Source organism: Mesoplodon mirus (assembly GCF_964341445.2).
Source record: "Mesoplodon mirus genome assembly, chromosome: X".
Classification (NCBI taxonomy): Eukaryota; Metazoa; Chordata; class Mammalia; order Artiodactyla; family Ziphiidae; genus Mesoplodon; species Mesoplodon mirus.
Window position 1 is genome coordinate 28701495 of NC_138981.1, and position 141620 is coordinate 28843114.

Below are 141620 nucleotides of genomic sequence, written 5' to 3' on the forward strand. Positions count from 1 at the left end.
CACACCTCCCCATCCCCACTGGGTGCCTCCACCACATTCTCAGTGTTTTCAAACCTGCTGGTGACTAGACTCTGATTTGGTATGGACTCTACAGGGCCTTGGCTTACAACCCCAAGGCTAGGGAGGCTGTTTTTGAAACAACGTGATATTTGCAGTAGGATTTTAATGAAATGTCTTCTTTGAATCTGGCCACTGAATCCATACACTGAGTGAACTTAATTAAGTCGTCCAAAACCAAAGCCTTCTTCCTAAGTGGTAAAGGAGGAGGGACCAAGGAAATCACTGTGTAAACAAACATCTACTGAGGCTGAATTCCTAAAAACCCATGTTGGAGTCCTTCTTGGAGGTGGAAGATGGTTCTTTGGCAGACATGCTAGCTTTGAATGAAAAGGGAAAACAATTCACCATCCTCCCAGTAATTCTTGTCTGTATCTGTCCCAGGGAAGATGCTCTTTGTTCAATAAGCTTCATGGCACCTGTTCGGGTGTTCAGGTATGTTCAGTCAGGTGGTGGGTGGCTATGATTTTGACCATGCAACCAAAAGTTAGGAGAAAATTCCCAGCCTACTGAGATTACACAGGTGATTGCAATTGGCAATGCAGAAAGGTACTGGTGAACGCCCTCTCTGCTGAGATTTACAGGGTACTTTTGGAAATTAGATGTAATCCTGTATTTGAAAACATGTCTTACATAGTATGCACAAGAAAAAATTGGTGAATTTCAAGGTAAATTTGGCCTTCTCAGAAACTCCTCCAAGAAACTAAGAGGGTTGTTGTCAGAACCAGTTGCAATAGTTGCTCTTTATTGAGCACATACTATGCACCAGTTTATGGGAGACTGCAAACCTCATCCACATCCTGTCTTGCTCTCCTTGGGTTCCTGGGGAGACTGTATTCCCAGTCCACTTGTAATTAGGAAGGGTGACCTCCAGACCAAGGCACGAGGGAGTCAGTATGGCACCTCTGTGCTTTCTCTTCCATTCAGCAGCAAACATAGAGAGCCCGTGTTGAGGTGTGGAGCCGTGTGCCGTACATAGCCTGGATCTCGGAGTCATCTGTTAGCAGTGAGCCTCTGCCAACCTTCATCAGATTTTATGTGCACAAGAAACAAACTTTTGTGGTGTTAAGTCATTCAGATATCAGGTTTTCTCTGTTGCATCAGTTAGCAGTTACTGAATCCGAGTGATACACAGCTACTGTTTCTACTATTAGGCTCATTTAAATATTTTAATGACAGAGCGAATCATAGCATATATATTCTTCTTATAAAAACTTCTTAAACACATAAATCACAATCTCCCCCCTTACAACATTGCTCGAAAATTCAGTCCCCTTTTCAAAAGTAACCACAATTAACTGTATGGTGTGTGTCATTCTAAAGGTGATTTGAGGCTTCTTTGTACATAGATGTGCTACAAAAATATGTTGAATTTTTAACACACAGGGGCAACAGTGTACATATTGTTCTGTGACTTGCTCTTGTAAGTTAATGGAAGTGAATGCGAGATCTTTCTGTGACAGCACTTATAAGACCCTTTTTTTTTTTCTTGGTACGTGGGTCTCTCACTTTTGTGGCCTCTCCCGTTGCGGAGCACAGGCTCCGGACGCACAGGCTCAGTGGCCATGGCTCACGGGCCCAGCCGCTCCGTGGCATGTGGGATCTTCCCGGACCAGGGCACGAACCCGTGTCCCCTGCATCGGCGGGCGGACTCCCAACCACTGCGCCACCAGGGAAGTCCCCCCACCTCACTTTTTAAACCTGTCATCACCATTAGAAAGGGTCCCAGCCAGCCCTCTGGTCCAAAGCTACAGCGTGAAGTAGAGCCCCTCAGCCGACCTGTAGATCTGTGAGAAGAAACAGTTGTTGTGTTAGGATGCTAAGTTTTGTGGCTCTTCATTAGGCAGTGGATGTAAACTAATAAGTACATGAAGGGCTAGCAGTTCATATTTTAATTTTTTATGTTCTGTGTCTTCCACAGGGAGCACCTCCTATTCCTAAAAATATTTTTAAGGTTAAGAAAAATAAACTTCAAAAGGCATGGGAAATTCCAATTACAGACCTTAGGGAAGCCTTTAAAAAGGGAAAAATAAGCAAATAATTTACAAAAGAAGAGTGAAATGACGCATGAGTATTTCTCCTCCAGAATGAAAACAAAAAGATTACCTATAGACTCTTCTCTCTCCAGATGGTGGATTGATAAAGAGAAATTTTATATCAGAGGATAAATTCCTGATAGTTCATGAGTTTCAACATAGTTCTGGAGCGTGTTTATCTCACACCATCTAGGAAGGCAGTATGTAGTACGTCAGAGCGTGAGATTCTGGAAGCAGACACCTGGTCTTTCAATCCCAGCGCTACCATTTACTAGTTGTGTAACCTTGGGTAAATTCTGTAACCTCTTTGTGCCTCTTTGCTTATCTGTAAAATTGTGATGATGATAATACCTAACTATAAGATTATGTTGAGAATTAAGTGTAGGGCATTCAGCACAGTGCCCACGAATTCATAAGCATTATATATTTGTGTTAACTATTATTTTATTATCAAAGCATTTTGCTGAGTTTTCATTGAAGAATTAATTGACATTTAATACAGGAAGAATATGGGCCCTATAGATAAACTTAACACTTAAAAACTACAATGTAGAAATAATAACCTTCTGAGAGGGAATCTGTCACATCTGTAGTCCCTAAAGCACTATAGGATGATTTCCATTAATATTAATTAGGTCAATAAAAAGTATTAATGTTGAAATACAAGCCATGGTTATCAGCAAAATTTATTAGCCTTAATACTTCACTCCCCATTTGTATAGGATAAATGAGGTAATTCAAAAGAGAGAGATTTTCTTTTTTATCATTAGTAAATAGCTAAGCAGTGAAGAACTGAGGAACTCGGCTTTGACCACATCTTGGACTAAGTGAGATTTAAGGGCTGTTTGGTATCCAAGGATACCTCTTAATGTAATTTCTATAAATCTGAGAAGAAAAGAGATTGTGATGATCTCACTTGAGAGTAATATGTGGAAGAAGGACTGGAATACATTGGAAATGCTGCCTAATCAAAGCATTGTTTTCATGTGCATTTTATAGTTTCTAAGTGATTTTTTAGCTTAATGATTTCTAGCTGGAACATTTTATGTCATAATTACCAGTCTCAGCAGAGATTTCATTTTTATTTATAGAAATATTTGGAATCTATGATCAGATGTGTGCATTTAGGCCAGTTGGACTTCCTTTATTTTACAACAATGTACTTTTGGAATTTGGTATTCTCCGTTTTCAAGTATAATGCATATATATCTGGCACGGCTTCCTGCTTGACTCTATTGTTGTGCCTTATGTAAAATGACATTTAGTTTGCTTCTCGTTGATTAGAATCAATAACATAAGTCATAATTATGTCCTGGAATAATATGCATTTCTAGTCTGGCTGCACTGTAGGTGGTGGGATATGGCCTGGGAAGCTAATCATCCTTTATCATTTCTTTCCACTTGGGAAAGGGCACCCAGAACGCTAAACAATCCCCTTCATAACTAAATATATAGGATAAAGTTGTTTATAAATCGGGGTCTCTTGTACTAAGGCGAAATATTGAGACCACTGTTTTTGCAAAACCTAAATGGAGAACGAAGGCAAAGATAATTGAATCAGAATTTGTATCGTCACCTCAAGATTTCAAGCCAAACTACAAGGCTAGTACACTGTAATGTGTATATGTGTTGTGATGTCAATTTCCAATTCAAGTTAAGGCTACATTTTATTGATCTGATGAGCACATTTGTTAGCTAAAGCCAAAAGACAATGCAGGTTCCCTGTCAGACTGTTACGATTGAGAAACCCCCTAAATTGTTTGGACTTATTGGCTTCATTATTCCACATTTGGGAATCCATGGAAGGGTCTCTTTTCTGGAACACTGATGCATATGAGACTGTTGTGACTGTTCTCTCCTTTGCAAAATATTCTACTGCCTTGGCTTCTGTATTAGTCAAGATAAGCTAGGTTAGGTTAGAGTGTCAAATTAATCCTGAAATCTCAGCGTTTTACCACAACAAAGGTTTATTTCTCAACCACACTACATGTTCAATGGGTATGGGGGAGGGAGGGGCATTTGGGGGTTTTCTCTGGGGATTACCTATTCATTGAGGCAGGGGAGAGTGGACAGCGAGTCTCTAAAGGGCTCTTCTCTGATTCAGCCAAACCCATCACTTCCTCTCCCATTTCATTGGCTGAAACCAGTCATAAATCCTCCGTTAGCCTCAAGGGGTCTGAAGAATGGAGCTTTCCATGTGCCTAAGAAGAAGGAATATAGAATTGGATTTGGTGAGCATAGCACTGTCTTCTACAGTGTTTAAGACACTGCCCTGTCCTGGTTCTTCTACGTCTCAATCTGTTTTTTCTCCGTCTCCTCAGTGGACTTCTTTTCCGTCACCCCTTGGGGAACTGGTGCTCCCCAAGTTACCATATCCGGTCCACTATTTTTTTCCTCCCCACAACTATCCCCAGGTAACTTCATCCACTCCTCCAGTTCTAACTGCAAACTATCTGCTGCTAACTTCCAGATCTATTATCCCAAGCCCTGACCTACCCACAAAGCTTTAAACATAAATCCAACTATGACTGATTCAAGGATATCTCAAACTCAGTGTGAAAAAATATAAACACATGATTTTTTTCCAAACCTCATTCGTCCTCTTCCTGTATTCTTTGTCCCAGTTAGTGGCAGCGTCATATTTCCAAGTCTAGATTCCTCCTATCATTCCCACCTCTTAGTTTTGTACGCCATAAGGTGGCATTACGTGTAGATGGACTACATTAGCTAAGAGCTAGGCTGTGCTGCACAGCTGTTTAGTCAATTATCAGTCTAGATGTCCACTGTGAAGGTATTTTTCACATGCGATTAATAGTTAAATCTGTAGGCTTTGAGTAAAGCAGATGACCACCCGTAGTGTGACTGGGCCTCATGCAATCAGTTGAGGGCCCCAAGAACAAGAACTGAGGTTTCCTGAAGGAATTCAGCCTCAAGACTGCAACACAGGGGCTTCCCTGGTGGTCCAGTGGCTAAGACTCCGTGCTCCCAATTCCGGGGGCCCCGGTTCGATCCCTGGTCAGGAAACTAGATCCCATATGCATGCTGCAACTAAGAGTTCCCATGCCACGACTAAAGATCCCGCATGCCACAACGAGGACCCGGCACAGCCAAAATAAATATATAAATATTAAAAAAAAAAAAAAAGACTGCAACACAGAAATCCTGCCTGAGTTTCTAGTATGCCTGCCCTGCTCTACAGACCTTGGACTCAAGACTGTAACATCTGAGTTTCTAACCTACTGGCTTGCTCTATGAATTTCAGCACCCTGACTTCCCCCCGCTAGGGCCTCAGGGAGGTGAGGGCTTGGTTCGGAGGCTGGAGGACCCGGGACCATAGAGGGAGGGGTCCCGGGCTCTGATAGGCGGCACCGGCAGGACGCAGGGACGCTGACCCCTGAACAGTGGGCGTCCCCGCAAAGTCCCGCCCCTGCCGTCAGCCCTCGGAGACCCCACGCAGGGCCGGATGCGGCTCCCCCCGACTTCCGCTTTGGAAGCGAGGAGCCCGACGGTTAGCCACGGCGTTGGTTTGTTCGGCCGAGCGTGGGTTTTGAGGACTCGTCCGGAGCCACGGTGAGGACCTGAATGTAGCCTGAAGGGACCTTCCCTACCCCTCCCCCCATAACAAAGGTGACCCCCCGCCTCCCGCCCCTGCCTGCCATCAGCAGCGTGAGACCCTGATGTGACCTATATGCCAGAGGAGTCCTGTTGGAGTTGCCGTGTGGAGGGCCTCAGGGAGTGGAGGAGGGCCTTTGTCTAGAGGGGGCGGCTTCTTAGGCAAAGGGTGTAGTCTTGTCCCCAGCAGGTGAAAAGTGGGACCTTCCGAGCTAACGAGGGTCCCTCCTTCCGAAAGACGTGACTGCACGGAGCCCCCTCCCGCCTTCCCTCGTGCGATGCTCTAGAGTAATTCAGGCTGAGAGAAGCCCTCATTCCTGCCTGGGGTGGGAAGTGGGGTTGGGGGCTAGGGGACGTTCGGGTAGAGAAAGGCCTTTATGCAAAGGGGGCAGGACTTCCCTGTTGGTCCAGTGGTTAAGACTCCTCGCTTCCACTGCAGGGGGCGCACCTTCGATCCCTGGTGGGGGAACTAAGATCCCACAGGCCACACGGTGCGGCCAAAAAGAAAGGGCGGGGGCATGGACCTAGAGGGTGTTATGTACGCTAAGTGAAATAAGTCAGACCGAGAAAAACAAATACCGTATGATTTCACTTATATGTGGAAGCTGAAAAACAAGACAAATGAACAAACAACAGAAGAGAAACAGTTATAGATAACAGAGAACAAACGTGGTTGGGGGGAGGAGAGAAATTAGGTGAGGACAATTAAGGGGTACAAACGACCAGTTACAAAGTCAATGCGTAATGGGTGTGAAATGTAAAAAAACAGGTAGTTGGGTGGATGGATGGATGGATGGATAGATAGATAGATAAGGCCACCCCATTAAGCTTAGGGAGGAGACTTGGCCCTAAAAGAAGCAGAGGTAGGACCATCCGTGCCAGTAAGCAGACCTCTCGTGAAAACAGGGAACTGCACAAATCAGCAGCCCTGCTCTCAGATCTGGGAGTCCCCAGATAAGGTAGCCGGGACGTGGAGCCCCCGACTTGTCTTCTAGCTACTCAAGGAGGTGAGAGCTTCGGTCTGAGGCATGCAGATTCGTGTCAGTGGAGGGAGGAATCCCAAACCCTACCCGGACTGGACGCCAGAGTCCTGAATGAGGACTGAGGGAGCCACCAACTCCAGAACAGTGGGGTCGGAGAGTCCCACCCTTGCTGTTAGCAGGCATAGCCGAGCCCCAGATCAGCTTTGGCGGAATGAGGCTCAGTCTGAGTGTAAGCTCGGGTCCCAGGAAGATGAGGACCTTTTCTGACAGTCACGGGCTCACGTCAGCAGAGGGCAAAGTCTCAGGCAGGGTGCAGAGTCAAGGTGAAGCTCCTGAGTGAGGAAATGGAGACTGCTCCTTACACAGTGGAGAGAGCTGCCTCTAATGCCGCCCCTGCCGTTAGCCCCGGGAGGCCAGGGCAGAGCTGGCAGGCTCAGGTGCCCCCTAACCTCTGCCTGTGGGGTCTGAGGGAGATGAGGGCCTTGGTTTAAGGGCTGGCTGCCCGGTTCAGCAGAAGAAGAGGAGTCCCAGGCCATGATCGATGTCAAGGCACAAATTCTATGTGAGGAATGAGACAACCGACTCCCCCAGAACGGAGGAGACCACACACAGTGCCACCTCTGCCTTCGCCCTGGGAAGCCAGGTTTCGAGCTCTCAGGCTGAATTGCCCTCTCAGTTCCTCCAAGGGTGGTCTCAGGGACGTCAGGGTTTGGGTCTAATGAGAGAGGCCTCATTCAACCTAGGGAAGGAGCCTGGTTCCTAACAAGAGTCAGGGTGGTAACACCGAGTGAAGATGAGGGAACCCCACCCAGAAAGAAGTGAACCACATAGAATCTCATCCCTACTCTCAGACGTGGGAGGGAGACTCAGGCCTGGTGACCTGATGAATATCACTCCCTTTTTCCCGGACCATGGCAGGGAGGTGAGGAAGCTCGTGGATGGGAGTATGGGCTGAGCTCAGCAGCCGGAGGATTTCCCGGTAATGCCAGGAACCAAGGAGAGGACCCTGAGAATTGAGGGGACCACCTACGCCACAATAGTGAGGGCCACAGAATCTCTGCCTGCCTGTCAGCATTGCAAGTCCACACACCGTTGTAGCTAGAGAGACAAGAAAATTTTCTTTCTAGTGGGTCTCGGGGAGTTGGGGGCCTTAGTACGAGGGGATAGACTTCAAGTCAAGACACAGAGGATGTCCAAGTCCTGCTGTGCGTCAGGGTGAGGACACTGAGGGATGATGTAGATGAACACCCACCCAAAGCAGTGGGGGCCCACAAACTCCCACCCCCCTCGGCCCTGGGAAACCCCAGGTAGAGGTAGCCTGATGTGTCACCCCTCACTTCCAGCCCCAGGGAGCCAGGCAGATGTGGGCCTTGATCTGAGGCCCGAAGACTGAGGTGAGCTGAGGGAGGAGAGTAGATGCCGTCAGAGTGAGGGCGAAAGAGGCCAACGACGCCGGAACAGTGGGGTCCCGCGGGGTCCAGCCCCTGCTACCAACCCAGGGAGGGCATGGACGGGGGTGAATGGAAGGGGCCCACCCTTTCTTTCATCTTGGGGATCTCAGGAAGGTGAGAATCTTCAGGTAATGCAGGCGAACTCAGATCAGCGGAGGGAGGATTTCCGGGGTTTGCCAGGACTCACGGAGAAGATGCTGAGGACTGTGGGGAACTCCACCGCATGCCAGCGGGGACCCCACAGAGTCCCTCTGCATTGTCGTTCCGAGGCGCCCCCGGGCACAGATGTCAGGCAGAAGTGCCCATCCGTTCCCCAGTCGGAACTCACAGGGAAGTAAGCATCTTGGTGTGACGGGTCAGCAGAGGGAGGAACCGTAGACCCTCCCCTGAGTGAGAAATGGGGACCGTGAGGGAGGAGCCCGCGTTATAGGGCCTCGGCGTGCCTGCTGCAGCTTCAGCCTCTGGACACTAGGGACGCTGTGGCCGGGTAAGGCCATCCTCACTTCCACTGTTCGGTCTCAGGGAGCTGTGGGCCTTACTGTGAGGAAATGTCCTCAGGTCCCCCAGATCCTCCCAGGAGACCCAGTGGGGACCGTGCATGACGACTGAAGGTAGCACACCCCCCTTCCACCGAATCAAAGGAATAATAGAGAGTCCTGCCCAGGCCTCTGCTCAGCCCTTGAAGGCCCAGAGCATGGTTGTCAGGCGGAGGCTCCTCATTTCTTTGTATCATTTCTAAGGGAGATGAGGTCCTTCGTCTGAAGGTGCCACTCCAGGGGCAGAAGGGGCACAGGGGCACAGGGGGGCTGTGGGGGGTCCCAGACCCTTGGTATCGACAAGATGAGGACGCTGAATGGTTGAGGACCAACGAGTTCAGGACAGAGCAGGCCCCACAGCACTGTCAGCGCTGTGCACCCCGACAGTGTCCATGACTCAGTTCCTTCTCGTGGGCCCCAGGGAGCTTTGAGGTGTCACCTTCAGAGCAGCACAGGGAAGAGGCCCCGGCCCTACCAAGAGTCCATGTGACAGTCCTGTTTGTGAACGAAAGGGACCGTTGGAACCCAGAGAGGGCCTACCCTACCAGGATCTGTGGTCACCGCCGTCAGCCACAGGCAGGGCTGGCAGGCTGTAGCCTGAGGCTCACTCACTGTCGCTTCTCACGCTGGGTTCTCAGGGGACAGGCTGAGCAAGAACGAGGGCCCAGTGGTTCCTAGAGCAGTGCCCTCAAGGGAACGTGCGGAGCGGCCTTCTTCAAGTCAGGGTGGTACCTCCCTGCTGAAGGTGCTCACACCCTCTCACCTTCCCTCCTCCAGGTTCCAGCATCACCTGCTCTCCTGGCCACTCCCCCGCTTGCTGTCCCTGCCCATAGTCATGCCTCGGGGGCAGAAGAGTAAGCTGCGTGCCCGTGAGAAGCGCCGCCAGGCCCGGAGGGAGACCCAGAATCTCGGGGGTGCTCAGGCCACTGCAGCAGAGATAGACGAGTCGCCCTCGTCCCCCGCTTCTGTTTCTCAGGGTACTCCCCCGAGCTCCCCTGCTGCTGGCACTCGCCAGGAGCCACAGGGAGCCCCAGCCACTAGCTCTCGTGCTGCAGGGGTTTCAGGCCCAGGATCTGATGTACGTGCCAAGGGCCGGGTTGAGGCAAGGAAAAATTCCTCCCGGGCCTCAACCTCCGGTGAGAGCTCTCAGAGAGATCCTCTAACCAAGCAGGTGGGAATGTTGATAGATTTCCTGCTGGAGAAGTATACAGTGAAAGAGCCCATTATAAAGGCAGACATGCTGAAGCTTGTGAACAAAAGGTACAAGGGGAAGTTCCCTGAGATCCTCAGGAGAGCTGCTGAGCGCGTTCAGCGGCTCTTTGGTCTTGACTTGAAGGAAGTCAAGCCGAGTGGTGACTCCTATACCCTTGTCAGCCAGCTAGATGTCAGCGATGATGGCAGTCGGAGCAGTGGCAGGCGGTTTCCGAAGAGTGCGCTCCTGTTGCCTCTCCTGGGTGTGATCCTCTTGAGTGACAACCGCGCCTCTGAGGAGGACATCTGGGAATTCCTGAGTATTTTCGGTGTTTATGATGGAAGGTGGCACTTAATCTTTGGGGACCCCAGGAAGCTTATCACAGAAGATCTGGTGCAGGAAAAGTACCTGGTGTATCGTCAGGTGCGCCACAGCGATCCCCCGCGCTATGAGTTCCTGTGGGGCCGGAGAGCCCGCGCTGCAACCATCAAGATGAAAGTCCTGGAGTTTGTGGCCAAGGTCACTGGTGTGGTCCCCAGTGCCTTTCCAGTCCGTTATGAAGAGGCTTTGAGAGCTGAGGAAGAGAGAGCCGAGGCCAGAGCTGTAGCCAGGGCTCGTACTCGTGTCAAGGCCAGTTCGCGTTCCAAGGTCATGTCTAGCAGCTCCTCCCATCCTTAGTGAGGTCCGAGGCAGCTTCTTCACTTTGTGTTTGACCAACGCTGCCAACCTTTTAAGTAGTGAGAGGCTAAGCTGGGGCTGGGAAGATCATAATATATATCTTCTTTGTGTTCCTGTTTTACACTAGTATCTTTCAAATGTTGTTTCTTTTAATAGAATGTCTCTTTAGATTCAGAACCCAAGTTTATAAATGACATGGATCACATATTTGTTGTTGTTTATCAGGTGTAAGCGTAAGAGTTTTGGTACTGTGTAGTACGATTTGAAAACCCCTTGCATCTTTCTGGGGGTCTGGAATGAGAGAATATGGCTTTGGAATAGGAATTTTCTTGGAAATGTGAAAGAATGCTGTGGTTTTAAAATGGATGAAAACAAAGTAAAGTTTAGTCAAATTTTGGTTTGTCTTATTCACCTTTGTCTTTCTCTTTGTAAAATTCAAAGATAATACACCTAGATGTCCTTAGCTTATTCAAGAATGCCGAGAAAATTAAATAGTAATAAATTACATTCCTCACTCAGTGCCTCATTGATTCCCATCTGTAATGGAGCATCTGCTCTTTGGAAGGTTCTGTGCTGGTAGTGATGATGCTAAGGTAAAAACGACCCTGCACCTGCCTGTAGATGTGTAGCGTATAAGAGCAGCTATTATATAAGGAAGGTGGTGTGATGAAAAACGCAGCGAGGCTGGTGGGGAGAGAGTCCAGATGAGAGCAGTGAAGTATAAATTCCCTCAGCCAGAACAGTTTGAGGTTTGGTATTTTGCAAATCCCTCCTTGTGAGGTAATTTTAAGTTGGCTGCATGGTGGGCTAGATGAGGCTGTGATAATGGTGAGCAGGGGCCAGACCCTCAGGTGGTGGGCCACAGAGTTGAGAGGCTAAGCCTGAAATGAGAAAGTGCCCTGAACAGTTACTTTGGGATTGTGAGTAAAGCAGAGAGAATCTCGGGCTTCCCCGGTGGCGCAGTGGTTGAGAGTCCACCTGCCGATGCAGGGGACATGGGTTCGTGCCCCGGTCCGGGAGGATCCCACATGCCGCGGAGCGGCTGGGCCCGTGAGCCATGGCCGCTGAGCCTGCGCGTCCGGAGCCTGTGCTCCGCAACGGGAGAGGCCACAGCAGTGAGGCCTGCGTACTGCAAAAAAATAAAAAAAGAGAGAGAATCTCCACCTGGAGAAAGCATAGAATGGGTCCAGTGCTTTTGACCCGGTGCAGGTGAACACAGTGCACAAACAAACCAGGTGTTTTATGCATATTGTCTCCACTGTGGTGGGATGCTGAGAAGCCCCTGTGCTGGTACTCTGTGCCCTGGGCTGCAGGAGCCCCAGCCCGCTCCATTAATTAGTTATCGGGTTTTTCTAATTGGAGTTTAATTGCTTTACAGTGTTGTGTTAGTTTCTGCTGTGCAACGAAGTGAATCAGCTACACGTATACATATATCACCTCCGTGCTGGACTTCCCCCCACCCATCTAGGTGGTCTCAGAGCACCAAGCTGAGCTCCCTGTGCTGTACAGCAGGTTCCCGCTGGCTATCTGTTTGACACAGGGTAGTGTATATAGGTCAATCCAAATCTCCCAATTCATCCCACTCCCCCTTCCCCCGTGTCCATATGTCCGTTCTGTATGTCTGCGTCTCTGTTCCTGCCCTGCAGAGAGGTTCAACTGTACCATTTATCTAGATTCCATATATATGCGTTAATATACGATATTTGTTTGTCTTGAGTGTAATCTGGCAGAACTCCTAAATGGGCCCAGATTTTGGTGGTGATGAAATACGTGAAAATCGGGGGGGGTGGGGGTGGGGGTTGGGGAGGCAGGGGAATTACTGGCCCTTGACACAAATTCTATAAGGTTTGATTTGCATCCTGGTGAAACCCCTGCCTCCACAAAAGAAACAACATGTTCTCTGGTAGGGAAGATGTACTCAGGGTTACTTGCTAAGGAGCACTTTGGTTAATTCAGCTTTCTTTGTCCTAGAGGACCGCATAGTCTCTGACATCTCCTGGGTAAAATGAAAAATTCCTAGAGATGAGGGTATCTCTAGGATAGAGAAGACCAGTTTCTTCTGGTATGAAAATAAGCATCATAAAAACTGCCATGCATGAAAGACCCAAACATTGCCAGCCACTGTGCCAGGTGCTTTACATATATCACATATGTTCCGACAGTTCTATAAGATGAGGCTTATCAAACCCACTTGGCAGACCAAGAACTTGCAGTCCTCTCCAGACTGGTAAAGTGACAGAACCGGGAGTACAGCCTGGTCTGAATTCCTCCAGAGCCCATACTGTTCCGCTCCTCCCAGCCTGAGGCAGCCCTTCTGTCTCTTAATTCATTTCTCTTCTCACTGCTCCATGGTGTCTCTCGGGCAATAAGAAAGAGGAACTTGTAGCCAAAATATTAAAAGCAGGCCTAAAGAAGGAAGGTGAAAATGAGAATCAGACACAATTTGGGGATTGTCTGTGGGCTTCGTTTACCTAGGATCCTCCTGCCCCTCGCCCCAGGGTTCCCTGAGAGCTGATTGCCCCGGTCCCGGCACGTGTGTCCAGTCCCAGCACTTTGCGGCATTACAGCGCCCTTCCCCTGGGTCTTCCCCAGTGTGCCCTCGTGTCCAGACTGGAACCTGACCTGCTGGCCAGCTCTTCTCGGCATCTTCCTCTGGAGGCTGCACTCAGCTCCCGGAGGGACAGACAACCCATATCCCCTGCCCTGCCCCGACTCGGAGCATCCCGACTCCCTGCTGATCCCGTTCCTCACCGTGGACCCCTGGGACAGCAGCTGCCCTTTCCATGTAACTGTTCACTTCAGACAGTGACGTTTACACACCTCCCCATCCCCACTGGGTGCCTCCACCACATTCTCAGTGTTTTCAAACCTGCTGGTGACTAGACTCTGATTTGGTATGGACTCTACAGGGCCTTGGCTTACAACCCCAAGGCTAGGGAGGCTGTTTTTGAAACAACGTGATATTTGCAGTAGGATTTTAATGAAATGTCTTCTTTGAATCTGGCCACTGAATCCATACACTGAGTGGACTTAATTAAGTCGTCCAAAACCAAAGCCTTCTTCCTAAGTGGTAAAGGAGGAGGGACCAAGGAAATCACTGTGTAAACAAACATCTACTGAGGCTGAATTCCTAAAAACCCATGTTGGAGTCCTTCTTGGAGGTGGAAGATGGTTCTTTGGCAGACATGCTAGCTTTGAATGAAAAGGGAAAACAATTCACCATCCTCCCAGTAATTCTTGTCTGTATCTGTCCCAGGGAAGATGCTCTTTGTTCAATAAGCTTCATGGCACCTGTTCGGGTGTTCAGGTATGTTCAGTCAGGTGGTGGGTGGCTATGATTTTGACCATGCAACCAAAAGTTAGGAGAAAATTCCCAGCCTACTGAGATTACACAGGTGATTGCAATTGGCAATGCAGAAAGGTACTGGTGAACGCCCTCTCTGCTGAGATTTACAGGGTACTTTTGGAAATTAGATGTAATCCTGTATTTGAAAACATGTCTTACATAGTATGCACAAGAAAAAATTGGTGAATTTCAAGGTAAATTTGGCCTTCTCAGAAACTCCTCCAAGAAACTAAGAGGGTTGTTGTCAGAACCAGTTGCAATAGTTGCTCTTTATTGAGCACGTACTATGCACCAGTTTATGGGAGACTGCAAACCTCATCCACATCCTGTCTTGCTCTCCTTGGGTTCCTGGGGAGACTGTATTCCCAGTCCACTTGTAATTAGGAAGGGTGACCTCCAGACCAAGGCACGAGGGAGTCAGTATGGCACCTCTGTGCTTTCTCTTCCATTCAGCAGCAAACATAGAGAGCCCGTGTTGAGGTGTGGAGCCGTGTGCCGTACATAGCCTGGATCTCGGAGTCATCTGTTAGCAGTGAGCCTCTGCCAACCTTCATCAGATTTTATGTGCACAAGAAACAAACTTTTGTGGTGTTAAGTCATTCAGATATCAGGTTTTCTCTGTTGCATCAGTTAGCAGTTACTGAATCCGAGTGATACACAGCTACTGTTTCTACTATTAGGCTCATTTAAATATTTTAATGACAGAGCGAATCATAGCATATATATTCTTCTTATAAAAACTTCTTAAACACATAAATCACAATCTCCCCCCTTACAACATTGCTCGAAAATTCAGTCCCCTTTTCAAAAGTAACCACAATTAACTGTATGGTGTGTGTCATTCTAAAGGTGATTTGAGGCTTCTTTGTACATAGATGTGCTACAAAAATATGTTGAATTTTTAACACACAGGGGCAACAGTGTACATATTGTTCTGTGACTTGCTCTTGTAAGTTAATGGAAGTGAATGCGAGATCTTTCTGTGACAGCACTTATAAGACCCTTTTTTTTTTTCTTGGTACGTGGGTCTCTCACTTTTGTGGCCTCTCCCGTTGCGGAGCACAGGCTCCGGACGCACAGGCTCAGTGGCCATGGCTCACGGGCCCAGCCGCTCCGTGGCATGTGGGATCTTCCCGGACCAGGGCACGAACCCGTGTCCCCTGCATCGGCGGGCGGACTCCCAACCACTGCGCCACCAGGGAAGTCCCCCCACCTCACTTTTTAAACCTGTCATCACCATTAGAAAGGGTCCCAGCCAGCCCTCTGGTCCAAAGCTACAGCGTGAAGTAGAGCCCCTCAGCCGACCTGTAGATCTGTGAGAAGAAACAGTTGTTGTGTTAGGATGCTAAGTTTTGTGGCTCTTCATTAGGCAGTGGATGTAAACTAATAAGTACATGAAGGGCTAGCAGTTCATATTTTAATTTTTTATGTTCTGTGTCTTCCACAGGGAGCACCTCCTATTCCTAAAAATATTTTTAAGGTTAAGAAAAATAAACTTCAAAAGGCATGGGAAATTCCAATTACAGACCTTAGGGAAGCCTTTAAAAAGGGAAAAATAAGCAAATAATTTACAAAAGAAGAGTGAAATGACGCATGAGTATTTCTCCTCCAGAATGAAAACAAAAAGATTACCTATAGACTCTTCTCTCTCCAGATGGTGGATTGATAAAGAGAAATTTTATATCAGAGGATAAATTCCTGATAGTTCATGAGTTTCAACATAGTTGTGGAGCGTGTTTATCTCACACCATCTAGGAAGGCAGTATGTAGTACGTCAGAGCGTGAGATTCTGGAAGCAGACACCTGGTCTTTCAATCCCAGCGCTACCATTTACTAGTTGTGTAACCTTGGGTAAATTCTGTAACCTCTTTGTGCCTCTTTGCTTATCTGTAAAATTGTGATGATGATAATACCTAACTATAAGATTATGTTGAGAATTAAGTGTAGGGCATTCAGCACAGTGCCCACGAATTCATAAGCATTATATATTTGTGTTAACTATTATTTTATTATCAAAGCATTTTGCTGAGTTTTCATTGAAGAATTAATTGACATTTAATACAGGAAGAATATGGGCCCTATAGATAAACTTAACACTTAAAAACTACAATGTAGAAATAATAACCTTCTGAGAGGGAATCTGTCACATCTGTAGTCCCTAAAGCACTATAGGATGATTTCCATTAATATTAATTAGGTCAATAAAAAGTATTAATGTTGAAATACAAGCCATGGTTATCAGCAAAATTTATTAGCCTTAATACTTCACTCCCCATTTGTATAGGATAAATGAGGTAATTCAAAAGAGAGAGATTTTCTTTTTTATCATTAGTAAATAGCTAAGCAGTGAAGAACTGAGGAACTCGGCTTTGACCACATCTTGGACTAAGTGAGATTTAAGGGCTGTTTGGTATCCAAGGATACCTCTTAATGTAATTTCTATAAATCTGAGAAGAAAAGAGATTGTGATGATCTCACTTGAGAGTAATATGTGGAAGAAGGACTGGAATACATTGGAAATGCTGCCTAATCAAAGCATTGTTTTCATGTGCATTTTATAGTTTCTAAGTGATTTTTTAGCTTAATGATTTCTAGCTGGAACATTTTATGTCATAATTACCAGTCTCAGCAGAGATTTCATTTTTATTTATAGAAATATTTGGAATCTATGATCAGATGTGTGCATTTAGGCCAGTTGGACTTCCTTTATTTTACAACAATGTACTTTTGGAATTTGGTATTCTCCGTTTTCAAGTATAATGCATATATATCTGGCACGGCTTCCTGCTTGACTCTATTGTTGTGCCTTATGTAAAATGACATTTAGTTTGCTTCTCGTTGATTAGAATCAATAACATAAGTCATAATTATGTCCTGGAATAATATGCATTTCTAGTCTGGCTGCACTGTAGGTGGTGGGATATGGCCTGGGAAGCTAATCATCCTTTATCATTTCTTTCCACTTGGGAAAGGGCACCCAGAACGCTAAACAATCCCCTTCATAACTAAATATATAGGATAAAGTTGTTTATAAATCGGGGTCTCTTGTACTAAGGCGAAATATTGAGACCACTGTTTTTGCAAAACCTAAATGGAGAACGAAGGCAAAGATAATTGAATCAGAATTTGTATCGTCACCTCAAGATTTCAAGCCAAACTACAAGGCTAGTACACTGTAATGTGTATATGTGTTGTGATGTCAATTTCCAATTCAAGTTAAGGCTACATTTTATTGATCTGATGAGCACATTTGTTAGCTAAAGCCAAAAGACAATGCAGGTTCCCTGTCAGACTGTTACGATTGAGAAACCCCCTAAATTGTTTGGACTTATTGGCTTCATTATTCCACATTTGGGAATCCATGGAAGGGTCTCTTTTCTGGAACACTGATGCATATGAGACTGTTGTGACTGTTCTCTCCTTTGCAAAAATATTCTACTGCCTTGGCTTCTGTATTAGTCAAGATAAGCTAGGTTAGGTTAGAGTGTCAAATTAATCCTGAAATCTCAGCGTTTTACCACAACAAAGGTTTATTTCTCAACCACACTACATGTTCAATGGGTATGGGGGAGGGAGGGGCATTTGGGGGTTTTCTCTGGGGATTACCTATTCATTGAGGCAGGGGAGAGTGGACAGCGAGTCTCTAAAGGGCTCTTCTCTGATTCAGCCAAACCCATCACTTCCTCTCCCATTTCATTGGCTGAAACCAGTCATAAATCCTCCGTTAGCCTCAAGGGGTCTGAAGAATGGAGCTTTCCATGTGCCTAAGAAGAAGGAATATAGAATTGGATTTGGTGAGCATAGCACTGTCTTCTACAGTGTTTAAGACACTGCCCTGTCCTGGTTCTTCTACGTCTCAATCTGTTTTTTCTCCGTCTCCTCAGTGGACTTCTTTTCCGTCACCCCTTGGGGAACTGGTGCTCCCCAAGTTACCATATCCGGTCCACTATTTTTTTCCTCCCCACAACTATCCCCAGGTAACTTCATCCACTCCTCCAGTTCTAACTGCAAACTATCTGCTGCTAACTTCCAGATCTATTATCCCAAGCCCTGACCTACCCACAAAGCTTTAAACATAAATCCAACTATGACTGATTCAAGGATATCTCAAACTCAGTGTGAAAAAATATAAACACATGATTTTTTTCCAAACCTCATTCGTCCTCTTCCTGTATTCTTTGTCCCAGTTAGTGGCAGCGTCATATTTCCAAGTCTAGATTCCTCCTATCATTCCCACCTCTTAGTTTTGTACGCCATAAGGTGGCATTACGTGTAGATGGACTACATTAGCTAAGAGCTAGGCTGTGCTGCACAGCTGTTTAGTCAATTATCAGTCTAGATGTCCACTGTGAAGGTATTTTTCACATGCGATTAATAGTTAAATCTGTAGGCTTTGAGTAAAGCAGATGACCACCCGTAGTGTGACTGGGCCTCATGCAATCAGTTGAGGGCCCCAAGAACAAGAACTGAGGTTTCCTGAAGGAATTCAGCCTCAAGACTGCAACACAGGGGCTTCCCTGGTGGTCCAGTGGCTAAGACTCCGTGCTCCCAATTCCGGGGGCCCCGGTTCGATCCCTGGTCAGGAAACTAGATCCCATATGCATGCTGCAACTAAGAGTTCCCATGCCACGACTAAAGATCCCGCATGCCACAACGAGGACCCGGCACAGCCAAAATAAATATATAAATATTAAAAAAAAAAAAAAAGACTGCAACACAGAAATCCTGCCTGAGTTTCTAGTATGCCTGCCCTGCTCTACAGACCTTGGACTCAAGACTGTAACATCTGAGTTTCTAACCTACTGGCTTGCTCTATGAATTTCAGCACCCTGACTTCCCCCCGCTAGGGCCTCAGGGAGGTGAGGGCTTGGTTCGGAGGCTGGAGGACCCGGGACCATAGAGGGAGGGGTCCCGGGCTCTGATAGGCGGCACCGGCAGGACGCAGGGACGCTGACCCCTGAACAGTGGGCGTCCCCGCAAAGTCCCGCCCCTGCCGTCAGCCCTCGGAGACCCCACGCAGGGCCGGATGCGGCTCCCCCCGACTTCCGCTTTGGAAGCGAGGAGCCCGACGGTTAGCCACGGCGTTGGTTTGTTCGGCCGAGCGTGGGTTTTGAGGACTCGTCCGGAGCCACGGTGAGGACCTGAATGTAGCCTGAAGGGACCTTCCCTACCCCTCCCCCCATAACAAAGGTGACCCCCCGCCTCCCGCCCCTGCCTGCCATCAGCAGCGTGAGACCCTGATGTGACCTATATGCCAGAGGAGTCCTGTTGGAGTTGCCGTGTGGAGGGCCTCAGGGAGTGGAGGAGGGCCTTTGTCTAGAGGGGGCGGCTTCTTAGGCAAAGGGTGTAGTCTTGTCCCCAGCAGGTGAAAAGTGGGACCTTCCGAGCTAACGAGGGTCCCTCCTTCCGAAAGACGTGACTGCACGGAGCCCCCTCCCGCCTTCCCTCGTGCGATGCTCTAGAGTAATTCAGGCTGAGAGAAGCCCTCATTCCTGCCTGGGGTGGGAAGTGGGGTTGGGGGCTAGGGGACGTTCGGGTAGAGAAAGGCCTTTATGCAAAGGGGGCAGGACTTCCCTGTTGGTCCAGTGGTTAAGACTCCTCGCTTCCACTGCAGGGGGCGCACCTTCGATCCCTGGTGGGGGAACTAAGATCCCACAGGCCACACGGTGCGGCCAAAAAGAAAGGGCGGGGGCATGGACCTAGAGGGTGTTATGTACGCTAAGTGAAATAAGTCAGACCGAGAAAAACAAATACCGTATGATTTCACTTATATGTGGAAGCTGAAAAACAAGACAAATGAACAAACAACAGAAGAGAAACAGTTATAGATAACAGAGAACAAACGTGGTTGGGGGGAGGAGAGAAATTAGGTGAGGACAATTAAGGGGTACAAACGACCAGTTACAAAGTCAATGCGTAATGGGTGTGAAATGTAAAAAAACAGGTAGTTGGGTGGATGGATGGATGGATGGATAGATAGATAGATAAGGCCACCCCATTAAGCTTAGGGAGGAGACTTGGCCCTAAAAGAAGCAGAGGTAGGACCATCCGTGCCAGTAAGCAGACCTCTCGTGAAAACAGGGAACTGCACAAATCAGCAGCCCTGCTCTCAGATCTGGGAGTCCCCAGATAAGGTAGCCGGGACGTGGAGCCCCCGACTTGTCTTCTAGCTACTCAAGGAGGTGAGAGCTTCGGTCTGAGGCATGCAGATTCGTGTCAGTGGAGGGAGGAATCCCAAACCCTACCCGGACTGGACGCCAGAGTCCTGAATGAGGACTGAGGGAGCCACCAACTCCAGAACAGTGGGGTCGGAGAGTCCCACCCTTGCTGTTAGCAGGCATAGCCGAGCCCCAGATCAGCTTTGGCGGAATGAGGCTCAGTCTGAGTGTAAGCTCGGGTCCCAGGAAGATGAGGACCTTTTCTGACAGTCACGGGCTCACGTCAGCAGAGGGCAAAGTCTCAGGCAGGGTGCAGAGTCAAGGTGAAGCTCCTGAGTGAGGAAATGGAGACTGCTCCTTACACAGTGGAGAGAGCTGCCTCTAATGCCGCCCCTGCCGTTAGCCCCGGGAGGCCAGGGCAGAGCTGGCAGGCTCAGGTGCCCCCTAACCTCTGCCTGTGGGGTCTGAGGGAGATGAGGGCCTTGGTTTAAGGGCTGGCTGCCCGGTTCAGCAGAAGAAGAGGAGTCCCAGGCCATGATCGATGTCAAGGCACAAATTCTATGTGAGGAATGAGACAACCGACTCCCCCAGAACGGAGGAGACCACACACAGTGCCACCTCTGCCTTCGCCCTGGGAAGCCAGGTTTCGAGCTCTCAGGCTGAATTGCCCTCTCAGTTCCTCCAAGGGTGGTCTCAGGGACGTCAGGGTTTGGGTCTAATGAGAGAGGCCTCATTCAACCTAGGGAAGGAGCCTGGTTCCTAACAAGAGTCAGGGTGGTAACACCGAGTGAAGATGAGGGAACCCCACCCAGAAAGAAGTGAACCACATAGAATCTCATCCCTACTCTCAGACGTGGGAGGGAGACTCAGGCCTGGTGACCTGATGAATATCACTCCCTTTTTCCCGGACCATGGCAGGGAGGTGAGGAAGCTCGTGGATGGGAGTATGGGCTGAGCTCAGCAGCCGGAGGATTTCCCGGTAATGCCAGGAACCAAGGAGAGGACCCTGAGAATTGAGGGGACCACCTACGCCACAATAGTGAGGGCCACAGAATCTCTGCCTGCCTGTCAGCATTGCAAGTCCACACACCGTTGTAGCTAGAGAGACAAGAAAATTTTCTTTCTAGTGGGTCTCGGGGAGTTGGGGGCCTTAGTACGAGGGGATAGACTTCAAGTCAAGACACAGAGGATGTCCAAGTCCTGCTGTGCGTCAGGGTGAGGACACTGAGGGATGATGTAGATGAACACCCACCCAAAGCAGTGGGGGCCCACAAACTCCCACCCCCCTCGGCCCTGGGAAACCCCAGGTAGAGGTAGCCTGATGTGTCACCCCTCACTTCCAGCCCCAGGGAGCCAGGCAGATGTGGGCCTTGATCTGAGGCCCGAAGACTGAGGTGAGCTGAGGGAGGAGAGTAGATGCCGTCAGAGTGAGGGCGAAAGAGGCCAACGACGCCGGAACAGTGGGGTCCCGCGGGGTCCAGCCCCTGCTACCAACCCAGGGAGGGCATGGACGGGGGTGAATGGAAGGGGCCCACCCTTTCTTTCATCTTGGGGATCTCAGGAAGGTGAGAATCTTCAGGTAATGCAGGCGAACTCAGATCAGCGGAGGGAGGATTTCCGGGGTTTGCCAGGACTCACGGAGAAGATGCTGAGGACTGTGGGGAACTCCACCGCATGCCAGCGGGGACCCCACAGAGTCCCTCTGCATTGTCGTTCCGAGGCGCCCCCGGGCACAGATGTCAGGCAGAAGTGCCCATCCGTTCCCCAGTCGGAACTCACAGGGAAGTAAGCATCTTGGTGTGACGGGTCAGCAGAGGGAGGAACCGTAGACCCTCCCCTGAGTGAGAAATGGGGACCGTGAGGGAGGAGCCCGCGTTATAGGGCCTCGGCGTGCCTGCTGCAGCTTCAGCCTCTGGACACTAGGGACGCTGTGGCCGGGTAAGGCCATCCTCACTTCCACTGTTCGGTCTCAGGGAGCTGTGGGCCTTACTGTGAGGAAATGTCCTCAGGTCCCCCAGATCCTCCCAGGAGACCCAGTGGGGACCGTGCATGACGACTGAAGGTAGCACACCCCCCTTCCACCGAATCAAAGGAATAATAGAGAGTCCTGCCCAGGCCTCTGCTCAGCCCTTGAAGGCCCAGAGCATGGTTGTCAGGCGGAGGCTCCTCATTTCTTTGTATCATTTCTAAGGGAGATGAGGTCCTTCGTCTGAAGGTGCCACTCCAGGGGCAGAAGGGGCACAGGGGCACAGGGGGGCTGTGGGGGGTCCCAGACCCTTGGTATCGACAAGATGAGGACGCTGAATGGTTGAGGACCAACGAGTTCAGGACAGAGCAGGCCCCACAGCACTGTCAGCGCTGTGCACCCCGACAGTGTCCATGACTCAGTTCCTTCTCGTGGGCCCCAGGGAGCTTTGAGGTGTCACCTTCAGAGCAGCACAGGGAAGAGGCCCCGGCCCTACCAAGAGTCCATGTGACAGTCCTGTTTGTGAACGAAAGGGACCGTTGGAACCCAGAGAGGGCCTACCCTACCAGGATCTGTGGTCACCGCCGTCAGCCACAGGCAGGGCTGGCAGGCTGTAGCCTGAGGCTCACTCACTGTCGCTTCTCACGCTGGGTTCTCAGGGGACAGGCTGAGCAAGAAGGAGGGCCCAGTGGTTCCTAGAGCAGTGCCCTCAAGGGAACGTGCGGAGCGGCCTTCTTCAAGTCAGGGTGGTACCTCCCTGCTGAAGGTGCTCACACCCTCTCACCTTCCCTCCTCCAGGTTCCAGCATCACCTGCTCTCCTGGCCACTCCCCCGCTTGCTGTCCCTGCCCATAGTCATGCCTCGGGGGCAGAAGAGTAAGCTGCGTGCCCGTGAGAAGCGCCGCCAGGCCCGGAGGGAGACCCAGAATCTCGGGGGTGCTCAGGCCACTGCAGCAGAGATAGACGAGTCGCCCTCGTCCCCCGCTTCTGTTTCTCAGGGTACTCCCCCGAGCTCCCCTGCTGCTGGCACTCGCCAGGAGCCACAGGGAGCCCCAGCCACTAGCTCTCGTGCTGCAGGGGTTTCAGGCCCAGGATCTGATGTACGTGCCAAGGGCCGGGTTGAGGCAAGGAAAAATTCCTCCCGGGCCTCAACCTCCGGTGAGAGCTCTCAGAGAGATCCTCTAACCAAGCAGGTGGGAATGTTGATAGATTTCCTGCTGGAGAAGTATACAGTGAAAGAGCCCATTATAAAGGCAGACATGCTGAAGCTTGTGAACAAAAGGTACAAGGGGAAGTTCCCTGAGATCCTCAGGAGAGCTGCTGAGCGCGTTCAGCGGCTCTTTGGTCTTGACTTGAAGGAAGTCAAGCCGAGTGGTGACTCCTATACCCTTGTCAGCCAGCTAGATGTCAGCGATGATGGCAGTCGGAGCAGTGGCAGGCGGTTTCCGAAGAGTGCGCTCCTGTTGCCTCTCCTGGGTGTGATCCTCTTGAAAGGCAACCGCGCCTCTGAGGAGGACATCTGGGCATTCCTGAGTAAATTGGGTGTTTATGATGGAAGGTGGCACTTAATCTTTGGGGACCCCAGGAAGCTTATCACAGAAGATCTGGTGCAGGAAAAGTACCTGGTGTATCGTCAGGTGCGCCACAGCGATCCCCCGCGCTATGAGTTCCTGTGGGGCCGGAGAGCCCGCGCTGAAACCAGCAAGATGAAAGTCCTGGAGTTTGTGGCCAAGCTCACTGATATGGCCCCCAGTGCCTTTCCAGTCCATTATGAAGAGGCTTTGAGAGATGAGGAAGGGAGAGCCCGAGCCAGAGCTGTAGCCAGGGCTGCCACTACTGCCACTGCCGTGTGCGTCCCAGGGCCACGTCCAGCCTCTCCTCACACCCCTAGTGAGGTCTGAAGCCCAGCCATTCTTCACTGTGTGGTTGGAAAAGCCTGTTAACCAGTGTTCCTGATACGCTTAAATAACTTGTTGACTTTTTCCTGCATTTTTAATTGGTGTTGCTTTCAACAGAAAGTTTATTTCGATTCAGAATATAAGTATGTGAATGACGTGGATCACACACTTATTGCTGTTTGTCAGATTTAGGAGTTAGAATTTTGTTTTTTGAAATGCGAATTGGAAATCCTTAAATCACTTTTGTGGTCCAGAACAAGAATAACATCACTTTAGGATAAGAATATCCTTGGAAACATGAAAGAACACCACCCTAAAATAGGATCAGAAGATAGCTAGGTAGCTAGATGGAGAGATAAGATAGATAAGACAGATAGAGAGCTAAAGTAAAAGTTGATCAATTCTTGGTTTGCCTTACTCCATTTAGTCTTTCTTTTGTAAATTTAATAAAAGATATAGACTGGATTTGCTTATGGTTTTCAAGAATGTTTGAGAATATAAATTCTAGCAAATGATTTGTTCATGCCTCTTATTTCACACAAACATTAACTGAGCATCTGCTCTTAAGAAGTCTCTGTGCTTGTACTGGGGATGTTTAGTCAGAAAAGTCCTAGCCTCTGCCCATGCAATTACAGTTTCGCAGAGAAGCTATTATTATATGGAAAAGGGTGAGATACTCTCTACTTCAAGAAGAGCAAGTAAAAAAGCAGGGTAAAGAGGGGGTGGAGAGAACATATTCCTTCGTTTTCATTGTTAAAAGCAGAATTTTGGCTGATTGGGAGGATTTTTTCCGGCTAGAATGCTGCATATTCTCTGACATCCCTTAGATGTAAAAAAAAAAAAAAAAAAAAAAATCCCAGCTGGATTGATGGTAACATCTGAGGTCAAGATAATCATAGTAATACCTGCCATTCCCTAATGTCTCAATACAAGACAGGCACAGTGACAGATGCTTTCCATACATCACATATATTCCACCAGTCCTACAAGACTGGTCTTATCAAACTCACTTCACAGGGAAGAGCCTGAGGCTCATAGAGTTAGAGTTTGGTAATGTGCCAAAATTCATAAGGCTGGTAAATGACAGGGGTGGGACTAGACTCCTGGTCTAAATTACTGTAGAGCTCGTACTGTTCTACTCCTCCTACCCTGAGACACACCCTGTGTCTTTTATTTCAGTTGTTTTCCCAGTCCTTCAAACTTTGTCTTAGGTGATAAAAAGAATGGCCTTGTGCTCAAACTACTGGACTGGAATACGTAGCCAGAGCAGTAAGAATACCAAGATATTTGAGAGGTATAAATAAATGAATGAAAGAGACAGTATTCGGTGACAGTATAAGCACCTACATTTGCGATGTTAGATAACCTCAAAAGACTAGGGGCTCTCAAAATCATCCTCACAGTCTCTTCCCTGTAGAAAGTAAATCTATCAGAACAGAAGTGACGTGGGAATCTTCATCTGGCTGATGAGATAGAATCGATCAGTGTACTTTTTTTCCCTGACAGGCTACCACCACCTGTTCTGGGACTCCTGCCTTGTCCTATAGCTTCCCCATCTCACATTACTCCTGGGCCAGGGACCCATTCTCTGTAAGGTTTGCAGAGCGAAAACTGCTCAAGAGTTTGCAGAGATGTGGAATTTCCTCAGCAGGCTTTAATCCAAGAGATAGAAACCAAGACGAGGGCCCCATGTAGGAGGACTGAGGAGACCAACACCCCAGAATATTGGGGACACCATTCCTGTCTGCTCTCAGACACAGAGGGTCTCAGGCAGACCTGTTAGGCTAACCGTACCCTCACTTATTCTTCAGGCTTCTTGGGGCCATAAGAAATTTGTCTAAGGGCAGAGTTCTCAGGTTGGTAGAGGAGAGCGTGTGAGTCTCTCACAGAAATGACAGTGATAAACCTGAATAAAGACCCAGCCAGAGCAGTAGGGTCCCATAAAGTCCCATCCCCTGTAGCAGCCCCTTGAGGTCCAGAACAGTCCTGGCTGCTTGTGACTAACACTTTGAACTCAGGTCGCGGGAAGGTGGGGACTTTGGGGATCAGCAGAGCCCTCAGCCTTAGATCAGCAGAGAATGGAGTTCCAGGAAGTGTGCAGAGTCATAGTGAAGACCCTGTCTGTGGACATGGGGACCACTCAGTCCACCACTGACAGGGCTACACTTAGCCCCTCCTCTGCTGTTAGGCCTGGGAGGCATAGGCAAGAGCTGGCAGGGTCAAGTGCCCCCTGACTTCTGCCTGCAGGGTGTCAGGGAGGTGAGGACCTTGGTTTCTAGGCTGGCTGTTGAGCAGAGAGTGGAATCCCAGGCGTGACAGTGTCAAAGTAAAAGTCCTGTATGAGGAGTGCGGCAACCAACTACCCCGTCACACATATATCCTTAGAAAGTCCCGCGTCTGTAATTGGCCTTGGGAGGCAATAGACAGGGCTTTCAGGCTAAGTTTATCCCTTATTGCCTGAAGGAGGATGGTTTCAGGGACTTAAAGTCCTTGGACTGATGGGGGAGGCCTCATTCAGCAGAGGAAGGGTACCCAGTTCCTAACAAGAGTCAACATGATGACACTGACTGACAATGAAAGGATCTCTCCCAGAAAGAAGGGGACCACAGAGAGCACTGTCCCTGTTGTCAGACCTGAGGCTATGTCACTTAGGCATGGTGACATGATGCGTCATACTCACTTCCTCCCAGAGCTCTCATGGAGGTAAGGAACCTCATTAAAATCCATGTGCTCAGTGGCTCTCCTTAGGGTCTCAGGGAATTGTTCCCTGTACATTTTGTTGACAACCTTCAGCATGTCTACCTTCATAATGGGCTCTTTTATATTTCTGCAGTAGGAATTGCCTGCCGATGCAGGGGACGCGGATTCGTACCCCAGTCCAGGAAGATCCCACATGCCGCGGAGCAGCTGGGCCCATGAGCCATGGCCGCTGAGCCTGCGCATCCGGAGCCTGTGCTCCGCAACGGGAGAGGCCATGGCAGTGAGAGGCCCGCGTACTGCAAAAAAAAAAAAAAAAAAAAAAAAGCCTGAGCATAGTATACGGTAGGTACCTTATATTTAATCAATAAAGACCGAAAGAAAGACTATAAATAAGGAAAAGATCGTCAATTTGTGGTTTGCCTAAATCCTTCTCATGTTTCTTCCTGTAAAAGTAGAAGTTATACACCTGGATTTGCTTAGATTATTCAGGAATATAAGATAAGTTAAATTTTAATGGATTAGGCCACATGCTTACTCTTTTTTAATTTCCCAATCATTAATTGAGAATGAGCTCTTTGGAAGGCTTCATACTAGTACTGTGGATGCTTCCCCCTGCCACCCACCCCAAAAAGCCCCCAAACAACAACCACCACAAAAACAAGATCTAGCCCCTGCCCATTGAATTTTAGAGTCTAGGAGCTGCTATTATAAAAAAAAAGATGGTGAGATACACTCTACAACCTAAAGAACAAGTAAAATGTAGGGGTAAAGAGGGCAGGCAGTTGGAGCTGAAAGCAATCAAGTGTAAATGGCCTGAGGCAAGGCAGTTTGGAGCCTTAGGAAAATGCAAAGCCTTCAGTGAGAAGTAATTTTAAGTGAGGTTGCCTGGTGGGCTAGATGAGACTGTGGGAGTGGTGAGCCCGGCCAGACCCTCAGATGGAGGGCCTCACAGAATCCAGAATCCACTGGGCTGGCAATCTTTACCCTGGGTTGGGGGAGCCAGAGACCTCGCCATTAAAAGGGTACTCAATTGTTCTTTGTTGTGTGTAATTTGGCAAATTGTAGGCAAGTTCTAGATTTTTGTTGGTAGTTAAATAAATGGAAATCATGGTTATTTAGAAGAAAGGGTAGCGGGTAGGGAAGATACTAGTCAATGACAAAAATTCTAAGGACTTTGAGTTGTTTCCAACTGGGAAAGATTCTCCCATAAGCGCATTATGTATTATATCCTCTGGTGTGGATATTACATGATTGTCCTTGCTAGGCAGCATTTTAGTTAATTGTGATTTCTTTGTCTTGCTGTTTGGTTAATGTGCTCAGGTTCATGGGGCTAGTGAAACAGCAGGTAAAACAATTGATTAGCTTAAACTGGTTTTGCCTCCTTAAATAGGGTGTTGATTAATCAAACCTTGAGTTATTTTACAGAGACAGAACTGCACACCTCCAAGGAGCAACCCATGACCCCAGGATGACCTTCCGTCTGCAGAACTCAGAGAATAGAAATGTTGCCTGGAGAGCCCGTGAAAGTCCTTCAATTAAGGAAAAGCTGGCCTCCAGCAGCATGTGTAGCTTATATGGACTAATTCAAGACTAGCCAATTAGCTTCCAAGTTTGAAATTACCCTAACCCCTTAAATTTCACCCAGACCGCTGGATTGAGGTGAGATTTGAGAGCCTTGTCTCCTGTGTTAGTCGGCCTTGCAGTAAAGCTCTTTTCTCAAAAACTGTTGCCACAGTGTTGGCTTCTGCGCACACAGGGCAGTGAGCCCTTGTTCAGTAAGTTTTGGCAACCCAGGTGAGATTTAGGTCTTGTGACCGCCTGCCTGAGGCACTGTAGCCCCTGGCAGAGTGTGGGCCCTCGGCACCAACCTTGAGTAGCCACCTAGACTGAATTTGTCTAGAAGGTCGGCTTTTGGGTTCCTGCTTCCCCGCCATGGCGCTCCAGGCTCCTCGGGCTACTTTCACTTTTGAGAAAAGAAACAGCTCCTGGATCAGACGTCTTTTGGGTGAGTAACCTTGTTAAAATGTGCCTGTACCTAAATTGTCTAATAATCTCGTCGGAATTGTGGGTTAGAGTCCTGCCTGGGGGGGGGGAGGGTTTTTTTGGTCAGGATAGAGTCCAGGTTAGAGTCCTAAGGCTAGGATCGTGGGCTAGAGTGCCACCCTCAGAGAGACAGTACAAAAGGTTACAGATGCTGAGGTACTCAAAGGATTGGGTTGAAGTCCCAGGCCTTTGGATTTGTTTGCCTATGTTTGTTTAGGTCTGACTGTTATATTTGTTAGGATTGGCTAATGGGAGTTGGCTACTGGATGACTGTGGCAAAACGTTATTAAACCTGATTGATATTAATGAGAGTCCTCTGACTCAGGAGATAAAAGACCTTGCTCCTGGACTGGAAACCTTGCTTTACAGGGTGATGGGGTTTTTCACCCATGCCTGAGATGATTGCCCAGAGGTGGTGTTACACGTGTATATTCCTTTTTTATTATTATTTGTTTGTTTTATTGGAGAATAGTTGATTTACAATGTTGTGTTAGTTTCAGGCGTACAGCAAAGTGAGTCAGTTATACATATACATATATTCTTTCTTTTTCAGATTCTTTTCTCATATAGGTTATCACAGAATATTGAGTAGAATTCCCTGTGCTATACAGTAGGTCCTGGTTGGTTATCTGTCTTATATATAGTAGTGTGTATGTTAATTCCAAGTTCCTGATTTATCCATTGCCCCCACCACGTTTCCCCTTTGGTAACCATAAGTTTGTTTTCGATATCTGTAAGTCTGTTTCTGTTTTGTAAGTAAGTTCATTTGTGTCATTTTAAAAAACTAGATTCCACATATGAGTGATATATGATATTTGTCTTTCTGTGTGACTTATTTCACTTAGTGTGATAATCTCTAGGTCCGTCCATGTTGCTGCAGATGGCATTCTTTCTTTCTTTTTTTATGACTGAGTAATATTCCGTTGTATATATGTACCACGTAGTTTTTATCCATTCCTTTGTCGATGGACATTTAGGTTGCTTCCATGTCTTGGCTATTGTAGATAGTGCTGCAGTGAACATTGGGGTACGTGTACCTTTTCAAATTATGGTTTTCTTTGGATATGTGCACAGGAGTGGGACTGCTGGATCACATGGTATTTTTTTTTTAATTTTATTGGAGTTTAGTTGATTTACAATGTGTTAGTTTCAGGTGTACAGCAAAGTGATTCAGTCACACATATACATATATTCGTTCATTTTCAGATTCTTTTCTCATACAGGTTATCACAGAATAGGTCCTTGTTGGTTATCTGTCTTACATATAGTAGTGTGTATGTTAATCCCAAGCTCCTGATTTATCCACCCCTCATGCCCCACGTTTCCCCTTTGGTAACCATAAGTTTGTTTTCGATATCTGTAAGTCTGTTTCTGTTTTGTAAATAAGTTCATTTGTGTCATTTTCTTTTTCAACACATTTTTTTAACATCTTTATTGGAGTATAATTGCTTTACAATGGTGTGTTAGTTTCTGCTTTATAACAAAGCGAATCAGCTATACATACACATATATCCCCATATCTCTTCCCTCTTGCATGTCCCCTGCATTGGCAGGCAGATTCTTAACCACTGCACCACCAGGGCAGTCCCGGAATAAAGTTTTTATCTCAAAAGCCAGTGCCATAGTATTGGCTTCTATGCATGTCAGGCAGTGAGCCCTTGCTGGGTAACACTAATAAATGACAGGCCTGGGACTAGACTCCTGGTCTGAATTCCTCTAGATCTCACACTGTTATACTCCTCGTGGCCTAAAGCAGAGCTTGTATTCCTTGACACTCAAATGTATCTGGGGATAAAGATAAGGACTGTGTGGCTAAAGAACGGGATTGGAATCTATCCAAAGCATTGAAGAATACCTCAGTAAATGCCAGTTAGGAATAAGGAGGAGGAACAGGAATAAGGAGAAGAAACAGATGCTGCTCAGTGACAGTAGGATCATCTCTATATGCAGTGTCAGATAACCTCAGTCAGGGGAAGCACAAAACCATCCTGGGCAGCTCCTTTCCTTTAGAAGTATGCACATATCTCAGATGCTGTGAGTTGGGTTCTAGGTCACCGCAATAATGCGAATATTGCAATAAAGTAAATCACACGAGATTTTGGGTTTCCCAGTGCTTATAAAAGTTGTTAATCCTATTGTACACTTACTAGACAGTGTCTAAAAAAATGCACACATCTTAATTTAAAAATACAAAACAGTTACAATAATAACAAAGATAACTGAGCAGAGAACCCTAAGAAAATAATGGAAGAGTTTAAAATATTTCAAGAATTAACAAAATGTGGCCCAGGGACCCCACGTGAACACATGGTGTTGGGAAAACGGGCCCATTCACATGTTCAATGCACAGTCACCACAAACTTACAATTCCTAATAAAACAGAATATCTGTGAAGCATGATTAAGTGAAATACGATTAAAAGAGGTATGCCTATAAATCAGTTAAAACAAGTCACAGGTGAGGCTAATTCTGGCTGTTGAGAAGGACAGATTAGCATTATTTTTCTCTGGGAGCCCACCCCTGTCCTGGGCCCCCTGCCTTATGTTGCATTTTCCCCATCTCACGTCAAGTCTGGGACATGAAACTACAAGGTTTGCATTAGGTACACTGCTCAAGAGTTTGCAGGGATGTGGCATTCCCCAGGAACCTTTTAATCCAAGAGATAGACAAAAGGAACACACCCCCACCCCCCGAAATGAGTGTGGACTGGAGAGACAACCACGGCAAAATATAGGTCATTCAGAGACCTGCCCAAACGTTCTCTCAGACCTAGAATGCCCAGGCAGGGCATCCTCTCTTATAAGTCTCATAGTTCTCAGCGAGGTCAAAGTCTTGGTCTAAGAAGAACAGCCTCAGTTCAGTAGAGGGAGAAGCTCAGGTTGGAGGGTCAGGGAGGATCAGGTCCCAGGACTGGCCAGGAGTACGGTGGGGTCCCTGAGTGAGGAAAGAGGTATCACTAGACCCACAAATGAGGGGGCTTTACAGACCCCTGCCCCTATTCTTAACCACGAGAGGCCCCAGGCAGCAGAGCTCTAGGGATGAGAAGCCTCCTCGTTTCTATCTGTCTGGTCTCGGCGAGGGAAGGGCTTTGTCTATCAGGATCAGCTCCCACTTCTGCAAGGGAAGGGGTCTTGGCCATAACCAGACAAACCAGGGTCAGGGTGAGGACCTCAGTGCTAATGAGAGGGTCTCTCTCCCAAGGAGGGAGGCTCACAGGGTGGCGCCGCTCTTGTCAGGCAGAGATGGTCAGAACAACGCCCTGCCTTCCCCACTAGGGACTCGGGGAGGTGAGGGCTTTGTTTGGAGGCTGGAGGACTCGGGACCACAGAGGGAGGGGTCACGGGCTCTAATAGACGGCACGGAGAGAACCGCGAGGGAGGATCAAGGGGCAGCTGACCTCTGAACCCCGGGGTCCCGTAGAGCCCCGCCCCTCGCGTCAGCCATTGGAACCCCACGCAAGGCAGCCATTAACCGAAGTGGCTCGCACACTTCTGCTCCGGGGGCGAGGAGCCGGAAGGTTGTTCACGGCGTTTGTTCGGCCAAGGGCGGATTCCCAGGACTGATCTGCAGTCAAGGTGAGGACCTGAATGCGGACCCAAGGGACCCTTCCCCCCTCCCGTAACAAAGGTGACCCCCACAAATCCCGCCTCTGTGATCAAACGTGGAAGGTTCCCGAAAAGCTGTTAGGGGGAAAGCCTTAATCTAAGAGAGAATTTCCCGATTCTGTACATGAAGGAAACCTAGGCCCTAAGTGAAGTCAAGGCGGGGTGGGGGTGGGGGCGGGGCCTGAGTGCTAATGAGGGAGTGGAGATGGCAACAGAGCCGCACCCATGCACTCAGTTCCCGGAGGCTCCAGGCCCGGGGCGGTCATAGGTAGCAGGCCCGGACTTCCCCCCGCCACCGCCAGGAGCTCAAGGAGGTGAAGCTTGTGGGCACAGTTCGGTAAAGGGAGGAGTCCCAGGCTCTGACAGATTCCAAGATGGGGGCTCTGTATGTAGGACCTAGGGACCGCCGGCTCCAGAACACTGGAGTGCCACAGACCCCCGCCCCTGCTGTCAGCTGTCGGAGACCCTGAGTAGTCGTGGCGGGATGTGAGTCATCCTGACTTCGGCCTCAGAGGTTCCAGGAAGTGAGAACTTTGATCTGAGGGCCATGCCTCCGGCCGGGCAAGAGAAAATTCCCAGTGCTGGCCTGGAGTCAAGGTGAAGACTTTGAGTGGGGAGTGAGGGGCACCACTCGGCCCGTAACAAACTGCACTAAGTCTCGCTGCTGCTGTAGGCCCTGGGAAGCCCCAACAGAGCCCTCAAACTGAGTTCTGCCTGAGATGTCTCGGGGATGGGAGGGCCTCGATCTAGGGAGTAGCTCCGTCTTGCAGAGGGAGGATACCTAGGTCCTAACTGAGGTGAAAGGTGAGGACCCTAAATACTAATGAGGGGGCCTCTCCCCATTTAGGGGTGGCATCACAAAGCAGCGCCCCTACACTTGTGGGAGGCTCCAGCCAAGGGTAGTCATATATGGAGGACCCTGACTTTCCCCTCTAGGGACTCGGGGAGTTGAGGGCTTTGCTCTGAGGCTGGACTGCCCAGGTTACTGGTGGGAGGAGTCCTAAATCCTACGCAGAGTTCAGGTCAGAGACCTGAGTGAGGACTGAGGTGAACACCGACTCTAAAATGTAGGGTCTCATAAATTCTGCCTGTGTTCTGAGTAGAAACCCAGAGTATCTGTCAAGCTGAAGCCCTCTTCTCACTTGTCTGGAGAGTTCAGAGATGTGAGGGTGTTGGACTAATTGAACAGCCTCGAGTCTGCAGAGGGAAGAGACCCAGGGCTTTCTAGGAGTCAGGGTGAGGACCCTGAAAGAACAGTGATGATACCACTCACCCACAAACAGAGGAGACTAACAGAGAGTGCCCCCCTCCTTGCTTGCAGCGCTGGAAGTCAGGTGTATGTGAGCCCTCCTTTTTTTCTGATGGTATCAGATTGGTGAGAGCCTTTGAGAAGAGGTACATCAGATCAGACGCAGGTATCCCAGGCCCTACCTGGAGCCAAGGCAAGGACCCTGAATGAGGACTGAGGACCCCAAGGAGCCCAGGACAGAGTCCCATAGAGCTGTCAGCTGTGGGTGCCCCCCTGCAGGGGCGCTGGGCTGAGGTGCCCCTTCACTTCTTAAGGTATCCCAGGAAGATGAGGACCTGGGTCTGAGGTATAAATTTAGAGCAGCGCAGAGGAGGGGGCCCAGGCCCTGTGCAAAGTTGATACGATGGTCCTGAATATGAACTGAGGGGACCCCAATGCTCCAGAGTAGAGGGGGCTCCACAAGGACTAGATAATTGCCCACTGCTGCTCTCGGCCCCAGTAAGCACCAGGCAGGGCTGGCAGGCTGCAGCCTGAGGCTCACTTTAATTATTTCCACAGGGTTCTTAGAGTACAGGGTGATGAGAACAGGAGTCCTGTGTGTTCGCAGAGCAGTGCCCACACGGAAACCTGCAGAGTGGCCCTCTTAAAGGCAGGGGGGTACCTCCCTGCTGTAGGCGCTCACACCCTCTCATCCTCTCTCCTCTCTGCCAGATCACCCGCTGTCCTACCTGCATTCCTGCCTGTTGTCCCTGACCACAGTCACCATGCCTCGGGGTCAGAACAGTAAGCTCCGCACCCATAGGAGACGCCGCCAGGCCCAAAGTGGGACCCAGGGTCTGATGGGTGCTCAGGCCACTGCAGCCGAGGAGGAAGCCGCCTCGTCGTCTCCTCCTCCTCCTCTTGGAGTTACTACTCCGAGAAAGCCGGCTGCTAAGTCACGTAGCACTCTCAAGAGTCGTCAGAGGGCCCTAGCCACCACCACTAAGCCTGCAGGTGTTTCTCCCACAAGATCATCCGAAGGAGCCAAAGGCCAAATGGAGCAAAAGCACAGTTCCTCTCAGGCCCCGTCTCCGCCGTGCGGTCTCGAAAAGGCTCTCGAAGGCAGACAGTGAATTTGTTGGTGCAGTTCCTGATGCACATGTGTAAAAAGAAAAGGCCTGTTACAAAAGCACATATGCTGAAGTTTATCAATAAGAAGTGCCAAAAGCAATTCCCTGAGATCCTCAGAAGAGCTTGTTTCAGCATGGAGGCGGTATTTGGTGTTGACTTAAAGGAGGTCGACCGTACCAAGCATTCTTATACCTTTGTCAGCAAAATGGCTCTCCCTGACAATGGGACCATGGGTTGTGGCAGGGGATTACCCAAGACCGGTCTCCTGATGTGTCTCCTGGGTGTGATCCTCATGAAGGGCAACTGTGCCACACAGGAGAATATCTGGGAATTCCTGAATAAGATGAGTGTCTATGCTGGGAAGAGGCACTTCTTATTTGGGGAGCCCAAGAAGCTCATCACCCAAGATTTGGTGAAGCTGAAGTATTTGGAATACCGCCAAGTGGCCAACAGTGATCCAGCACACTACGAGTTCCTGTGGGGCCCGAGAGCCCACGCCGAAACCAGGAAGATGAAAGTGCTGGAGTTCCTGGCCAAGATCAATCACACCATCCCCAGGGCCTTCCAGTCTTGCTTTGAAGAGGCTTTGAGAGATGAGGAAGAGAGAGCGCGAGCCAGTGGATCTTCCAGGGTTCTGTCCGGCTCCTGCCATACAGAATCTGAGGCAGATTCTGCACTTTGCGGCTGAAGAGAGCGTTCAATGTTCCACGTAGTGTAGGGCTGGGTGTGACGGAGGGAACAGTGTATAATACCTTTGTGTCCCTGTTCTGTATGGGGAATTTGGAAATACGTCTGTGTTTTTGTTTTTTGCTGTCTTTCAAAGGTTAACTCCTAAATGAAATCTTAAAACCTTAATGTTTTTAAGGTTTTAAGAATAAGGTTTAAGAATAAGGTTTTAAAAATAAGGTTTAAGAATAAGAGTTTTGCTGTTTTGTAAAACAGATTGGGAAAACTTCCATCTTATTTAGTAATTTGGTGGAAGATAACATGGCATTGCAATATGCAATTCCTTGAAAATGTGAAGAAGTTAAATACAGTATAGTATAGTATACTGTAGTATAGTATAGAAAAAGTAAGATGGTCAGTATTTGGTTTCCTAATTCCTTTTACTCTGTTTTATAAAATTATATAAATAACAGTATGTGCTTGGCTCATTCAAAAATGTAGAATTAAATCATAATAAATTAGACCTCATGCTCACAGGCTCATTTATTCCCCAAACATGAATTGAGCATCTGCTCTTAGAAGGCTCCTTGCTAGGACTGTGAGAGCTGAGAAGAAAGAAGGCCTAGCTACTGACCATAAAATTATAGAGTTGAGAAGCAGCTATCATATAAAGAAAACGGTGATGTATACTCTAAGACCAAAAGGACAAATGAAAAGACAGGATAAGAAAGGAGAGGGGTGGTTTCACATGATAGCAGTCAAATGTAAATTCCCTGATGCAAGGCAGTGGTGGGCCTTGGGAAAATGTAAGTCCTGCAGTGGGAGGTAATTATAAGTCAGGTGTGTGGTGGGCTAGATGAGACTGATAATTTTGAGCAGGGGCCAGATCCTCAGCTGGTGGGCTGTATAGTTGAAGGACAAAGCCTGGAATGGGAAACTGCCCTTAGCAGTTACAGGCACACTTCATTTTGTTGCGCTTTGCTTTATTGTATTTCACAGATACTGCTTTTTCTTTTCCTTTTTAACAAAGTGAAAGTTTGTGTCCACCTTGCTTCCAGCAAGTCTTTCAGCGCCATTCTCCCAACAACGTATTCTCACTTCATGTCTCTGTGTCACATTTTGGTAATTCTCACAATATTTCACACCTTCCACCAGCAAAAAGATGGACTCGCTGAAGGCTCAGGTGATGGTTAGCATTTTTTTTAGCAGAAAGGTATTTTTTAATTAAGGTATGTACATTGTTCTTAGACATAATGCTATTGCACGCTTAATAGACAGCAGTATAGTGTAAACATAAATTTTATAAGAGCACTGGGAAACCAAAATATTCTTGTGACTCACTTTATTGTGCTATTCACTTTATTTTGGGGGTCTGGAACCAAACCTGCAGTATCTTCAAGGTCTCCCTATACTCTGGGGTTGTAGGTAAATCAGAGAGAAATCACCTGAGGCAGGAATAGAATGTGTCCTGTGCTCTTGTCCCAGTGCAGGTGAACACTATGCAAATTAGATGTTTTATTCACGTCATGTCTCCAGGGAGTTTCTGAGAAATAAGGGTGGTACTCGCCTGAGGTGGGATGCCCAGAAGCCACTGGACTGGCACTCTTTGCCCTAGTTGGGGGAGCCAGAGCCCACTCCACTAACAAAAATCATTCAAATTAAGTTATCTTGATTGTAATTTGGCAAACTCTAGGCAAGGAATAGATATTCGTGTGTGGTTAAATGAATGAAAGTGGGAGTGGTTCCCAAAGAAGGGCAACTGAGAGGGAGGTAAGTTTTTGGTCCGTGAAACATTTTAGAGCTTCGTGTTGCATCTACTGAGGAAGTCTACCTCATGTTGACCTTGAATGACATACTCTTAACAGGGAAGTAACTAGTTTTCCTTGCTGAGCAGGATTTTGCCGGATAGGGGTTTCTTTGCCCTAGAGCCCTGCTTATTCTCTGGCATCTCCTGGATTGAAAGTTACATCTCAGTGTAGTGGGTTGAAACTCCAGGGGACAAATTAATCATAGTAAGAACTGGCATCCTTGAAAGTCTCAGTACCGGCCAGGCAATGGGCCAGGCACTTCACAGGCATTCTATAAATTCTATCAGTCCCCAAGACAGAGCTTCTCAAACCCATTTCACAGATGAAAAGACCGAGGCTCACAGAGTTTGGTAATGTGTTCAATTTCACACAGCTGTTAAGTGACAGTGTCCTGGCCTAACTAAGTCTGACGCCCACACTTTTCCATTCCTCCCAGCCCGAGGCCAACTTTGTGTTCCATAATTCACCTTACTTCTCACTCAGTACAAAATATATCTCAGGTGATAAAAAGGAGGACTCTGTGCTCAAAACACTGGGTGGGAATACGTAAGCACAGCAATAAGCGTATCAAAGTAGTTGAAAAGGGTGAAGAAAGCAGAGGAAGATATTTAGTGACAGTATGATCATCTATGTATCCAAAGTCAGATAACCTCAAAAGATCGGGCTCAGAAAATCATGCTGGACAGCCCTTTGCATTTGGAAGTTAAATCTATTCAAAGAGAAGTTACATAAAGGGCTAAGTCTTGCTGGTAAAGAGAAGGGCAAAACCGATGTATTTTTTTTCCTTGACAGCCCATCCATCCTGCCTTGTGTTACAACTTCCCTACTTCACATCACCCCTGGGACGGAGACCCAGTCTCTGAAGGGTTTGCAATAGGGAAACTGGTCAAGAGTTTGCAGGGATGGGCCCTTTAATCAAGAAACAGGAGCCACGATGAAGGGCCCCTTACGGGTGGCCTGGGGAGAGCAACATGCCAGGCAAAGTTGTCAGCCTGAGCATGCTCTCACTTACTCTTCAGGGTTCTCAGGGCCTTGTGAGTCCTACCTAGGAGGATGAGCTCAGGTCAGTAGAGGGAGGAGCCCCAGTCTCTGCCACATGTGATGGTGAGGACACTGAATGAGGAATGAAGGAAGCACACCTGCCAGCCCCGAACAGTGTGTCCCACGGACTCCCGACCCTGCCGTCAGCCCTCGGAGTCCCCAGACAGCCTTGGCAAGATGTGGCTGAACCTGATTTCCACGTAAGAGGTTGAGAAAGTGAAGACTTTGGCCTGAGGTTGGCCAGCTCAGGTCAGTAGAGATAGGATTTCCAAGGTGTGCCAGGAGGAAGGTGAGCACCCTGAAGAGTTCAGGGCCCACCAAACCCATATCAGCGGAGACCTCACAGAATCCTCCCTGTTGCCGTGACAGATCCTGGTGTAAATGTCAGGGAGAGATGGCCTCATATCCTTCTCAGGGATAACAGAAAAGTGCGGAACTTGGTTTGAGGGGGAGGTCCCAGGGCAGCAGAGGGGGGAACCTTAGGCCTTCGCGTGAGTGAGATTTAGGGCACTGAGTTAGAACCCTGAGTGGGATCACCATCATATGGTCTCAGCCTGCCTGACACAGTTGTCACTCATGGCATGGCAGGTGTGGCCAAGTAAGGCCACCCTCACCTCCTCCTAGTGGATCTCAGGGAAATAAGAGCCTTTCTCTGAAGAGATGTGCTCAGGTCGAGAAAGAGGGGAGCCTCAGGCCCTGCCAGGAGTCAGATCAAGGAAACTGAGTGAGGACTGAGAGGCCCACCCACTCTTGGATAGAGGGGAAAACTGGCCCTGCGCCTGCACTCAAGACTTAAATCCCCAGGGAAGGGTGTGAGGCTGAGCAACAACCACCACCCCCATCAGTGTTTTCTTTAGTTCACTTTATTGTTTTTAAAGCAGTTTTAGGTTCACAGCAAACTGGAGCAGAAGGTACAGACTTCCCATGTACCCTCCTCCCTGACACAGCGCACACCGCCCCCCGCTACCAACACCCCCCATCAGAGTGGGCCGCTCGCTGTGATCTGTGAAGCTGCATTGACACATCATTAGCACACAAAGTCCAGAGTTACCTTAGGCTTCATTCTTGGTGTTGTACGCTTTGTGGGTTCCGACGAACGTGTGATGACTTGTACCTACCATTATAGTGTCATACAGAGTAATTTCACTCCCCTGAAAATTCTCTGTGCTGTATTCATCCCTCCCTGCCCCCAACCCCTGGCAACCACTGGTCTTTTTACTTTTTCTATAGTTTTGCCTTTTTCCAGGATGTCATGTAGTTGGAATCACACAGCATGTCGCCTTTTAAGATTAGTTTCTTTCACTTAGTCATACACATCTAAGGTTCCTCCATGTCTTTTCATGGTTTGATAACTCAGTTATTTCTAGCACTGAACAGTATTCCATTATTTATCCATTTACCTGCTGAAGGACACCTTTGTTGCTTTTAAGTTTTGGCAATTATGAGTAAGGCTGCTATAAACATCGGCGTGCAGGTGTTTGTGTGGATGTAAGTTTCCAACTCATTTTGGTAAATACCAAGGAGCATGATTACTAGATTGTATGGTAAGAGTATGTTTATGTATGAGTATGTTGGTGTTTTAAAAAAGCAACTTATCGAGGTAGGATGGACACACGAAAACCGTACATATTTAATGAATACAAATTGATGAGTTCGGAGATAAGTATCCACTTGTGAAACTATCAGTCACCACAGTTTATGCCATAAACATATCTATGACCTCCAAATGTTTCCTCCCACCCTTTTTATTTTGTGTGTGTGGTAAGAACACTGACCGTGAGATTTAACCTGTTAGAAAGTGTACAATATAGTTTTCTTAACTGTAAGCTCTATGCTGTATAGTAGATCCCTAGGACTTACCTTGCATAACTGAAACTTTGTAACTTTTGATTAAAACCTTCTCATTTTCCCCATCTCCATAGCCCCTGGCAACCACCACTCTACTCTCTGCTTCTCTGACTTTGACTGTTTTAGATTCCTCATATAAATGACATCATGTAGTATTTGTCCTTCTGTGTCTGGCTTATTTCACTGGAACATAAAGTTCTCTAGATTTATTCACGCTGTCATAGCTGGAGAAGTTAGCTTCTTTTTAAAGCTGAATGATATTCCATTGTATGTATACTTTACACTTCCTTTATCCGTTCATCCATCGGTGGACATTTAGGTTGCTTCCATAGCTTGGCTATTATGAATCATGCTGCAGTGAACATGGGAATGCAGGTATCTCTTCAAGGTCCTGATTTCAATTCCTTTGGATAGTAGTGGGATTGCCGACAATATCATGTTATTTTTGATTTTTTTGAGGAGCCTCCATACTGTTTCCCATAGTGGCTGGACCAATTTACATTCCCACCAACAGTATAGAATACGTTTAGTTTACTAAGAAGCTTGCAAACTGGCTTCCAAAGTGGCTATACCATTTGCATCACCACCAACAATGCAAGCGTTCTTATTGAATCACATCCTCACCAGCGTTTGGTGCTGTCAGTCCTTTGGATTTTGGCATGTAGTGGTATCTGGTTGTAATTTTAAGTTGCAGTTCCCTAATGGTATATGATGGTGCGCATCTTTTCGTATGCTTGTTTGCCATCTGTACATCTTCCTCAGTGAGGTATCTGTTCATATCTTTTGTCCATTTTTTTAATCGGGTTGTTAGTTTCCTTCTTATTGAATTTTAAGAGTTCTTTGTATATTTTGGATAAAAGCCTTCATCAGATCTGTCTTTTGCAAATATTTCCTCTGAGACTGTAGCTCATCTTCTTGTTCTCTTGATGGTGTATTTTTGCAGATTAGAAGTTTAAGGGAATGAAATCTCGCTTGTCAATTATTTCTTTCATGGATCCACATCCCATTTTATATGAGTTCTGGAAGGAGGTGAGATCCTCGGTCTGAAGGTCCAGCCCCCAGTGAGCAAAAGGAAGAGTCCATGACCCTGTGCGGTATCCAAGTGAGGACTCCAAATGACCACTTAGGATCTGACAAGCTCAGGACAGAGAGGTACCCACGGAGCTTTAACTACTGGGTTCCCCCTGATAAGAGTGGTGGGCTGAGGTGCCCCTGTCACTTCCTTCTTGTGGGTCCCGGAGAGCTTCGGGGTGTCAACTTTAGACTCACAGAGAGGGGAGTTTCCAGGCCTTGCCAAGAGCTGTCATGATAATCCTGAAGCTAAACATAGAGGACTCCCTACACTGAAAAACACAAGTGGCCCCACTATCAACCATGCTGTCACCCTAGTCAGTAAAACACAGGGCAGGCAGGCTGCAGCCTAAGGCTCACCGTTTCTCCACTGGGTTCTCGGGGACAGGTTGACCAGGAGAACAAGAGCCCTGCAGAGTCCTAGGGCAGTGCCCTCAAGGGAACCTGCAGAGATGGACTTGGTTAAAGCTTATGTGGAATCTCCCTGCTGAAGGTCCTCACACCATCTCATTCTCCCTCCTCTTCCCTCCTCCAAGTGCGGGCATCACCCACACTCCTGCCTGCTGTTCCTGATCACACTCATCATTCCCTAGGGTCACAAGAGTAAACTCAGTGCTCGTGAGAAATGCCAGCATGCCCGGGGTGAGACCCAGGATCTCCAGGGTGCTCAAACCACTCAGCAGGAAAGAATCCCCCTTCTCTTCCTCTCCTGTTTTGGGGATGTTTCCTTGGACTCCCCTGTGGCTGGCATTCCTAGGAGCCTCAGAGATCCACATCCACCATCATTACTTCTCAGCTGTTTCATGCACAATGTCTGAAAAAGATGTCAAGAGCCAAGATGAGAAAGTGCACGTCGCTCTAAAGCCTCAACCTCCACTGAGAGCTTCCGGAAAGACCTTCTAACCAGGAAGGCAGGGATGTTGATGCAATTCCTACTGCAGAAATATAAAAGAGCCCATTATGAAGGCAGACATGCTGAAGGTTGTCAACAAAATGTACAGGGAATAATTCCCCGAGATCCTAAGGAGAGCCACTGAGCACACGGAACTGGTCTGTGGCCTTGACTTGAAGGAAGTCAAGCCGAGTGGTCACTCCTATGCCTTTGTCAGCAAGCTAGACCTCACCAACGATGGGAGTCTGAGCAGTGGCTGGGGGTTTCCGAAGGATGGGCTCCTGATGCCTCTCCTGGGTGTGTGATCTTCTTGAATGGTGACCGCGCCTCTGAGGAGGAGATCTGGGGATTCCTGAATATTAGGGACGTCTATAGTGGAAGGAGGCATTCAATCTTTGGGGAGCCCAGGAAGCTTATCACAGAATATTTGGTGCAGGAAAAGTGCCTGGTGTATCATCAGATGCGCGACAGCGATCAAGAGCCCAAGCTGAAACCAGCAAGATGAAAGCCCTGGAGTGTCTGGCCAAGGTCACTGATAGGGTCCCCACTGCCTTCCCATCCTGGTATGAAGAGGCTTTGAGAGGTGAGGGAGAGAGAGCCCGAGCCAGGGCTGCAGCCAGGGCTGGCACTACTGCCACGGCCAGTGCACATTCCAGGGCCACATCCAGTTGCTCCTGTCACCCCTAGTGAGGTAGAGGCCGATTCTTCACTGTGTGGTTGGAAAAGCCTGTTAACCAGTGTTCCTGATAGGCATAAATTCCTGTTGACTTATTTTTTTGGTAATTTTCAAGTGATTTTCTTTTCAAAAGAAAGTTTATTTAGATTCAGAACGTAAGCTTATGAATGACGTGGGTCACACACTTATTGCTCTTTATCAGATTTAGAAGTAAGAATTTTGTTTTTTGAAATACAAATTGAAAAATTTTAAATCATCTATGTGATCCAGAACAAGACTGCATGGAATTGGAATAGGGATATCCTTGGTAATGTGAAAGAAGTCCACAGTAGAATAGGATAAGAAAATAGAGAAAAAAAATTAAAGCTGTTCACTTATGAGTTTGGTGTACTCCATCCAGTCTTTCTTTTCCAAAATTTAAAAGATATACACCTTTTAAGTTTAGGAAAAGATATATACCTTTTGCATTTAGGATGTGCTTAAATTATTCAGAAAATATGAGTTTATGGGACTGTAAATTGATGCAGCCACTATGGAAAACAGTATAGAGGTTCATCAAAAAATTGAAAATAGAACTACCATGTGATCCAGCAATTCCACTCCCGGAAATGTATCCGAAGGAAAAGAAAACAACAACTTTTTTGAAAAGATATCTGCACTCCCCCCATATTCATTTATTTACCATAACCAAGACATGAAAACAACGTAAGTGTTCATTAATGGATGAATGGATAGAGAAAATGTGATACACACTCACACAGTGACACTCTCACCCTCCCTCGTATATTATTCAGCCATTAAAAAAATAAATAAATAAAAGGAAATCCTGCCATTTGCAATAACACAGAGGGACAGACAAAGACAAATACTATATGATCTCACTTATATGTGGAAATTTAAAAAAAAAAAAACACCCAGAGATACAGAGAACAGATTGGCGGTCGCCACAGGTGTGGGGTGGAGGATGGATGAAGTGGGTGTAAATGGCCAAACGGTACAAACCATTTACAAAATAAAGAAGTCCTGGGGATGTAATGTACAGCATGGTGACTATAGTTAATAATCCTGTATTGTATATTTGAAAGTTGTTAAGAGAGTAGATCTTTTTTAATTGAGGTATAGTTGATGTACAATATTTTATAAGTTTCATGTACGAAACAGAGTGATTCACAATTTTTAAAGATTATATTCCATTTACAGTTATTATAAAATATTGGCTATATACCCTTTGTTGTGCAATATATCCTTGTAGCTTATTGATTTTATACATAGTATTTTGTACCTCTTCATCCCCTATCCTTCCCCTGCCCCTCCCCCTTCCCTCTTCCCACTGGTAACCACTAGTTTGTTTTCTATATCTGTGAGTCTGTCATATTTCTCTAGTTTGCTTTATTTTTGCAATTCTCCATATAAGAATTATCATACAGTGTTTTTCTTCCTCTATCTCACTTGTTTCACTTAGCATAATACCCTCCAGCTCCATCCATGTTGTTGCAAAATGGCAAAAGTTCATACTTTTTTTATGGCTGACTAGTATTCCATTGTTTGTGTGTGTGTGTGCGTGTGTGTGTGTATGTGTGTATAAAGAAGATGTGGTATATACATCTTGGCAATTGTCAGTAATGTTGCTATGAACATTGGGGTGCGTGCATCTTTTCGAATGAGTGTTTTTTTCCTTTTTTAACAGTAATTTAGAGTTTATTCTAGCTATAATGCAGGTTATTCTGACTTTAAGGTAGCATACATGGCATACCTCTGAGTCCGTTCCTGGGAAATTCTTTTGTACTTCTCTCTCTCTGTTTTATAGATCCATGCAGTGTATGACACTGGGGGAGTCATCTGGGTTTGGATCATATAGCAGTGAACAAATGGATGAGAGAACTTTCGAAACAATGAAAGGAGGAGGCCACTGTGATCTTAGAATATTGAGACAAATGGTGCCGTTAGTGTTAATGTTTGAATGATAAATTCTTGTTGCAAATGCAACCTTAGGTAGTTTGAAGGGGTAGTCTGTAGGAAAATGAATTGTCAAAAGGAATCCACCACCTTGAGATGGGTTTTCATTAGCTTCCATAATTGTGGCTTGCCAATGAAACATATTATCCCCAGCTGGACCTGCAGAACAGTGTGCTGGAGGGTCAGGGGCCAAATCACTAAGTTCCTTATTAATCCCTTTCAGCACCATAGTCTGTGCTTTTCCTCTGGCCCCTCACGGTCTTGGTTTGTGCTCAATGATCCGGCCAAAACTCTTGATTATCCAGGCGGCTGGGAAGGACTGTCTCTTCATCCTATCCTGGCTCTGCCAGACACAGGCACCTTCTTACTAAACAGAGAGGTGGGACTGGGAGGGTGGGGTCAGAGGCATGTAGACAAAGCTGGGGGGGAGGGTAGATGAGCGGTGGAAACCCTTAGACTCAGAGAACCATGGAGAGCCTGAAGGAGACCATCCAACTTAGTGAGGGGGTGGGGTTGTTGTTTTTTGTTTGCTCGTTTGTTTCTTTTGGATACATACCCAGGAGTGGAATTGCTGGGTCATATGGTAGCTCTATTTTTAGTTGCTTGAGGAACCTCCATACTGTTTTCCACAGTGGCTACACCTATTTACATTCCCACCAACAGTGTACAGATCTCCACGTGCTCGCCAGCGTTTGTTATTTCTGTTCTTTTTCATGATGGCCATTCTGATAGGTGTGAGGTAATACCTCATTGTAGTTTTAGTTTGCATTTATCTGATGATTAATGATGTTGACCATCTTTTCATTTGCCTGTTGGCCATCTGTATGTCTTCTTTGGAAAAATGTCTATGTAGGTCTTCTGCCCATTTTTCTGATTGGGTTATTTGGAGGTTTTTTAACTGTTATATGAGCTGTTTATATATTTGGGATGTTAACCCCTAACTGGTCATATCATTTGCAGACATTTTCTCCCATTCAGCAGGTTGTCTTTTCATTTTGTCAATGGTTTCCTTTGCTGTGCAAAAGCTTTTAACTTTAATTATATTCCATTTGTTTATTTTTACTTTTATTTCCTTTGCTTTAGGAGACAGATCCAAAAGAATATTGCTATGATTTATGTCAAAGAGTGTTCCACCTTACAGTGGAGAAAGGACAGTCTCTTCAATAAGTGGTGCTGGGAAAACTGGATAGGGACATGTAAAAGTATGAGATTAGATCACTCCCTAACACCATACACAAAAATAAGCTCAAAATGAATTAAAGACCTAAATGTAAGGCCAGACACTATCAAACTCTTAGAGGAAAACATAGGCAGGACACTCTATGACATAAATCACAGCAAGATCCTTTTTGACCCACCTCCTAGAGAAATGGAAATAAAGACAAAAATAAACACATGGGACCTAATGAAACTTCAAAGCTTTTGCACAGCAAAGGAAACCATAAACAAGACCAAAAGACAACCCTCAGAATGGGAGAAAATATTTGCAAATGAAGCAACTGACAAAGGATTAATCTCCAAAATTTATAAGCAGCTCATGCAGCTCAATAACAAAAAAACAAACAACCCAATCCAAAAATGGGCAGAAGACCTAAATAGACATTTCTCCAAAGAAGATATACAGACTGCCAACAAACACATGAAAGGATGCTCAACATCTTTACTCATTAGAGAAATGCAAATCAAAACTACAATGAGATATCATCTCACACCAGTCAGAATGGCCATCATCAAAAAATCTAGAAACAATAAATGCTGGAGAGGGTGTGGAAAAAAGGGAACACTCTTGCACTGCTGGTGGGAATGTGAATTGGTACAGCCGCTATGGAGAACGGTATGGAGGTTCCTTAAAAAACTACAAATAGAACTACCATATGACCCAGCAATCCCACTACTAGGCATATACCCTGAGAAAACCATAATTCAAAAAGAGACATGTACCAAAATGTTCATAGCAGCCCTATTTACAATAGCCCAGAGATGGAAACAACCTAAGTGTCCATCATCAGATGAATGGATAAAGAAGATGTGGCACATATATACAATGGAATATTACTCAGCCATAAAAAGAAATGAAATTGAGCTATTTGTAATGAGGTGGATAGACCTAGAGTCTGTCATACAGAGTGAAGTAAGTCAGAAAGAGAAAGACAAATACTGTATGCTAACACATATATATGGAATTTAAGAAAAAAAAATGTCATGAAGAACATAGGGTTAAGACAGGAATAAAGACACAGACCTACTAGAGAATGGACTTGAGGATATGGGGAGGGGGAAGGGTAAGCTGTGACAAAGTGAAAGAGCGGCATGGACATATATACACTACCAAACGTAAGGTAGATAGCTAGTGGGAAGCAGCCGCATAGCTCAGGGAGATCAGCTCGGTGCTTTGTGACCGCCTGGAGGGGTGGGATAGGGAGGATGGGAGGGAGACGCAAAAGGGAGGGGATATGGAAACATATGTATATGTATAACTGATTAAATTTGTTATAAAGCAAAAAATAATAATAAAAAAAATTAAAAAAAAAAAACAAAAAACAAAAAAAAACATTGCAAAAAAAAAAAAAAAAAAAAGAGTGTTCCACCCATGTTATCTTCTAGGAGTATTATGGTTTCCACTCGTATATTTAGGTCTTTAATTGGTTTTGAGTATATTTTTGTATGTAGTGTTAGAGAATGTTCTAATCTCATTCTTTGACGTGTAGCTGGACAGCTACACGTCAAAGAATGAGACTAGAGCATAAACAGAATTTGGCGATACAACAAAAGTAAATATGCATTTACATTTGAGCCAGTAACTCCAATTTTTCAGAAATTAACCCCGAAGACACATCCACAACAATGTGAAAATACTGCGATGTCCGTGAATATATTAATTGAAAAAAAAACATGGTATATTCACAGAGTGGAGTACTATACTATGTAGCTTTCAAAAAGAATGAGCATGATCTTTGTAAACTAATATGGGGTGCTTCCAGGATAGATATGGATAGAGATATATAAAAGAATGTGTGAGTTTTGGGCTAATGTCAATGATACCAAGCCCAGTGCCTTCCCATCCTGGTATGAAGAGGCTTGGAGAGATGAGGAAGAGAGAGACTGAGCCAGAGCTGTAGCCAGGGCTCATACTGCTACGCCGGCCGGTGGGTGTTCCAGGGCATGTCCCAAAGCTCGTCCCGTCCCTAGTGAAGTCTGAGCAGGTACTTCACATTGTATTTAAAGAAAGCAGTCAGTCTTCCAACCAGTGGAGGGCCAAGGTGTGGCTCATGGGAACACAACATATAATATATGTGTGTTCCTGGACAATATGCACAAATCGGAGATTTTTCTTTTTTCTATTTTTAAATGTTGTTCCTTTCAATTAAAGATGTGTTTAGCTTCAGAGTCTAAGTTTATTAATGACATGACTCACACATTTAGTGCAGCTTATCAGGTTGAAGAATAAGAATTTTGGTATTATGTAACACGAACTGGAAATCCTTGAATCATTTCTTGTCATTCAGAACATTGGAATATGGATTTTTTGTGAAAAAGGAAATTATTCCACAGTAAAGTCTGTGTGATCATGAGATACAGAAAAAAAAAATCTGAAGAGGTATTCACTTCTTGGTTTGTTTTATTCCTTTTAGTCTTTCTTTGTAAAATTGAAGTATATATACCTGGATTCGCTTAGCTTATTTAAGAATGTGGGAATACTGTGAAATCACAGTATTTTGCCTTCTTGCACACACGCTCTTTTTTTCTTAATTTATTAACTTATGAATTTTTGGCTGTGTTGGGTCTTCGTTGCTGCAAGGGCTTTCTTTGGTTGCGGCGAGTGGGTCTACTCTTCATTGCGGTGCACGGGCTTCTCACTGCGGTGGCTTCTCTTGTTGCAGAGCACGGGCTCTTGGCACGTGGGCTTCAGTAGTTGTGGCTCACGGGATCTAGAGCGCAGGCTCAGTAGCTGTGGCGCACGGGCTTAGTTGCTCCGCGGTATGTGGGATCTTCCCGGACCAGGGCTCGAACCCGTGTCCCCTGCATTGGCAGGTGGATTCTTAACCACTGTGCCACCAGGGAAGCCCTGATCTTTTTTTTTTTTTTTTTTTGCGGTACGCGGGCCTCTCACCATTGTGGCCTCTCCCGTGGCGGAGAACAGGCTCCGGACGCACAGGCTCAGTGGCCGTGGCTCACGGGCCCAGCTGCTCTGCGGCATGTGGGATCTTCCAGGACTGGGGCACGAACCCGTGTCCCCTGCATCGGCAGGCGGACTCTCAACCACTGCGCCACCAGGGAAGCCCCAGCCCTGATCTTTAATTGTTCAAATATCAACTTAGCGTCTGCTCTTCAGAAGGCTTTTGGATGGTACTGGGGATGCTAAGAAACATAGACCCAACCCCTGCCTGTAGAATTCTAGAGTCTAAGAGCAGCATTCCTATAAAGCAGCTGGTGAACAAAGATCTAAAAATAAGGGGTAAGAAGTGGGGGTTGAGGGGTTCCTCATGAGGAGTCTAGTGTAAATGTCCTGATGCAAGGCACTTTGAGACTTTAGGACAATAAAAGTCCTGCAGTGGGAGATAATTTTAAGTTAGGCCGTATGGTGAGCCAGCCAGCGAGGCTGTGGAAACGCTGGACAGGGGCCAGACCCTCAGATGGTGGGTCTCAGAGTTAAGAGACTTAAGCCTGGAATGGAAAACTGCCCTTAACAGTTACTTTGAAATCACGAGTAAACCAGAGAGAAATCTCCACCCGGGGCAGGGATGGAACGTGCCCTGTGCTCCTGTCCCAGTGCAGGTGAACACAGTGCACAACCTAGGTGTTTTATGCACATCACCTCCAAGGAGTGTCTTTGAGATAAAGGTGACAGGAGTCTGAAACTGGAAACTCAGAAGCCAGTGGGCTGATACTTTTTGCTGGGGGACAAGGAGTCAGAGCCCATTCTATTAAAAGGGGCTTCGCATTCAGGTTTTTTGTTGGTTGTAATTCCGCAAAGTCTACGAGAGGTGTAGATTTTCGGTGACGGTGAAGTTAGTGATGATAGGGGTTGTTTAGTTTAGATGAAAGGGCAGCTTGGAAGGCAGAAAGAGTTAGTCTTGGAAGCAAATTCTAGCATATTTGAATTTCATTCAGTTGGAATGAAAATATAATTTTCATATTTGATTTATTGGGGAAATTGAAGATTCTTTGTATACAGCATTTTGGACTGATTTGGTGTTCCATGTCCTAGAATGCCACATATTCTCTGATATCTCCTGGATTTAAAAATTCCTTCAGGGTGGGTGGCATCGTCTGTGGACCAAATAATCATAATTATGGTAGAAACAGACATTGTGTATGGTCTCAATGTGGTCCAGGCGCTGTGCCAGGTGCTTTACATACATTACCTGCATGCCACTAGCCCTGCAAAATAGGGCTTAACAAAGCCACTTCACTTGAGGCTCCCAGAGCTTGGTGATGGACCTGAGTTCACACAGCTAATAAGTCACATGGCAGGGACCAGACCTCTGGTCTGAATTTGTCCAGAGCTCGCGCCATTCCACTCCTCCCAGCCTGAGGCTGATCATGAGTCAGTTAATTCGCTGTCTTCTACCACTTCAAAATGTATCTTGAGTGATGAAAAGAAGGACTCTGTGACCAAAACACTGGATTGGAATACATACCCACAGCAGGACGAATACCGAAATAAATGGGAGATATGAATAAAGGAGAGAACGAGATAATGCTCAGTAACAATATGGTCATCTGCATGTGCAAAATCAGATGCCCTCTCAGATGATCGGGGGCTTACAAGATTATCTGGCTCTATCCTTCTATGCAGAAAGTAAATATTTTAGAACTACCCTAAGTCTGGCTGGTGAAGAGAAGGAATATATCAGCTTTTTTTCTCTGACAGCATAACATCTGTCCTGAGTTCCTTAATTTGTGCTGCATTTTCCTAATCTTACATCACTTTCGGGACAGAGACCCCTGTTCTCCCAAGATTTGCAGTCGGGTAACTGGTCAAGTGTTTGTAGGAGTATGCGTTTCCCAGGAAGCCTTTAATCAAGAGACAGAAGCAGATATAAGAAGCCCCATGAATGAGGACTGAGGAGACAGTCACCCCTGAATATAGGAGTTATCCAAAGACGAAGGAGAGTGAGCTCAGTTCCGTAGAAGGAGGAGTGCCAGGCTCTGTTAGATGTAGTGAGCATGTTGAGTGAGGAATCATGGAAGGACCCAGCCAGAACAGTGAGGTCCTATAGAGTTGCATCCCTGCTGCCTGTTCTTGGAGGCCCCAATGGACTATGGTCATATGAGGATCACCCTGACTTTCAACTTGGAATTCTTAGGAGAGTAGGACCTTGATGTAAGACAAGCAGCCTCAGGAAAGCAGAGAGTGGAGTTACAGGACTGATCAGCATAAAAGGAGGCCCCGGAAAAATCTCTGATGGTGTCATCCCCAGGAAGCTCTGGCCATAGATGTCAGGTTGATTTCAGCCTGGAAAGTCTCAGCGAGGTGAGGGTCTCTGTCCAATGGGGTTGGCCTCAGTTTTGTAGAGAGAGCAATAGAGACCTGAGCCCTAACAAGAATTCATGTGACGATGCTGAGTGTTATGAGGGGACCCCCAAAAGCAGAGGGGGCCAAATAGAATTCTGTACAGTTCTTAGCCCTGGGAGACCCAGAAGAGCTACCGCTGAGTCATCCCCTCATTCCACCCGTGTGATGTCAGGGAGGAAAGGGCCTCATCTAGCAAGACCGGACTCCAGCTGTGCAGAGGGGGACGTGTTGGCCATAACCAGAGTCAAGGTGAGGACCCTCAGTGCTAATGAGGGGGTCGCTCCCCCAAGCAGGGAGGCTCACAGGGTGGCGCCCGTCTTGTCAGGCAGAGATGGTCCGAGCAGCGCCCTGACTTCCCCCCACTAGGGCCTCGGGGAGGTGAGGACTTGGTTCGGAGGCTGGAGGACCCGGGACCATAGAGGGAGGGGTCCCGGGCTCTGATAGGCGGCACCGGCAGGACGCAGGGACGCTGACCCCTTAACAGTGGGCATCCCCGCAAAGTCCCGCCCCTGCCGTCAGCCCTCGGAGACCCCACGCAGGGCCGGATGCGGCTCCCCCCGACTTCCGCTTTGGAAGCGAGGAGCCCGACGGTTAGCCACGGCGTTGGTTTGTTCGGCCGAGCGTGGGTTTTGAGGACGCGTCCGGAGCCACGGTGAGGACCTGAATGTAGCCTGAAGGGACCTTCCCTCCCCCCTCCCCCCATAACAAAGGTGACCCCCCGCCTCCCGCCCCTGCCTGCCATCAGCAGCGTGAGACCCTGATGTGACCTATGTGCCAGAGGAGTCCTGTTGGAGTTGCCGTGTGGAGGGCCTCAGGGAGTGGAGGGCCTTTGTCTAGAGGGGGCGGCTTCTTAGGCAAAGGGTGTAGTCTTGTCCCCAGCAGGTGAAAAGTGGGACCTTCCGAGCTAACGAGGGTCCCTCCTTCCGAAAGGTGTGACTGCACGGAGCCCCCTCCCGCCTTCCCTCGTGCGATGCTCTAGAGTAATTCAGGCTGAGAGAAGCCCTCATTCCTGCCTGGGGTGGGAAGTGGGGTTGGGGGCTAGGGGACGTTCGGGTAGAGAAAGGCCTTTATGCAAAGGGGGCAGGACTTCCCTGTTGGTCCAGTGGTTAAGACTCCTCGCTTCCACTGCAGGGGGCGCACCTTCGATCCCTGGTGGGGGAACTAAGATCCCACAGGCCACACGGTGCGGCCAAAAAGAAAGGGCGGGGGCATGGACCTAGAGGGTGTTATGTACGCTAAGTGAAATAAGTCAGACCGAGAAAAACAAATACCGTATGATTTCACTTATATGTGGAAGCTGAAAAACAAGACAAATGAACAAACAACAGAAGAGAAACAGTTATAGATAACAGAGAACAAACGTGGTTGGGGGGAGGAGAGAAATTAGGTGAGGACAATTAAGGGGTACAAACGACCAGTTACAAAGTCAATGCGTAATGGGTGTGAAATGTAAAAAAACAGGTAGTTGGGTGGATGGATGGATGGATGGATAGATAGATAGATAAGGCCACCCCATTAAGCTTAGGGAGGAGACTTGGCCCTAAAAGAAGCAGAGGTAGGACCATCCGTGCCAGTAAGCAGACCTCTCGTGAAAACAGGGAACTGCACAAATCAGCAGCCCTGCTCTCAGATCTGGGAGTCCCCAGATAAGGTAGCCGGGACGTGGAGCCCCCGACTTGTCTTCTAGCTACTCAAGGAGGTGAGAGCTTCGGTCTGAGGCATGCAGATTCGTGTCAGTGGAGGGAGGAATCCCAAACCCTACCCGGACTGGACGCCAGAGTCCTGAATGAGGACTGAGGGAGCCACCAACTCCAGAACAGTGGGGTCGGAGAGTCCCACCCTTGCTGTTAGCAGGCATAGCCGAGCCCCAGATCAGCTTTGGCGGAATGAGGCTCAGTCTGAGTGTAAGCTCGGGTCCCAGGAAGATGAGGACCTTTTCTGACAGTCACGGGCTCACGTCAGCAGAGGGCAAAGTCTCAGGCAGGGTGCAGAGTCAAGGTGAAGCTCCTGAGTGAGGAAATGGAGACTGCTCCTTACACAGTGGAGAGAGCTGCCTCTAATGCCGCCCCTGCCGTTAGCCCCGGGAGGCCAGGGCAGAGCTGGCAGGCTCAGGTGCCCCCTAACCTCTGCCTGTGGGGTCTGAGGGAGATGAGGGCCTTGGTTTAAGGGCTGGCTGCCCGGTTCAGCAGAAGAAGAGGAGTCCCAGGCCATGATCGATGTCAAGGCACAAATTCTATGTGAGGAATGAGACAACCGACTCCCCCAGAACGGAGGAGACCACACACAGTGCCACCTCTGCCTTCGCCCTGGGAAGCCAGGTTTCGAGCTCTCAGGCTGAATTGCCCTCTCAGTTCCTCCAAGGGTGGTCTCAGGGACGTCAGGGTTTGGGTCTAATGAGAGAGGCCTCATTCAACCTAGGGAAGGAGCCTGGTTCCTAACAAGAGTCAGGGTGGTAACACCGAGTGAAGATGAGGGAACCCCACCCAGAAAGAAGTGAACCACATAGAATCTCATCCCTACTCTCAGACGTGGGAGGGAGACTCAGGCCTGGTGACCTGATGAATATCACTCCCTTTTTCCCGGACCATGGCAGGGAGGTGAGGAAGCTCGTGGATGGGAGTATGGGCTGAGCTCAGCAGCCGGAGGATTTCCCGGTAATGCCAGGAACCAAGGAGAGGACCCTGAGAATTGAGGGGACCACCTACGCCACAATAGTGAGGGCCACAGAATCTCTGCCTGCCTGTCAGCATTGCAAGTCCACACACCGTTGTAGCTAGAGAGACAAGAAAATTTTCTTTCTAGTGGGTCTCGGGGAGTTGGGGGCCTTAGTACGAGGGGATAGACTTCAAGTCAAGACACAGAGGATGTCCAAGTCCTGCTGTGCGTCAGGGTGAGGACACTGAGGGATGATGTAGATGAACACCCACCCAAAGCAGTGGGGGCCCACAAACTCCCACCCCCCTCGGCCCTGGGAAACCCCAGGTAGAGGTAGCCTGATGTGTCACCCCTCACTTCCAGCCCCAGGGAGCCAGGCAGATGTGGGCCTTGATCTGAGGCCCGAAGACTGAGGTGAGCTGAGGGAGGAGAGTAGATGCCGTCAGAGTGAGGGCGAAAGAGGCCAACGACGCCGGAACAGTGGGGTCCCGCGGGGTCCAGCCCCTGCTACCAACCCAGGGAGGGCATGGACGGGGGTGAATGGAAGGGGCCCACCCTTTCTTTCATCTTGGGGATCTCAGGAAGGTGAGAATCTTCAGGTAATGCAGGCGAACTCAGATCAGCGGAGGGAGGATTTCCGGGGTTTGCCAGGACTCACGGAGAAGATGCTGAGGACTGTGGGGAACTCCACCGCATGCCAGCGGGGACCCCACAGAGTCCCTCTGCATTGTCGTTCCGAGGCGCCCCCGGGCACAGATGTCAGGCAGAAGTGCCCATCCGTTCCCCAGTCGGAACTCACAGGGAAGTAAGCATCTTGGTGTGACGGGTCAGCAGAGGGAGGAACCGTAGACCCTCCCCTGAGTGAGAAATGGGGACCGTGAGGGAGGAGCCCGCGTTATAGGGCCTCGGCGTGCCTGCTGCAGCTTCAGCCTCTGGACACTAGGGACGCTGTGGCCGGGTAAGGCCATCCTCACTTCCACTGTTCGGTCTCAGGGAGCTGTGGGCCTTACTGTGAGGAAATGTCCTCAGGTCCCCCAGATCCTCCCAGGAGACCCAGTGGGGACCGTGCATGACGACTGAAGGTAGCACACCCCCCTTCCACCGAATCAAAGGAATAATAGAGAGTCCTGCCCAGGCCTCTGCTCAGCCCTTGAAGGCCCAGAGCATGGTTGTCAGGCGGAGGCTCCTCATTTCTTTGTATCATTTCTAAGGGAGATGAGGTCCTTCGTCTGAAGGTGCCACTCCAGGGGCAGAAGGGGCACAGGGGCACAGGGGGGCTGTGGGGGGTCCCAGACCCTTGGTATCGACAAGATGAGGACGCTGAATGGTTGAGGACCAACGAGTTCAGGACAGAGCAGGCCCCACAGCACTGTCAGCGCTGTGCACCCCGACAGTGTCCATGACTCAGTTCCTTCTCGTGGGCCCCAGGGAGCTTTGAGGTGTCACCTTCAGAGCAGCACAGGGAAGAGGCCCCGGCCCTACCAAGAGTCCATGTGACAGTCCTGTTTGTGAACGAAAGGGACCGTTGGAACCCAGAGAGGGCCTACCCTACCAGGATCTGTGGTCACCGCCGTCAGCCACAGGCAGGGCTGGCAGGCTGTAGCCTGAGGCTCACTCACTGTCGCTTCTCACGCTGGGTTCTCAGGGGACAGGCTGAGCAAGAAGGAGGGCCCAGTGGTTCCTAGAGCAGTGCCCTCAAGGGAACGTGCGGAGCGGCCTTCTTCAAGTCAGGGTGGTACCTCCCTGCTGAAGGTGCTCACACCCTCTCACCTTCCCTCCTCCAGGTTCCAGCATCACCTGCTCTCCTGGCCACTCCCCCGCTTGCTGTCCCTGCCCATAGTCATGCCTCGGGGGCAGAAGAGTAAGCTGCGTGCCCGTGAGAAGCGCCGCCAGGCCCGGAGGGAGACCCAGAATCTCGGGGGTGCTCAGGCCACTGCAGCAGAGATAGACGAGTCGCCCTCGTCCCCCGCTTCTGTTTCTCAGGGTACTCCCCCGAGCTCCCCTGCTGCTGGCACTCGCCAGGAGCCTCAGGGAGCCCCAGCCACTAGCTCTCGTGCTGCAGGGGTTTCAGGCCCAGGATCTGATGTACGTGCCAAGGGCCGGGTTGAGGCAAGGAAAAATTCCTCCCGGGCCTCAACCTCCGGTGAGAGCTCTCAGAGAGATCCTCTAACCAAGCAGGTGGGAATGTTGATAGATTTCCTGCTGGAGAAGTATACAGTGAAAGAGCCCATTATAAAGGCAGACATGCTGAAGCTTGTGAACAAAAGGTACAAGGGGAAGTTCCCTGAGATCCTCAGGAGAGCTGCTGAGCGCGTTCAGCGGCTCTTTGGTCTTGACTTGAAGGAAGTCAAGCCGAGTGGTGACTCCTATACCCTTGTCAGCCAGCTAGATGTCAGCGATGATGGCAGTCGGAGCAGTGGCAGGCGGTTTCCGAAGAGTGCGCTCCTGTTGCCTCTCCTGGGTGTGATCCTCTTGAGTGACAACCGTGCCTCTGAGGAGGACATCTGGGAATTCCTGAGTATTTTCGGTGTTTATGATGGAAGGTGGCACTTAATCTTTGGGGACCCCAGGAAGCTTATCACAGAAGATCTGGTGCAGGAAAAGTACCTGGTGTATCGTCAGGTGCGCCACAGCGATCCCCCGCGCTATGAGTTCCTGTGGGGCCGGAGAGCCCGCGCTGCAACCATCAAGATGAAAGTCCTGGAGTTTGTGGCCAAGGTCACTGGTGTGGTCCCCAGTGCCTTTCCAGTCCGTTATGAAGAGGCTTTGAGAGCTGAGGAAGAGAGAGCCGAGGCCAGAGCTGTAGCCAGGGCTCGTACTCGTGTCAAGGCCAGTTCGCGTTCCAAGGTCATGTCTAGCAGCTCCTCCCACCCTTAGTGAGGTCCGAGGCAGCTTCTTCACTTTGTGTTTGACCAACGCTGCCAACCTTTTAAGTAGTGAGAGGCTAAGCTGGGGCTGGGAAGATCATAATATATATCTTCTTTGTGTTCCTGTTTTACACTAGTATCTTTCAAATGTTGTTTCTTTTAATAGAATGTCTCTTTAGATTCAGAACCCAAGTTTATAAATGACATGGATCACATATTTGTTGTTGTTTATCAGGTGTAAGCGTAAGAGTTTTGGTACTGTGTAGTACGATTTGAAAACCCCTTGCATCTTTCTGGGGGTCTGGAATGAGAGAATATGGCTTTGGAATAGGAATTTTCTTGGAAATGTGAAAGAATGCTGTGGTTTTAAAATGGATGAAAACAAAGTAAAGTTTAGTCAAATTTTGGTTTGTCTTATTCACCTTTGTCTTTCTCTTTGTAAAATTCAAAGATAATACACCTAGATGTCCTTAGCTTATTCAAGAATGCCGAGAAAATTAAATAGTAATAAATTACATTCCTCACTCAGTGCCTCATTGATTCCCATCTGTAATGGAGCATCTGCTCTTTGGAAGGTTCTGTGCTGGTAGTGATGATGCTAAGGTAAAAACGACCCTGCACCTGCCTGTAGATGTGTAGCGTATAAGAGCAGCTATTATATAAGGAAGGTGGTGTGATGAAAAACGCAGCGAGGCTGGTGGGGAGAGAGTCCAGATGAGAGCAGTGAAGTATAAATTCCCTCAGCCAGAACAGTTTGAGGTTTGGTATTTTGCAAATCCCTCCTTGTGAGGTAATTTTAAGTTGGCTGCATGGTGGGCTAGATGAGGCTGTGATAATGGTGAGCAGGGGCCAGACCCTCAGGTGGTGGGCCACAGAGTTGAGAGGCTAAGCCTGAAATGAGAAAGTGCCCTGAACAGTTACTTTGGGATTGTGAGTAAAGCAGAGAGAATCTCGGGCTTCCCTGGTGGCGCAGTGGTTGAGAGTCCACCTGCCGATGCAGGGGACATGGGTTCGTGCCCCGGTCCGGGAGGATCCCACATGCTGCGGAGCGGCTGGGCCCGTGAGCCATGGCCGCTGAGCCTGCGCGTCCGGAGCCTGTGCTCCGCAACGGGAGAGGCCACAGCAGTGAGGCCTGCGTACTGCAAAAAAATAAAAAAAGAGAGAGAATCTCCACCTGGAGAAAGCATAGAATGGGTCCAGTGCTTTTGACCCGGTGCAGGTGAACACAGTGCACAAACAAACCAGGTGTTTTATGCATATTGTCTCCACTGTGGTGGGATGCTGAGAAGCCCCTGTGCTGGTACTCTGTGCCCTGGGCTGCAGGAGCCCCAGCCCGCTCCATTAATTAGTTATCGGGTTTTTCTAATTGGAGTTTAATTGCTTTACAGTGTTGTGTTAGTTTCCGCTGTGCAACGAAGTGAATCAGCTACACGTATACATATATCACCTCCGTGCTGGACTTCCCCCCACCCATCTAGGTGGTCTCAGAGCACCAAGCTGAGCTCCCTGTGCTGTACAGCAGGTTCCCGCTGGCTATCTGTTTGACACAGGGTAGTGTATATAGGTCAATCCAAATCTCCCAATTCATCCCACTCCCCCTTCCCCCGTGTCCATATGTCCGTTCTGTATGTCTGCGTCTCTGTTCCTGCCCTGCAGAGAGGTTCAACTGTACCATTTATCTAGATTCCATATATATGCGTTAATATACGATATTTGTTTGTCTTGAGTGTAATCTGGCAGAACTCCTAAATGGGCCCAGATTTTGGTGGTGATGAAATACGTGAAAATCGGGGGGGGTGGGGGTGGGGGTTGGGGAGGCAGGGGAATTACTGGCCCTTGACACAAATTCTATAAGGTTTGATTTGCATCCTGGTGAAACCCCTGCCTCCACAAAAGAAACAACATGTTCTCTGGTAGGGAAGATGTACTCAGGGTTACTTGCTAAGGAGCACTTTGGTTAATTCAGCTTTCTTTGTCCTAGAGGACCGCATAGTCTCTGACATCTCCTGGGTAAAATGAAAAATTCCTAGAGATGAGGGTATCTCTAGGATAGAGAAGACCAGTTTCTTCTGGTATGAAAATAAGCATCATAAAAACTGCCATGCATGAAAGACCCAAACATTGCCAGCCACTGTGCCAGGTGCTTTACATATATCACATATGTTCCGACAGTTCTATAAGATGAGGCTTATCAAACCCACTTGGCAGACCAAGAACTTGCAGTCCTCTCCAGACTGGTAAAGTGACAGAACCGGGAGTACAGCCTGGTCTGAATTCCTCCAGAGCCCATACTGTTCCGCTCCTCCCAGCCTGAGGCAGCCCTTCTGTCTCTTAATTCATTTCTCTTCTCACTGCTCCATGGTGTCTCTCGGGCAATAAGAAAGAGGAACTTGTAGCCAAAATATTAAAAGCAGGCCTAAAGAAGGAAGGTGAAAATGAGAATCAGACACAATTTGGGGATTGTCTGTGGGCTTCGTTTACCTAGGATCCTCCTGCCCCTCGCCCCAGGGTTCCCTGAGAGCTGATTGCCCCGGTCCCGGCACGTGTGTCCAGTCCCAGCACTTTGCGGCATTACAGCGCCCTTCCCCTGGGTCTTCCCCAGTGTGCCCTCGTGTCCAGACTGGAACCTGACCTGCTGGCCAGCTCTTCTCGGCATCTTCCTCTGGAGGCTGCACTCAGCTCCCGGAGGGACAGACAACCCATATCCCCTGCCCTGCCCCGACTCGGAGCATCCTGACTCCCTGCTGATCCCGTTCCTCACCGTGGACCCCTGGGACAGCAGCTGCCCTTTCCATGTAACTGTTCACTTCAGACAGTGACGTTTACACACCTCCCCATCCCCACTGGGTGCCTCCACCACATTCTCAGTGTTTTCAAACCTGCTGGTGACTAGACTCTGATTTGGTATGGACTCTACAGGGCCTTGGCTTACAACCCCAAGGCTAGGGAGGCTGTTTTTGAAACAACGTGATATTTGCAGTAGGATTTTAATGAAATGTCTTCTTTGAATCTGGCCACTGAATCCATACACTGAGTGAACTTAATTAAGTCGTCCAAAACCAAAGCCTTCTTCCTAAGTGGTAAAGGAGGAGGGACCAAGGAAATCACTGTGTAAACAAACATCTACTGAGGCTGAATTCCTAAAAACCCATGTTGGAGTCCTTCTTGGAGGTGGAAAATGGTTCTTTGGCAGACATGCTAGCTTTGAATGAAAAGGGAAAACAATTCACCATCCTCCCAGTAATTCTTGTCTGTATCTGTCCCAGGGAAGATGCTCTTTGTTCAATAAGCTTCATGGCACCTGTTCGGGTGTTCAGGTATGTTCAGTCAGGTGGTGGGTGGCTATGATTTTGACCATGCAACCAAAAGTTAGGAGAAAATTCCCAGCCTACTGAGATTACACAGGTGATTGCAATTGGCAATGCAGAAAGGTACTGGTGAACGCCCTCTCTGCTGAGATTTACAGGGTACTTTTGGAAATTAGATGTAATCCTGTATTTGAAAACATGTCTTACATAGTATGCACAAGAAAAAATTGGTGAATTTCAAGGTAAATTTGGCCTTCTCAGAAACTCCTCCAAGAAACTAAGAGGGTTGTTGTCAGAACCAGTTGCAATAGTTGCTCTTTATTGAGCACATACTATGCACCAGTTTATGGGAGACTGCAAACCTCATCCACATCCTGTCTTGCTCTCCTTGGGTTCCTGGGGAGACTGTATTCCCAGTCCACTTGTAATTAGGAAGGGCGACCTCCAGACCAAGGCACGAGGGAGTCAGTATGGCACCTCTGTGCTTTCTCTTCCATTCAGCAGCAAACATAGAGAGCCCGTGTTGAGGTGTGGAGCCGTGTGCCGTACATAGCCTGGATCTCGGAGTCATCTGTTAGCAGTGAGCCTCTGCCAACCTTCATCAGATTTTATGTGCACAAGAAACAAACTTTTGTGGTGTTAAGTCATTCAGATATCAGGTTTTCTCTGTTGCATCAGTTAGCAGTTACTGAATCCGAGTGATACACAGCTACTGTTTCTACTATTAGGCTCATTTAAATATTTTAATGACAGAGCGAATCATAGCATATATATTCTTCTTATAAAAACTTCTTAAACACATAAATCACAATCTCCCCCCTTACAACATTGCTCGAAAATTCAGTCCCCTTTTCAAAAGTAACCACAATTAACTGTATGGTGTGTGTCATTCTAAAGGTGATTTGAGGCTTCTTTGTACATAGATGTGCTACAAAAATATGTTGAATTTTTAACACACAGGGGCAACAGTGTACATATTGTTCTGTGACTTGCTCTTGTAAGTTAATGGAAGTGAATGCGAGATCTTTCTGTGACAGCACTTATAAGACCCTTTTTTTTTTTCTTGGTACGTGGGTCTCTCACTTTTGTGGCCTCTCCCGTTGCGGAGCACAGGCTCCGGACGCACAGGCTCAGTGGCCATGGCTCACGGGCCCAGCCGCTCCGTGGCATGTGGGATCTTCCCGGACCAGGGCACGAACCCGTGTCCCCTGCATCGGCGGGCGGACTCCCAACCACTGCGCCACCAGGGAAGTCCCCCCACCTCACTTTTTAAACCTGTCATCACCATTAGAAAGGGTCCCAGCCAGCCCTCTGGTCCAAAGCTACAGCGTGAAGTAGAGCCCCTCAGCCGACCTGTAGATCTGTGAGAAGAAACAGTTGTTGTGTTAGGATGCTAAGTTTTGTGGCTCTTCATTAGGCAGTGGATGTAAACTAATAAGTACATGAAGGGCTAGCAGTTCATATTTTAATTTTTTATGTTCTGTGTCTTCCACAGGGAGCACCTCCTATTCCTAAAAATATTTTTAAGGTTAAGAAAAATAAACTTCAAAAGGCATGGGAAATTCCAATTACAGACCTTAGGGAAGCCTTTAAAAAGGGAAAAATAAGCAAATAATTTACAAAAGAAGAGTGAAATGACGCATGAGTATTTCTCCTCCAGAATGAAAACAAAAACATTACCTATAGACTCTTCTCTCTCCAGATGGTGGATTGATAAAGAGAAATTTTATATCAGAGGATAAATTCCTGATAGTTCATGAGTTTCAACATAGTTGTGGAGCGTGTTTATCTCACACCATCTAGGAAGGCAGTATGTAGTACGTCAGAGCGTGAGATTCTGGAAGCAGACACCTGGTCTTTCAATCCCAGCGCTACCATTTACTAGTTGTGTAACCTTGGGTAAATTCTGTAACCTCTTTGTGCCTCTTTGCTTATCTGTAAAATTGTGATGATGATAATACCTAACTATAAGATTATGTTGAGAATTAAGTGTAGGGCATTCAGCACAGTGCCCACGAATTCATAAGCATTATATATTTGTGTTAACTATTATTTTATTATCAAAGCATTTTGCTGAGTTTTCATTGAAGAATTAATTGACATTTAATACAGGAAGAATATGGGCCCTATAGATAAACTTAACACTTAAAAACTACAATGTAGAAATAATAACCTTCTGAGAGGGAATCTGTCACATCTGTAGTCCCTAAAGCACTATAGGATGATTTCCATTAATATTAATTAGGTCAATAAAAAGTATTAATGTTGAAATACAAGCCATGGTTATCAGCAAAATTTATTAGCCTTAATACTTCACTCCCCATTTGTATAGGATAAATGAGGTAATTCAAAAGAGAGAGATTTTCTTTTTTATCATTAGTAAATAGCTAAGCAGTGAAGAACTGAGGAACTCGGCTTTGACCACATCTTGGACTAAGTGAGATTTAAGGGCTGTTTGGTATCCAAGGATACCTCTTAATGTAATTTCTATAAATCTGAGAAGAAAAGAGATTGTGATGATCTCACTTGAGAGTAATATGTGGAAGAAGGACTGGAATACATTGGAAATGCTGCCTAATCAAAGCATTGTTTTCATGTGCATTTTATAGTTTCTAAGTGATTTTTTAGCTTAATGATTTCTAGCTGGAACATTTTATGTCATAATTACCAGTCTCAGCAGAGATTTCATTTTTATTTATAGAAATATTTGGAATCTATGATCAGATGTGTGCATTTAGGCCAGTTGGACTTCCTTTATTTTACAACAATGTACTTTTGGAATTTGGTATTCTCCGTTTTCAAGTATAATGCATATATATCTGGCACGGCTTCCTGCTTGACTCTATTGTTGTGCCTTATGTAAAATGACATTTAGTTTGCTTCTCGTTGATTAGAATCAATAACATAAGTCATAATTATGTCCTGGAATAATATGCATTTCTAGTCTGGCTGCACTGTAGGTGGTGGGATATGGCCTGGGAAGCTAATCATCCTTTATCATTTCTTTCCACTTGGGAAAGGGCACCCAGAACGCTAAACAATCCCCTTCATAACTAAATATATAGGATAAAGTTGTTTATAAATCGGGGTCTCTTGTACTAAGGCGAAATATTGAGACCACTGTTTTTGCAAAACCTAAATGGAGAACGAAGGCAAAGATAATTGAATCAGAATTTGTATCGTCACCTCAAGATTTCAAGCCAAACTACAAGGCTAGTACACTGTAATGTGTATATGTGTTGTGATGTCAATTTCCAATTCAAGTTAAGGCTACATTTTATTGATCTGATGAGCACATTTGTTAGCTAAAGCCAAAAGACAATGCAGGTTCCCTGTCAGACTGTTACGATTGAGAAACCCCCTAAATTGTTTGGACTTATTGGCTTCATTATTCCACATTTGGGAATCCATGGAAGGGTCTCTTTTCTGGAACACTGATGCATATGAGACTGTTGTGACTGTTCTCTCCTTTGCAAAAATATTCTACTGCCTTGGCTTCTGTATTAGTCAAGATAAGCTAGGTTAGGTTAGAGTGTCAAATTAATCCTGAAATCTCAGCGTTTTACCACAACAAAGGTTTATTTCTCAACCACACTACATGTTCAATGGGTATGGGGGAGGGAGGGGCATTTGGGGGTTTTCTCTGGGGATTACCTATTCATTGAGGCAGGGGAGAGTGGACAGCGAGTCTCTAAAGGGCTCTTCTCTGATTCAGCCAAACCCATCACTTCCTCTCCCATTTCATTGGCTGAAACCAGTCATAAATCCTCCGTTAGCCTCAAGGGGTCTGAAGAATGGAGCTTTCCATGTGCCTAAGAAGAAGGAATATAGAATTGGATTTGGTGAGCATAGCACTGTCTTCTACAGTGTTTAAGACACTGCCCTGTCCTGGTTCTTCTACGTCTCAATCTGTTTTTTCTCCGTCTCCTCAGTGGACTTCTTTTCCGTCACCCCTTGGGGAACTGGTGCTCCCCAAGTTACCATATCCGGTCCACTATTTTTTTCCTCCCCACAACTATCCCCAGGTAACTTCATCCACTCCTCCAGTTCTAACTGCAAACTATCTGCTGCTAACTTCCAGATCTATTATCCCAAGCCCTGACCTACCCACAAAGCTTTAAACATAAATCCAACTATGACTGATTCAAGGATATCTCAAACTCAGTGTGAAAAAATATAAACACATGATTTTTTTCCAAACCTCATTCGTCCTCTTCCTGTATTCTTTGTCCCAGTTAGTGGCAGCGTCATATTTCCAAGTCTAGATTCCTCCTATCATTCCCACCTCTTAGTTTTGTACGCCATAAGGTGGCATTACGTGTAGATGGACTACATTAGCTAAGAGCTAGGCTGTGCTGCACAGCTGTTTAGTCAATTATCAGTCTAGATGTCCACTGTGAAGGTATTTTTCACATGCGATTAATAGTTAAATCTGTAGGCTTTGAGTAAAGCAGATGACCACCCGTAGTGTGACTGGGCCTCATGCAATCAGTTGAGGGCCCCAAGAACAAGAACTGAGGTTTCCTGAAGGAATTCAGCCTCAAGACTGCAACACAGGGGCTTCCCTGGTGGTCCAGTGGCTAAGACTCCGTGCTCCCAATTCCGGGGGCCCCGGTTCGATCCCTGGTCAGGAAACTAGATCCCATATGCATGCTGCAACTAAGAGTTCCCATGCCACGACTAAAGATCCCGCATGCCACAACGAGGACCCGGCACAGCCAAAATAAATATATAAATATTAAAAAAAAAAAAAAAGACTGCAACACAGAAATCCTGCCTGAGTTTCTAGTATGCCTGCCCTGCTCTACAGACCTTGGACTCAAGACTGTAACATCTGAGTTTCTAACCTACTGGCTTGCTCTATGAATTTCAGCACCCTGACTTCCCCCCGCTAGGGCCTCAGGGAGGTGAGGGCTTGGTTCGGAGGCTGGAGGACCCGGGACCATAGAGGGAGGGGTCCCGGGCTCTGATAGGCGGCACCGGCAGGACGCAGGGACGCTGACCCCTGAACAGTGGGCGTCCCCGCAAAGTCCCGCCCCTGCCGTCAGCCCTCGGAGACCCCACGCAGGGCCGGATGCGGCTCCCCCCGACTTCCGCTTTGGAAGCGAGGAGCCCGACGGTTAGCCACGGCGTTGGTTTGTTCGGCCGAGCGTGGGTTTTGAGGACTCGTCCGGAGCCACGGTGAGGACCTGAATGTAGCCTGAAGGGACCTTCCCTACCCCTCCCCCCATAACAAAGGTGACCCCCCGCCTCCCGCCCCTGCCTGCCATCAGCAGCGTGAGACCCTGATGTGACCTATATGCCAGAGGAGTCCTGTTGGAGTTGCCGTGTGGAGGGCCTCAGGGAGTGGAGGAGGGCCTTTGTCTAGAGGGGGCGGCTTCTTAGGCAAAGGGTGTAGTCTTGTCCCCAGCAGGTGAAAAGTGGGACCTTCCGAGCTAACGAGGGTCCCTCCTTCCGAAAGACGTGACTGCACGGAGCCCCCTCCCGCCTTCCCTCGTGCGATGCTCTAGAGTAATTCAGGCTGAGAGAAGCCCTCATTCCTGCCTGGGGTGGGAAGTGGGGTTGGGGGCTAGGGGACGTTCGGGTAGAGAAAGGCCTTTATGCAAAGGGGGCAGGACTTCCCTGTTGGTCCAGTGGTTAAGACTCCTCGCTTCCACTGCAGGGGGCGCACCTTCGATCCCTGGTGGGGGAACTAAGATCCCACAGGCCACACGGTGCGGCCAAAAAGAAAGGGCGGGGGCATGGACCTAGAGGGTGTTATGTACGCTAAGTGAAATAAGTCAGACCGAGAAAAACAAATACCGTATGATTTCACTTATATGTGGAAGCTGAAAAACAAGACAAATGAACAAACAACAGAAGAGAAACAGTTATAGATAACAGAGAACAAACGTGGTTGGGGGGAGGAGAGAAATTAGGTGAGGACAATTAAGGGGTACAAACGACCAGTTACAAAGTCAATGCGTAATGGGTGTGAAATGTAAAAAAACAGGTAGTTGGGTGGATGGATGGATGGATGGATAGATAGATAGATAAGGCCACCCCATTAAGCTTAGGGAGGAGACTTGGCCCTAAAAGAAGCAGAGGTAGGACCATCCGTGCCAGTAAGCAGACCTCTCGTGAAAACAGGGAACTGCACAAATCAGCAGCCCTGCTCTCAGATCTGGGAGTCCCCAGATAAGGTAGCCGGGACGTGGAGCCCCCGACTTGTCTTCTAGCTACTCAAGGAGGTGAGAGCTTCGGTCTGAGGCATGCAGATTCGTGTCAGTGGAGGGAGGAATCCCAAACCCTACCCGGACTGGACGCCAGAGTCCTGAATGAGGACTGAGGGAGCCACCAACTCCAGAACAGTGGGGTCGGAGAGTCCCACCCTTGCTGTTAGCAGGCATAGCCGAGCCCCAGATCAGCTTTGGCGGAATGAGGCTCAGTCTGAGTGTAAGCTCGGGTCCCAGGAAGATGAGGACCTTTTCTGACAGTCACGGGCTCACGTCAGCAGAGGGCAAAGTCTCAGGCAGGGTGCAGAGTCAAGGTGAAGCTCCTGAGTGAGGAAATGGAGACTGCTCCTTACACAGTGGAGAGAGCTGCCTCTAATGCCGCCCCTGCCGTTAGCCCCGGGAGGCCAGGGCAGAGCTGGCAGGCTCAGGTGCCCCCTAACCTCTGCCTGTGGGGTCTGAGGGAGATGAGGGCCTTGGTTTAAGGGCTGGCTGCCCGGTTCAGCAGAAGAAGAGGAGTCCCAGGCCATGATCGATGTCAAGGCACAAATTCTATGTGAGGAATGAGACAACCGACTCCCCCAGAACGGAGGAGACCACACACAGTGCCACCTCTGCCTTCGCCCTGGGAAGCCAGGTTTCGAGCTCTCAGGCTGAATTGCCCTCTCAGTTCCTCCAAGGGTGGTCTCAGGGACGTCAGGGTTTGGGTCTAATGAGAGAGGCCTCATTCAACCTAGGGAAGGAGCCTGGTTCCTAACAAGAGTCAGGGTGGTAACACCGAGTGAAGATGAGGGAACCCCACCCAGAAAGAAGTGAACCACATAGAATCTCATCCCTACTCTCAGACGTGGGAGGGAGACTCAGGCCTGGTGACCTGATGAATATCACTCCCTTTTTCCCGGACCATGGCAGGGAGGTGAGGAAGCTCGTGGATGGGAGTATGGGCTGAGCTCAGCAGCCGGAGGATTTCCCGGTAATGCCAGGAACCAAGGAGAGGACCCTGAGAATTGAGGGGACCACCTACGCCACAATAGTGAGGGCCACAGAATCTCTGCCTGCCTGTCAGCATTGCAAGTCCACACACCGTTGTAGCTAGAGAGACAAGAAAATTTTCTTTCTAGTGGGTCTCGGGGAGTTGGGGGCCTTAGTACGAGGGGATAGACTTCAAGTCAAGACACAGAGGATGTCCAAGTCCTGCTGTGCGTCAGGGTGAGGACACTGAGGGATGATGTAGATGAACACCCACCCAAAGCAGTGGGGGCCCACAAACTCCCACCCCCCTCGGCCCTGGGAAACCCCAGGTAGAGGTAGCCTGATGTGTCACCCCTCACTTCCAGCCCCAGGGAGCCAGGCAGATGTGGGCCTTGATCTGAGGCCCGAAGACTGAGGTGAGCTGAGGGAGGAGAGTAGATGCCGTCAGAGTGAGGGCGAAAGAGGCCAACGACGCCGGAACAGTGGGGTCCCGCGGGGTCCAGCCCCTGCTACCAACCCAGGGAGGGCATGGACGGGGGTGAATGGAAGGGGCCCACCCTTTCTTTCATCTTGGGGATCTCAGGAAGGTGAGAATCTTCAGGTAATGCAGGCGAACTCAGATCAGCGGAGGGAGGATTTCCGGGGTTTGCCAGGACTCACGGAGAAGATGCTGAGGACTGTGGGGAACTCCACCGCATGCCAGCGGGGACCCCACAGAGTCCCTCTGCATTGTCGTTCCGAGGCGCCCCCGGGCACAGATGTCAGGCAGAAGTGCCCATCCGTTCCCCAGTCGGAACTCACAGGGAAGTAAGCATCTTGGTGTGACGGGTCAGCAGAGGGAGGAACCGTAGACCCTCCCCTGAGTGAGAAATGGGGACCGTGAGGGAGGAGCCCGCGTTATAGGGCCTCGGCGTGCCTGCTGCAGCTTCAGCCTCTGGACACTAGGGACGCTGTGGCCGGGTAAGGCCATCCTCACTTCCACTGTTCGGTCTCAGGGAGCTGTGGGCCTTACTGTGAGGAAATGTCCTCAGGTCCCCCAGATCCTCCCAGGAGACCCAGTGGGGACCGTGCATGACGACTGAAGGTAGCACACCCCCCTTCCACCGAATCAAAGGAATAATAGAGAGTCCTGCCCAGGCCTCTGCTCAGCCCTTGAAGGCCCAGAGCATGGTTGTCAGGCGGAGGCTCCTCATTTCTTTGTATCATTTCTAAGGGAGATGAGGTCCTTCGTCTGAAGGTGCCACTCCAGGGGCAGAAGGGGCACAGGGGCACAGGGGGGCTGTGGGGGGTCCCAGACCCTTGGTATCGACAAGATGAGGACGCTGAATGGTTGAGGACCAACGAGTTCAGGACAGAGCAGGCCCCACAGCACTGTCAGCGCTGTGCACCCCGACAGTGTCCATGACTCAGTTCCTTCTCGTGGGCCCCAGGGAGCTTTGAGGTGTCACCTTCAGAGCAGCACAGGGAAGAGGCCCCGGCCCTACCAAGAGTCCATGTGACAGTCCTGTTTGTGAACGAAAGGGACCGTTGGAACCCAGAGAGGGCCTACCCTACCAGGATCTGTGGTCACCGCCGTCAGCCACAGGCAGGGCTGGCAGGCTGTAGCCTGAGGCTCACTCACTGTCGCTTCTCACGCTGGGTTCTCAGGGGACAGGCTGAGCAAGAAGGAGGGCCCAGTGGTTCCTAGAGCAGTGCCCTCAAGGGAACGTGCGGAGCGGCCTTCTTCAAGTCAGGGTGGTACCTCCCTGCTGAAGGTGCTCACACCCTCTCACCTTCCCTCCTCCAGGTTCCAGCATCACCTGCTCTCCTGGCCACTCCCCCGCTTGCTGTCCCTGCCCATAGTCATGCCTCGGGGGCAGAAGAGTAAGCTGCGTGCCCGTGAGAAGCGCCGCCAGGCCCGGAGGGAGACCCAGAATCTCGGGGGTGCTCAGGCCACTGCAGCAGAGATAGACGAGTCGCCCTCGTCCCCCGCTTCTGTTTCTCAGGGTACTCCCCCGAGCTCCCCTGCTGCTGGCACTCGCCAGGAGCCTCAGGGAGCCCCAGCCACTAGCTCTCGTGCTGCAGGGGTTTCAGGCCCAGGATCTGATGTACGTGCCAAGGGCCGGGTTGAGGCAAGGAAAAATTCCTCCCGGGCCTCAACCTCCGGTGAGAGCTCTCAGAGAGATCCTCTAACCAAGCAGGTGGGAATGTTGATAGATTTCCTGCTGGAGAAGTATACAGTGAAAGAGCCCATTATAAAGGCAGACATGCTGAAGCTTGTGAACAAAAGGTACAAGGGGAAGTTCCCTGAGATCCTCAGGAGAGCTGCTGAGCGCGTTCAGCGGCTCTTTGGTCTTGACTTGAAGGAAGTCAAGCCGAGTGGTGACTCCTATACCCTTGTCAGCCAGCTAGATGTCAGCGATGATGGCAGTCGGAGCAGTGGCAGGCGGTTTCCGAAGAGTGCGCTCCTGTTGCCTCTCCTGGGTGTGATCCTCTTGAAAGGCAACCGCGCCTCTGAGGAGGACATCTGGGCATTCCTGAGTAAATTGGGTGTTTATGATGGAAGGTGGCACTTAATCTTTGGGGACCCCAGGAAGCTTATCACAGAAGATCTGGTGCAGGAAAAGTACCTGGTGTATCGTCAGGTGCGCCACAGCGATCCCCCGCGCTATGAGTTCCTGTGGGGCCGGAGAGCCCGCGCTGAAACCAGCAAGATGAAAGTCCTGGAGTTTGTGGCCAAGCTCACTGATATGGCCCCCAGTGCCTTTCCAGTCCATTATGAAGAGGCTTTGAGAGATGAGGAAGGGAGAGCCCGAGCCAGAGCTGTAGCCAGGGCTGCCACTACTGCCACTGCCGTGTGCGTCCCAGGGCCACGTCCAGCCTCTCCTCACACCCCTAGTGAGGTCTGAAGCCCAGCCATTCTTCACTGTGTGGTTGGAAAAGCCTGTTAACCAGTGTTCCTGATACGCTTAAATAACTTGTTGACTTTTTCCTGCATTTTTAATTGGTGTTGCTTTCAACAGAAAGTTTATTTCGATTCAGAATATAAGTATGTGAATGACGTGGATCACACACTTATTGCTGTTTGTCAGATTTAGGAGTTAGAATTTTGTTTTTTGAAATGCGAATTGGAAATCCTTAAATCACTTTTGTGGTCCAGAACAAGAATAACATCACTTTAGGATAAGAATATCCTTGGAAACATGAAAGAACACCACCCTAAAATAGGATCAGAAGATAGCTAGGTAGCTAGATGGAGAGATAAGATAGATAAGACAGATAGAGAGCTAAAGTAAAAGTTGATCAATTCTTGGTTTGCCTTACTCCATTTAGTCTTTCTTTTGTAAATTTAATAAAAGATATAGACTGGATTTGCTTATGGTTTTCAAGAATGTTTGAGAATATAAATTCTAGCAAATGATTTGTTCATGCCTCTTATTTCACACAAACATTAACTGAGCATCTGCTCTTAAGAAGTCTCTGTGCTTGTACTGGGGATGTTTAGTCAGAAAAGTCCTAGCCTCTGCCCATGCAATTACAGTTTCGCAGAGAAGCTATTATTATATGGAAAAGGGTGAGATACTCTCTACTTCAAGAAGAGCAAGTAAAAAAGCAGGGTAAAGAGGGGGTGGAGAGAACATATTCCTTCGTTTTCATTGTTAAAAGCAGAATTTTGGCTGATTGGGAGGATTTTTTCCGGCTAGAATGCTGCATATTCTCTGACATCCCTTAGATGTAAAAAAAAAAAAAAAAAAAAAAATCCCAGCTGGATTGATGGTAACATCTGAGGTCAAGATAATCATAGTAATACCTGCCATTCCCTAATGTCTCAATACAAGACAGGCACAGTGACAGATGCTTTCCATACATCACATATATTCCACCAGTCCTACAAGACTGGTCTTATCAAACTCACTTCACAGGGAAGAGCCTGAGGCTCATAGAGTTAGAGTTTGGTAATGTGCCAAAATTCATAAGGCTGGTAAATGACAGGGGTGGGACTAGACTCCTGGTCTAAATTACTGTAGAGCTCGTACTGTTCTACTCCTCCTACCCTGAGACACACCCTGTGTCTTTTATTTCAGTTGTTTTCCCAGTCCTTCAAACTTTGTCTTAGGTGATAAAAAGAATGGCCTTGTGCTCAAACTACTGGACTGGAATACGTAGCCAGAGCAGTAAGAATACCAAGATATTTGAGAGGTATAAATAAATGAATGAAAGAGACAGTATTCGGTGACAGTATAAGCACCTACATTTGCGATGTTAGATAACCTCAAAAGACTAGGGGCTCTCAAAATCATCCTCACAGTCTCTTCCCTGTAGAAAGTAAATCTATCAGAACAGAAGTGACGTGGGAATCTTCATCTGGCTGATGAGATAGAATCGATCAGTGTACTTTTTTTCCCTGACAGGCTACCACCACCTGTTCTGGGACTCCTGCCTTGTCCTATAGCTTCCCCATCTCACATTACTCCTGGGCCAGGGACCCATTCTCTGTAAGGTTTGCAGAGCGAAAACTGCTCAAGAGTTTGCAGAGATGTGGAATTTCCTCAGCAGGCTTTAATCCAAGAGATAGAAACCAAGACGAGGGCCCCATGTAGGAGGACTGAGGAGACCAACACCCCAGAATATTGGGGACACCATTCCTGTCTGCTCTCAGACACAGAGGGTCTCAGGCAGACCTGTTAGGCTAACCGTACCCTCACTTATTCTTCAGGCTTCTTGGGGCCATAAGAAATTTGTCTAAGGGCAGAGTTCTCAGGTTGGTAGAGGAGAGCGTGTGAGTCTCTCACAGAAATGACAGTGATAAACCTGAATAAAGACCCAGCCAGAGCAGTAGGGTCCCATAAAGTCCCATCCCCTGTAGCAGCCCCTTGAGGTCCAGAACAGTCCTGGCTGCTTGTGACTAACACTTTGAACTCAGGTCGCGGGAAGGTGGGGACTTTGGGGATCAGCAGAGCCCTCAGCCTTAGATCAGCAGAGAATGGAGTTCCAGGAAGTGTGCAGAGTCATAGTGAAGACCCTGTCTGTGGACATGGGGACCACTCAGTCCACCACTGACAGGGCTACACTTAGCCCCTCCTCTGCTGTTAGGCCTGGGAGGCATAGGCAAGAGCTGGCAGGGTCAAGTGCCCCCTGACTTCTGCCTGCAGGGTGTCAGGGAGGTGAGGACCTTGGTTTCTAGGCTGGCTGTTGAGCAGAGAGTGGAATCCCAGGCGTGACAGTGTCAAAGTAAAAGTCCTGTATGAGGAGTGCGGCAACCAACTACCCCGTCACACATATATCCTTAGAAAGTCCCGCGTCTGTAATTGGCCTTGGGAGGCAATAGACAGGGCTTTCAGGCTAAGTTTATCCCTTATTGCCTGAAGGAGGATGGTTTCAGGGACTTAAAGTCCTTGGACTGATGGGGGAGGCCTCATTCAGCAGAGGAAGGGTACCCAGTTCCTAACAAGAGTCAACATGATGACACTGACTGACAATGAAAGGATCTCTCCCAGAAAGAAGGGGACCACAGAGAGCACTGTCCCTGTTGTCAGACCTGAGGCTATGTCACTTAGGCATGGTGACATGATGCGTCATACTCACTTCCTCCCAGAGCTCTCATGGAGGTAAGGAACCTCATTAAAATCCATGTGCTCAGTGGCTCTCCTTAGGGTCTCAGGGAATTGTTCCCTGTACATTTTGTTGACAACCTTCAGCATGTCTACCTTCATAATGGGCTCTTTTATATTTCTGCAGTAGGAATTGCCTGCCGATGCAGGGGACGCGGATTCGTACCCCAGTCCAGGAAGATCCCACATGCCGCGGAGCAGCTGGGCCCATGAGCCATGGCCGCTGAGCCTGCGCATCCGGAGCCTGTGCTCCGCAACGGGAGAGGCCATGGCAGTGAGAGGCCCGCGTACTGCAAAAAAAAAAAAAAAAAAAAAAAAGCCTGAGCATAGTATACGGTAGGTACCTTATATTTAATCAATAAAGACCGAAAGAAAGACTATAAATAAGGAAAAGATCGTCAATTTGTGGTTTGCCTAAATCCTTCTCATGTTTCTTCCTGTAAAAGTAGAAGTTATACACCTGGATTTGCTTAGATTATTCAGGAATATAAGATAAGTTAAATTTTAATGGATTAGGCCACATGCTTACTCTTTTTTAATTTCCCAATCATTAATTGAGAATGAGCTCTTTGGAAGGCTTCATACTAGTACTGTGGATGCTTCCCCCTGCCACCCACCCCAAAAAGCCCCCAAACAACAACCACCACAAAAACAAGATCTAGCCCCTGCCCATTGAATTTTAGAGTCTAGGAGCTGCTATTATAAAAAAAAAGATGGTGAGATACACTCTACAACCTAAAGAACAAGTAAAATGTAGGGGTAAAGAGGGCAGGCAGTTGGAGCTGAAAGCAATCAAGTGTAAATGGCCTGAGGCAAGGCAGTTTGGAGCCTTAGGAAAATGCAAAGCCTTCAGTGAGAAGTAATTTTAAGTGAGGTTGCCTGGTGGGCTAGATGAGACTGTGGGAGTGGTGAGCCCGGCCAGACCCTCAGATGGAGGGCCTCACAGAATCCAGAATCCACTGGGCTGGCAATCTTTACCCTGGGTTGGGGGAGCCAGAGACCTCGCCATTAAAAGGGTACTCAATTGTTCTTTGTTGTGTGTAATTTGGCAAATTGTAGGCAAGTTCTAGATTTTTGTTGGTAGTTAAATAAATGGAAATCATGGTTATTTAGAAGAAAGGGTAGCGGGTAGGGAAGATACTAGTCAATGACAAAAATTCTAAGGACTTTGAGTTGTTTCCAACTGGGAAAGATTCTCCCATAAGCGCATTATGTATTATATCCTCTGGTGTGGATATTACATGATTGTCCTTGCTAGGCAGCATTTTAGTTAATTGTGATTTCTTTGTCTTGCTGTTTGGTTAATGTGCTCAGGTTCATGGGGCTAGTGAAACAGCAGGTAAAACAATTGATTAGCTTAAACTGGTTTTGCCTCCTTAAATAGGGTGTTGATTAATCAAACCTTGAGTTATTTTACAGAGACAGAACTGCACACCTCCAAGGAGCAACCCATGACCCCAGGATGACCTTCCGTCTGCAGAACTCAGAGAATAGAAATGTTGCCTGGAGAGCCCGTGAAAGTCCTTCAATTAAGGAAAAGCTGGCCTCCAGCAGCATGTGTAGCTTATATGGACTAATTCAAGACTAGCCAATTAGCTTCCAAGTTTGAAATTACCCTAACCCCTTAAATTTCACCCAGACCGCTGGATTGAGGTGAGATTTGAGAGCCTTGTCTCCTGTGTTAGTCGGCCTTGCAGTAAAGCTCTTTTCTCAAAAACTGTTGCCACAGTGTTGGCTTCTGCGCACACAGGGCAGTGAGCCCTTGTTCAGTAAGTTTTGGCAACCCAGGTGAGATTTAGGTCTTGTGACCGCCTGCCTGAGGCACTGTAGCCCCTGGCAGAGTGTGGGCCCTCGGCACCAACCTTGAGTAGCCACCTAGACTGAATTTGTCTAGAAGGTCGGCTTTTGGGTTCCTGCTTCCCCGCCATGGCGCTCCAGGCTCCTCGGGCTACTTTCACTTTTGAGAAAAGAAACAGCTCCTGGATCAGACGTCTTTTGGGTGAGTAACCTTGTTAAAATGTGCCTGTACCTAAATTGTCTAATAATCTCGTCGGAATTGTGGGTTAGAGTCCTGCCTGGGGGGGGGGAGGGTTTTTTTGGTCAGGATAGAGTCCAGGTTAGAGTCCTAAGGCTAGGATCGTGGGCTAGAGTGCCACCCTCAGAGAGACAGTACAAAAGGTTACAGATGCTGAGGTACTCAAAGGATTGGGTTGAAGTCCCAGGCCTTTGGATTTGTTTGCCTATGTTTGTTTAGGTCTGACTGTTATATTTGTTAGGATTGGCTAATGGGAGTTGGCTACTGGATGACTGTGGCAAAACGTTATTAAACCTGATTGATATTAATGAGAGTCCTCTGACTCAGGAGATAAAAGACCTTGCTCCTGGACTGGAAACCTTGCTTTACAGGGTGATGGGGTTTTTCACCCATGCCTGAGATGATTGCCCAGAGGTGGTGTTACACGTGTATATTCCTTTTTTATTATTATTTGTTTGTTTTATTGGAGAATAGTTGATTTACAATGTTGTGTTAGTTTCAGGCGTACAGCAAAGTGAGTCAGTTATACATATACATATATTCTTTCTTTTTCAGATTCTTTTCTCATATAGGTTATCACAGAATATTGAGTAGAATTCCCTGTGCTATACAGTAGGTCCTGGTTGGTTATCTGTCTTATATATAGTAGTGTGTATGTTAATTCCAAGTTCCTGATTTATCCATTGCCCCCACCACGTTTCCCCTTTGGTAACCATAAGTTTGTTTTCGATATCTGTAAGTCTGTTTCTGTTTTGTAAGTAAGTTCATTTGTGTCATTTTAAAAAACTAGATTCCACATATGAGTGATATATGATATTTGTCTTTCTGTGTGACTTATTTCACTTAGTGTGATAATCTCTAGGTCCGTCCATGTTGCTGCAGATGGCATTCTTTCTTTCTTTTTTTATGACTGAGTAATATTCCGTTGTATATATGTACCACGTAGTTTTTATCCATTCCTTTGTCGATGGACATTTAGGTTGCTTCCATGTCTTGGCTATTGTAGATAGTGCTGCAGTGAACATTGGGGTACGTGTACCTTTTCAAATTATGGTTTTCTTTGGATATGTGCACAGGAGTGGGACTGCTGGATCACATGGTATTTTTTTTTTAATTTTATTGGAGTTTAGTTGATTTACAATGTGTTAGTTTCAGGTGTACAGCAAAGTGATTCAGTCACACATATACATATATTCGTTCATTTTCAGATTCTTTTCTCATACAGGTTATCACAGAATAGGTCCTTGTTGGTTATCTGTCTTACATATAGTAGTGTGTATGTTAATCCCAAGCTCCTGATTTATCCACCCCTCATGCCCCACGTTTCCCCTTTGGTAACCATAAGTTTGTTTTCGATATCTGTAAGTCTGTTTCTGTTTTGTAAATAAGTTCATTTGTGTCATTTTCTTTTTCAACACATTTTTTTAACATCTTTATTGGAGTATAATTGCTTTACAATGGTGTGTTAGTTTCTGCTTTATAACAAAGCGAATCAGCTATACATACACATATATCCCCATATCTCTTCCCTCTTGCATGTCCCCTGCATTGGCAGGCAGATTCTTAACCACTGCACCACCAGGGCAGTCCCGGAATAAAGTTTTTATCTCAAAAGCCAGTGCCATAGTATTGGCTTCTATGCATGTCAGGCAGTGAGCCCTTGCTGGGTAACACTAATAAATGACAGGCCTGGGACTAGACTCCTGGTCTGAATTCCTCTAGATCTCACACTGTTATACTCCTCGTGGCCTAAAGCAGAGCTTGTATTCCTTGACACTCAAATGTATCTGGGGATAAAGATAAGGACTGTGTGGCTAAAGAACGGGATTGGAATCTATCCAAAGCATTGAAGAATACCTCAGTAAATGCCAGTTAGGAATAAGGAGGAGGAACAGGAATAAGGAGAAGAAACAGATGCTGCTCAGTGACAGTAGGATCATCTCTATATGCAGTGTCAGATAACCTCAGTCAGGGGAAGCACAAAACCATCCTGGGCAGCTCCTTTCCTTTAGAAGTATGCACATATCTCAGATGCTGTGAGTTGGGTTCTAGGTCACCGCAATAATGCGAATATTGCAATAAAGTAAATCACACGAGATTTTGGGTTTCCCAGTGCTTATAAAAGTTGTTAATCCTATTGTACACTTACTAGACAGTGTCTAAAAAAATGCACACATCTTAATTTAAAAATACAAAACAGTTACAATAATAACAAAGATAACTGAGCAGAGAACCCTAAGAAAATAATGGAAGAGTTTAAAATATTTCAAGAATTAACAAAATGTGGCCCAGGGACCCCACGTGAACACATGGTGTTGGGAAAACGGGCCCATTCACATGTTCAATGCACAGTCACCACAAACTTACAATTCCTAATAAAACAGAATATCTGTGAAGCATGATTAAGTGAAATACGATTAAAAGAGGTATGCCTATAAATCAGTTAAAACAAGTCACAGGTGAGGCTAATTCTGGCTGTTGAGAAGGACAGATTAGCATTATTTTTCTCTGGGAGCCCACCCCTGTCCTGGGCCCCCTGCCTTATGTTGCATTTTCCCCATCTCACGTCAAGTCTGGGACATGAAACTACAAGGTTTGCATTAGGTACACTGCTCAAGAGTTTGCAGGGATGTGGCATTCCCCAGGAACCTTTTAATCCAAGAGATAGACAAAAGGAACACACCCCCACCCCCCGAAATGAGTGTGGACTGGAGAGACAACCACGGCAAAATATAGGTCATTCAGAGACCTGCCCAAACGTTCTCTCAGACCTAGAATGCCCAGGCAGGGCATCCTCTCTTATAAGTCTCATAGTTCTCAGCGAGGTCAAAGTCTTGGTCTAAGAAGAACAGCCTCAGTTCAGTAGAGGGAGAAGCTCAGGTTGGAGGGTCAGGGAGGATCAGGTCCCAGGACTGGCCAGGAGTACGGTGGGGTCCCTGAGTGAGGAAAGAGGTATCACTAGACCCACAAATGAGGGGGCTTTACAGACCCCTGCCCCTATTCTTAACCACGAGAGGCCCCAGGCAGCAGAGCTCTAGGGATGAGAAGCCTCCTCGTTTCTATCTGTCTGGTCTCGGCGAGGGAAGGGCTTTGTCTATCAGGATCAGCTCCCACTTCTGCAAGGGAAGGGGTCTTGGCCATAACCAGACAAACCAGGGTCAGGGTGAGGACCTCAGTGCTAATGAGAGGGTCTCTCTCCCAAGGAGGGAGGCTCACAGGGTGGCGCCGCTCTTGTCAGGCAGAGATGGTCAGAACAACGCCCTGCCTTCCCCACTAGGGACTCGGGGAGGTGAGGGCTTTGTTTGGAGGCTGGAGGACTCGGGACCACAGAGGGAGGGGTCACGGGCTCTAATAGACGGCACGGAGAGAACCGCGAGGGAGGATCAAGGGGCAGCTGACCTCTGAACCCCGGGGTCCCGTAGAGCCCCGCCCCTCGCGTCAGCCATTGGAACCCCACGCAAGGCAACCATTAACCGAAGTGGCTCGCACACTTCTGCTCCGGGGGCGAGGAGCCGGAAGGTTGTTCACGGCGTTTGTTCGGCCAAGGGCGGATTCCCAGGACTGATCTGCAGTCAAGGTGAGGACCTGAATGCGGACCCAAGGGACCCTTCCCCCCTCCCGTAACAAAGGTGACCCCCACAAATCCCGCCTCTGTGATCAAACGTGGAAGGTTCCCGAAAAGCTGTTAGGGGGAAAGCCTTAATCTAAGAGAGAATTTCCCGATTCTGTACATGAAGGAAACCTAGGCCCTAAGTGAAGTCAAGGCGGGGTGGGGGTGGGGGCGGGGCCTGAGTGCTAATGAGGGAGTGGAGATGGCAACAGAGCCGCACCCATGCACTCAGTTCCCGGAGGCTCCAGGCCCGGGGCGGTCATAGGTAGCAGGCCCGGACTTCCCCCCGCCACCGCCAGGAGCTCAAGGAGGTGAAGCTTGTGGGCACAGTTCGGTAAAGGGAGGAGTCCCAGGCTCTGACAGATTCCAAGATGGGGGCTCTGTATGTAGGACCTAGGGACCGCCGGCTCCAGAACACTGGAGTGCCACAGACCCCCGCCCCTGCTGTCAGCTGTCGGAGACCCTGAGTAGTCGTGGCGGGATGTGAGTCATCCTGACTTCGGCCTCAGAGGTTCCAGGAAGTGAGAACTTTGATCTGAGGGCCATGCCTCCGGCCGGGCAAGAGAAAATTCCCAGTGCTGGCCTGGAGTCAAGGTGAAGACTTTGAGTGGGGAGTGAGGGGCACCACTCGGCCCGTAACAAACTGCACTAAGTCTCGCTGCTGCTGTAGGCCCTGGGAAGCCCCAACAGAGCCCTCAAACTGAGTTCTGCCTGAGATGTCTCGGGGATGGGAGGGCCTCGATCTAGGGAGTAGCTCCGTCTTGCAGAGGGAGGATACCTAGGTCCTAACTGAGGTGAAAGGTGAGGACCCTAAATACTAATGAGGGGGCCTCTCCCCATTTAGGGGTGGCATCACAAAGCAGCGCCCCTACACTTGTGGGAGGCTCCAGCCAAGGGTAGTCATATATGGAGGACCCTGACTTTCCCCTCTAGGGACTCGGGGAGTTGAGGGCTTTGCTCTGAGGCTGGACTGCCCAGGTTACTGGTGGGAGGAGTCCTAAATCCTACGCAGAGTTCAGGTCAGAGACCTGAGTGAGGACTGAGGTGAACACCGACTCTAAAATGTAGGGTCTCATAAATTCTGCCTGTGTTCTGAGTAGAAACCCAGAGTATCTGTCAAGCTGAAGCCCTCTTCTCACTTGTCTGGAGAGTTCAGAGATGTGAGGGTGTTGGACTAATTGAACAGCCTCGAGTCTGCAGAGGGAAGAGACCCAGGGCTTTCTAGGAGTCAGGGTGAGGACCCTGAAAGAACAGTGATGATACCACTCACCCACAAACAGAGGAGACTAACAGAGAGTGCCCCCCTCCTTGCTTGCAGCGCTGGAAGTCAGGTGTATGTGAGCCCTCCTTTTTTTCTGATGGTATCAGATTGGTGAGAGCCTTTGAGAAGAGGTACATCAGATCAGACGCAGGTATCCCAGGCCCTACCTGGAGCCAAGGCAAGGACCCTGAATGAGGACTGAGGACCCCAAGGAGCCCAGGACAGAGTCCCATAGAGCTGTCAGCTGTGGGTGCCCCCCTGCAGGGGCGCTGGGCTGAGGTGCCCCTTCACTTCTTAAGGTATCCCAGGAAGATGAGGACCTGGGTCTGAGGTATAAATTTAGAGCAGCGCAGAGGAGGGGGCCCAGGCCCTGTGCAAAGTTGATACGATGGTCCTGAATATGAACTGAGGGGACCCCAATGCTCCAGAGTAGAGGGGGCTCCACAAGGACTAGATAATTGCCCACTGCTGCTCTCGGCCCCAGTAAGCACCAGGCAGGGCTGGCAGGCTGCAGCCTGAGGCTCACTTTAATTATTTCCACAGGGTTCTTAGAGTACAGGGTGATGAGAACAGGAGTCCTGTGTGTTCGCAGAGCAGTGCCCACACGGAAACCTGCAGAGTGGCCCTCTTAAAGGCAGGGGGGTACCTCCCTGCTGTAGGCGCTCACACCCTCTCATCCTCTCTCCTCTCTGCCAGATCACCCGCTGTCCTACCTGCATTCCTGCCTGTTGTCCCTGACCACAGTCACCATGCCTCGGGGTCAGAACAGTAAGCTCCGCACCCATAGGAGACGCCGCCAGGCCCAAAGTGGGACCCAGGGTCTGATGGGTGCTCAGGCCACTGCAGCCGAGGAGGAAGCCGCCTCGTCGTCTCCTCCTCCTCCTCTTGGAGTTACTACTCCGAGAAAGCCGGCTGCTAAGTCACGTAGCACTCTCAAGAGTCGTCAGAGGGCCCTAGCCACCACCACTAAGCCTGCAGGTGTTTCTCCCACAAGATCATCCGAAGGAGCCAAAGGCCAAATGGAGCAAAAGCACAGTTCCTCTCAGGCCCCGTCTCCGCCGTGCGGTCTCGAAAAGGCTCTCGAAGGCAGACAGTGAATTTGTTGGTGCAGTTCCTGATGCACATGTGTAAAAAGAAAAGGCCTGTTACAAAAGCACATATGCTGAAGTTTATCAATAAGAAGTGCCAAAAGCAATTCCCTGAGATCCTCAGAAGAGCTTGTTTCAGCATGGAGGCGGTATTTGGTGTTGACTTAAAGGAGGTCGACCGTACCAAGCATTCTTATACCTTTGTCAGCAAAATGGCTCTCCCTGACAATGGGACCATGGGTTGTGGCAGGGGATTACCCAAGACCGGTCTCCTGATGTGTCTCCTGGGTGTGATCCTCATGAAGGGCAACTGTGCCACACAGGAGAATATCTGGGAATTCCTGAATAAGATGAGTGTCTATGCTGGGAAGAGGCACTTCTTATTTGGGGAGCCCAAGAAGCTCATCACCCAAGATTTGGTGAAGCTGAAGTATTTGGAATACCGCCAAGTGGCCAACAGTGATCCAGCACACTACGAGTTCCTGTGGGGCCCGAGAGCCCACGCCGAAACCAGGAAGATGAAAGTGCTGGAGTTCCTGGCCAAGATCAATCACACCATCCCCAGGGCCTTCCAGTCTTGCTTTGAAGAGGCTTTGAGAGATGAGGAAGAGAGAGCGCGAGCCAGTGGATCTTCCAGGGTTCTGTCCGGCTCCTGCCATACAGAATCTGAGGCAGATTCTGCACTTTGCGGCTGAAGAGAGCGTTCAATGTTCCACGTAGTGTAGGGCTGGGTGTGACGGAGGGAACAGTGTATAATACCTTTGTGTCCCTGTTCTGTATGGGGAATTTGGAAATACGTCTGTGTTTTTGTTTTTTGCTGTCTTTCAAAGGTTAACTCCTAAATGAAATCTTAAAACCTTAATGTTTTTAAGGTTTTAAGAATAAGGTTTAAGAATAAGGTTTTAAAAATAAGGTTTAAGAATAAGAGTTTTGCTGTTTTGTAAAACAGATTGGGAAAACTTCCATCTTATTTAGTAATTTGGTGGAAGATAACATGGCATTGCAATATGCAATTCCTTGAAAATGTGAAGAAGTTAAATACAGTATAGTATAGTATACTGTAGTATAGTATAGAAAAAGTAAGATGGTCAGTATTTGGTTTCCTAATTCCTTTTACTCTGTTTTATAAAATTATATAAATAACAGTATGTGCTTGGCTCATTCAAAAATGTAGAATTAAATCATAATAAATTAGACCTCATGCTCACAGGCTCATTTATTCCCCAAACATGAATTGAGCATCTGCTCTTAGAAGGCTCCTTGCTAGGACTGTGAGAGCTGAGAAGAAAGAAGGCCTAGCTACTGACCATAAAATTATAGAGTTGAGAAGCAGCTATCATATAAAGAAAACGGTGATGTATACTCTAAGACCAAAAGGACAAATGAAAAGACAGGATAAGAAAGGAGAGGGGTGGTTTCACATGATAGCAGTCAAATGTAAATTCCCTGATGCAAGGCAGTGGTGGGCCTTGGGAAAATGTAAGTCCTGCAGTGGGAGGTAATTATAAGTCAGGTGTGTGGTGGGCTAGATGAGACTGATAATTTTGAGCAGGGGCCAGATCCTCAGCTGGTGGGCTGTATAGTTGAAGGACAAAGCCTGGAATGGGAAACTGCCCTTAGCAGTTACAGGCACACTTCATTTTGTTGCGCTTTGCTTTATTGTATTTCACAGATACTGCTTTTTCTTTTCCTTTTTAACAAAGTGAAAGTTTGTGTCCACCTTGCTTCCAGCAAGTCTTTCAGCGCCATTCTCCCAACAACGTATTCTCACTTCATGTCTCTGTGTCACATTTTGGTAATTCTCACAATATTTCACACCTTCCACCAGCAAAAAGATGGACTCGCTGAAGGCTCAGGTGATGGTTAGCATTTTTTTTAGCAGAAAGGTATTTTTTAATTAAGGTATGTACATTGTTCTTAGACATAATGCTATTGCACGCTTAATAGACAGCAGTATAGTGTAAACATAAATTTTATAAGAGCACTGGGAAACCAAAATATTCTTGTGACTCACTTTATTGTGCTATTCACTTTATTTTGGGGGTCTGGAACCAAACCTGCAGTATCTTCAAGGTCTCCCTATACTCTGGGGTTGTAGGTAAATCAGAGAGAAATCACCTGAGGCAGGAATAGAATGTGTCCTGTGCTCTTGTCCCAGTGCAGGTGAACACTATGCAAATTAGATGTTTTATTCACGTCATGTCTCCAGGGAGTTTCTGAGAAATAAGGGTGGTACTCGCCTGAGGTGGGATGCCCAGAAGCCACTGGACTGGCACTCTTTGCCCTAGTTGGGGGAGCCAGAGCCCACTCCACTAACAAAAATCATTCAAATTAAGTTATCTTGATTGTAATTTGGCAAACTCTAGGCAAGGAATAGATATTCGTGTGTGGTTAAATGAATGAAAGTGGGAGTGGTTCCCAAAGAAGGGCAACTGAGAGGGAGGTAAGTTTTTGGTCCGTGAAACATTTTAGAGCTTCGTGTTGCATCTACTGAGGAAGTCTACCTCATGTTGACCTTGAATGACATACTCTTAACAGGGAAGTAACTAGTTTTCCTTGCTGAGCAGGATTTTGCCGGATAGGGGTTTCTTTGCCCTAGAGCCCTGCTTATTCTCTGGCATCTCCTGGATTGAAAGTTACATCTCAGTGTAGTGGGTTGAAACTCCAGGGGACAAATTAATCATAGTAAGAACTGGCATCCTTGAAAGTCTCAGTACCGGCCAGGCAATGGGCCAGGCACTTCACAGGCATTCTATAAATTCTATCAGTCCCCAAGACAGAGCTTCTCAAACCCATTTCACAGATGAAAAGACCGAGGCTCACAGAGTTTGGTAATGTGTTCAATTTCACACAGCTGTTAAGTGACAGTGTCCTGGCCTAACTAAGTCTGACGCCCACACTTTTCCATTCCTCCCAGCCCGAGGCCAACTTTGTGTTCCATAATTCACCTTACTTCTCACTCAGTACAAAATATATCTCAGGTGATAAAAAGGAGGACTCTGTGCTCAAAACACTGGGTGGGAATACGTAAGCACAGCAATAAGCGTATCAAAGTAGTTGAAAAGGGTGAAGAAAGCAGAGGAAGATATTTAGTGACAGTATGATCATCTATGTATCCAAAGTCAGATAACCTCAAAAGATCGGGCTCAGAAAATCATGCTGGACAGCCCTTTGCATTTGGAAGTTAAATCTATTCAAAGAGAAGTTACATAAAGGGCTAAGTCTTGCTGGTAAAGAGAAGGGCAAAACCGATGTATTTTTTTTCCTTGACAGCCCATCCATCCTGCCTTGTGTTACAACTTCCCTACTTCACATCACCCCTGGGACGGAGACCCAGTCTCTGAAGGGTTTGCAATAGGGAAACTGGTCAAGAGTTTGCAGGGATGGGCCCTTTAATCAAGAAACAGGAGCCACGATGAAGGGCCCCTTACGGGTGGCCTGGGGAGAGCAACATGCCAGGCAAAGTTGTCAGCCTGAGCATGCTCTCACTTACTCTTCAGGGTTCTCAGGGCCTTGTGAGTCCTACCTAGGAGGATGAGCTCAGGTCAGTAGAGGGAGGAGCCCCAGTCTCTGCCACATGTGATGGTGAGGACACTGAATGAGGAATGAAGGAAGCACACCTGCCAGCCCCGAACAGTGTGTCCCACGGACTCCCGACCCTGCCGTCAGCCCTCGGAGTCCCCAGACAGCCTTGGCAAGATGTGGCTGAACCTGATTTCCACGTAAGAGGTTGAGAAAGTGAAGACTTTGGCCTGAGGTTGGCCAGCTCAGGTCAGTAGAGATAGGATTTCCAAGGTGTGCCAGGAGGAAGGTGAGCACCCTGAAGAGTTCAGGGCCCACCAAACCCATATCAGCGGAGACCTCACAGAATCCTCCCTGTTGCCGTGACAGATCCTGGTGTAAATGTCAGGGAGAGATGGCCTCATATCCTTCTCAGGGATAACAGAAAAGTGCGGAACTTGGTTTGAGGGGGAGGTCCCAGGGCAGCAGAGGGGGGAACCTTAGGCCTTCGCGTGAGTGAGATTTAGGGCACTGAGTTAGAACCCTGAGTGGGATCACCATCATATGGTCTCAGCCTGCCTGACACAGTTGTCACTCATGGCATGGCAGGTGTGGCCAAGTAAGGCCACCCTCACCTCCTCCTAGTGGATCTCAGGGAAATAAGAGCCTTTCTCTGAAGAGATGTGCTCAGGTCGAGAAAGAGGGGAGCCTCAGGCCCTGCCAGGAGTCAGATCAAGGAAACTGAGTGAGGACTGAGAGGCCCACCCACTCTTGGATAGAGGGGAAAACTGGCCCTGCGCCTGCACTCAAGACTTAAATCCCCAGGGAAGGGTGTGAGGCTGAGCAACAACCACCACCCCCATCAGTGTTTTCTTTAGTTCACTTTATTGTTTTTAAAGCAGTTTTAGGTTCACAGCAAACTGGAGCAGAAGGTACAGACTTCCCATGTACCCTCCTCCCTGACACAGCGCACACCGCCCCCCGCTACCAACACCCCCCATCAGAGTGGGCCGCTCGCTGTGATCTGTGAAGCTGCATTGACACATCATTAGCACACAAAGTCCAGAGTTACCTTAGGCTTCATTCTTGGTGTTGTACGCTTTGTGGGTTCCGACGAACGTGTGATGACTTGTACCTACCATTATAGTGTCATACAGAGTAATTTCACTCCCCTGAAAATTCTCTGTGCTGTATTCATCCCTCCCTGCCCCCAACCCCTGGCAACCACTGGTCTTTTTACTTTTTCTATAGTTTTGCCTTTTTCCAGGATGTCATGTAGTTGGAATCACACAGCATGTCGCCTTTTAAGATTAGTTTCTTTCACTTAGTCATACACATCTAAGGTTCCTCCATGTCTTTTCATGGTTTGATAACTCAGTTATTTCTAGCACTGAACAGTATTCCATTATTTATCCATTTACCTGCTGAAGGACACCTTTGTTGCTTTTAAGTTTTGGCAATTATGAGTAAGGCTGCTATAAACATCGGCGTGCAGGTGTTTGTGTGGATGTAAGTTTCCAACTCATTTTGGTAAATACCAAGGAGCATGATTACTAGATTGTATGGTAAGAGTATGTTTATGTATGAGTATGTTGGTGTTTTAAAAAAGCAACTTATCGAGGTAGGATGGACACACGAAAACCGTACATATTTAATGAATACAAATTGATGAGTTCGGAGATAAGTATCCACTTGTGAAACTATCAGTCACCACAGTTTATGCCATAAACATATCTATGACCTCCAAATGTTTCCTCCCACCCTTTTTATTTTGTGTGTGTGGTAAGAACACTGACCGTGAGATTTAACCTGTTAGAAAGTGTACAATATAGTTTTCTTAACTGTAAGCTCTATGCTGTATAGTAGATCCCTAGGACTTACCTTGCATAACTGAAACTTTGTAACTTTTGATTAAAACCTTCTCATTTTCCCCATCTCCATAGCCCCTGGCAACCACCACTCTACTCTCTGCTTCTCTGACTTTGACTGTTTTAGATTCCTCATATAAATGACATCATGTAGTATTTGTCCTTCTGTGTCTGGCTTATTTCACTGGAACATAAAGTTCTCTAGATTTATTCACGCTGTCATAGCTGGAGAAGTTAGCTTCTTTTTAAAGCTGAATGATATTCCATTGTATGTATACTTTACACTTCCTTTATCCGTTCATCCATCGGTGGACATTTAGGTTGCTTCCATAGCTTGGCTATTATGAATCATGCTGCAGTGAACATGGGAATGCAGATATCTCTTCAAGGTCCTGATTTCAATTCCTTTGGATAGTAGTGGGATTGCCGACAATATCATGTTATTTTTGATTTTTTTGAGGAGCCTCCATACTGTTTCCCATAGTGGCTGGACCAATTTACATTCCCACCAACAGTATAGAATACGTTTAGTTTACTAAGAAGCTTGCAAACTGGCTTCCAAAGTGGCTATACCATTTGCATCACCACCAACAATGCAAGCGTTCTTATTGAATCACATCCTCACCAGCGTTTGGTGCTGTCAGTCCTTTGGATTTTGGCATGTAGTGGTATCTGGTTGTAATTTTAAGTTGCAGTTCCCTAATGGTATATGATGGTGCGCATCTTTTCGTATGCTTGTTTGCCATCTGTACATCTTCCTCAGTGAGGTATCTGTTCATATCTTTTGTCCATTTTTTTAATCGGGTTGTTAGTTTCCTTCTTATTGAATTTTAAGAGTTCTTTGTATATTTTGGATAAAAGCCTTCATCAGATCTGTCTTTTGCAAATATTTCCTCTGAGACTGTAGCTCATCTTCTTGTTCTCTTGATGGTGTATTTTTGCAGATTAGAAGTTTAAGGGAATGAAATCTCGCTTGTCAATTATTTCTTTCATGGATCCACATCCCATTTTATATGAGTTCTGGAAGGAGGTGAGATCCTCGGTCTGAAGGTCCAGCCCCCAGTGAGCAAAAGGAAGAGTCCATGACCCTGTGCGGTATCCAAGTGAGGACTCCAAATGACCACTTAGGATCTGACAAGCTCAGGACAGAGAGGTACCCACGGAGCTTTAACTACTGGGTTCCCCCTGATAAGAGTGGTGGGCTGAGGTGCCCCTGTCACTTCCTTCTTGTGGGTCCCGGAGAGCTTCGGGGTGTCAACTTTAGACTCACAGAGAGGGGAGTTTCCAGGCCTTGCCAAGAGCTGTCATGATAATCCTGAAGCTAAACATAGAGGACTCCCTACACTGAAAAACACAAGTGGCCCCACTATCAACCATGCTGTCACCCTAGTCAGTAAAACACAGGGCAGGCAGGCTGCAGCCTAAGGCTCACCGTTTCTCCACTGGGTTCTCGGGGACAGGTTGACCAGGAGAACAAGAGCCCTGCAGAGTCCTAGGGCAGTGCCCTCAAGGGAACCTGCAGAGATGGACTTGGTTAAAGCTTATGTGGAATCTCCCTGCTGAAGGTCCTCACACCATCTCATTCTCCCTCCTCTTCCCTCCTCCAAGTGCGGGCATCACCCACACTCCTGCCTGCTGTTCCTGATCACACTCATCATTCCCTAGGGTCACAAGAGTAAACTCAGTGCTCGTGAGAAATGCCAGCATGCCCGGGGTGAGACCCAGGATCTCCAGGGTGCTCAAACCACTCAGCAGGAAAGAATCCCCCTTCTCTTCCTCTCCTGTTTTGGGGATGTTTCCTTGGACTCCCCTGTGGCTGGCATTCCTAGGAGCCTCAGAGATCCACATCCACCATCATTACTTCTCAGCTGTTTCATGCACAATGTCTGAAAAAGATGTCAAGAGCCAAGATGAGAAAGTGCACGTCGCTCTAAAGCCTCAACCTCCACTGAGAGCTTCCGGAAAGACCTTCTAACCAGGAAGGCAGGGATGTTGATGCAATTCCTACTGCAGAAATATAAAAGAGCCCATTATGAAGGCAGACATGCTGAAGGTTGTCAACAAAATGTACAGGGAATAATTCCCCGAGATCCTAAGGAGAGCCACTGAGCACACGGAACTGGTCTGTGGCCTTGACTTGAAGGAAGTCAAGCCGAGTGGTCACTCCTATGCCTTTGTCAGCAAGCTAGACCTCACCAACGATGGGAGTCTGAGCAGTGGCTGGGGGTTTCCGAAGGATGGGCTCCTGATGCCTCTCCTGGGTGTGTGATCTTCTTGAATGGTGACCGCGCCTCTGAGGAGGAGATCTGGGGATTCCTGAATATTAGGGACGTCTATAGTGGAAGGAGGCATTCAATCTTTGGGGAGCCCAGGAAGCTTATCACAGAATATTTGGTGCAGGAAAAGTGCCTGGTGTATCATCAGATGCGCGACAGCGATCAAGAGCCCAAGCTGAAACCAGCAAGATGAAAGCCCTGGAGTGTCTGGCCAAGGTCACTGATAGGGTCCCCACTGCCTTCCCATCCTGGTATGAAGAGGCTTTGAGAGGTGAGGGAGAGAGAGCCCGAGCCAGGGCTGCAGCCAGGGCTGGCACTACTGCCACGGCCAGTGCACATTCCAGGGCCACATCCAGTTGCTCCTGTCACCCCTAGTGAGGTAGAGGCCGATTCTTCACTGTGTGGTTGGAAAAGCCTGTTAACCAGTGTTCCTGATAGGCATAAATTCCTGTTGACTTATTTTTTTGGTAATTTTCAAGTGATTTTCTTTTCAAAAGAAAGTTTATTTAGATTCAGAACGTAAGCTTATGAATGACGTGGGTCACACACTTATTGCTCTTTATCAGATTTAGAAGTAAGAATTTTGTTTTTTGAAATACAAATTGAAAAATTTTAAATCATCTATGTGATCCAGAACAAGACTGCATGGAATTGGAATAGGGATATCCTTGGTAATGTGAAAGAAGTCCACAGTAGAATAGGATAAGAAAATAGAGAAAAAAAATTAAAGCTGTTCACTTATGAGTTTGGTGTACTCCATCCAGTCTTTCTTTTCCAAAATTTAAAAGATATACACCTTTTAAGTTTAGGAAAAGATATATACCTTTTGCATTTAGGATGTGCTTAAATTATTCAGAAAATATGAGTTTATGGGACTGTAAATTGATGCAGCCACTATGGAAAACAGTATAGAGGTTCATCAAAAAATTGAAAATAGAACTACCATGTGATCCAGCAATTCCACTCCCGGAAATGTATCCGAAGGAAAAGAAAACAACAACTTTTTTGAAAAGATATCTGCACTCCCCCCATATTCATTTATTTACCATAACCAAGACATGAAAACAACGTAAGTGTTCATTAATGGATGAATGGATAGAGAAAATGTGATACACACTCACACAGTGACACTCTCACCCTCCCTCGTATATTATTCAGCCATTAAAAAAATAAATAAATAAAAGGAAATCCTGCCATTTGCAATAACACAGAGGGACAGACAAAGACAAATACTATATGATCTCACTTATATGTGGAAATTTAAAAAAAAAAAAACACCCAGAGATACAGAGAACAGATTGGCGGTCGCCACAGGTGTGGGGTGGAGGATGGATGAAGTGGGTGTAAATGGCCAAACGGTACAAACCATTTACAAAATAAAGAAGTCCTGGGGATGTAATGTACAGCATGGTGACTATAGTTAATAATCCTGTATTGTATATTTGAAAGTTGTTAAGAGAGTAGATCTTTTTTAATTGAGGTATAGTTGATGTACAATATTTTATAAGTTTCATGTACGAAACAGAGTGATTCACAATTTTTAAAGATTATATTCCATTTACAGTTATTATAAAATATTGGCTATATACCCTTTGTTGTGCAATATATCCTTGTAGCTTATTGATTTTATACATAGTATTTTGTACCTCTTCATCCCCTATCCTTCCCCTGCCCCTCCCCCTTCCCTCTTCCCACTGGTAACCACTAGTTTGTTTTCTATATCTGTGAGTCTGTCATATTTCTCTAGTTTGCTTTATTTTTGCAATTCTCCATATAAGAATTATCATACAGTGTTTTTCTTCCTCTATCTCACTTGTTTCACTTAGCATAATACCCTCCAGCTCCATCCATGTTGTTGCAAAATGGCAAAAGTTCATACTTTTTTTATGGCTGACTAGTATTCCATTGTTTGTGTGTGTGTGTGCGTGTGTGTGTGTATGTGTGTATAAAGAAGATGTGGTATATACATCTTGGCAATTGTCAGTAATGTTGCTATGAACATTGGGGTGCGTGCATCTTTTCGAATGAGTGTTTTTTTCCTTTTTTAACAGTAATTTAGAGTTTATTCTAGCTATAATGCAGGTTATTCTGACTTTAAGGTAGCATACATGGCATACCTCTGAGTCCGTTCCTGGGAAATTCTTTTGTACTTCTCTCTCTCTGTTTTATAGATCCATGCAGTGTATGACACTGGGGGAGTCATCTGGGTTTGGATCATATAGCAGTGAACAAATGGATGAGAGAACTTTCGAAACAATGAAAGGAGGAGGCCACTGTGATCTTAGAATATTGAGACAAATGGTGCCGTTAGTGTTAATGTTTGAATGATAAATTCTTGTTGCAAATGCAACCTTAGGTAGTTTGAAGGGGTAGTCTGTAGGAAAATGAATTGTCAAAAGGAATCCACCACCTTGAGATGGGTTTTCATTAGCTTCCATAATTGTGGCTTGCCAATGAAACATATTATCCCCAGCTGGACCTGCAGAACAGTGTGCTGGAGGGTCAGGGGCCAAATCACTAAGTTCCTTATTAATCCCTTTCAGCACCATAGTCTGTGCTTTTCCTCTGGCCCCTCACGGTCTTGGTTTGTGCTCAATGATCCGGCCAAAACTCTTGATTATCCAGGCGGCTGGGAAGGACTGTCTCTTCATCCTATCCTGGCTCTGCCAGACACAGGCACCTTCTTACTAAACAGAGAGGTGGGACTGGGAGGGTGGGGTCAGAGGCATGTAGACAAAGCTGGGGGGGAGGGTAGATGAGCGGTGGAAACCCTTAGACTCAGAGAACCATGGAGAGCCTGAAGGAGACCATCCAACTTAGTGAGGGGGTGGGGTTGTTGTTTTTTGTTTGCTCGTTTGTTTCTTTTGGATACATACCCAGGAGTGGAATTGCTGGGTCATATGGTAGCTCTATTTTTAGTTGCTTGAGGAACCTCCATACTGTTTTCCACAGTGGCTACACCTATTTACATTCCCACCAACAGTGTACAGATCTCCACGTGCTCGCCAGCGTTTGTTATTTCTGTTCTTTTTCATGATGGCCATTCTGATAGGTGTGAGGTAATACCTCATTGTAGTTTTAGTTTGCATTTATCTGATGATTAATGATGTTGACCATCTTTTCATTTGCCTGTTGGCCATCTGTATGTCTTCTTTGGAAAAATGTCTATGTAGGTCTTCTGCCCATTTTTCTGATTGGGTTATTTGGAGGTTTTTTAACTGTTATATGAGCTGTTTATATATTTGGGATGTTAACCCCTAACTGGTCATATCATTTGCAGACATTTTCTCCCATTCAGCAGGTTGTCTTTTCATTTTGTCAATGGTTTCCTTTGCTGTGCAAAAGCTTTTAACTTTAATTATATTCCATTTGTTTATTTTTACTTTTATTTCCTTTGCTTTAGGAGACAGATCCAAAAGAATATTGCTATGATTTATGTCAAAGAGTGTTCCACCTTACAGTGGAGAAAGGACAGTCTCTTCAATAAGTGGTGCTGGGAAAACTGGATAGGGACATGTAAAAGTATGAGATTAGATCACTCCCTAACACCATACACAAAAATAAGCTCAAAATGAATTAAAGACCTAAATGTAAGGCCAGACACTATCAAACTCTTAGAGGAAAACATAGGCAGGACACTCTATGACATAAATCACAGCAAGATCCTTTTTGACCCACCTCCTAGAGAAATGGAAATAAAGACAAAAATAAACACATGGGACCTAATGAAACTTCAAAGCTTTTGCACAGCAAAGGAAACCATAAACAAGACCAAAAGACAACCCTCAGAATGGGAGAAAATATTTGCAAATGAAGCAACTGACAAAGGATTAATCTCCAAAATTTATAAGCAGCTCATGCAGCTCAATAACAAAAAAACAAACAACCCAATCCAAAAATGGGCAGAAGACCTAAATAGACATTTCTCCAAAGAAGATATACAGACTGCCAACAAACACATGAAAGGATGCTCAACATCTTTACTCATTAGAGAAATGCAAATCAAAACTACAATGAGATATCATCTCACACCAGTCAGAATGGCCATCATCAAAAAATCTAGAAACAATAAATGCTGGAGAGGGTGTGGAAAAAAGGGAACACTCTTGCACTGCTGGTGGGAATGTGAATTGGTACAGCCGCTATGGAGAACGGTATGGAGGTTCCTTAAAAAACTACAAATAGAACTACCATATGACCCAGCAATCCCACTACTAGGCATATACCCTGAGAAAACCATAATTCAAAAAGAGACATGTACCAAAATGTTCATAGCAGCCCTATTTACAATAGCCCAGAGATGGAAACAACCTAAGTGTCCATCATCAGATGAATGGATAAAGAAGATGTGGCACATATATACAATGGAATATTACTCAGCCATAAAAAGAAATGAAATTGAGCTATTTGTAATGAGGTGGATAGACCTAGAGTCTGTCATACAGAGTGAAGTAAGTCAGAAAGAGAAAGACAAATACTGTATGCTAACACATATATATGGAATTTAAGAAAAAAAAATGTCATGAAGAACATAGGGTTAAGACAGGAATAAAGACACAGACCTACTAGAGAATGGACTTGAGGATATGGGGAGGGGGAAGGGTAAGCTGTGACAAAGTGAAAGAGCGGCATGGACATATATACACTACCAAACGTAAGGTAGATAGCTAGTGGGAAGCAGCCGCATAGCTCAGGGAGATCAGCTCGGTGCTTTGTGACCGCCTGGAGGGGTGGGATAGGGAGGATGGGAGGGAGACGCAAAAGGGAGGGGATATGGAAACATATGTATATGTATAACTGATTAAATTTGTTATAAAGCAAAAAATAATAATAAAAAAAATTTAAAAAAAAAAACAAAAAACAAAAAAAAACATTGCAAAAAAAAAAAAAAAAAAAAGAGTGTTCCACCCATGTTATCTTCTAGGAGTATTATGGTTTCCACTCGTATATTTAGGTCTTTAATTGGTTTTGAGTATATTTTTGTATGTAGTGTTAGAGAATGTTCTAATCTCATTCTTTGACGTGTAGCTGGACAGCTACACGTCAAAGAATGAGACTAGAGCATAAACAGAATTTGGCGATACAACAAAAGTAAATATGCATTTACATTTGAGCCAGTAACTCCAATTTTTCAGAAATTAACCCCGAAGACACATCCACAACAATGTGAAAATACTGCGATGTCCGTGAATATATTAATTGAAAAAAAAACATGGTATATTCACAGAGTGGAGTACTATACTATGTAGCTTTCAAAAAGAATGAGCATGATCTTTGTAAACTAATATGGGGTGCTTCCAGGATAGATATGGATAGAGATATATAAAAGAATGTGTGAGTTTTGGGCTAATGTCAATGATACCAAGCCCAGTGCCTTCCCATCCTGGTATGAAGAGGCTTGGAGAGATGAGGAAGAGAGAGACTGAGCCAGAGCTGTAGCCAGGGCTCATACTGCTACGCCGGCCGGTGGGTGTTCCAGGGCATGTCCCAAAGCTCGTCCCGTCCCTAGTGAAGTCTGAGCAGGTACTTCACATTGTATTTAAAGAAAGCAGTCAGTCTTCCAACCAGTGGAGGGCCAAGGTGTGGCTCATGGGAACACAACATATAATATATGTGTGTTCCTGGACAATATGCACAAATCGGAGATTTTTCTTTTTTCTATTTTTAAATGTTGTTCCTTTCAATTAAAGATGTGTTTAGCTTCAGAGTCTAAGTTTATTAATGACATGACTCACACATTTAGTGCAGCTTATCAGGTTGAAGAATAAGAATTTTGGTATTATGTAACACGAACTGGAAATCCTTGAATCATTTCTTGTCATTCAGAACATTGGAATATGGATTTTTTGTGAAAAAGGAAATTATTCCACAGTAAAGTCTGTGTGATCATGAGATACAGAAAAAAAAAATCTGAAGAGGTATTCACTTCTTGGTTTGTTTTATTCCTTTTAGTCTTTCTTTGTAAAATTGAAGTATATATACCTGGATTCGCTTAGCTTATTTAAGAATGTGGGAATACTGTGAAATCACAGTATTTTGCCTTCTTGCACACACGCTCTTTTTTTCTTAATTTATTAACTTATGAATTTTTGGCTGTGTTGGGTCTTCGTTGCTGCAAGGGCTTTCTTTGGTTGCGGCGAGTGGGTCTACTCTTCATTGCGGTGCACGGGCTTCTCACTGCGGTGGCTTCTCTTGTTGCAGAGCACGGGCTCTTGGCACGTGGGCTTCAGTAGTTGTGGCTCACGGGATCTAGAGCGCAGGCTCAGTAGCTGTGGCGCACGGGCTTAGTTGCTCCGCGGTATGTGGGATCTTCCCGGACCAGGGCTCGAACCCGTGTCCCCTGCATTGGCAGGTGGATTCTTAACCACTGTGCCACCAGGGAAGCCCTGATCTTTTTTTTTTTTTTTTTTTTTTTTGCGGTACGCGGGCCTCTCACCATTGTGGCCTCTCCCGTGGCGGAGAACAGGCTCCGGACGCACAGGCTCAGTGGCCGTGGCTCACGGGCCCAGCTGCTCTGCGGCATGTGGGATCTTCCAGGACTGGGGCACGAACCCGTGTCCCCTGCATCGGCAGGCGGACTCTCAACCACTGCGCCACCAGGGAAGCCCCAGCCCTGATCTTTAATTGTTCAAATATCAACTTAGCGTCTGCTCTTCAGAAGGCTTTTGGATGGTACTGGGGATGCTAAGAAACATAGACCCAACCCCTGCCTGTAGAATTCTAGAGTCTAAGAGCAGCATTCCTATAAAGCAGCTGGTGAACAAAGATCTAAAAATAAGGGGTAAGAAGTGGGGGTTGAGGGGTTCCTCATGAGGAGTCTAGTGTAAATGTCCTGATGCAAGGCACTTTGAGACTTTAGGACAATAAAAGTCCTGCAGTGGGAGATAATTTTAAGTTAGGCCGTATGGTGAGCCAGCCAGCGAGGCTGTGGAAACGCTGGACAGGGGCCAGACCCTCAGATGGTGGGTCTCAGAGTTAAGAGACTTAAGCCTGGAATGGAAAACTGCCCTTAACAGTTACTTTGAAATCACGAGTAAACCAGAGAGAAATCTCCACCCGGGGCAGGGATGGAACGTGCCCTGTGCTCCTGTCCCAGTGCAGGTGAACACAGTGCACAACCTAGGTGTTTTATGCACATCACCTCCAAGGAGTGTCTTTGAGATAAAGGTGACAGGAGTCTGAAACTGGAAACTCAGAAGCCAGTGGGCTGATACTTTTTGCTGGGGGACAAGGAGTCAGAGCCCATTCTATTAAAAGGGGCTTCGCATTCAGGTTTTTTGTTGGTTGTAATTCCGCAAAGTCTACGAGAGGTGTAGATTTTCGGTGACGGTGAAGTTAGTGATGATAGGGGTTGTTTAGTTTAGATGAAAGGGCAGCTTGGAAGGCAGAAAGAGTTAGTCTTGGAAGCAAATTCTAGCATATTTGAATTTCATTCAGTTGGAATGAAAATATAATTTTCATATTTGATTTATTGGGGAAATTGAAGATTCTTTGTATACAGCATTTTGGACTGATTTGGTGTTCCATGTCCTAGAATGCCACATATTCTCTGATATCTCCTGGATTTAAAAATTCCTTCAGGGTGGGTGGCATCGTCTGTGGACCAAATAATCATAATTATGGTAGAAACAGACATTGTGTATGGTCTCAATGTGGTCCAGGCGCTGTGCCAGGTGCTTTACATACATTACCTGCATGCCACTAGCCCTGCAAAATAGGGCTTAACAAAGCCACTTCACTTGAGGCTCCCAGAGCTTGGTGATGGACCTGAGTTCACACAGCTAATAAGTCACATGGCAGGGACCAGACCTCTGGTCTGAATTTGTCCAGAGCTCGCGCCATTCCACTCCTCCCAGCCTGAGGCTGATCATGAGTCAGTTAATTCGCTGTCTTCTACCACTTCAAAATGTATCTTGAGTGATGAAAAGAAGGACTCTGTGACCAAAACACTGGATTGGAATACATACCCACAGCAGGACGAATACCGAAATAAATGGGAGATATGAATAAAGGAGAGAACGAGATAATGCTCAGTAACAATATGGTCATCTGCATGTGCAAAATCAGATGCCCTCTCAGATGATCGGGGGCTTACAAGATTATCTGGCTCTATCCTTCTATGCAGAAAGTAAATATTTTAGAACTACCCTAAGTCTGGCTGGTGAAGAGAAGGAATATATCAGCTTTTTTTCTCTGACAGCATAACATCTGTCCTGAGTTCCTTAATTTGTGCTGCATTTTCCTAATCTTACATCACTTTCGGGACAGAGACCCCTGTTCTCCCAAGATTTGCAGTCGGGTAACTGGTCAAGTGTTTGTAGGAGTATGCGTTTCCCAGGAAGCCTTTAATCAAGAGACAGAAGCAGATATAAGAAGCCCCATGAATGAGGACTGAGGAGACAGTCACCCCTGAATATAGGAGTTATCCAAAGACGAAGGAGAGTGAGCTCAGTTCCGTAGAAGGAGGAGTGCCAGGCTCTGTTAGATGTAGTGAGCATGTTGAGTGAGGAATCATGGAAGGACCCAGCCAGAACAGTGAGGTCCTATAGAGTTGCATCCCTGCTGCCTGTTCTTGGAGGCCCCAATGGACTATGGTCATATGAGGATCACCCTGACTTTCAACTTGGAATTCTTAGGAGAGTAGGACCTTGATGTAAGACAAGCAGCCTCAGGAAAGCAGAGAGTGGAGTTACAGGACTGATCAGCATAAAAGGAGGCCCCGGAAAAATCTCTGATGGTGTCATCCCCAGGAAGCTCTGGCCATAGATGTCAGGTTGATTTCAGCCTGGAAAGTCTCAGCGAGGTGAGGGTCTCTGTCCAATGGGGTTGGCCTCAGTTTTGTAGAGAGAGCAATAGAGACCTGAGCCCTAACAAGAATTCATGTGACGATGCTGAGTGTTATGAGGGGACCCCCAAAAGCAGAGGGGGCCAAATAGAATTCTGTACAGTTCTTAGCCCTGGGAGACCCAGAAGAGCTACCGCTGAGTCATCCCCTCATTCCACCCGTGTGATGTCAGGGAGGAAAGGGCCTCATCTAGCAAGACCGGACTCCAGCTGTGCAGAGGGGGACGTGTTGGCCATAACCAGAGTCAAGGTGAGGACCCTCAGTGCTAATGAGGGGGTCGCTCCCCCAAGCAGGGAGGCTCACAGGGTGGCGCCCGTCTTGTCAGGCAGAGATGGTCCGAGCAGCGCCCTGACTTCCCCCCACTAGGGCCTCGGGGAGGTGAGGACTTGGTTCGGAGGCTGGAGGACCCGGGACCATAGAGGGAGGGGTCCCGGGCTCTGATAGGCGGCACCGGCAGGACGCAGGGACGCTGACCCCTTAACAGTGGGCATCCCCGCAAAGTCCCGCCCCTGCCGTCAGCCCTCGGAGACCCCACGCAGGGCCGGATGCGGCTCCCCCCGACTTCCGCTTTGGAAGCGAGGAGCCCGACGGTTAGCCACGGCGTTGGTTTGTTCGGCCGAGCGTGGGTTTTGAGGACGCGTCCGGAGCCACGGTGAGGACCTGAATGTAGCCTGAAGGGACCTTCCCTCCCCCCTCCCCCCATAACAAAGGTGACCCCCCGCCTCCCGCCCCTGCCTGCCATCAGCAGCGTGAGACCCTGATGTGACCTATGTGCCAGAGGAGTCCTGTTGGAGTTGCCGTGTGGAGGGCCTCAGGGAGTGGAGGGCCTTTGTCTAGAGGGGGCGGCTTCTTAGGCAAAGGGTGTAGTCTTGTCCCCAGCAGGTGAAAAGTGGGACCTTCCGAGCTAACGAGGGTCCCTCCTTCCGAAAGGTGTGACTGCACGGAGCCCCCTCCCGCCTTCCCTCGTGCGATGCTCTAGAGTAATTCAGGCTGAGAGAAGCCCTCATTCCTGCCTGGGGTGGGAAGTGGGGTTGGGGGCTAGGGGACGTTCGGGTAGAGAAAGGCCTTTATGCAAAGGGGGCAGGACTTCCCTGTTGGTCCAGTGGTTAAGACTCCTCGCTTCCACTGCAGGGGGCGCACCTTCGATCCCTGGTGGGGGAACTAAGATCCCACAGGCCACACGGTGCGGCCAAAAAGAAAGGGCGGGGGCATGGACCTAGAGGGTGTTATGTACGCTAAGTGAAATAAGTCAGACCGAGAAAAACAAATACCGTATGATTTCACTTATATGTGGAAGCTGAAAAACAAGACAAATGAACAAACAACAGAAGAGAAACAGTTATAGATAACAGAGAACAAACGTGGTTGGGGGGAGGAGAGAAATTAGGTGAGGACAATTAAGGGGTACAAACGACCAGTTACAAAGTCAATGCGTAATGGGTGTGAAATGTAAAAAAACAGGTAGTTGGGTGGATGGATGGATGGATGGATAGATAGATAGATAAGGCCACCCCATTAAGCTTAGGGAGGAGACTTGGCCCTAAAAGAAGCAGAGGTAGGACCATCCGTGCCAGTAAGCAGACCTCTCGTGAAAACAGGGAACTGCACAAATCAGCAGCCCTGCTCTCAGATCTGGGAGTCCCCAGATAAGGTAGCCGGGACGTGGAGCCCCCGACTTGTCTTCTAGCTACTCAAGGAGGTGAGAGCTTCGGTCTGAGGCATGCAGATTCGTGTCAGTGGAGGGAGGAATCCCAAACCCTACCCGGACTGGACGCCAGAGTCCTGAATGAGGACTGAGGGAGCCACCAACTCCAGAACAGTGGGGTCGGAGAGTCCCACCCTTGCTGTTAGCAGGCATAGCCGAGCCCCAGATCAGCTTTGGCGGAATGAGGCTCAGTCTGAGTGTAAGCTCGGGTCCCAGGAAGATGAGGACCTTTTCTGACAGTCACGGGCTCACGTCAGCAGAGGGCAAAGTCTCAGGCAGGGTGCAGAGTCAAGGTGAAGCTCCTGAGTGAGGAAATGGAGACTGCTCCTTACACAGTGGAGAGAGCTGCCTCTAATGCCGCCCCTGCCGTTAGCCCCGGGAGGCCAGGGCAGAGCTGGCAGGCTCAGGTGCCCCCTAACCTCTGCCTGTGGGGTCTGAGGGAGATGAGGGCCTTGGTTTAAGGGCTGGCTGCCCGGTTCAGCAGAAGAAGAGGAGTCCCAGGCCATGATCGATGTCAAGGCACAAATTCTATGTGAGGAATGAGACAACCGACTCCCCCAGAACGGAGGAGACCACACACAGTGCCACCTCTGCCTTCGCCCTGGGAAGCCAGGTTTCGAGCTCTCAGGCTGAATTGCCCTCTCAGTTCCTCCAAGGGTGGTCTCAGGGACGTCAGGGTTTGGGTCTAATGAGAGAGGCCTCATTCAACCTAGGGAAGGAGCCTGGTTCCTAACAAGAGTCAGGGTGGTAACACCGAGTGAAGATGAGGGAACCCCACCCAGAAAGAAGTGAACCACATAGAATCTCATCCCTACTCTCAGACGTGGGAGGGAGACTCAGGCCTGGTGACCTGATGAATATCACTCCCTTTTTCCCGGACCATGGCAGGGAGGTGAGGAAGCTCGTGGATGGGAGTATGGGCTGAGCTCAGCAGCCGGAGGATTTCCCGGTAATGCCAGGAACCAAGGAGAGGACCCTGAGAATTGAGGGGACCACCTACGCCACAATAGTGAGGGCCACAGAATCTCTGCCTGCCTGTCAGCATTGCAAGTCCACACACCGTTGTAGCTAGAGAGACAAGAAAATTTTCTTTCTAGTGGGTCTCGGGGAGTTGGGGGCCTTAGTACGAGGGGATAGACTTCAAGTCAAGACACAGAGGATGTCCAAGTCCTGCTGTGCGTCAGGGTGAGGACACTGAGGGATGATGTAGATGAACACCCACCCAAAGCAGTGGGGGCCCACAAACTCCCACCCCCCTCGGCCCTGGGAAACCCCAGGTAGAGGTAGCCTGATGTGTCACCCCTCACTTCCAGCCCCAGGGAGCCAGGCAGATGTGGGCCTTGATCTGAGGCCCGAAGACTGAGGTGAGCTGAGGGAGGAGAGTAGATGCCGTCAGAGTGAGGGCGAAAGAGGCCAACGACGCCGGAACAGTGGGGTCCCGCGGGGTCCAGCCCCTGCTACCAACCCAGGGAGGGCATGGACGGGGGTGAATGGAAGGGGCCCACCCTTTCTTTCATCTTGGGGATCTCAGGAAGGTGAGAATCTTCAGGTAATGCAGGCGAACTCAGATCAGCGGAGGGAGGATTTCCGGGGTTTGCCAGGACTCACGGAGAAGATGCTGAGGACTGTGGGGAACTCCACCGCATGCCAGCGGGGACCCCACAGAGTCCCTCTGCATTGTCGTTCCGAGGCGCCCCCGGGCACAGATGTCAGGCAGAAGTGCCCATCCGTTCCCCAGTCGGAACTCACAGGGAAGTAAGCATCTTGGTGTGACGGGTCAGCAGAGGGAGGAACCGTAGACCCTCCCCTGAGTGAGAAATGGGGACCGTGAGGGAGGAGCCCGCGTTATAGGGCCTCGGCGTGCCTGCTGCAGCTTCAGCCTCTGGACACTAGGGACGCTGTGGCCGGGTAAGGCCATCCTCACTTCCACTGTTCGGTCTCAGGGAGCTGTGGGCCTTACTGTGAGGAAATGTCCTCAGGTCCCCCAGATCCTCCCAGGAGACCCAGTGGGGACCGTGCATGACGACTGAAGGTAGCACACCCCCCTTCCACCGAATCAAAGGAATAATAGAGAGTCCTGCCCAGGCCTCTGCTCAGCCCTTGAAGGCCCAGAGCATGGTTGTCAGGCGGAGGCTCCTCATTTCTTTGTATCATTTCTAAGGGAGATGAGGTCCTTCGTCTGAAGGTGCCACTCCAGGGGCAGAAGGGGCACAGGGGCACAGGGGGGCTGTGGGGGGTCCCAGACCCTTGGTATCGACAAGATGAGGACGCTGAATGGTTGAGGACCAACGAGTTCAGGACAGAGCAGGCCCCACAGCACTGTCAGCGCTGTGCACCCCGACAGTGTCCATGACTCAGTTCCTTCTCGTGGGCCCCAGGGAGCTTTGAGGTGTCACCTTCAGAGCAGCACAGGGAAGAGGCCCCGGCCCTACCAAGAGTCCATGTGACAGTCCTGTTTGTGAACGAAAGGGACCGTTGGAACCCAGAGAGGGCCTACCCTACCAGGATCTGTGGTCACCGCCGTCAGCCACAGGCAGGGCTGGCAGGCTGTAGCCTGAGGCTCACTCACTGTCGCTTCTCACGCTGGGTTCTCAGGGGACAGGCTGAGCAAGAACGAGGGCCCAGTGGTTCCTAGAGCAGTGCCCTCAAGGGAACGTGCGGAGCGGCCTTCTTCAAGTCAGGGTGGTACCTCCCTGCTGAAGGTGCTCACACCCTCTCACCTTCCCTCCTCCAGGTTCCAGCATCACCTGCTCTCCTGGCCACTCCCCCGCTTGCTGTCCCTGCCCATAGTCATGCCTCGGGGGCAGAAGAGTAAGCTGCGTGCCCGTGAGAAGCGCCGCCAGGCCCGGAGGGAGACCCAGAATCTCGGGGGTGCTCAGGCCACTGCAGCAGAGATAGACGAGTCGCCCTCGTCCCCCGCTTCTGTTTCTCAGGGTACTCCCCCGAGCTCCCCTGCTGCTGGCACTCGCCAGGAGCCTCAGGGAGCCCCAGCCACTAGCTCTCGTGCTGCAGGGGTTTCAGGCCCAGGATCTGATGTACGTGCCAAGGGCCGGGTTGAGGCAAGGAAAAATTCCTCCCGGGCCTCAACCTCCGGTGAGAGCTCTCAGAGAGATCCTCTAACCAAGCAGGTGGGAATGTTGATAGATTTCCTGCTGGAGAAGTATACAGTGAAAGAGCCCATTATAAAGGCAGACATGCTGAAGCTTGTGAACAAAAGGTACAAGGGGAAGTTCCCTGAGATCCTCAGGAGAGCTGCTGAGCGCGTTCAGCGGCTCTTTGGTCTTGACTTGAAGGAAGTCAAGCCGAGTGGTGACTCCTATACCCTTGTCAGCCAGCTAGATGTCAGCAATGATGGCAGTCGGAGCAGTGGCAGGCGGTTTCCGAAGAGTGCGCTCCTGTTGCCTCTCCTGGGTGTGATCCTCTTGAGTGACAACCGTGCCTCTGAGGAGGACATCTGGGAATTCCTGAGTATTTTCGGTGTTTATGATGGAAGGTGGCACTTAATCTTTGGGGACCCCAGGAAGCTTATCACAGAAGATCTGGTGCAGGAAAAGTACCTGGTGTATCGTCAGGTGCGCCACAGCGATCCCCCGCGCTATGAGTTCCTGTGGGGCCGGAGAGCCCGCGCTGCAACCATCAAGATGAAAGTCCTGGAGTTTGTGGCCAAGGTCACTGGTGTGGTCCCCAGTGCCTTTCCAGTCCGTTATGAAGAGGCTTTGAGAGCTGAGGAAGAGAGAGCCGAGGCCAGAGCTGTAGCCAGGGCTCGTGCTCGTGTCAAGGCCAGTTCGCGTTCCAAGGTCATGTCTAGCAGCTCCTCCCACCCTTAGTGAGGTCCGAGGCAGCTTCTTCACTTTGTGTTTGACCAACGCTGCCAACCTTTTAAGTAGTGAGAGGCTAAGCTGGGGCTGGGAAGATCATAATATATATCTTCTTTGTGTTCCTGTTTTACACTAGTATCTTTCAAATGTTGTTTCTTTTAATAGAATGTCTCTTTAGATTCAGAACCCAAGTTTATAAATGACATGGATCACATATTTGTTGTTGTTTATCAGGTGTAAGCGTAAGAGTTTTGGTACTGTGTAGTACGATTTGAAAACCCCTTGCATCTTTCTGGGGGTCTGGAATGAGAGAATATGGCTTTGGAATAGGAATTTTCTTGGAAATGTGAAAGAATGCTGTGGTTTTAAAATGGATGAAAACAAAGTAAAGTTTAGTCAAATTTTGGTTTGTCTTATTCACCTTTGTCTTTCTCTTTGTAAAATTCAAAGATAATACACCTAGATGTCCTTAGCTTATTCAAGAATGCCGAGAAAATTAAATAGTAATAAATTACATTCCTCACTCAGTGCCTCATTGATTCCCATCTGTAATGGAGCATCTGCTCTTTGGAAGGTTCTGTGCTGGTAGTGATGATGCTAAGGTAAAAACGACCCTGCACCTGCCTGTAGATGTGTAGCGTATAAGAGCAGCTATTATATAAGGAAGGTGGTGTGATGAAAAACGCAGCGAGGCTGGTGGGGAGAGAGTCCAGATGAGAGCAGTGAAGTATAAATTCCCTCAGCCAGAACAGTTTGAGGTTTGGTATTTTGCAAATCCCTCCTTGTGAGGTAATTTTAAGTTGGCTGCATGGTGGGCTAGATGAGGCTGTGATAATGGTGAGCAGGGGCCAGACCCTCAGGTGGTGGGCCACAGAGTTGAGAGGCTAAGCCTGAAATGAGAAAGTGCCCTGAACAGTTACTTTGGGATTGTGAGTAAAGCAGAGAGAATCTCGGGCTTCCCTGGTGGCGCAGTGGTTGAGAGTCCACCTGCCGATGCAGGGGACATGGGTTCGTGCCCCGGTCCGGGAGGATCCCACATGCCGCGGAGCGGCTGGGCCCGTGAGCCATGGCCGCTGAGCCTGCGCGTCCGGAGCCTGTGCTCCGCAACGGGAGAGGCCACAGCAGTGAGGCCTGCGTACTGCAAAAAAATAAAAAAAGAGAGAGAATCTCCACCTGGAGAAAGCATAGAATGGGTCCAGTGCTTTTGACCCGGTGCAGGTGAACACAGTGCACAAACAAACCAGGTGTTTTATGCATATTGTCTCCACTGTGGTGGGATGCTGAGAAGCCCCTGTGCTGGTACTCTGTGCCCTGGGCTGCAGGAGCCCCAGCCCGCTCCATTAATTAGTTATCGGGTTTTTCTAATTGGAGTTTAATTGCTTTACAGTGTTGTGTTAGTTTCCGCTGTGCAACGAAGTGAATCAGCTACACGTATACATATATCACCTCCGTGCTGGACTTCCCCCCACCCATCTAGGTGGTCTCAGAGCACCAAGCTGAGCTCCCTGTGCTGTACAGCAGGTTCCCGCTGGCTATCTGTTTGACACAGGGTAGTGTATATAGGTCAATCCAAATCTCCCAATTCATCCCACTCCCCCTTCCCCCGTGTCCATATGTCCGTTCTGTATGTCTGCGTCTCTGTTCCTGCCCTGCAGAGAGGTTCAACTGTACCATTTATCTAGATTCCATATATATGCGTTAATATACGATATTTGTTTGTCTTGAGTGTAATCTGGCAGAACTCCTAAATGGGCCCAGATTTTGGTGGTGATGAAATACGTGAAAATCGGGGGGGGTGGGGGTGGGGGTTGGGGAGGCAGGGGAATTACTGGCCCTTGACACAAATTCTATAAGGTTTGATTTGCATCCTGGTGAAACCCCTGCCTCCACAAAAGAAACAACATGTTCTCTGGTAGGGAAGATGTACTCAGGGTTACTTGCTAAGGAGCACTTTGGTTAATTCAGCTTTCTTTGTCCTAGAGGACCGCATAGTCTCTGACATCTCCTGGGTAAAATGAAAAATTCCTAGAGATGAGGGTATCTCTAGGATAGAGAAGACCAGTTTCTTCTGGTATGAAAATAAGCATCATAAAAACTGCCATGCATGAAAGACCCAAACATTGCCAGCCACTGTGCCAGGTGCTTTACATATATCACATATGTTCCGACAGTTCTATAAGATGAGGCTTATCAAACCCACTTGGCAGACCAAGAACTTGCAGTCCTCTCCAGACTGGTAAAGTGACAGAACCGGGAGTACAGCCTGGTCTGAATTCCTCCAGAGCCCATACTGTTCCGCTCCTCCCAGCCTGAGGCAGCCCTTCTGTCTCTTAATTCATTTCTCTTCTCACTGCTCCATGGTGTCTCTCGGGCAATAAGAAAGAGGAACTTGTAGCCAAAATATTAAAAGCAGGCCTAAAGAAGGAAGGTGAAAATGAGAATCAGACACAATTTGGGGATTGTCTGTGGGCTTCGTTTACCTAGGATCCTCCTGCCCCTCGCCCCAGGGTTCCCTGAGAGCTGATTGCCCCGGTCCCGGCACGTGTGTCCAGTCCCAGCACTTTGCGGCATTACAGCGCCCTTCCCCTGGGTCTTCCCCAGTGTGCCCTCGTGTCCAGACTGGAACCTGACCTGCTGGCCAGCTCTTCTCGGCATCTTCCTCTGGAGGCTGCACTCAGCTCCCGGAGGGACAGACAACCCATATCCCCTGCCCTGCCCCGACTCGGAGCATCCCGACTCCCTGCTGATCCCGTTCCTCACCGTGGACCCCTGGGACAGCAGCTGCCCTTTCCATGTAACTGTTCACTTCAGACAGTGACGTTTACACACCTCCCCATCCCCACTGGGTGCCTCCACCACATTCTCAGTGTTTTCAAACCTGCTGGTGACTAGACTCTGATTTGGTATGGACTCTACAGGGCCTTGGCTTACAACCCCAAGGCTAGGGAGGCTGTTTTTGAAACAACGTGATATTTGCAGTAGGATTTTAATGAAATGTCTTCTTTGAATCTGGCCACTGAATCCATACACTGAGTGGACTTAATTAAGTCGTCCAAAACCAAAGCCTTCTTCCTAAGTGGTAAAGGAGGAGGGACCAAGGAAATCACTGTGTAAACAAACATCTACTGAGGCTGAATTCCTAAAAACCCATGTTGGAGTCCTTCTTGGAGGTGGAAAATGGTTCTTTGGCAGACATGCTAGCTTTGAATGAAAAGGGAAAACAATTCACCATCCTCCCAGTAATTCTTGTCTGTATCTGTCCCAGGGAAGATGCTGTTTGTTCAATAAGCTTCATGGCACCTGTTCGGGTGTTCAGGTATGTTCAGTCAGGTGGTGGGTGGCTATGATTTTGACCATGCAACCAAAAGTTAGGAGAAAATTCCCAGCCTACTGAGATTACACAGGTGATTGCAATTGGCAATGCAGAAAGGTACTGGTGAACGCCCTCTCTGCTGAGATTTACAGGGTACTTTTGGAAATTAGATGTAATCCTGTATTTGAAAACATGTCTTACATAGTATGCACAAGAAAAAATTGGTGAATTTCAAGGTAAATTTGGCCTTCTCAGAAACTCCTCCAAGAAACTAAGAGGGTTGTTGTCAGAACCAGTTGCAATAGTTGCTCTTTATTGAGCACGTACTATGCACCAGTTTATGGGAGACTGCAAACCTCATCCACATCCTGTCTTGCTCTCCTTGGGTTCCTGGGGAGACTGTATTCCCAGTCCACTTGTAATTAGGAAGGGCGACCTCCAGACCAAGGCACGAGGGAGTCAGTATGGCACCTCTGTGCTTTCTCTTCCATTCAGCAGCAAACATAGAGAGCCCGTGTTGAGGTGTGGAGCCGTGTGCCGTACATAGCCTGGATCTCGGAGTCATCTGTTAGCAGTGAGCCTCTGCCAACCTTCATCAGATTTTATGTGCACAAGAAACAAACTTTTGTGGTGTTAAGTCATTCAGATATCAGGTTTTCTCTGTTGCATCAGTTAGCAGTTACTGAATCCGAGTGATACACAGCTACTGTTTCTACTATTAGGCTCATTTAAATATTTTAATGACAGAGCGAATCATAGCATATATATTCTTCTTATAAAAACTTCTTAAACACATAAATCACAATCTCCCCCCTTACAACATTGCTCGAAAATTCAGTCCCCTTTTCAAAAGTAACCACAATTAACTGTATGGTGTGTGTCATTCTAAAGGTGATTTGAGGCTTCTTTGTACATAGATGTGCTACAAAAATATGTTGAATTTTTAACACACAGGGGCAACAGTGTACATATTGTTCTGTGACTTGCTCTTGTAAGTTAATGGAAGTGAATGCGAGATCTTTCTGTGACAGCACTTATAAGACCCTTTTTTTTTTTCTTGGTACGTGGGTCTCTCACTTTTGTGGCCTCTCCCGTTGCGGAGCACAGGCTCCGGACGCACAGGCTCAGTGGCCATGGCTCACGGGCCCAGCCGCTCCGTGGCATGTGGGATCTTCCCGGACCAGGGCACGAACCCGTGTCCCCTGCATCGGCGGGCGGACTCCCAACCACTGCGCCACCAGGGAAGTCCCCCCACCTCACTTTTTAAACCTGTCATCACCATTAGAAAGGGTCCCAGCCAGCCCTCTGGTCCAAAGCTACAGCGTGAAGTAGAGCCCCTCAGCCGACCTGTAGATCTGTGAGAAGAAACAGTTGTTGTGTTAGGATGCTAAGTTTTGTGGCTCTTCATTAGGCAGTGGATGTAAACTAATAAGTACATGAAGGGCTAGCAGTTCATATTTTAATTTTTTATGTTCTGTGTCTTCCACAGGGAGCACCTCCTATTCCTAAAAATATTTTTAAGGTTAAGAAAAATAAACTTCAAAAGGCATGGGAAATTCCAATTACAGACCTTAGGGAAGCCTTTAAAAAGGGAAAAATAAGCAAATAATTTACAAAAGAAGAGTGAAATGACGCATGAGTATTTCTCCTCCAGAATGAAAACAAAAAGATTACCTATAGACTCTTCTCTCTCCAGATGGTGGATTGATAAAGAGAAATTTTATATCAGAGGATAAATTCCTGATAGTTCATGAGTTTCAACATAGTTCTGGAGCGTGTTTATCTCACACCATCTAGGAAGGCAGTATGTAGTACGTCAGAGCGTGAGATTCTGGAAGCAGACACCTGGTCTTTCAATCCCAGCGCTACCATTTACTAGTTGTGTAACCTTGGGTAAATTCTGTAACCTCTTTGTGCCTCTTTGCTTATCTGTAAAATTGTGATGATGATAATACCTAACTATAAGATTATGTTGAGAATTAAGTGTAGGGCATTCAGCACAGTGCCCACGAATTCATAAGCATTATATATTTGTGTTAACTATTATTTTATTATCAAAGCATTTTGCTGAGTTTTCATTGAAGAATTAATTGACATTTAATACAGGAAGAATATGGGCCCTATAGATAAACTTAACACTTAAAAACTACAATGTAGAAATAATAACCTTCTGAGAGGGAATCTGTCACATCTGTAGTCCCTAAAGCACTATAGGATGATTTCCATTAATATTAATTAGGTCAATAAAAAGTATTAATGTTGAAATACAAGCCATGGTTATCAGCAAAATTTATTAGCCTTAATACTTCACTCCCCATTTGTATAGGATAAATGAGGTAATTCAAAAGAGAGAGATTTTCTTTTTTATCATTAGTAAATAGCTAAGCAGTGAAGAACTGAGGAACTCGGCTTTGACCACATCTTGGACTAAGTGAGATTTAAGGGCTGTTTGGTATCCAAGGATACCTCTTAATGTAATTTCTATAAATCTGAGAAGAAAAGAGATTGTGATGATCTCACTTGAGAGTAATATGTGGAAGAAGGACTGGAATACATTGGAAATGCTGCCTAATCAAAGCATTGTTTTCATGTGCATTTTATAGTTTCTAAGTGATTTTTTAGCTTAATGATTTCTAGCTGGAACATTTTATGTCATAATTACCAGTCTCAGCAGAGATTTCATTTTTATTTATAGAAATATTTGGAATCTATGATCAGATGTGTGCATTTAGGCCAGTTGGACTTCCTTTATTTTACAACAATGTACTTTTGGAATTTGGTATTCTCCGTTTTCAAGTATAATGCATATATATCTGGCACGGCTTCCTGCTTGACTCTATTGTTGTGCCTTATGTAAAATGACATTTAGTTTGCTTCTCGTTGATTAGAATCAATAACATAAGTCATAATTATGTCCTGGAATAATATGCATTTCTAGTCTGGCTGCACTGTAGGTGGTGGGATATGGCCTGGGAAGCTAATCATCCTTTATCATTTCTTTCCACTTGGGAAAGGGCACCCAGAACGCTAAACAATCCCCTTCATAACTAAATATATAGGATAAAGTTGTTTATAAATCGGGGTCTCTTGTACTAAGGCGAAATATTGAGACCACTGTTTTTGCAAAACCTAAATGGAGAACGAAGGCAAAGATAATTGAATCAGAATTTGTATCGTCACCTCAAGATTTCAAGCCAAACTACAAGGCTAGTACACTGTAATGTGTATATGTGTTGTGATGTCAATTTCCAATTCAAGTTAAGGCTACATTTTATTGATCTGATGAGCACATTTGTTAGCTAAAGCCAAAAGACAATGCAGGTTCCCTGTCAGACTGTTACGATTGAGAAACCCCCTAAATTGTTTGGACTTATTGGCTTCATTATTCCACATTTGGGAATCCATGGAAGGGTCTCTTTTCTGGAACACTGATGCATATGAGACTGTTGTGACTGTTCTCTCCTTTGCAAAATATTCTACTGCCTTGGCTTCTGTATTAGTCAAGATAAGCTAGGTTAGGTTAGAGTGTCAAATTAATCCTGAAATCTCAGCGTTTTACCACAACAAAGGTTTATTTCTCAACCACACTACATGTTCAATGGGTATGGGGGAGGGAGGGGCATTTGGGGGTTTTCTCTGGGGATTACCTATTCATTGAGGCAGGGGAGAGTGGACAGCGAGTCTCTAAAGGGCTCTTCTCTGATTCAGCCAAACCCATCACTTCCTCTCCCATTTCATTGGCTGAAACCAGTCATAAATCCTCCGTTAGCCTCAAGGGGTCTGAAGAATGGAGCTTTCCATGTGCCTAAGAAGAAGGAATATAGAATTGGATTTGGTGAGCATAGCACTGTCTTCTACAGTGTTTAAGACACTGCCCTGTCCTGGTTCTTCTACGTCTCAATCTGTTTTTTCTCCGTCTCCTCAGTGGACTTCTTTTCCGTCACCCCTTGGGGAACTGGTGCTCCCCAAGTTACCATATCCGGTCCACTATTTTTTTCCTCCCCACAACTATCCCCAGGTAACTTCATCCACTCCTCCAGTTCTAACTGCAAACTATCTGCTGCTAACTTCCAGATCTATTATCCCAAGCCCTGACCTACCCACAAAGCTTTAAACATAAATCCAACTATGACTGATTCAAGGATATCTCAAACTCAGTGTGAAAAAATATAAACACATGATTTTTTTCCAAACCTCATTCGTCCTCTTCCTGTATTCTTTGTCCCAGTTAGTGGCAGCGTCATATTTCCAAGTCTAGATTCCTCCTATCATTCCCACCTCTTAGTTTTGTACGCCATAAGGTGGCATTACGTGTAGATGGACTACATTAGCTAAGAGCTAGGCTGTGCTGCACAGCTGTTTAGTCAATTATCAGTCTAGATGTCCACTGTGAAGGTATTTTTCACATGCGATTAATAGTTAAATCTGTAGGCTTTGAGTAAAGCAGATGACCACCCGTAGTGTGACTGGGCCTCATGCAATCAGTTGAGGGCCCCAAGAACAAGAACTGAGGTTTCCTGAAGGAATTCAGCCTCAAGACTGCAACACAGGGGCTTCCCTGGTGGTCCAGTGGCTAAGACTCCGTGCTCCCAATTCCGGGGGCCCCGGTTCGATCCCTGGTCAGGAAACTAGATCCCATATGCATGCTGCAACTAAGAGTTCCCATGCCACGACTAAAGATCCCGCATGCCACAACGAGGACCCGGCACAGCCAAAATAAATATATAAATATTAAAAAAAAAAAAAAAGACTGCAACACAGAAATCCTGCCTGAGTTTCTAGTATGCCTGCCCTGCTCTACAGACCTTGGACTCAAGACTGTAACATCTGAGTTTCTAACCTACTGGCTTGCTCTATGAATTTCAGCACCCTGACTTCCCCCCGCTAGGGCCTCAGGGAGGTGAGGGCTTGGTTCGGAGGCTGGAGGACCCGGGACCATAGAGGGAGGGGTCCCGGGCTCTGATAGGCGGCACCGGCAGGACGCAGGGACGCTGACCCCTGAACAGTGGGCGTCCCCGCAAAGTCCCGCCCCTGCCGTCAGCCCTCGGAGACCCCACGCAGGGCCGGATGCGGCTCCCCCCGACTTCCGCTTTGGAAGCGAGGAGCCCGACGGTTAGCCACGGCGTTGGTTTGTTCGGCCGAGCGTGGGTTTTGAGGACTCGTCCGGAGCCACGGTGAGGACCTGAATGTAGCCTGAAGGGACCTTCCCTACCCCTCCCCCCATAACAAAGGTGACCCCCCGCCTCCCGCCCCTGCCTGCCATCAGCAGCGTGAGACCCTGATGTGACCTATATGCCAGAGGAGTCCTGTTGGAGTTGCCGTGTGGAGGGCCTCAGGGAGTGGAGGAGGGCCTTTGTCTAGAGGGGGCGGCTTCTTAGGCAAAGGGTGTAGTCTTGTCCCCAGCAGGTGAAAAGTGGGACCTTCCGAGCTAACGAGGGTCCCTCCTTCCGAAAGACGTGACTGCACGGAGCCCCCTCCCGCCTTCCCTCGTGCGATGCTCTAGAGTAATTCAGGCTGAGAGAAGCCCTCATTCCTGCCTGGGGTGGGAAGTGGGGTTGGGGGCTAGGGGACGTTCGGGTAGAGAAAGGCCTTTATGCAAAGGGGGCAGGACTTCCCTGTTGGTCCAGTGGTTAAGACTCCTCGCTTCCACTGCAGGGGGCGCACCTTCGATCCCTGGTGGGGGAACTAAGATCCCACAGGCCACACGGTGCGGCCAAAAAGAAAGGGCGGGGGCATGGACCTAGAGGGTGTTATGTACGCTAAGTGAAATAAGTCAGACCGAGAAAAACAAATACCGTATGATTTCACTTATATGTGGAAGCTGAAAAACAAGACAAATGAACAAACAACAGAAGAGAAACAGTTATAGATAACAGAGAACAAACGTGGTTGGGGGGAGGAGAGAAATTAGGTGAGGACAATTAAGGGGTACAAACGACCAGTTACAAAGTCAATGCGTAATGGGTGTGAAATGTAAAAAAACAGGTAGTTGGGTGGATGGATGGATGGATGGATAGATAGATAGATAAGGCCACCCCATTAAGCTTAGGGAGGAGACTTGGCCCTAAAAGAAGCAGAGGTAGGACCATCCGTGCCAGTAAGCAGACCTCTCGTGAAAACAGGGAACTGCACAAATCAGCAGCCCTGCTCTCAGATCTGGGAGTCCCCAGATAAGGTAGCCGGGACGTGGAGCCCCCGACTTGTCTTCTAGCTACTCAAGGAGGTGAGAGCTTCGGTCTGAGGCATGCAGATTCGTGTCAGTGGAGGGAGGAATCCCAAACCCTACCCGGACTGGACGCCAGAGTCCTGAATGAGGACTGAGGGAGCCACCAACTCCAGAACAGTGGGGTCGGAGAGTCCCACCCTTGCTGTTAGCAGGCATAGCCGAGCCCCAGATCAGCTTTGGCGGAATGAGGCTCAGTCTGAGTGTAAGCTCGGGTCCCAGGAAGATGAGGACCTTTTCTGACAGTCACGGGCTCACGTCAGCAGAGGGCAAAGTCTCAGGCAGGGTGCAGAGTCAAGGTGAAGCTCCTGAGTGAGGAAATGGAGACTGCTCCTTACACAGTGGAGAGAGCTGCCTCTAATGCCGCCCCTGCCGTTAGCCCCGGGAGGCCAGGGCAGAGCTGGCAGGCTCAGGTGCCCCCTAACCTCTGCCTGTGGGGTCTGAGGGAGATGAGGGCCTTGGTTTAAGGGCTGGCTGCCCGGTTCAGCAGAAGAAGAGGAGTCCCAGGCCATGATCGATGTCAAGGCACAAATTCTATGTGAGGAATGAGACAACCGACTCCCCCAGAACGGAGGAGACCACACACAGTGCCACCTCTGCCTTCGCCCTGGGAAGCCAGGTTTCGAGCTCTCAGGCTGAATTGCCCTCTCAGTTCCTCCAAGGGTGGTCTCAGGGACGTCAGGGTTTGGGTCTAATGAGAGAGGCCTCATTCAACCTAGGGAAGGAGCCTGGTTCCTAACAAGAGTCAGGGTGGTAACACCGAGTGAAGATGAGGGAACCCCACCCAGAAAGAAGTGAACCACATAGAATCTCATCCCTACTCTCAGACGTGGGAGGGAGACTCAGGCCTGGTGACCTGATGAATATCACTCCCTTTTTCCCGGACCATGGCAGGGAGGTGAGGAAGCTCGTGGATGGGAGTATGGGCTGAGCTCAGCAGCCGGAGGATTTCCCGGTAATGCCAGGAACCAAGGAGAGGACCCTGAGAATTGAGGGGACCACCTACGCCACAATAGTGAGGGCCACAGAATCTCTGCCTGCCTGTCAGCATTGCAAGTCCACACACCGTTGTAGCTAGAGAGACAAGAAAATTTTCTTTCTAGTGGGTCTCGGGGAGTTGGGGGCCTTAGTACGAGGGGATAGACTTCAAGTCAAGACACAGAGGATGTCCAAGTCCTGCTGTGCGTCAGGGTGAGGACACTGAGGGATGATGTAGATGAACACCCACCCAAAGCAGTGGGGGCCCACAAACTCCCACCCCCCTCGGCCCTGGGAAACCCCAGGTAGAGGTAGCCTGATGTGTCACCCCTCACTTCCAGCCCCAGGGAGCCAGGCAGATGTGGGCCTTGATCTGAGGCCCGAAGACTGAGGTGAGCTGAGGGAGGAGAGTAGATGCCGTCAGAGTGAGGGCGAAAGAGGCCAACGACGCCGGAACAGTGGGGTCCCGCGGGGTCCAGCCCCTGCTACCAACCCAGGGAGGGCATGGACGGGGGTGAATGGAAGGGGCCCACCCTTTCTTTCATCTTGGGGATCTCAGGAAGGTGAGAATCTTCAGGTAATGCAGGCGAACTCAGATCAGCGGAGGGAGGATTTCCGGGGTTTGCCAGGACTCACGGAGAAGATGCTGAGGACTGTGGGGAACTCCACCGCATGCCAGCGGGGACCCCACAGAGTCCCTCTGCATTGTCGTTCCGAGGCGCCCCCGGGCACAGATGTCAGGCAGAAGTGCCCATCCGTTCCCCAGTCGGAACTCACAGGGAAGTAAGCATCTTGGTGTGACGGGTCAGCAGAGGGAGGAACCGTAGACCCTCCCCTGAGTGAGAAATGGGGACCGTGAGGGAGGAGCCCGCGTTATAGGGCCTCGGCGTGCCTGCTGCAGCTTCAGCCTGTGGACACTAGGGACGCTGTGGCCGGGTAAGGCCATCCTCACTTCCACTGTTCGGTCTCAGGGAGCTGTGGGCCTTACTGTGAGGAAATGTCCTCAGGTCCCCCAGATCCTCCCAGGAGACCCAGTGGGGACCGTGCATGACGACTGAAGGTAGCACACCCCCCTTCCACCGAATCAAAGGAATAATAGTCCTGCCCAGGCCTCTGCTCAGCCCTTGAAGGCCCAGAGCATGGTTGTCAGGCGGAGGCTCCTCATTTCTTTGTATCATTTCTAAGGGAGATGAGGTCCTTCGTCTGAAGGTGCCACTCCAGGGGCAGAAGGGGCACAGGGGCACAGGGGGGCTGTGGGGGGTCCCAGACCCTTGGTATCGACAAGATGAGGACGCTGAATGGTTGAGGACCAACGAGTTCAGGACAGAGCAGGCCCCACAGCACTGTCAGCGCTGTGCACCCCGACAGTGTCCATGACTCAGTTCCTTCTCGTGGGCCCCAGGGAGCTTTGAGGTGTCACCTTCAGAGCAGCACAGGGAAGAGGCCCCGGCCCTACCAAGAGTCCATGTGACAGTCCTGTTTGTGAACGAAAGGGACCGTTGGAACCCAGAGAGGGCCTACCCTACCAGGATCTGTGGTCACCGCCGTCAGCCACAGGCAGGGCTGGCAGGCTGTAGCCTGAGGCTCACTCACTGTCGCTTCTCACGCTGGGTTCTCAGGGGACAGGCTGAGCAAGAAGGAGGGCCCAGTGGTTCCTAGAGCAGTGCCCTCAAGGGAACGTGCGGAGCGGCCTTCTTCAAGTCAGGGTGGTACCTCCCTGCTGAAGGTGCTCACACCCTCTCACCTTCCCTCCTCCAGGTTCCAGCATCACCTGCTCTCCTGGCCACTCCCCCGCTTGCTGTCCCTGCCCATAGTCATGCCTCGGGGGCAGAAGAGTAAGCTGCGTGCCCGTGAGAAGCGCCGCCAGGCCCGGAGGGAGACCCAGAATCTCGGGGGTGCTCAGGCCACTGCAGCAGAGATAGACGAGTCGCCCTCGTCCCCCGCTTCTGTTTCTCAGGGTACTCCCCCGAGCTCCCCTGCTGCTGGCACTCGCCAGGAGCCTCAGGGAGCCCCAGCCACTAGCTCTCGTGCTGCAGGGGTTTCAGGCCCAGGATCTGATGTACGTGCCAAGGGCCGGGTTGAGGCAAGGAAAAATTCCTCCCGGGCCTCAACCTCCGGTGAGAGCTCTCAGAGAGATCCTCTAACCAAGCAGGTGGGAATGTTGATAGATTTCCTGCTGGAGAAGTATACAGTGAAAGAGCCCATTATAAAGGCAGACATGCTGAAGCTTGTGAACAAAAGGTACAAGGGGAAGTTCCCTGAGATCCTCAGGAGAGCTGCTGAGCGCGTTCAGCGGCTCTTTGGTCTTGACTTGAAGGAAGTCAAGCCGAGTGGTGACTCCTATACCCTTGTCAGCCAGCTAGATGTCAGCGATGATGGCAGTCGGAGCAGTGGCAGGCGGTTTCCGAAGAGTGCGCTCCTGTTGCCTCTCCTGGGTGTGATCCTCTTGAGTGACAACCGCGCCTCTGAGGAGGACATCTGGGAATTCCTGAGTATTTTCGGTGTTTATGATGGAAGGTGGCACTTAATCTTTGGGGACCCCAGGAAGCTTATCACAGAAGATCTGGTGCAGGAAAAGTACCTGGTGTATCGTCAGGTGCGCCACAGCGATCCCCCGCGCTATGAGTTCCTGTGGGGCCGGAGAGCCCGCGCTGCAACCATCAAGATGAAAGTCCTGGAGTTTGTGGCCAAGGTCACTGGTGTGGTCCCCAGTGCCTTTCCAGTCCGTTATGAAGAGGCTTTGAGAGCTGAGGAAGAGAGAGCCGAGGCCAGAGCTGTAGCCAGGGCTCGTGCTCGTGTCAAGGCCAGTTCGCGTTCCAAGGTCATGTCTAGCAGCTCCTCCCACCCTTAGTGAGGTCCGAGGCAGCTTCTTCACTTTGTGTTTGACCAACGCTGCCAACCTTTTAAGTAGTGAGAGGCTAAGCTGGGGCTGGGAAGATCATAATATATATCTTCTTTGTGTTCCTGTTTTACACTAGTATCTTTCAAATGTTGTTTCTTTTAATAGAATGTCTCTTTAGATTCAGAACCCAAGTTTATAAATGACATGGATCACATATTTGTTGTTGTTTATCAGGTGTAAGCGTAAGAGTTTTGGTACTGTGTAGTACGATTTGAAAACCCCTTGCATCTTTCTGGGGGTCTGGAATGAGAGAATATGGCTTTGGAATAGGAATTTTCTTGGAAATGTGAAAGAATGCTGTGGTTTTAAAATGGATGAAAACAAAGTAAAGTTTAGTCAAATTTTGGTTTGTCTTATTCACCTTTGTCTTTCTCTTTGTAAAATTCAAAGATAATACACCTAGATGTCCTTAGCTTATTCAAGAATGCCGAGAAAATTAAATAGTAATAAATTACATTCCTCACTCAGTGCCTCATTGATTCCCATCTGTAATGGAGCATCTGCTCTTTGGAAGGTTCTGTGCTGGTAGTGATGATGCTAAGGTAAAAACGACCCTGCACCTGCCTGTAGATGTGTAGCGTATAAGAGCAGCTATTATATAAGGAAGGTGGTGTGATGAAAAACGCAGCGAGGCTGGTGGGGAGAGAGTCCAGATGAGAGCAGTGAAGTATAAATTCCCTCAGCCAGAACAGTTTGAGGTTTGGTATTTTGCAAATCCCTCCTTGTGAGGTAATTTTAAGTTGGCTGCATGGTGGGCTAGATGAGGCTGTGATAATGGTGAGCAGGGGCCAGACCCTCAGGTGGTGGGCCACAGAGTTGAGAGGCTAAGCCTGAAATGAGAAAGTGCCCTGAACAGTTACTTTGGGATTGTGAGTAAAGCAGAGAGAATCTCGGGCTTCCCTGGTGGCGCAGTGGTTGAGAGTCCACCTGCCGATGCAGGGGACATGGGTTCGTGCCCCGGTCCGGGAGGATCCCACATGCCGCGGAGCGGCTGGGCCCGTGAGCCATGGCCGCTGAGCCTGCGCGTCCGGAGCCTGTGCTCCGCAACGGGAGAGGCCACAGCAGTGAGGCCTGCGTACTGCAAAAAAATAAAAAAAGAGAGAGAATCTCCACCTGGAGAAAGCATAGAATGGGTCCAGTGCTTTTGACCCGGTGCAGGTGAACACAGTGCACAAACAAACCAGGTGTTTTATGCATATTGTCTCCACTGTGGTGGGATGCTGAGAAGCCCCTGTGCTGGTACTCTGTGCCCTGGGCTGCAGGAGCCCCAGCCCGCTCCATTAATTAGTTATCGGGTTTTTCTAATTGGAGTTTAATTGCTTTACAGTGTTGTGTTAGTTTCCGCTGTGCAACGAAGTGAATCAGCTACACGTATACATATATCACCTCCGTGCTGGACTTCCCCCCACCCATCTAGGTGGTCTCAGAGCACCAAGCTGAGCTCCCTGTGCTGTACAGCAGGTTCCCGCTGGCTATCTGTTTGACACAGGGTAGTGTATATAGGTCAATCCAAATCTCCCAATTCATCCCACTCCCCCTTCCCCCGTGTCCATATGTCCGTTCTGTATGTCTGCGTCTCTGTTCCTGCCCTGCAGAGAGGTTCAACTGTACCATTTATCTAGATTCCATATATATGCGTTAATATACGATATTTGTTTGTCTTGAGTGTAATCTGGCAGAACTCCTAAATGGGCCCAGATTTTGGTGGTGATGAAATACGTGAAAATCGGGGGGGGTGGGGGTGGGGGTTGGGGAGGCAGGGGAATTACTGGCCCTTGACACAAATTCTATAAGGTTTGATTTGCATCCTGGTGAAACCCCTGCCTCCACAAAAGAAACAACATGTTCTCTGGTAGGGAAGATGTACTCAGGGTTACTTGCTAAGGAGCACTTTGGTTAATTCAGCTTTCTTTGTCCTAGAGGACCGCATAGTCTCTGACATCTCCTGGGTAAAATGAAAAATTCCTAGAGATGAGGGTATCTCTAGGATAGAGAAGACCAGTTTCTTCTGGTATGAAAATAAGCATCATAAAAACTGCCATGCATGAAAGACCCAAACATTGCCAGCCACTGTGCCAGGTGCTTTACATATATCACATATGTTCCGACAGTTCTATAAGATGAGGCTTATCAAACCCACTTGGCAGACCAAGAACTTGCAGTCCTCTCCAGACTGGTAAAGTGACAGAACCGGGAGTACAGCCTGGTCTGAATTCCTCCAGAGCCCATACTGTTCCGCTCCTCCCAGCCTGAGGCAGCCCTTCTGTCTCTTAATTCATTTCTCTTCTCACTGCTCCATGGTGTCTCTCGGGCAATAAGAAAGAGGAACTTGTAGCCAAAATATTAAAAGCAGGCCTAAAGAAGGAAGGTGAAAATGAGAATCAGACACAATTTGGGGATTGTCTGTGGGCTTCGTTTACCTAGGATCCTCCTGCCCCTCGCCCCAGGGTTCCCTGAGAGCTGATTGCCCCGGTCCCGGCACGTGTGTCCAGTCCCAGCACTTTGCGGCATTACAGCGCCCTTCCCCTGGGTCTTCCCCAGTGTGCCCTCGTGTCCAGACTGGAACCTGACCTGCTGGCCAGCTCTTCTCGGCATCTTCCTCTGGAGGCTGCACTCAGCTCCCGGAGGGACAGACAACCCATATCCCCTGCCCTGCCCCGACTCGGAGCATCCCGACTCCCTGCTGATCCCGTTCCTCACCGTGGACCCCTGGGACAGCAGCTGCCCTTTCCATGTAACTGTTCACTTCAGACAGTGACGTTTACACACCTCCTCATCCCCACTGGGTGCCTCCACCACATTCTCAGTGTTTTCAAACCTGCTGGTGACTAGACTCTGATTTGGTATGGACTCTACAGGGCCTTGGCTTACAACCCCAAGGCTAGGGAGGCTGTTTTTGAAACAACGTGATATTTGCAGTAGGATTTTAATGAAATGTCTTCTTTGAATCTGGCCACTGAATCCATACACTGAGTGGACTTAATTAAGTCGTCCAAAACCAAAGCCTTCTTCCTAAGTGGTAAAGGAGGAGGGACCAAGGAAATCACTGTGTAAACAAACATCTACTGAGGCTGAATTCCTAAAAACCCATGTTGGAGTCCTTCTTGGAGGTGGAAAATGGTTCTTTGGCAGACATGCTAGCTTTGAATGAAAAGGGAAAACAATTCACCATCCTCCCAGTAATTCTTGTCTGTATCTGTCCCAGGGAAGATGCTCTTTGTTCAATAAGCTTCATGGCACCTGTTCGGGTGTTCAGGTATGTTCAGTCAGGTGGTGGGTGGCTATGATTTTGACCATGCAACCAAAAGTTAGGAGAAAATTCCCAGCCTACTGAGATTACACAGGTGATTGCAATTGGCAATGCAGAAAGGTACTGGTGAACGCCCTCTCTGCTGAGATTTACAGGGTACTTTTGGAAATTAGATGTAATCCTGTATTTGAAAACATGTCTTACATAGTATGCACAAGAAAAAATTGGTGAATTTCAAGGTAAATTTGGCCTTCTCAGAAACTCCTCCAAGAAACTAAGAGGGTTGTTGTCAGAACCAGTTGCAATAGTTGCTCTTTATTGAGCACGTACTATGCACCAGTTTATGGGAGACTGCAAACCTCATCCACATCCTGTCTTGCTCTCCTTGGGTTCCTGGGGAGACTGTATTCCCAGTCCACTTGTAATTAGGAAGGGTGACCTCCAGACCAAGGCACGAGGGAGTCAGTATGGCACCTCTGTGCTTTCTCTTCCATTCAGCAGCAAACATAGAGAGCCCGTGTTGAGGTGTGGAGCCGTGTGCCGTACATAGCCTGGATCTCGGAGTCATCTGTTAGCAGTGAGCCTCTGCCAACCTTCATCAGATTTTATGTGCACAAGAAACAAACTTTTGTGGTGTTAAGTCATTCAGATATCAGGTTTTCTCTGTTGCATCAGTTAGCAGTTACTGAATCCGAGTGATACACAGCTACTGTTTCTACTATTAGGCTCATTTAAATATTTTAATGACAGAGCGAATCATAGCATATATATTCTTCTTATAAAAACTTCTTAAACACATAAATCACAATCTCCCCCCTTACAACATTGCTCGAAAATTCAGTCCCCTTTTCAAAAGTAACCACAATTAACTGTATGGTGTGTGTCATTCTAAAGGTGATTTGAGGCTTCTTTGTACATAGATGTGCTACAAAAATATGTTGAATTTTTAACACACAGGGGCAACAGTGTACATATTGTTCTGTGACTTGCTCTTGTAAGTTAATGGAAGTGAATGCGAGATCTTTCTGTGACAGCACTTATAAGACCCTTTTTTTTTTTCTTGGTACGTGGGTCTCTCACTTTTGTGGCCTCTCCCGTTGCGGAGCACAGGCTCCGGACGCACAGGCTCAGTGGCCATGGCTCACGGGCCCAGCCGCTCCGTGGCATGTGGGATCTTCCCGGACCAGGGCACGAACCTGTGTCCCCTGCATCGGCGGGCGGACTCCCAACCACTGCGCCACCAGGGAAGTCCCCCCACCTCACTTTTTAAACCTGTCATCACCATTAGAAAGGGTCCCAGCCAGCCCTCTGGTCCAAAGCTACAGCGTGAAGTAGAGCCCCTCAGCCGACCTGTAGATCTGTGAGAAGAAACAGTTGTTGTGTTAGGATGCTAAGTTTTGTGGCTCTTCATTAGGCAGTGGATGTAAACTAATAAGTACATGAAGGGCTAGCAGTTCATATTTTAATTTTTTATGTTCTGTGTCTTCCACAGGGAGCACCTCCTATTCCTAAAAATATTTTTAAGGTTAAGAAAAATAAACTTCAAAAGGCATGGGAAATTCCAATTACAGACCTTAGGGAAGCCTTTAAAAAGGGAAAAATAAGCAAATAATTTACAAAAGAAGAGTGAAATGACGCATGAGTATTTCTCCTCCAGAATGAAAACAAAAAGATTACCTATAGACTCTTCTCTCTCCAGATGGTGGATTGATAAAGAGAAATTTTATATCAGAGGATAAATTCCTGATAGTTCATGAGTTTCAACATAGTTCTGGAGCGTGTTTATCTCACACCATCTAGGAAGGCAGTATGTAGTACGTCAGAGCGTGAGATTCTGGAAGCAGACACCTGGTCTTTCAATCCCAGCGCTACCATTTACTAGTTGTGTAACCTTGGGTAAATTCTGTAACCTCTTTGTGCCTCTTTGCTTATCTGTAAAATTGTGATGATGATAATACCTAACTATAAGATTATGTTGAGAATTAAGTGTAGGGCATTCAGCACAGTGCCCACGAATTCATAAGCATTATATATTTGTGTTAACTATTATTTTATTATCAAAGCATTTTGCTGAGTTTTCATTGAAGAATTAATTGACATTTAATACAGGAAGAATATGGGCCCTATAGATAAACTTAACACTTAAAAACTACAATGTAGAAATAATAACCTTCTGAGAGGGAATCTGTCACATCTGTAGTCCCTAAAGCACTATAGGATGATTTCCATTAATATTAATTAGGTCAATAAAAAGTATTAATGTTGAAATACAAGCCATGGTTATCAGCAAAATTTATTAGCCTTAATACTTCACTCCCCATTTGTATAGGATAAATGAGGTAATTCAAAAGAGAGAGATTTTCTTTTTTATCATTAGTAAATAGCTAAGCAGTGAAGAACTGAGGAACTCGGCTTTGACCACATCTTGGACTAAGTGAGATTTAAGGGCTGTTTGGTATCCAAGGATACCTCTTAATGTAATTTCTATAAATCTGAGAAGAAAAGAGATTGTGATGATCTCACTTGAGAGTAATATGTGGAAGAAGGACTGGAATACATTGGAAATGCTGCCTAATCAAAGCATTGTTTTCATGTGCATTTTATAGTTTCTAAGTGATTTTTTAGCTTAATGATTTCTAGCTGGAACATTTTATGTCATAATTACCAGTCTCAGCAGAGATTTCATTTTTATTTATAGAAATATTTGGAATCTATGATCAGATGTGTGCATTTAGGCCAGTTGGACTTCCTTTATTTTACAACAATGTACTTTTGGAATTTGGTATTCTCCGTTTTCAAGTATAATGCATATATATCTGGCACGGCTTCCTGCTTGACTCTATTGTTGTGCCTTATGTAAAATGACATTTAGTTTGCTTCTCGTTGATTAGAATCAATAACATAAGTCATAATTATGTCCTGGAATAATATGCATTTCTAGTCTGGCTGCACTGTAGGTGGTGGGATATGGCCTGGGAAGCTAATCATCCTTTATCATTTCTTTCCACTTGGGAAAGGGCACCCAGAACGCTAAACAATCCCCTTCATAACTAAATATATAGGATAAAGTTGTTTATAAATCGGGGTCTTTTGTACTAAGGCGAAATATTGAGACCACTGTTTTTGCAAAACCTAAATGGAGAACGAAGGCAAAGATAATTGAATCAGAATTTGTATCGTCACCTCAAGATTTCAAGCCAAACTACAAGGCTAGTACACTGTAATGTGTATATGTGTTGTGATGTCAATTTCCAATTCAAGTTAAGGCTACATTTTATTGATCTGATGAGCACATTTGTTAGCTAAAGCCAAAAGACAATGCAGGTTCCCTGTCAGACTGTTACGATTGAGAAACCCCCTAAATTGTTTGGACTTATTGGCTTCATTATTCCACATTTGGGAATCCATGGAAGGGTCTCTTTTCTGGAACACTGATGCATATGAGACTGTTGTGACTGTTCTCTCCTTTGCAAAATATTCTACTGCCTTGGCTTCTGTATTAGTCAAGATAAGCTAGGTTAGGTTAGAGTGTCAAATTAATCCTGAAATCTCAGCGTTTTACCACAACAAAGGTTTATTTCTCAACCACACTACATGTTCAATGGGTATGGGGGAGGGAGGGGCATTTGGGGGTTTTCTCTGGGGATTACCTATTCATTGAGGCAGGGGAGAGTGGACAGCGAGTCTCTAAAGGGCTCTTCTCTGATTCAGCCAAACCCATCACTTCCTCTCCCATTTCATTGGCTGAAACCAGTCATAAATCCTCCGTTAGCCTCAAGGGGTCTGAAGAATGGAGCTTTCCATGTGCCTAAGAAGAAGGAATATAGAATTGGATTTGGTGAGCATAGCACTGTCTTCTACAGTGTTTAAGACACTGCCCTGTCCTGGTTCTTCTACGTCTCAATCTGTTTTTTCTCTGTCTCCTCAGTGGACTTCTTTTCCGTCACCCCTTGGGGAACTGGTGCTCCCCAAGTTACCATATCCGGTCCACTATTTTTTTCCTCCCCACAACTATCCCCAGGTAACTTCATCCACTCCTCCAGTTCTAACTGCAAACTATCTGCTGCTAACTTCCAGATCTATTATCCCAAGCCCTGACCTACCCACAAAGCTTTAAACATAAATCCAACTATGACTGATTCAAGGATATCTCAAACTCAGTGTGAAAAAATATAAACACATGATTTTTTTCCAAACCTCATTCGTCCTCTTCCTGTATTCTTTGTCCCAGTTAGTGGCAGCGTCATATTTCCAAGTCTAGATTCCTCCTATCATTCCCACCTCTTAGTTTTGTACGCCATAAGGTGGCATTACGTGTAGATGGACTACATTAGCTAAGAGCTAGGCTGTGCTGCACAGCTGTTTAGTCAATTATCAGTCTAGATGTCCACTGTGAAGGTATTTTTCACATGCGATTAATAGTTAAATCTGTAGGCTTTGAGTAAAGCAGATGACCACCCGTAGTGTGACTGGGCCTCATGCAATCAGTTGAGGGCCCCAAGAACAAGAACTGAGGTTTCCTGAAGGAATTCAGCCTCAAGACTGCAACACAGGGGCTTCCCTGGTGGTCCAGTGGCTAAGACTCCGTGCTCCCAATTCCGGGGGCCCCGGTTCGATCCCTGGTCAGGAAACTAGATCCCATATGCATGCTGCAACTAAGAGTTCCCATGCCACGACTAAAGATCCCGCATGCCACAACGAGGACCCGGCACAGCCAAAATAAATATATAAATATTAAAAAAAAAAAAAAAAGACTGCAACACAGAAATCCTGCCTGAGTTTCTAGTATGCCTGCCCTGCTCTACAGACCTTGGACTCAAGACTGTAACATCTGAGTTTCTAACCTACTGGCTTGCTCTATGAATTTCAGCACCCTGACTTCCCCCCGCTAGGGCCTCGGGGAGGTGAGGGCTTGGTTCGGAGGCTGGAGGACCCGGGACCATAGAGGGAGGGGTCCCGGGCTCTGATAGGCGGCACCGGCAGGACGCAGGGACGCTGACCCCTGAACAGTGGGCGTCCCGCAGAGTCCCGCCCCTGCCGTCAGCCCTCGGAGACCCCACGCAGGGCCGGATGCGGCTCCCCCCGACTTCCGCTTTGGAAGCGAGGAGCCTGACCGTTAGCCGCGGCGTTGGGTTGTTCGGCCGAGCGTGGGTTTTGAGGACGCGTCCGGAGCCACGGTGAGGACCTGAATGTAGCCTGAAGGGACCTTCCCTCCCCCCTCCCCCCATAACAAAGGTGACCCCCCGCCTCCCGCCCCTGCCTGCCATCAGCAGCGTGAGACCCTGATGTGACCTATATGCCAGAGGAGTCCTGTTGGAGTTGCCGTGTGGAGGGCCTCAGGGAGTGGAGGAGGGCCTTTGTCTAGAGGGGGCGGCTTCTTAGGCAAAGGGTGTAGTCTTGTCCCCAGCAGGTGAAAAGTGGGACCTTCCGAGCTAACGAGGGTCCCTCCTTCCGAAAGACGTGACTGCACGGAGCCCCCTCCCGCCTTCCCTCGTGCGATGCTCTAGAGTAATTCAGGCTGAGAGAAGCCCTCATTCCTGCCTGGGGTGGGAAGTGGGGTTGGGGGCTAGGGGACGTTCGGGTAGAGAAAGGCCTTTATGCAAAGGGGGCAGGACTTCCCTGTTGGTCCAGTGGTTAAGACTCCTCGCTTCCACTGCAGGGGGCGCACCTTCGATCCCTGGTGGGGGAACTAAGATCCCACAGGCCACACGGTGCGGCCAAAAAGAAAGGGCGGGGGCATGGACCTAGAGGGTGTTATGTACGCTAAGTGAAATAAGTCAGACCGAGAAAAACAAATACCGTATGATTTCACTTATATGTGGAAGCTGAAAAACAAGACAAATGAACAAACAACAGAAGAGAAACAGTTATAGATAACAGAGAACAAACGTGGTTGGGGGGAGGAGAGAAATTAGGTGAGGACAATTAAGGGGTACAAACGACCAGTTACAAAGTCAATGCGTAATGGGTGTGAAATGTAAAAAAACAGGTAGTTGGGTGGATGGATGGATGGATGGATAGATAGATAGATAAGGCCACCCCATTAAGCTTAGGGAGGAGACTTGGCCCTAAAAGAAGCAGAGGTAGGACCATCCGTGCCAGTAAGCAGACCTCTCGTGAAAACAGGGAACTGCACAAATCAGCAGCCCTGCTCTCAGATCTGGGAGTCCCCAGATAAGGTAGCCGGGACGTGGAGCCCCCGACTTGTCTTCTAGCTACTCAAGGAGGTGAGAGCTTCGGTCTGAGGCATGCAGATTCGTGTCAGTGGAGGGAGGAATCCCAAACCCTACCCGGACTGGACGCCAGAGTCCTGAATGAGGACTGAGGGAGCCACCAACTCCAGAACAGTGGGGTCGGAGAGTCCCACCCTTGCTGTTAGCAGGCATAGCCGAGCCCCAGATCAGCTTTGGCGGAATGAGGCTCAGTCTGAGTGTAAGCTCGGGTCCCAGGAAGATGAGGACCTTTTCTGACAGTCACGGGCTCACGTCAGCAGAGGGCAAAGTCTCAGGCAGGGTGCAGAGTCAAGGTGAAGCTCCTGAGTGAGGAAATGGAGACTGCTCCTTACACAGTGGAGAGAGCTGCCTCTAATGCCGCCCCTGCCGTTAGCCCCGGGAGGCCAGGGCAGAGCTGGCAGGCTCAGGTGCGCCCTAACCTCTGCCTGTGGGGTCTGAGGGAGATGAGGGCCTTGGTTTAAGGGCTGGCTGCCCGGTTCAGCAGAAGAAGAGGAGTCCCAGGCCATGATCGATGTCAAGGCACAAATTCTATGTGAGGAATGAGACAACCGACTCCCCCAGAACGGAGGAGACCACACACAGTGCCACCTCTGCCTTCGCCCTGGGAAGCCAGGTTTCGAGCTCTCAGGCTGAATTGCCCTCTCAGTTCCTCCAAGGGTGGTCTCAGGGACGTCAGGGTTTGGGTCTAATGAGAGAGGCCTCATTCAACCTAGGGAAGGAGCCTGGTTCCTAACAAGAGTCAGGGTGGTAACACCGAGTGAAGATGAGGGAACCCCACCCAGAAAGAAGTGAACCACATAGAATCTCATCCCTACTCTCAGACGTGGGGGGGAGACTCAGGCCTGGTGACCTGATGAATATCACTCCCTTTTTCCCGGACCATGGCAGGGAGGTGAGGAAGCTCGTGGATGGGAGTATGGGCTGAGCTCAGCAGCCGGAGGATTTCCCGGTAATGCCAGGAACCAAGGAGAGGACCCTGAGAATTGAGGGGACCACCTACGCCACAATAGTGAGGGCCACAGAATCTCTGCCTGCCTGTCAGCATTGCAAGTCCACACACCGTTGTAGCTAGAGAGACAAGAAAATTTTCTTTCTAGTGGGTCTCGGGGAGTTGGGGGCCTTAGTACGAGGGGATAGACTTCAAGTCAAGACACAGAGGATGTCCAAGTCCTGCTGTGCGTCAGGGTGAGGACACTGAGGGATGATGTAGATGAACACCCACCCAAAGCAGTGGGGGCCCACAAACTCCCACCCCCCTCGGCCCTGGGAAACCCCAGGTAGAGGTAGCCTGATGTGTCACCCCTCACTTCCAGCCCCAGGGAGCCAGGCAGATGTGGGCCTTGATCTGAGGCCCGAAGACTGAGGTGAGCTGAGGGAGGAGAGTAGATGCCGTCAGAGTGAGGGCGAAAGAGGCCAACGACGCCGGAACAGTGGGGTCCCGCGGGGTCCAGCCCCTGCTACCAACCCAGGGAGGGCATGGACGGGGGTGAATGGAAGGGGCCCACCCTTTCTTTCATCTTGGGGATCTCAGGAAGGTGAGAATCTTCAGGTAATGCAGGCGAACTCAGATCAGCGGAGGGAGGATTTCCGGGGTTTGCCAGGACTCACGGAGAAGATGCTGAGGACTGTGGGGAACTCCACCGCATGCCAGCGGGGACCCCACAGAGTCCCTCTGCATTGTCGTTCCGAGGCGCCCCCGGGCACAGATGTCAGGCAGAAGTGCCCATCCGTTCCCCAGTCGGAACTCACAGGGAAGTAAGCATCTTGGTGTGACGGGTCAGCAGAGGGAGGAACCGTAGACCCTCCCCTGAGTGAGAAATGGGGACCGTGAGGGAGGAGCCCGCGTTATAGGGCCTCGGCGTGCCTGCTGCAGCTTCAGCCTCTGGACACTAGGGACGCTGTGGCCGGGTAAGGCCATCCTCACTTCCACTGTTCGGTCTCAGGGAGCTGTGGGCCTTACTGTGAGGAAATGTCCTCAGGTCCCCCAGATCCTCCCAGGAGACCCAGTGGGGACCGTGCATGACGACTGAAGGTAGCACACCCCCCTTCCACCGAATCAAAGGAATAATAGAGAGTCCTGCCCAGGCCTCTGCTCAGCCCTTGAAGGCCCAGAGCATGGTTGTCAGGCGGAGGCTCCTCATTTCTTTGTATCATTTCTAAGGGAGATGAGGTCCTTCGTCTGAAGGTGCCACTCCAGGGGCAGAAGGGGCACAGGGGCACAGGGGGGCTGTGGGGGGTCCCAGACCCTTGGTATCGACAAGATGAGGACGCTGAATGGTTGAGGACCAACGAGTTCAGGACAGAGCAGGCCCCACAGCACTGTCAGCGCTGTGCACCCCGACAGTGTCCATGACTCAGTTCCTTCTCGTGGGCCCCAGGGAGCTTTGAGGTGTCACCTTCAGAGCAGCACAGGGAAGAGGCCCCGGCCCTACCAAGAGTCCATGTGACAGTCCTGTTTGTGAACGAAAGGGACCGTTGGAACCCAGAGAGGGCCTACCCTACCAGGATCTGTGGTCACCGCCGTCAGCCACAGGCAGGGCTGGCAGGCTGTAGCCTGAGGCTCACTCACTGTCGCTTCTCACGCTGGGTTCTCAGGGGACAGGCTGAGCAAGAAGGAGGGCCCAGTGGTTCCTAGAGCAGTGCCCTCAAGGGAACGTGCGGAGCGGCCTTCTTCAAGTCAGGGTGGTACCTCCCTGCTGAAGGTGCTCACACCCTCTCACCTTCCCTCCTCCAGGTTCCAGCATCACCTGCTCTCCTGGCCACTCCCCCGCTTGCTGTCCCTGCCCATAGTCATGCCTCGGGGGCAGAAGAGTAAGCTGCGTGCCCGTGAGAAGCGCCGCCAGGCCCGGAGGGAGACCCAGAATCTCGGGGGTGCTCAGGCCACTGCAGCAGAGATAGACGAGTCGCCCTCGTCCCCCGCTTCTGTTTCTCAGGGTACTCCCCCGAGCTCCCCTGCTGCTGGCACTCGCCAGGAGCCACAGGGAGCCCCAGCCACTAGCTCTCGTGCTGCAGGGGTTTCAGGCCCAGGATCTGATGTACGTGCCAAGGGCCGGGTTGAGGCAAGGAAAAATTCCTCCCGGGCCTCAACCTCCGGTGAGAGCTCTCAGAGAGATCCTCTAACCAAGCAGGTGGGAATGTTGATAGATTTCCTGCTGGAGAAGTATACAGTGAAAGAGCCCATTATAAAGGCAGACATGCTGAAGCTTGTGAACAAAAGGTACAAGGGGAAGTTCCCTGAGATCCTCAGGAGAGCTGCTGAGCGCGTTCAGCGGCTCTTTGGTCTTGACTTGAAGGAAGTCAAGCCGAGTGGTGACTCCTATACCCTTGTCAGCCAGCTAGATGTCAGCGATGATGGCAGTCGGAGCAGTGGCAGGCGGTTTCCGAAGAGTGCGCTCCTGTTGCCTCTCCTGGGTGTGATCCTCTTGAGTGACAACCGCGCCTCTGAGGAGGACATCTGGGAATTCCTGAGTATTTTCGGTGTTTATGATGGAAGGTGGCACTTAATCTTTGGGGACCCCAGGAAGCTTATCACAGAAGATCTGGTGCAGGAAAAGTACCTGGTGTATCGTCAGGTGCGCCACAGCGATCCCCCGCGCTATGAGTTCCTGTGGGGCCGGAGAGCCCGCGCTGCAACCATCAAGATGAAAGTCCTGGAGTTTGTGGCCAAGGTCACTGGTGTGGTCCCCAGTGCCTTTCCAGTCCGTTATGAAGAGGCTTTGAGAGCTGAGGAAGAGAGAGCCGAGGCCAGAGCTGTAGCCAGGGCTCGTGCTCGTGTCAAGGCCAGTTCGCGTTCCAAGGTCATGTCTAGCAGCTCCTCCCACCCTTAGTGAGGTCCGAGGCAGCTTCTTCACTTTGTGTTTGACCAACGCTGCCAACCTTTTAAGTAGTGAGAGGCTAAGCTGGGGCTGGGAAGATCATAATATATATCTTCTTTGTGTTCCTGTTTTACACTAGTATCTTTCAAATGTTGTTTCTTTTAATAGAATGTCTCTTTAGATTCAGAACCCAAGTTTATAAATGACATGGATCACATATTTGTTGTTGTTTATCAGGTGTAAGCGTAAGAGTTTTGGTACTGTGTAGTACGATTTGAAAACCCCTTGCATCTTTCTGGGGGTCTGGAATGAGAGAATATGGCTTTGGAATAGGAATTTTCTTGGAAATGTGAAAGAATGCTGTGGTTTTAAAATGGATGAAAACAAAGTAAAGTTTAGTCAAATTTTGGTTTGTCTTATTCACCTTTGTCTTTCTCTTTGTAAAATTCAAAGATAATACACCTAGATGTCCTTAGCTTATTCAAGAATGCCGAGAAAATTAAATAGTAATAAATTACATTCCTCACTCAGTGCCTCATTGATTCCCATCTGTAATGGAGCATCTGCTCTTTGGAAGGTTCTGTGCTGGTAGTGATGATGCTAAGGTAAAAACGACCCTGCACCTGCCTGTAGATGTGTAGCGTATAAGAGCAGCTATTATATAAGGAAGGTGGTGTGATGAAAAACGCAGCGAGGCTGGTGGGGAGAGAGTCCAGATGAGAGCAGTGAAGTATAAATTCCCTCAGCCAGAACAGTTTGAGGTTTGGTATTTTGCAAATCCCTCCTTGTGAGGTAATTTTAAGTTGGCTGCATGGTGGGCTAGATGAGGCTGTGATAATGGTGAGCAGGGGCCAGACCCTCAGGTGGTGGGCCACAGAGTTGAGAGGCTAAGCCTGAAATGAGAAAGTGCCCTGAACAGTTACTTTGGGATTGTGAGTAAAGCAGAGAGAATCTCGGGCTTCCCTGGTGGCGCAGTGGTTGAGAGTCCACCTGCCGATGCAGGGGACATGGGTTCGTGCCCCGGTCCGGGAGGATCCCACATGCCGCGGAGCGGCTGGGCCCGTGAGCCATGGCCGCTGAGCCTGCGCGTCCGGAGCCTGTGCTCCGCAACGGGAGAGGCCACAGCAGTGAGGCCTGCGTACTGCAAAAAAATAAAAAAAGAGAGAGAATCTCCACCTGGAGAAAGCATAGAATGGGTCCAGTGCTTTTGACCCGGTGCAGGTGAACACAGTGCACAAACAAACCAGGTGTTTTATGCATATTGTCTCCACTGTGGTGGGATGCTGAGAAGCCCCTGTGCTGGTACTCTGTGCCCTGGGCTGCAGGAGCCCCAGCCCGCTCCATTAATTAGTTATCGGGTTTTTCTAATTGGAGTTTAATTGCTTTACAGTGTTGTGTTAGTTTCCGCTGTGCAACGAAGTGAATCAGCTACACGTATACATATATCACCTCCGTGCTGGACTTCCCCCCACCCATCTAGGTGGTCTCAGAGCACCAAGCTGAGCTCCCTGTGCTGTACAGCAGGTTCCCGCTGGCTATCTGTTTGACACAGGGTAGTGTATATAGGTCAATCCAAATCTCCCAATTCATCCCACTCCCCCTTCCCCCGTGTCCATATGTCCGTTCTGTATGTCTGCGTCTCTGTTCCTGCCCTGCAGAGAGGTTCAACTGTACCATTTATCTAGATTCCATATATATGCGTTAATATACGATATTTGTTTGTCTTGAGTGTAATCTGGCAGAACTCCTAAATGGGCCCAGATTTTGGTGGTGATGAAATACGTGAAAATCGGGGGGGGTGGGGGTGGGGGTTGGGGAGGCAGGGGAATTACTGGCCCTTGACACAAATTCTATAAGGTTTGATTTGCATCCTGGTGAAACCCCTGCCTCCACAAAAGAAACAACATGTTCTCTGGTAGGGAAGATGTACTCAGGGTTACTTGCTAAGGAGCACTTTGGTTAATTCAGCTTTCTTTGTCCTAGAGGACCGCATAGTCTCTGACATCTCCTGGGTAAAATGAAAAATTCCTAGAGATGAGGGTATCTCTAGGATAGAGAAGACCAGTTTCTTCTGGTATGAAAATAAGCATCATAAAAACTGCCATGCATGAAAGACCCAAACATTGCCAGCCACTGTGCCAGGTGCTTTACATATATCACATATGTTCCGACAGTTCTATAAGATGAGGCTTATCAAACCCACTTGGCAGACCAAGAACTTGCAGTCCTCTCCAGACTGGTAAAGTGACAGAACCGGGAGTACAGCCTGGTCTGAATTCCTCCAGAGCCCATACTGTTCCGCTCCTCCCAGCCTGAGGCAGCCCTTCTGTCTCTTAATTCATTTCTCTTCTCACTGCTCCATGGTGTCTCTCGGGCAATAAGAAAGAGGAACTTGTAGCCAAAATATTAAAAGCAGGCCTAAAGAAGGAAGGTGAAAATGAGAATCAGACACAATTTGGGGATTGTCTGTGGGCTTCGTTTACCTAGGATCCTCCTGCCCCTCGCCCCAGGGTTCCCTGAGAGCTGATTGCCCCGGTCCCGGCACGTGTGTCCAGTCCCAGCACTTTGCGGCATTACAGCGCCCTTCCCCTGGGTCTTCCCCAGTGTGCCCTCGTGTCCAGACTGGAACCTGACCTGCTGGCCAGCTCTTCTCGGCATCTTCCTCTGGAGGCTGCACTCAGCTCCCGGAGGGACAGACAACCCATATCCCCTGCCCTGCCCCGACTCGGAGCATCCCGACTCCCTGCTGATCCCGTTCCTCACCGTGGACCCCTGGGACAGCAGCTGCCCTTTCCATGTAACTGTTCACTTCAGACAGTGACGTTTACACACCTCCCCATCCCCACTGGGTGCCTCCACCACATTCTCAGTGTTTTCAAACCTGCTGGTGACTAGACTCTGATTTGGTATGGACTCTACAGGGCCTTGGCTTACAACCCCAAGGCTAGGGAGGCTGTTTTTGAAACAACGTGATATTTGCAGTAGGATTTTAATGAAATGTCTTCTTTGAATCTGGCCACTGAATCCATACACTGAGTGGACTTAATTAAGTCGTCCAAAACCAAAGCCTTCTTCCTAAGTGGTAAAGGAGGAGGGACCAAGGAAATCACTGTGTAAACAAACATCTACTGAGGCTGAATTCCTAAAAACCCATGTTGGAGTCCTTCTTGGAGGTGGAAAATGGTTCTTTGGCAGACATGCTAGCTTTGAATGAAAAGGGAAAACAATTCACCATCCTCCCAGTAATTCTTGTCTGTATCTGTCCCAGGGAAGATGCTCTTTGTTCAATAAGCTTCATGGCACCTGTTCGGGTGTTCAGGTATGTTCAGTCAGGTGGTGGGTGGCTATGATTTTGACCATGCAACCAAAAGTTAGGAGAAAATTCCCAGCCTACTGAGATTACACAGGTGATTGCAATTGGCAATGCAGAAAGGTACTGGTGAACGCCCTCTCTGCTGAGATTTACAGGGTACTTTTGGAAATTAGATGTAATCCTGTATTTGAAAACATGTCTTACATAGTATGCACAAGAAAAAATTGGTGAATTTCAAGGTAAATTTGGCCTTCTCAGAAACTCCTCCAAGAAACTAAGAGGGTTGTTGTCAGAACCAGTTGCAATAGTTGCTCTTTATTGAGCACGTACTATGCACCAGTTTATGGGAGACTGCAAACCTCATCCACATCCTGTCTTGCTCTCCTTGGGTTCCTGGGGAGACTGTATTCCCAGTCCACTTGTAATTAGGAAGGGTGACCTCCAGACCAAGGCACGAGGGAGTCAGTATGGCACCTCTGTGCTTTCTCTTCCATTCAGCAGCAAACATAGAGAGCCCGTGTTGAGGTGTGGAGCCGTGTGCCGTACATAGCCTGGATCTCGGAGTCATCTGTTAGCAGTGAGCCTCTGCCAACCTTCATCAGATTTTATGTGCACAAGAAACAAACTTTTGTGGTGTTAAGTCATTCAGATATCAGGTTTTCTCTGTTGCATCAGTTAGCAGTTACTGAATCCGAGTGATACACAGCTACTGTTTCTACTATTAGGCTCATTTAAATATTTTAATGACAGAGCGAATCATAGCATATATATTCTTCTTATAAAAACTTCTTAAACACATAAATCACAATCTCCCCCCTTACAACATTGCTCGAAAATTCAGTCCCCTTTTCAAAAGTAACCACAATTAACTGTATGGTGTGTGTCATTCTAAAGGTGATTTGAGGCTTCTTTGTACATAGATGTGCTACAAAAATATGTTGAATTTTTAACACACAGGGGCAACAGTGTACATATTGTTCTGTGACTTGCTCTTGTAAGTTAATGGAAGTGAATGCGAGATCTTTCTGTGACAGCACTTATAAGACCCTTTTTTTTTTTCTTGGTACGTGGGTCTCTCACTTTTGTGGCCTCTCCCGTTGCGGAGCACAGGCTCCGGACGCACAGGCTCAGTGGCCATGGCTCACGGGCCCAGCCGCTCCGTGGCATGTGGGATCTTCCCGGACCAGGGCACGAACCCGTGTCCCCTGCATCGGCGGGCGGACTCCCAACCACTGCGCCACCAGGGAAGTCCCCCCACCTCACTTTTTAAACCTGTCATCACCATTAGAAAGGGTCCCAGCCAGCCCTCTGGTCCAAAGCTACAGCGTGAAGTAGAGCCCCTCAGCCGACCTGTAGATCTGTGAGAAGAAACAGTTGTTGTGTTAGGATGCTAAGTTTTGTGGCTCTTCATTAGGCAGTGGATGTAAACTAATAAGTACATGAAGGGCTAGCAGTTCATATTTTAATTTTTTATGTTCTGTGTCTTCCACAGGGAGCACCTCCTATTCCTAAAAATATTTTTAAGGTTAAGAAAAATAAACTTCAAAAGGCATGGGAAATTCCAATTACAGACCTTAGGGAAGCCTTTAAAAAGGGAAAAATAAGCAAATAATTTACAAAAGAAGAGTGAAATGACGCATGAGTATTTCTCCTCCAGAATGAAAACAAAAAGATTACCTATAGACTCTTCTCTCTCCAGATGGTGGATTGATAAAGAGAAATTTTATATCAGAGGATAAATTCCTGATAGTTCATGAGTTTCAACATAGTTCTGGAGCGTGTTTATCTCACACCATCTAGGAAGGCAGTATGTAGTACGTCAGAGCGTGAGATTCTGGAAGCAGACACCTGGTCTTTCAATCCCAGCGCTACCATTTACTAGTTGTGTAACCTTGGGTAAATTCTGTAACCTCTTTGTGCCTCTTTGCTTATCTGTAAAATTGTGATGATGATAATACCTAACTATAAGATTATGTTGAGAATTAAGTGTAGGGCATTCAGCACAGTGCCCACGAATTCATAAGCATTATATATTTGTGTTAACTATTATTTTATTATCAAAGCATTTTGCTGAGTTTTCATTGAAGAATTAATTGACATTTAATACAGGAAGAATATGGGCCCTATAGATAAACTTAACACTTAAAAACTACAATGTAGAAATAATAACCTTCTGAGAGGGAATCTGTCACATCTGTAGTCCCTAAAGCACTATAGGATGATTTCCATTAATATTAATTAGGTCAATAAAAAGTATTAATGTTGAAATACAAGCCATGGTTATCAGCAAAATTTATTAGCCTTAATACTTCACTCCCCATTTGTATAGGATAAATGAGGTAATTCAAAAGAGAGAGATTTTCTTTTTTATCATTAGTAAATAGCTAAGCAGTGAAGAACTGAGGAACTCGGCTTTGACCACATCTTGGACTAAGTGAGATTTAAGGGCTGTTTGGTATCCAAGGATACCTCTTAATGTAATTTCTATAAATCTGAGAAGAAAAGAGATTGTGATGATCTCACTTGAGAGTAATATGTGGAAGAAGGACTGGAATACATTGGAAATGCTGCCTAATCAAAGCATTGTTTTCATGTGCATTTTATAGTTTCTAAGTGATTTTTTAGCTTAATGATTTCTAGCTGGAACATTTTATGTCATAATTACCAGTCTCAGCAGAGATTTCATTTTTATTTATAGAAATATTTGGAATCTATGATCAGATGTGTGCATTTAGGCCAGTTGGACTTCCTTTATTTTACAACAATGTACTTTTGGAATTTGGTATTCTCCGTTTTCAAGTATAATGCATATATATCTGGCACAGCTTCCTGCTTGACTCTATTGTTGTGCCTTATGTAAAATGACATTTAGTTTGCTTCTCGTTGATTAGAATCAATAACATAAGTCATAATTATGTCCTGGAATAATATGCATTTCTAGTCTGGCTGCACTGTAGGTGGTGGGATATGGCCTGGGAAGCTAATCATCCTTTATCATTTCTTTCCACTTGGGAAAGGGCACCCAGAACGCTAAACAATCCCCTTCATAACTAAATATATAGGATAAAGTTGTTTATAAATCGGGGTCTCTTGTACTAAGGCGAAATATTGAGACCACTGTTTTTGCAAAACCTAAATGGAGAACGAAGGCAAAGATAATTGAATCAGAATTTGTATCATCACCTCAAGATTTCAAGCCAAACTACAAGGCTAGTACACTGTAATGTGTATATGTGTTGTGATGTCAATTTCCAATTCAAGTTAAGGCTACATTTTATTGATCTGATGAGCACATTTGTTAGCTAAAGCCAAAAGACAATGCAGGTTCCCTGTCAGACTGTTACGATTGAGAAACCCCCTAAATTGTTTGGACTTATTGGCTTCATTATTCCACATTTGGGAATCCATGGAAGGGTCTCTTTTCTGGAACACTGATGCATATGAGACTGTTGTGACTGTTCTCTCCTTTGCAAAATATTCTACTGCCTTGGCTTCTGTATTAGTCAAGATAAGCTAGGTTAGGTTAGAGTGTCAAATTAATCCTGAAATCTCAGCGTTTTACCACAACAAAGGTTTATTTCTCAACCACACTACATGTTCAATGGGTATGGGGGAGGGAGGGGCATTTGGGGGTTTTCTCTGGGGATTACCTATTCATTGAGGCAGGGGAGAGTGGACAGCGAGTCTCTAAAGGGCTCTTCTCTGATTCAGCCAAACCCATCACTTCCTCTCCCATTTCATTGGCTGAAACCAGTCATAAATCCTCCGTTAGCCTCAAGGGGTCTGAAGAATGGAGCTTTCCATGTGCCTAAGAAGAAGGAATATAGAATTGGATTTGGTGAGCATAGCACTGTCTTCTACAGTGTTTAAGACACTGCCCTGTCCTGGTTCTTCTACGTCTCAATCTGTTTTTTCTCCGTCTCCTCAGTGGACTTCTTTTCCGTCACCCCTTGGGGAACTGGTGCTCCCCAAGTTACCATATCCGGTCCACTATTTTTTTCCTCCCCACAACTATCCCCAGGTAACTTCATCCACTCCTCCAGTTCTAACTGCAAACTATCTGCTGCTAACTTCCAGATCTATTATCCCAAGCCCTGACCTACCCACAAAGCTTTAAACATAAATCCAACTATGACTGATTCAAGGATATCTCAAACTCAGTGTGAAAAAATATAAACACATGATTTTTTTCCAAACCTCATTCGTCCTCTTCCTGTATTCTTTGTCCCAGTTAGTGGCAGCGTCATATTTCCAAGTCTAGATTCCTCCTATCATTCCCACCTCTTAGTTTTGTACGCCATAAGGTGGCATTACATGTAGATGGACTACATTAGCTAAGAGCTAGGCTGTGCTGCACAGCTGTTTAGTCAATTATCAGTCTAGATGTCCACTGTGAAGGTATTTTTCACATGCGATTAATAGTTAAATCTGTAGGCTTTGAGTAAAGCAGATGACCACCCGTAGTGTGACTGGGCCTCATGCAATCAGTTGAGGGCCCCAAGAACAAGAACTGAGGTTTCCTGAAGGAATTCAGCCTCAAGACTGCAACACAGGGGCTTCCCTGGTGGTCCAGTGGCTAAGACTCCGTGCTCCCAATTCCGGGGGCCCCGGTTCGATCCCTGGTCAGGAAACTAGATCCCATATGCATGCTGCAACTAAGAGTTCCCATGCCACGACTAAAGATCCCGCATGCCACAACGAGGACCCGGCACAGCCAAAATAAATATATAAATATTAAAAAAAAAAAAAAAAGACTGCAACACAGAAATCCTGCCTGAGTTTCTAGTATGCCTGCCCTGCTCTACAGACCTTGGACTCAAGACTGTAACATCTGAGTTTCTAACCTACTGGCTTGCTCTATGAATTTCAGCACCCTGACTTCCCCCCGCTAGGGCCTTGGGGAGGTGAGGGCTTGGTTCGGAGGCTGGAGGACCCGGGACCATAGAGGGAGGGGTCCCGGGCTCTGATAGGCGGCACCGGCAGGACGCAGGGACGCTGACCCCTGAACAGTGGGCGTCCCGCAGAGTCCCGCCCCTGCCGTCAGCCCTCGGAGACCCCACGCAGGGCCGGATGCGGCTCCCCCCGACTTCCGCTTTGGAAGCGAGGAGCCTGACCGTTAGCCGCGGCGTTGGGTTGTTCGGCCGAGCGTGGGTTTTGAGGACGCGTCCGGAGCCACGGTGAGGACCTGAATGTAGCCTGAAGGGACCTTCCCTACCCCTCCCCCCATAACAAAGGTGACCCCCCGCCTCCCGCCCCTGCCTGCCATCAGCAGCGTGAGACCCTGATGTGACCTATATGCCAGAGGAGTCCTGTTGGAGTTGCCGTGTGGAGGGCCTCAGGGAGTGGAGGAGGGCCTTTGTCTAGAGGGGGCGGCTTCTTAGGCAAAGGGTGTAGTCTTGTCCCCAGCAGGTGAAAAGTGGGACCTTCCGAGCTAACGAGGGTCCCTCCTTCCGAAAGACGTGACTGCACGGAGCCCCCTCCCGCCTTCCCTCGTGCGATGCTCTAGAGTAATTCAGGCTGAGAGAAGCCCTCATTCCTGCCTGGGGTGGGAAGTGGGGTTGGGGGCTAGGGGACGTTCGGGTAGAGAAAGGCCTTTATGCAAAGGGGGCAGGACTTCCCTGTTGGTCCAGTGGTTAAGACTCCTCGCTTCCACTGCAGGGGGCGCACCTTCGATCCCTGGTGGGGGAACTAAGATCCCACAGGCCACACGGTGCGGCCAAAAAGAAAGGGCGGGGGCATGGACCTAGAGGGTGTTATGTACGCTAAGTGAAATAAGTCAGACCGAGAAAAACAAATACCGTATGATTTCACTTATATGTGGAAGCTGAAAAACAAGACAAATGAACAAACAACAGAAGAGAAACAGTTATAGATAACAGAGAACAAACGTGGTTGGGGGGAGGAGAGAAATTAGGTGAGGACAATTAAGGGGTACAAACGACCAGTTACAAAGTCAATGCGTAATGGGTGTGAAATGTAAAAAAACAGGTAGTTGGGTGGATGGATGGATGGATGGATAGATAGATAGATAAGGCCACCCCATTAAGCTTAGGGAGGAGACTTGGCCCTAAAAGAAGCAGAGGTAGGACCATCCGTGCCAGTAAGCAGACCTCTCGTGAAAACAGGGAACTGCACAAATCAGCAGCCCTGCTCTCAGATCTGGGAGTCCCCAGATAAGGTAGCCGGGACGTGGAGCCCCCGACTTGTCTTCTAGCTACTCAAGGAGGTGAGAGCTTCGGTCTGAGGCATGCAGATTCGTGTCAGTGGAGGGAGGAATCCCAAACCCTACCCGGACTGGACGCCAGAGTCCTGAATGAGGACTGAGGGAGCCACCAACTCCAGAACAGTGGGGTCGGAGAGTCCCACCCTTGCTGTTAGCAGGCATAGCCGAGCCCCAGATCAGCTTTGGCGGAATGAGGCTCAGTCTGAGTGTAAGCTCGGGTCCCAGGAAGATGAGGACCTTTTCTGACAGTCACGGGCTCACGTCAGCAGAGGGCAAAGTCTCAGGCAGGGTGCAGAGTCAAGGTGAAGCTCCTGAGTGAGGAAATGGAGACTGCTCCTTACACAGTGGAGAGAGCTGCCTCTAATGCCGCCCCTGCCGTTAGCCCCGGGAGGCCAGGGCAGAGCTGGCAGGCTCAGGTGCGCCCTAACCTCTGCCTGTGGGGTCTGAGGGAGATGAGGGCCTTGGTTTAAGGGCTGGCTGCCCGGTTCAGCAGAAGAAGAGGAGTCCCAGGCCATGATCGATGTCAAGGCACAAATTCTATGTGAGGAATGAGACAACCGACTCCCCCAGAACGGAGGAGACCACACACAGTGCCACCTCTGCCTTCGCCCTGGGAAGCCAGGTTTCGAGCTCTCAGGCTGAATTGCCCTCTCAGTTCCTCCAAGGGTGGTCTCAGGGACGTCAGGGTTTGGGTCTAATGAGAGAGGCCTCATTCAACCTAGGGAAGGAGCCTGGTTCCTAACAAGAGTCAGGGTGGTAACACCGAGTGAAGATGAGGGAACCCCACCCAGAAAGAAGTGAACCACATAGAATCTCATCCCTACTCTCAGACGTGGGAGGGAGACTCAGGCCTGGTGACCTGATGAATATCACTCCCTTTTTCCCGGACCATGGCAGGGAGGTGAGGAAGCTCGTGGATGGGAGTATGGGCTGAGCTCAGCAGCCGGAGGATTTCCCGGTAATGCCAGGAACCAAGGAGAGGACCCTGAGAATTGAGGGGACCACCTACGCCACAATAGTGAGGGCCACAGAATCTCTGCCTGCCTGTCAGCATTGCAAGTCCACACACCGTTGTAGCTAGAGAGACAAGAAAATTTTCTTTCTAGTGGGTCTCGGGGAGTTGGGGGCCTTAGTACGAGGGGATAGACTTCAAGTCAAGACACAGAGGATGTCCAAGTCCTGCTGTGCGTCAGGGTGAGGACACTGAGGGATGATGTAGATGAACACCCACCCAAAGCAGTGGGGGCCCACAAACTCCCACCCCCCTCGGCCCTGGGAAACCCCAGGTAGAGGTAGCCTGATGTGTCACCCCTCACTTCCAGCCCCAGGGAGCCAGGCAGATGTGGGCCTTGATCTGAGGCCCGAAGACTGAGGTGAGCTGAGGGAGGAGAGTAGATGCCGTCAGAGTGAGGGCGAAAGAGGCCAACGACGCCGGAACAGTGGGGTCCCGCGGGGTCCAGCCCCTGCTACCAACCCAGGGAGGGCATGGACGGGGGTGAATGGAAGGGGCCCACCCTTTCTTTCATCTTGGGGATCTCAGGAAGGTGAGAATCTTCAGGTAATGCAGGCGAACTCAGATCAGCGGAGGGAGGATTTCCGGGGTTTGCCAGGACTCACGGAGAAGATGCTGAGGACTGTGGGGAACTCCACCGCATGCCAGCGGGGACCCCACAGAGTCCCTCTGCATTGTCGTTCCGAGGCGCCCCCGGGCACAGATGTCAGGCAGAAGTGCCCATCCGTTCCCCAGTCGGAACTCACAGGGAAGTAAGCATCTTGGTGTGACGGGTCAGCAGAGGGAGGAACCGTAGACCCTCCCCTGAGTGAGAAATGGGGACCGTGAGGGAGGAGCCCGCGTTATAGGGCCTCGGCGTGCCTGCTGCAGCTTCAGCCTCTGGACACTAGGGACGCTGTGGCCGGGTAAGGCCATCCTCACTTCCACTGTTCGGTCTCAGGGAGCTGTGGGCCTTACTGTGAGGAAATGTCCTCAGGTCCCCCAGATCCTCCCAGGAGACCCAGTGGGGACCGTGCATGACGACTGAAGGTAGCACACCCCCCTTCCACCGAATCAAAGGAATAATAGAGAGTCCTGCCCAGGCCTCTGCTCAGCCCTTGAAGGCCCAGAGCATGGTTGTCAGGCGGAGGCTCCTCATTTCTTTGTATCATTTCTAAGGGAGATGAGGTCCTTCGTCTGAAGGTGCCACTCCAGGGGCAGAAGGGGCACAGGGGCACAGGGGGGCTGTGGGGGGTCCCAGACCCTTGGTATCGACAAGATGAGGACGCTGAATGGTTGAGGACCAACGAGTTCAGGACAGAGCAGGCCCCACAGCACTGTCAGCGCTGTGCACCCCGACAGTGTCCATGACTCAGTTCCTTCTCGTGGGCCCCAGGGAGCTTTGAGGTGTCACCTTCAGAGCAGCACAGGGAAGAGGCCCCGGCCCTACCAAGAGTCCATGTGACAGTCCTGTTTGTGAACGAAAGGGACCGTTGGAACCCAGAGAGGGCCTACCCTACCAGGATCTGTGGTCACCGCCGTCAGCCACAGGCAGGGCTGGCAGGCTGTAGCCTGAGGCTCACTCACTGTCGCTTCTCACGCTGGGTTCTCAGGGGACAGGCTGAGCAAGAAGGAGGGCCCAGTGGTTCCTAGAGCAGTGCCCTCAAGGG

The 141620-nt window shown here is 48.2% G+C and overlaps 8 protein-coding genes and 4 pseudogenes across 12 annotated transcripts in view; 10 read left to right on the top strand and 2 right to left on the bottom strand.

Moving 5' to 3' along the window:
• Positions 1-9446: 9446 nt before the first annotated feature.
• Positions 9447-10545, top strand: LOC309797107 (melanoma-associated antigen B1-like; the record flags this gene model as incomplete). Its single annotated transcript, XM_082610534.1, has 1 exon — positions 9447-10545. The coding sequence occupies exon 1, from the start codon at positions 9511-9513 to the stop codon at positions 10543-10545; it is 1035 nt and encodes a 344-aa protein (XP_082466660.1). The 5' UTR covers positions 9447-9510.
• An 11706-nt stretch (positions 10546-22251) lies between these two features.
• LOC309796952 (melanoma-associated antigen E1-like) lies at positions 22252-42632 on the top strand (the record flags this gene model as incomplete). The annotated part of the gene is made up of 6 exons (XM_082610348.1): positions 22252-23863; positions 32076-32230; positions 34221-34448; positions 34601-35250; positions 42125-42242; positions 42382-42632. Exons 1-6 carry the CDS (start codon positions 22872-22874, stop codon positions 42630-42632), a joined length of 2394 nt encoding a protein of 797 aa, XP_082466474.1. The 5' UTR covers positions 22252-22871.
• Positions 42633-44340: 1708 nt separating this feature from the next.
• LOC309796953 (ubiquitin-conjugating enzyme E2 D3-like) lies at positions 44341-44847 on the bottom strand (annotated as a pseudogene). The gene has a single exon. The product of its transcript is annotated as a ubiquitin-conjugating enzyme E2 D3-like (transcript).
• A 10127-nt stretch (positions 44848-54974) lies between these two features.
• Positions 54975-56629, top strand: LOC309796646 (melanoma-associated antigen B1-like; the record flags this gene model as incomplete). The annotated part of the gene is made up of 1 exon (XM_082609905.1): positions 54975-56629. Exon 1 carries the CDS (start codon positions 55595-55597, stop codon positions 56627-56629), a length of 1035 nt encoding a protein of 344 aa, XP_082466031.1. The 5' UTR covers positions 54975-55594.
• An 11706-nt stretch (positions 56630-68335) lies between these two features.
• LOC309796536 (melanoma-associated antigen B1-like) lies at positions 68336-69989 on the top strand (the record flags this gene model as incomplete). Its single annotated transcript, XM_082609771.1, is given in 2 exon segments — positions 68336-69943; positions 69946-69989. Coding segments are annotated over 2 exon segments (1032 nt in total). The 5' UTR covers positions 68336-68955.
• A 10331-nt stretch (positions 69990-80320) lies between these two features.
• Positions 80321-81391, top strand: LOC309796537 (melanoma-associated antigen B3-like; annotated as a pseudogene). Its single transcript has one exon. The product of its transcript is annotated as a melanoma-associated antigen B3-like (transcript).
• Positions 81392-88054: 6663 nt separating this feature from the next.
• Positions 88055-88716, top strand: LOC309796954 (melanoma-associated antigen B1-like; annotated as a pseudogene). The gene has a single exon. The product of its transcript is annotated as a melanoma-associated antigen B1-like (transcript).
• Positions 88717-90424: 1708 nt separating this feature from the next.
• On the bottom strand, positions 90425-90930 carry LOC309796955 (ubiquitin-conjugating enzyme E2 D3-like; annotated as a pseudogene). The gene has a single exon. The product of its transcript is annotated as a ubiquitin-conjugating enzyme E2 D3-like (transcript).
• Positions 90931-101683: 10753 nt separating this feature from the next.
• Positions 101684-102718, top strand: LOC309796762 (melanoma-associated antigen B1-like; the record flags this gene model as incomplete). The annotated part of the gene is made up of 1 exon (XM_082610110.1): positions 101684-102718. One exon carries the CDS (start codon positions 101684-101686, stop codon positions 102716-102718), a length of 1035 nt encoding a protein of 344 aa, XP_082466236.1.
• Positions 102719-114445: 11727 nt separating this feature from the next.
• Positions 114446-116074, top strand: LOC309796355 (melanoma-associated antigen B1-like; the record flags this gene model as incomplete). The annotated part of the gene is made up of 1 exon (XM_082609386.1): positions 114446-116074. Exon 1 carries the CDS (start codon positions 115040-115042, stop codon positions 116072-116074), a length of 1035 nt encoding a protein of 344 aa, XP_082465512.1. The 5' UTR covers positions 114446-115039.
• An 11706-nt stretch (positions 116075-127780) lies between these two features.
• On the top strand, positions 127781-129435 carry LOC309797085 (melanoma-associated antigen B1-like; the record flags this gene model as incomplete). The annotated part of the gene is made up of 1 exon (XM_082610513.1): positions 127781-129435. The coding sequence occupies exon 1, from the start codon at positions 128401-128403 to the stop codon at positions 129433-129435; it is 1035 nt and encodes a 344-aa protein (XP_082466639.1). The 5' UTR covers positions 127781-128400.
• A 12122-nt stretch (positions 129436-141557) lies between these two features.
• The window catches only part of LOC309796872 (melanoma-associated antigen B1-like), a 1256-nt gene continuing 1193 nt past the window's right edge, over positions 141558-141620 (top strand). The window contains exon 1 of the mRNA XM_082610284.1: positions 141558-141620. This exon is cut by the window's right edge and continues 1193 nt beyond it. The gene's annotated coding sequence lies outside the window, so the exon portion shown is untranslated.